We start from the raw sequence: 118,556 nt of genomic DNA on the forward strand, positions 1-118,556 counted from the left end.
CAATACACGTAGGCTTCTAAATGTTCTATATGCCAAACAAAATGCCAAAGACCACGCAATCCTGTCATTAGAAAAGCTTTTGACAGGATCGAATGGAGCTGTTTGATATCTCTAAAAGATTTGGTTTTGGGGAGAAATATCTTAAAAGGATCCAATTATTATACACTGACCCAGTAGCAGAAATTGCAACCACCAATCAAATTTCAAAGCCCTTCAATCTCAGTATATCTACACGCCAAGGTTGTCCGATGAGCCCTTTGTTATTATTGGCTGTTGAACCTTTAGCCATGGCGATCCACCAAACACCTGACATTACGGGCATAATTACCAGCAACACGGAACACCATTTGTCCCTTTTTCCTGATGATATTGTTTTGTTTTTACACAATTAAAAGATGAATTCAACCTACCCGGGAAACATCACTTTAAGTATCTTCAATTAAGAAGCTTTATATACTCACCAACTAAAACTACATCAGAACCATCATTATCTACTATTGAACAGCTCCTGGTAAATCATCTACAGGGCAGAGGTGAAATATCCATGCTTTATAGTGTACTGCTGGCAGGTTTTAAGGAAAACATTCTCTCTTTCATCTGTCAGCATGGGAGAATGATCTTCAGTCAAACATAAGTACAATGGAAGGCGTGTCTTCGGGCCAAAATGTATATATCTAATATAGATCTGTTTTACAAGTTCATTTATTTTTTTTGATCAAGGTCTTTTTATTTTGGTTTTATCATTTACAGTTCAACATGAATTCAGTGAAACAGAAATAGAAACAGAACAGTAAGTTTCTTCCATCCATCCCCCCCTGTCAGGCTGGGACTCAAGGCAGGACTCAGACGCAGAGGGTAGTGAGAGGCAAAGATATTTATTGAACCCAACACGCGATACACCTCTAAACCAAGTGATCAAAATAACCAGGCTGTGAAACTCCTAGAGTACCTAATCTATGAAACAAAAGGGCAAGATATAAGTTGCTCAAGGGATAAAGGGCTGAGGAAACACAAGGGATAAAGTAAAAATCACTCCAAAAGGAGGAAAACGGGGCAGGCTACATATAACTAAAGGATAAACCTAGACTAAAACAGATCGAAACCAAAAGCGCTCACTGGGAGGAACGCAAAAGGGCTCATAAAGTAGAAACAAAAACAATCACTCTCTAAGAGGGGCTAAATAACAGAATCTCAGAAACAATTGACTAAACTTTGACTAAGAACAAAAAATCACTCGTCTTCGAGGCTGAACCGACTTACTGTGAGTTTTTCTTGGGCTGTGGCGGGGAGCTAGACGTGACAACACAAGACACTCGAGACACAGACTATTTAAACACATGAGGTGATGAGGCACAGGTGGAGACAATGGCTAATTGGGTCAGACGCACAGGTGGCACATGAGGAGGGGGAAGTGATCTGAAACGAGAGGAAGGTTAGTAAAGGTGTCAAAATAAAACAGGAAATGACGAGACAACACCAAGACAAGACGCAACCTCACCGCAGTGTGACACCCCCACCCCAACCCTATACCAGACAGGATACATAAGTACAGAGCCAAATATGACAAATGAAAAATAAAAATGGTAAAGGGATAACAGCAGGTAACAGCTGACGATTACAATACCATGTTATCTGCCTCCATATCCTCAACAAATTGTAAAAAAGGCTGCCAGATATTATAACATTTTCTAGTAGATCCCCTGATTGTGTATCTGATCTTCTCCAATTTGATATGATACATGACTTCCCTAATCCAGTGACTGTGTGTTGGAGGTGTTGAGTCTTTCCATTTTAATAATATCAATCTCCTAGCTAATAGAGAACAGAAAGCCAGTACAGTATTTTCTTTTGATCCCAGTTTGGAGTCTGTTTTAGCTACACCAAAGAATGCAATCAATGGAGATGGCATTATTTCCTTTCCGAAAATCTTAGAAAAGGTACCGAAAATGGATTGCCAGAAGGTCCAAAGCTTTGGACACGTCCAAAACATATGTAAGAGAGTGGCTGGGTCTCTTCGGCATCGATCACAATTGGGATCTAAATCAGGTTTGATCTTGGCAAGTCTAACTTTAGACCAGTGCAGTCGGTGTACAATCTTAAACTGAATGACAGTATGTCGAAGACAAATGGAAGATGAAAAGATTCCCTGTATTATTTTCCCCCAAATACTGTCTGTGGTTGATTCATTTAAATCTGTCTGCCATTTATTCTTGAGCAGGTCCAAAGGCATCAAGTTATGAGAGTACAGCGTTTTGTATAGCAAGTTCATATTTTTGAGCCAATTTCATTTACTGCAGATCTTGTTGAGGTAGGGAGGGGGGTAAAAGGGTTGTTTGTTTTTTTTGTTGTTGTTGTTTTTCCTTGAGTGTATGAATGTGTGTTTATTAAAACAAAAAAAGTGAAATAAAACTGTTCTGCACACACGTTGATCCCACCGACTTTGTGTTTTCTCTGGACGAGTACCAACCACATGTTGTGGGGTTGGAACTGTGTGTGACTACGACACTTGGCGCTCTGTTGCTGACCTGATCACGAAGGACCCAGACATCTCTGAAATTCAGCAGTCACGTCTCATTCTTGACAGCTTTACTGCCTCCTGCTGCAGACATTGTTCTGACCTATCAGCATGTATGTACGTATATCAAGCGTCTGGACTCAGCGTACGGTACAGTGCAAGATGGGGAGGAGTTGTATGCAAAATTCATGGATACCTTTCAGGATGCAAGAGAAAAACCATCTACTTACCTGCAGCGGCTGCAGGTGGTGCTGACTCTTGCTGTGAGGAGGGGTGGAGTCCCTAAAAGTGAAATTAAAAAACATCTGCTGGATCAATTTTGTAGAGGTTGCTGGGATAATACCCTCATTCCCGTACTCCAGCTCAAACAGAAAAAATCCAGCCCACCATCATTTGCATCATTCGCTGGTCAGAACTGAAGAGGATCGAGAAGCTGCAAAGCTCCAGAGAATGAAGCAGCATCTTAGAACGACAAAATAAAAGGTCTCTTCCCAAGTTCAATTTGCACACAAGGAAGAGGAGAAGGGGATGTGTGCAGCACTTATTTATTTATTTATTTTTCCCCTTGTCCTGTCTGGCCATAATGACAGACAGAAGTGTCTCTGAATGTCTATGATGGCTGACAGATTTTATTCTCAGAGGTAGATCTTGAGAGTGTGAGCCACATAGGTCGTTTCAGGAGCTACCTCTTGAGTGGTTTTATTATTGTTTATTATTTTTGTGGCTAGGTGGCATTCTAGCCATTTGTTTTCTTGGCAATAGATAACCCTAACCCTAACCCTAACCCAGCATGTGAGATTCTGCCTTATCTGAGGTGATATACAGAGGTTCCCTAAGAAACAGAAAGAAGGGGTGGCCATGATGGTGTAACCAACCTGTGCTGAAAGATCATTGCATACCATGTGCCAGAATTTATTTACTGGTGGGCATTGCCATACGACGTGCAGGAAGCATTAGCTGTGCAGTGTGAGCAGGTCTGAGAGGCGGTCATGCCCATCTGAAACATCCGCTGTCCAGTGTAGTGGGTCCTGTGGAGTACTTTAAATTATATTAATTGTAGGTTAGGCTCTTTTATCATTAAAAAGTTGTTTAGGCAAATTTTCCTCCAGAAATTAGAGTGAGGCTGGAGAGACAGGTCTCTTTCCCCCTTATCGATCGGGATAGATGTAGTGCAATCTGTATTTGTAAGGATTTTATATATCTTGGAGAGTAGTTTAGGAAGTGAGAATTTAAGAACCGACTGTATAGCCGGAGAGACCTCCATGTGTGCTTGTTCAAGTTTAAGTTTGAATCTTCCCTTAATTATGGACTTAATTTGCATGTGTGACAGTGGCGGTCCTGTCACTATGCCTCCAATTGATCATGTGCCCTGGCTACTTGGCCAAGGGGTTATCACTTTGGCTGAATGGTTAAGCACGCATGGCTATTACCCGGGAGTCTGGGGTTCAAAGCCCGTCTGGGCCCTCTGTGCCTTGCCACACATGTATTCTAAGTAACTACTATTGATTCCAAACTGTGTCACAAGATCTTGAAATGGTCTAAAATTATTATTCTCTCTTATGTGCTTTAAGTGAGTTATACCTTTATCTGCCCAATGTGTGAAGTTTAGTACTTTTTTTTTTCTAGTATATCAGGATTGTTCCAGATGGGCATACGATCGCACAGGATAAGGGAAGAACCTGTGATTTTCAGGAATTCCATCCAAACTGTCAGAGAGTGACTTAAATTAACGTTTTTCATGCAACTGTGGTGCTTTGGTGTGCTGATAAATGGCAAGTCTAGTAACTGAATATCGACACAACAGCTTGTTCTATGACATGCCAAGATATATCATGTGGGCTAGGGTTGAACCACTTAAGAATATACTTTATTCTGTTGGCAATATAGTGATAAAGGTTTGGTAGTTCTAGTCCCCCAGCATCTTTTGCTTTATGAAGCGTCTTCAGACTGTTTCGGGATGGGTTGTTTTTCCATAGAAACATTGTGATGTTTGAATTTAGAGTTTTAAACCACTGAGCAGGGGGGGTTGATGTGGAGTCATCGAGAAAAGGTAGTTTAACTTAGGTAAAACCATCATTTTCACTGGTGCGACTTTTTCTAAAAGAGATATGGGTAGGTTTCTCCATCGAATTAGTTGTTTTCTATTTTCTTTAAGAGCGGGATGAAATTGAGTTGTGGTAAATCTGACTTGGGAGAGAAATTGATACCCAAATATCAAATGCTACCAGGGCCAGACTGGGACACTTTTTCAGGCCAGGAGTCAATCATTTAAAGGTCCCATATTATGCAAAATGCACTTTAGTGCGGTTTTCTATCAATAATATGCATCCCCAGCCTGTCTACGATCCCACCTGGCATGAAAAAAGTCCGTCCTCGACCGGCCTTAGGTTTTCCTTCTTTCGAAAATGTGTGCTTCAATCGGGCAGATTGAACTTCCGTGACTTAGTGACATCACCAAGACACGGAAGTGAACTCGACCCCGCCCCCTCAGGTTAGTGAAATTGTTCACTTCACTTAAACTTAAAGAATGGATCGGTCCGAACGGTTCATGACGTGACTTCAAACGTGGAAGATGGAGGTTTTTAACATTTTATTTTGATTTACTGTTTAGCCTTCCTTCCTTCCTATCCTTTCAATGTGTTTTTAGCATTGCAGCTAACGTAAGGCAACGTTACTGTTGTAAACTAACGCTACAACATAGTCTCTGTAGTAACGTTACGTTTAAACGCAAATGTAATGTAAACTAAACGGGGACGTTAGTAGAAAGCTGTGTGAAACGTGTTCTAAGAAATAACCTCCGTTTTCGGCCTGGTGATTACCAAACTCAATTGGATTTCAGTAACTTCGTGGTAGGTTAGCCGCAGCAGTTGAAGCTAACCTGAGAGGTGGGTGTGTCTGCAAAATCAAGGTGACAGCCTACTTTTAGACACCAAATGTTTTTTTTCATATGCAAGTAATGTGTATGTAACCTAATAATTGACCGGAGTCATTTCAGTATACACACTCAAACATTTATTGCCATTGAATTATTTACAGATAAGTTATAAATGTGATAATTGCAACACAGTATCCTTAGACCGTCACATCAACTGAGGAAACAACATACAAGAAAACTATTTACAACTACACATAAAAGAAAATCTATCTTGTCCAATGTCTTGTAGTACAGGTACCTTGCATATCGATCTTTCGTGAGCTGGTGTTGGGGCTTGCTGGGACGCAGAATCAGGGTCGTCATCCCAGCTTTTGTGGTCCTTCGAATCCGCACAGAGTATCCTGATACTGCAGGTCACTACGTGGGAAAATGACGGATCCACTCCCACCCACCAGATAAAGAAATACATTGTTTATGAGAGCAACCTCGTGGAGTTATTTGTTGGGTGTCCTGTTTGCACACGGGCATGTGATTTGAAGACCAGGAATGTGGGGACTTTCCTATCTGTTGAACAGCAGTGCCCACATTGCGAGTATCACAAACAGTGGAATAGCCAGCCTGTCATAGGAAGCACTCCAGCTGGGAACCTCCACCTATCTGCAGCTGTATATTTGAGTGGAGCCTCCTCCTTCAAAATTAAACGGGTAAATGATGAAAAGTTATTTTTTTTGTCTCTGTCTATATAGCTTTGACTACGATGTTACATATGATCCAGTAGCTGACAATGCTTTTTCTCAAACACTTTCCTCCCCAACATTAGGTCTTCAAATCAATGCACCTTCAACTCTTCCATTATGACACTTTTCGTCGGCATGCCAGATCCTTTATTGAGCCTGCAGTTATTCACCACTGGCAAACACAGCAGAATGAGTTACTGCACCAACTCAGCCAGAAGGAAAAAGTCAGTGGAGTTGGTGGAGACATGAGGGCTGACTCTCCAGGTTTTAATATTTCACTGAATAACAAAATTTTATGTAGGTGTTTGTTTTTGAGCGGCAGGAAAATGTAATTGAGAATAATAATATCAAGTTATTTAACTTTCCTTTTTTTAAGGACACTAAATCATTACACATTTTCTAAAAATAAATATTTTTGGGGTCTGCTTGCTGGGGTACAGAGCAATGAGGTTGGTGGTAGCTACCATATGGAAAAAGAGGGACTGAAGAGGAGTCTGGCATTGTTGGATGCACGTGGTGTGACTGTGGACTGTATAGTCACAGACTGACATCCACAAATTCAGAAGTTTCTCAGGGAGAACAATGTCACACACTACTACGATGTCTGGCACATCGCAAAAGGTATGTCTACTGGATTTCATTTTCATCCACATCCACAATTGTTGCACCTGGCTTATTTCATTACAACAAATGTGTTTCTCATGCATGTAGGAATTTCAAAGAAACTCGAGAAGATCAGTAAGATGAAAGATTGTGAGAAGCTGCAGAAGTGGATGAAAAGCATAAACCATCACATCTGCTGGACAGCAGCTACATCCACTACTGGGCCTGAGAGAGTGGCAAAGTGGACCTTGATCCTTAATCATGTACAGGACATTCATGTACAGGACATTCATGAACATGACGACCCGCTTTTTCCAGCTTGCCTGCACGAGTCACGCCAGACACGGGACAAAAAGAAATGGCTTTCAGCAGTTACTGTTAGGGCTATTATATGTATACAAAGACTACCTCACATTGTGAAACTTTTGGGAATTAAATGTAATTGTTGTCATTAAAAAATGTTACGTATAGAATTTTGAATTATGATTTTTATCCTTTGTAGAAACTCCGGCTTTCTGCAGACTTGAGAAGGTGATGGAAAACAAAAGGATTCTCAAGGATGTAGCTAAACTTAGCCCACAATACCAGACTTCATCTTTGATGACCAGGCCAGTGAAAAGTGCATGTTCAGCCTTTCCAAATAAGCCAAAAACTTTGCTCGAGGCTTGATCTTTTGCCAACCAACGAGTTTCACCTATTGGAGCAAGCCGTCTATTTCTCCTGTCTTCACTGACTTTCTCCCACAGGTGCATTCATTTGTATGACTCCCGAATGAAAACTGCTACATAGTTCAAAAATGAGAACAGTGATGCACTTTCCACAACGATTTCTGTAGTGTCTGTCAACAGAAGGTTAAGCACGTGTGCATAACACCATATGTGGACTTGCTTTTTTAATGTTCTTCAATTCTTTGGTGAACATGCTTCCAAGGCTGCATGCCGCCTTTCACAAAAGTGTTATCTGATGGCTTCGCAAACATAAGACACACTGAACAATACAATGAATGTGATGCCTCACAACAAGTTAGCCATTGTCTATTTGTCCCATCCTTAGTGTAAAACACTTTGGGAATGGCTTTTTTGGGGGGGGATTTAGTTGCGGGTGATACCGGAAAAATAAATCAAAATCTCCAGAGTGAGGGTGTGCAAAATAATCAAATGGTCTCTCTGAGCCTGAGTGTCTTACTGTCTCCTCAGTTGGCCTTTCCCTAGCACTGCTCCCTGGACATGCATCTGCTGGAACAGTAAGAACAACCAGCATCATCATTATATTATTGGCAATAACAAATTTCATCAATACCATTTCATAAAAGAATGATATTGTCAAATATATATTGTTGTTTTTTTCAAATGTTTCATAGTCATAGCCTATTTAATCCTAAACCACTGACACAGACTGTACTATGGTAGATGACTGTCTGTTCTTTACCTGTCAGTTGCGCTGAGGCTGAGCTAGAACTAGGCTGAACGCCTGAAGCACCAGAACTGGTAATATCTCCACCTTTGCATAGGAAACATAGAAATGTAAATTTCAATATTGACTTTTGCAATGGGGGCGACACGGTGGCGCAGTGGTTAGTGCTGCCGCCTCACAGCAAGAAGGTCGTGGGTTCGATTCCGGGGCCTGGACCTGGGACCTTTCTGTGTGGAGTTTGCATGTTCTCCCCGTGTCTGCGTGGGTTCTCTCCGGGTTCTCTGGCTTCCTCCCACACTCCAAAAACATGCATGTGAGGTCAATTGAACACTCTAAATTGTCCGTAGGTGTGCATGTGAGTGTGAATGGTTGTCTGTTTCTACGTGGCCCTGCGATGAACTGGCGACTTGTCCAGGGTGTCCCCTGCCTTCGCCCTATGACAGCTGGGATAGGCTCCAGCAGACCCCCGTGACCCTGACCTCGGGACTAAGCGGGTATGGAAAATGGATGGATGGACTTTTGCAATGGCCAGTCACGAAGTTTATTAATCCCAGTGGGAAAACTCAGTAAACCAGAACGTGCATGGAAGAAAGCATAAGAAATGACTCTTTAGCTAGCAAAGCCAACTAGAAACCAACCTAACAATGAATCTACAGAGGGACAGCCTTATTACACATGGCAGTGGCACATACTGTATGCACACTACATATGCAAACCTTAATTAGCTTGTGAGTTTTCGGCATTTGGCCGAATCATCCTCCAGTGTCTTTCTTTTTCTATCTCTTTCTCTCTTGGCGCCGCCTTTCCTCTTTTTTTTTAGCTGGTTGGGAGTGCATCATTACAGACAAAGCCTCGTCTGTCGTCTCCTCTCTTGGTCCGCTCGCTACACACACAGCGTAGCGGCAGGTACCAGACAAACCCCTCCCTCCCTCCTCCGTCTGTGTGGTTGATATGGACTGTTGTGTTAATCGAAACAAACCGATCGTCTTGCCCTTCTCGCCTGAGTGGCCTGAGTGGCCTCTGATTGGCCTGGCCTGCCTCTCGGTCTTAGAAAAAAGAAAAACGCCAGATAGCCACGACACCAGCGCACAGGCAGCCTGTCAAAAAAAAAAGAGAGAGAGAGAGAGAGCGCCACAGCCAGGCCAATCATAGAATGGCGCTTCGGGAAAATTCCCACTTCTCCCTATGGCCAGTCCGGGCCTGGATGTTACCAGCTTGCAGTGGTGCTCAAGAGGTTTGTTTAAATTTACAATTAAGCGGAAGAAGTGTGGATTTTGCCGAATTTACTGAATACTCTGAAATACAAGAGAAATTGTCAATAAGGGTGATAACTTCAGAAAGTGAGGATTGTGTATTTCAAAGAAATAATAATACGTCATCGGCATATAGGCTTATTTTATGGTCAGATGTTGAAATTTGGACTCCTTTGATGTTCTCATTTTGCCGAATTGCAGCTGCCAGAGGTTCAATGAAGATTGCAAATAGTGAAGGGGAGAGAGGGCAGCCCTGTCTGGTGCCTCGTTGCAGATTAAACCTTTGAGAGATCTGGCTATTAGTTCTAACTGAGGCGCACGGAGAGCTATATAGTGTTCGTATCCAGGATATAAACAAATTTCCGAAACCAAATTTTTGTAGCGTTGCGAATAAGAAACTCCAATTGACCCTGTCAAATGCTTTTTCTGCATCTAGCGAAACAATTGTTGTTTGTAGATTGTTGGCGTTAGTGTAATCTATCAGATTGATAACTCTACGTACATTGGAACTTGAGTCTCTACCTTTAATAAAACCTGTTTGGTCAGGATGGATTATATATGGAGGATTTTTTTCTAGTCGTCTAGCTATTGCTTTACAAATAATTTTAAGATCAGTATTGATTAACGATATTGATCGGTAGCTAGTCGGAAGCAACGGGTCTTTGTCAGGCTTGAGCACAAGGCTAAATCAGAATTCATGTTTAAAGAAAGAAGTCCAGTGTGTAGGATCTCTCTAGCCATTCTATAATAGGTAGGACCAATAGTTAGCCAAAGTGCCTTATAAAATTCTACTGGGAAGCCATCAGGTCCTGGGGCTTTATTTACTGGCATTTGTGCCAAGGCTTCTTCAAACTCTGCCTGAGTGAGATCTGCGTCCATTGTAGTAGCCTTTTCCTGATTCAATTTAGGTAGCACAATACTATTAAGAAAACTATCTATAGAGGCTTCTGAAGGGTTATTATCGGAGGAATATAATTGTTTGTAGAAATCTCTGAAGCATTGGTTAATTTCTTCTGGATCATGGGTTAGTTTGCCATCCAGGTTTTTGATGGAGGAGATTGTTGCTCTTTCTCTGTTTGACTTTAGTTGGTTCGCTAAAAATTTACTAGAGTTATTATTGCATTCAAAATTCTCTCGGCGTAATCTTTGCATTTGGAATTTGAGTAAGGTAATGTCAGCTTCAAGAAACTTGAAATGGTTAAGAATTTTATAATTTTTTTTATCCCTGGTGCCTTTGACAAACTTAAGTGAGGACATGTTTGCTGTATAAACCTAGAGTGGTGTGTATGTGTGTGTGTGTGCGTGCGGGCGTGTGTTGTGTGAGCGCGTACAACTGCATCTGTAAACAAACATAGCTGCGATCTGTCACGGTGAACATTGTTACCAGAGAGAAAAGAAGAGAGGAAAAGACATGAGTGCAGCTTGAGGGGAGGGATGTTAAGGGGGGAGAATCAGTTCGATGCAGTAAAGTCATAATTAAGATGAAATGGCACTTGCGTGTTTATGATTGACAGCTATATAGGCATAAGCTGCGTTAATACGATATTACCTGTTGTCTTGTAAGCCAGTGGAGAGGAGGGTTAGTACAACCACGGAGTTGACTCGTGATCATGATATAGCTGACCGTTGACAAACAGTTTGTCCACTGCAACAACCGCTCTAGAGCTTTCGTCAAGGAACCTTTTCCACATCGGAAAGAAGACTCTTCGTCAATCCAGAATCTCCTTTGGGAATTGATCGTTAACTCCAAAGTCGGTTCCGCGAAGTTCCCGGCCTCGGCTCTTTACCAGCACTTTTTGCTTGAAATTTTCGAATTTTACCACGATGGGTCTCAGCCGGCGGCTGTCAGGTTTCTTCCCTCCTGTTTACTTTAAATATTTATTGTCTTTAGAGAGTTGGCTCATTCCCTCAGTGAGAGATTTAACTGAGGTCCACTAATATGTCGATCGAAGAATTACCGGGCGGTGAATTTGCTCCAGGAGAGTCTTCGGGACAGCTTCGCTTGGAAGACGACATTGGCGTTGGTGTCTTACTCGTCTTCACCATAACTCTTCGATTAAAGGTGACGTCTAAATATTTTTCAAGATTGGCTAAGCTCTCCTCGGCCTCCAGGCTTCTTAGCAGGTATCGTTTTTTGTTTCTTTTAAATTTATGTAATTCAGAAAATAATAATCCAAAAAGTTTGATTTACTAATGACTGGGTGTCGCCATTTTGGATTGCGCCGACAAATCTCGCAGCATCACACGAGAGCGAGAGTGTCTCCTGACACCCACGAAGCGCACCACTTGTCAATATCACCACCTCACGTCACCTTGAGTTACTCTGCATGGTTTTCTTGAGCCTCGAGCCTTACACAAGTTGTACTAGAGACATTGTTGTTCTAACAGATAACTTTACCAAGTTTGCGGTGGCCCTTCCAACGCCGAACCAGAAGACAATGACTGTTGCAAAGTGTTTATGGGACAATTTTATTGTCTATTATGGCCTCCTCAAGCGTATCCACACCGATCAGGGAACAGATTACAAGTCCAAACTTATCAAGGAGCTGTGCGAAGTTGCAGGAATCCAGAAGAGTCTAACCACACCGTATCATCCCAGAGGCAACCCTGTGGAGCAATTTAACAGGACGCTTTTGAACATGCTTGGTACGTTTGAAGAAAAACAAAAATCACAATGGAAGGACTGTGTGAAACCACTTCATGCCTATAATTGTATCAAGAACGACGTCACTCAAGCGCTCCGTCTGCCCGTTGACCTGGCTTTTGGCCTACCACTGCAGGCAGAAAAGCATGAGAGTCATTCACAGTATGTTCAAAGGTTGAAATCACGCCTATAGGAAAGTTTCAAAGTAGCCTCAGAGAACACTCTCAAATCAGCCAAAACAAAACGTTTCGACCACAGAGTTACACTGGCAGCATTGGAAGTGGGTGATCGAGTGCTTGTGAGGAATGTGTGTCTCAGAGGAAAACGCAAACTGTCTTCTGTAGCGTGACCTGCGTACTGGCTACATCAAGTGGCAAGCTAAAACACTGGCTGGAGCGAGCCAAGCAATCCCAGTGTCCCAGTTAAAGTGCCTCTCCTGATTTGGTAGGAGACTCTGGCAGCCCTCTTTCCCTGCCCCTCACCTTCTGTTTTACACATACACACACTCGCACTCGCACATACACATGTTTCCAGCCAATGGTGAGTATTAACTTGGACATTTGAGCTCTATGGACTCTGTGCCTCTGTGTCACTAAATGTAGTGTTTGTGTGTGTGGGGGGTGGGGGGAAGCTATTGCCATATCAGCAAAGCTGGGACTGTGTTTTGTTTTGATTTCAAAGTATGTATGTTCATCGGAAATGTTGAGTGCACCTTACATCTGTTACATCTGCAGACTGTAAATATTGGGGTTTTCTTTTCACTGTGTGTATTGTGTTATTGGTGTATATTTATTGAACCATTCTACGAGCTGAACCTGTCTTCTGTAGCGTGACCTGCGCACTGGCTACAATGAGCAGAAAAACCTTTGTCTGTAAGATGCTCTGCATGCCCCCTGTTGGTCTGATGAACATCCTGTCAACTGGACCCACTGGGTGGAAACAGTCTGGATGCTAACTGGATTGCATAACATGCTGCTGCCAGTGAGAGAAGGAGGAAGAAGAGAAAGGAGGAGGAAAAAGAAGAAGAAGAGGAGGAAGAGGACGAACAAGAGAAAGAGGAGGAAGACAAGGAAGAAGAAGAGGTGGAGGAGGAAGAGCGGCTCATTAGCATGACGATTCGCTGCGTGCTGAGTGGCTGCTGGGATTAATCCGTAGGGAGCGAGCCAGAGATAAAGATGAGCAGGGAGAGAGAGAGAGAGAGGTAAAGACGGGAGAGCACTCCGGGTGCCGTATCTCACTCCCCCACACCAGGAGGGGGGGCTGCAGAGCAGAGCTTTGCTAGATAAGTGAGACAACTGACGGCGTCTGGATCCTCGAGGCTTCCAGTCCCTCACCGCCACCGCCGCTATCTGCAGGTGTGAGGACGTGCTCGCTGCTCCTCTCCACCAATCCTCTTAGGGCTGAGCTCCGCTCCCCCCACTCACACACCCCTCCTCATTTGCTGGTGCTCAGCAGAGACCTGGGCCTGGCTCCGCCCACCACGGGGACGCTACCATCATGAGGGAAACCAGTCACTTTGGGCCAAACAGGCCAAATGGCGGCCTGTTTGATTAATTGTTAAGACAAAGAGTGCACGATAAATATCAGGCCAATATCAGGAATTATGATGCCATACCAATAAATCGATAATTTTAAAAATAGCTCCGATATAAAAGCGCCAGTTAATATTGCATAGATTGCCAGTGCTGTGCTGTAGCTGGGTTAGGGTGAGCAAATCAAGCACTCCCTTTCTCCAGTGACGTCCTACCTGTGCCACAAACGGCCTGACATAAACCTCCCCTGCATGTGTGCAAATATGTCATCAATTGTATTGGACTCCTTTTCTGTGTCTGAAGAAGACATTTTGCATGCTATTTGCAATAAATGCTCGGCAAACGATTTCACAAGGCAGGAAAAAATGTCGGGTTTCAACACCACAAACCTTATTAGCGACCTCAAAAACCAGAATCGGCACGAAGATGTTTTAAAAGCCTACGAAGACTCTTGCACTGCTAATGAAGCTGTGGCAGCGTTTGATAAATGCAACAAGTTACAGCAACAACCAGACACGACCCTTGGGCTTAAACGATCTGTGATTTCATCATGGAAATGATGGCCTGGACAACCAGCCCTTTATCATCGCTGAGGAAGGACGCGATCGCCACACTCTTGCATACACTGATCGATGGAAATAACGACATAAACTTCACTACTGATTTGTGGACATGATGGTGTTGGTTACTGATGTTAGCCCTGTATGCTTGTTAACCCTTTAGGCGCCTTGGTCGCAAAAGTGCGACAAGCGTCATTGCTGAATTAAACAGGCCATAGCTGTAAATATGGTGCTGAAAGTAGTTACCACTTTACCCCAGGAGATGGCAGATATCTGTGGCTTCAATCTGAGCTGCATTTTTTGGGGTGTTTATATTGAGACTTTGGAGTATAAATAGAGAGAAAGCCCGTCTCAGTCGAGGAGACGAGGAAGTGGTTGTAGTAGGAGCAGAGAGAGAGAGAAAGACAGCGAATTTTACTGAGAATACAATGCAGAGAGGTTTGTCCTTTGATGAAGTACTTTTTCAAGTAATGTCTGACTCAGATTCCGAAGAGGAATATTCACCCTCTGACGATGATGTTCAGTTGTCCGCTGAGAGCAAGTCTGCCGGTGTGTCTTTACGCAGCGGCAGCGAGTCGATGCGCCACGACAGTCACCAAGCAGCGCATGCTTCGCCTCATCGTGGCCGGGGTGTAAAGGGAGTAATCGGCGAATGAGGATGAGGGGACGTGGTGGGGGAAGCAGAAGTGCTCAAAACACCGCTAATGGTGACGGAGGGCGCAGTGGGTTAGTGATCAACGTGGTAAAAGCTGTGGGAGGACACGCCCAGCCAGTGCTGGTGGAGGCAGCAGGGATGTTCGCGGTCACCCTGTAAATTACAGTGATGATGGCTGGGTCTATATGAGATATGTGGAAAATCATCAAAAGTGGATCAAACATTTTGATGAGCCTGTGGGGTATTGTGGAGACAGGGATCTGACATACAGACCCCTGACATCTGACATAATACAAACAAAAAAACAAAACAAAAAAAACATTTACTCCTTTCACAAAGTTTGGGTCACACTGAAGATTTTTCCTCAATTACAGTATGGCTGTATCTCTAACCAATTTCAAGTCACAGTCTTTTGAAATCTTGATATCAAAATTGAATATTTTCTTGAAAAAAGTTACTTGTTAGTAGGTATGTATACGGCGTGTACCAGTATTTTTTTGTACCGGCAACATGAGCACCACTGAGAATAGAAAGAAAGATGGCTGAATCAAAAACGGTGTGGATAAACGACAGAGTTGAACTTCTGCTTCGAGCTATTTTAGAACATAAAGCCCTAAAAGGTCCATGTTAAGGTAAACTGGGAGTAGTGCCAGTAAAAGTTTGCTAACTTTTTTGTCATTTAGGTTTCCTGCCTCAATATTCCAGTCCGCCAACCCAAAAGAAAATCGATAAAAAGTAAAACAGAAGGTTTGTAAATTGCTTATGTTGTGTTTATTTTCACTTGGCACACAATCCACGATTGATCCATGAGCACCATTTGTTATTGTTCACTACTGTTTGCAGTTTGTTGTGGTGGAGGTTTAATGAGAAGACTGCAGGCTGATCAGTAACAGGTCCGTTGCCCAACGCTGTTGTGAGTGGTCGACTGCACCTCACCGGAGTTCAGATTGCAAGGCAGGGGGTGGGGTTTAGAGCTGTGACGTCAGAGTTTCAAAAATTATTGGTTTCGGCGTTCAGATGAAGCCGGGCAAGGAGAGATCAAGATGTGTTTACTGTGGTGTAATGTTATTCTGACATGAGAAAGTTATTGTTTATGTCATGTTATGGGATGTCTGGGCATGAGACGAATAAGATGTGTGCCTGCAATATGCCCAGGAAGTTTATGCAAATGAGCCCGCTGTACAGGGTATCTCCTGCCATCATTATGGAGTAAAGGTTCTTTATTCAAGCTCAAGTAGACTGGCAAGCAACCTGAACTCTTCCTCGGAGGCGAATCAAGTTAATACACTTGTATATTGCATGAGGGACGAGGCTGACGACGTGCTACGAGGGCTGGATCTGACACCCGAGCAGTGGCAGCGGTACAACGCAGTCAAAAATGGATGTGACAGGTTTTTTTTATCCCAAAGAGAAACGTCATCTCTGAACTGGTCAAATTCAACAAGAGAGTACCGCAGCCTTCATAGTCAGTGGACATTTTCATCACAGCACTTTTTGCACTGGCAGAGAACTGTGAGTATGGCGAACTGCATGACGATCTCCTGAGAGACAGACTAGTAGTGGGGATTAGAGATGCATCTCTGTCAGAGAGAATGCAATTGGATAGCATAGCAAAGGCCATCACAGACAGACAGTCTGAGGAAATTAAGCGACAGCAGACTGATCTGAGAGATCTAAGTGCTAACAAAGCAGAGATGGATGCTATGCATTTTAAGAGGGGGAAGTAGAACAAATTCAAAAACAAAGATCAGACACAGGGACAGTACAAAAATTGGAAGCGCGATAAACCTGTGCTAAAGCAAATAAAGCATGTGGAAAATCACCATCTCACCCAGTGACACAGTGCCCAGCCAAGAGCGCAGAATGTGAAAAACTGTGGAAAACGTGGTCATTTTGGGAAAGTGTGCAGATCCAGGAAAACTGTAAATGAAGTTGCTGAGGATGTGGACGGTTCTTAGGTGTGTTGGCCTCTGGGGAGGACCCCTGGATGGCTGACATTGGCATAAGGGGCAGCACAGTGTCCTTTAAAATAGACACCGAGGCAGACGTCACAGCCATTTCTGAGCAAGTGTAAAAAAGAGTAATGCACAGAGAGGGGGAGCTAGAAAAAACTCTCAAACGACTTTAACGACCAGATGGTGCTAAATTAACTGTCCTGGGATCAGCCACAGAAGCACTCTCATACAAGGAGAGGGAAATTATAGAGAAGATCTTTGTTGTGAGAGGCCTACAGGTGGTGCTGTTAAGCAGGCCAGCCTCAGTGAGCCTCAAATTAGTGGCCAGAGTGGACACAATAAATCAAGAGTCAGTGAGGCAGACTTATCCTAAACTCTGTGATGGACTCGGGCTGGTTCAGAAGTCTTATACAATCAAACTTAAGCCTGACGCACAGCGATTCTCCCTTAAAGTGCCACACCGAGTTCCATTACTGCTCATGGACAAAGTAAAAAAAGAACTGGACAGGATGGAAAGCCTTGGGGTCATCAGCCGCATTGAAGAACCAACAGACTGGTTTTGAGGTATGGTGGTAGCCCAGAAAAAGAACAAGGAGGAAGTCCAAATGCCGTGAGAAATACATCCTGCCCTCTGTAGAGCAAAGGCTAGGCATGCTCGCAGGAGCACAATATTTCACCAAGCTGGATGTGAACATGGGATTCTGGCAGATTGCCCTGGCCAAAAAGTCGGCTCTCTACACCACTTTCATCATGCCATTCGGGCGTTACCACTTTTTTCGGTATCTCCTCGGCCCCAGAGTACTTTCAAAACGTGATGGTGACTGAAGTCACTGCTGGCCTCGAAGGTGTAGTATGTCACATGGATGATATTCTTGTCTGGGGGGCTACAAAGAAGCAGCACAATGCCAGGGCGCATGCTGTACTGGAGTGAGCTAGTGCTCAACTGCAGAGAATACATCAAAGAAAGGGTTAACCCAAGAGAACCTCTGCTCCCAACCAAACTTCCTGACGGACCGTGGCAACAGCTAGGAGCGGATCTGTTCACCTTAAAAGGACAACCCTATTTGCTGCTGGTGGATTATTTTTCCAGATACATGGAAATCGCACAGCTCAGCCCAACCAGATCTGCAGACATGATAGTCCACCTTAAATCGATGCTCTCGCGTCACGGAATTCCGTTCAATCTTTTTAGTGACAATGGGTGAGAGTTCGAGGGACACAAGATGAAACAGTTTGCAGCTGACTTTAGATTTGTGCACGTGACCAGCAGCCCTAAGTACCCACAGGCTAACAGCGAGGCGGAGTGTGCTGTCCAAACAGTTAAGAACTTGCTTAAAAAAGCCAAAGATCCCTACAACCCAATTGCTCATGGGGCGGTGTCTTCGCACCACCCTACCTATCTTTCCTGCGAGGTTACAGCCAGCTCTACCAGACCTGCAAGCCCTCCTGCGCAAGGAGAGGGAGAAAAGACTGATGGATGCTAAGTGTTTCGATGAGAGACACAGAGCTAGAGCTCTCGCAAAGCGGTCACCGGGTGATCAGGTTTGGATCACTGACGTAAAGGCACAAGGGACTGTGACTTCTGTCCACGACAGCCCACGGTCCTATCTGGTGAGTGGACCGAAAGGGACACTGAGGAGGAACCGTCAACATCTCGTGGCTATGCCTGATTCGCATGAGAACCAACCCGAGCAGGGGGAAATTCCACCATCTGCAAGCTCAGGGACTCTGTCTCCTCCAAAACCATCTCTGAGCACACTTAGTGTTGTGAGAACAAGATCAGGCAGAGAAGTAAAAAAGAAACAGACAGAGACGAGACCTGTGAGAAAGAGAAAAAAAAAGAAAAATGTGTGTTCAAGTGTATTGAAAGAAAAAAAAAGTCAATTGATTTGTTTTGTTATTGAAAGGAAAAGTCTGATTTATTTTGCAGTTTGAAAAAAAATGAGTAACCATGCTGGTGATTTTTGTTGTTTAAAGGTACACAGAAAAAAAAAGTATGCTGATGGTGATTTCTGTTTTTCTTTTTGGAAGAGGGGTAGATGTGTATTGTATTTCGGTTATGGACAGAAGAAATGTCATTTGGTAATGAAAAAAATGTTAATGTTTATTGTGAATCTTCAGGGTGTTAACAGATTTTCAGGAAACTCGAAAAGAGGTACAGCTAAAAGGTCTTTTTAGTTAAAGTAAGGAGGACATGGTGTAATGTTATCCCGACATGACACGGTTAATGTTTATGTCATGTTATGGGATATCTGGGCATGAGACGAATAAGATGTGTGCCCGCAAAATGCCCAGGAAGTTTATGCAAATGAGCCCTCCATGTCGAGACGCTGTACTGGGTTTCTCTTGCCATCATTATGGAGTAAAAAGTTCTTTATTCAAGCTCAAGTAGTCTTTTGTGCCTCACAAACAATAACGTAACATTTATGTCCCATGGAGAGCACAGCGCTGGCTGTCTTTTATCGGGATCACATAACGTGTTAGCGGTAGTTATCGAGACGATTTCACAGAAGTAATTGCAAAACACTTTTTTTTTTTTTTTAATTTTAAGGGCATTATTTTTTATTGGCCCCACTGGGCCAGTGGTTGGAGCGTTCTGGTGGCTGTGACGGTTCTTAAAGTACGTCCAGGCCACCGGGCTAGTATATTATCGACCCCAGGTTAACATTCTGGACAAACAATACCATTATTTTTTTTCTTTTTTGCAACTTTACCCTTGCATAACTAAGACACTGCCGCCGTCGACAGGTGACAACGCTGACGTAGCGCCTCTCGCTAACGAAAAAGTCGGCCGTCAGACCTAAGAACTCTGAGGTGTGGGGTCATGAAAATGAATAACTCTTCGGCTCAATGAAATATTTGTCGGACAATAGTTGCATCCAAGGGGGGAAACACCAGCAACCTAATGAAACACTTGCAGCGCAGTCATAGTTTGAAGGTAAGTGAGTGCGGAGTGTTTGACTGCCTCAGCGAAACAGCTAAAATAAATAGCAACGGCGACGCCAAGCCCATCTCAGTGCCCCCTCCTGGACCCGGCGTCGTTTCCGACCTTTTGTATGCTTCCACATTGTCAAGTCATGGTAAAAAATATGAATTTGTGAGTTTGTTGGTATTAACTTAAGAGGATACCGTATCCATTTTAGCGCTGATGCTAAAATGTTAACCAATACCAAGCAGTAGCCGCTGCCTCCTCCACCACAGTTCTGCCGATACAGAGCCCATTCACACTCCTCAAAAGACAAAAGGTGTCTGCACACAAAACTGCTGAATGTCACAGGGACATTACCACCTTTGTTGCAAAGGATCTATCCACCAAACCAATCTAAGTTAGGTCATTAGTAAGTAGTTTGTCCATATTTGATATCAGTGTGAGCAGCAGTGAGCACTGTTAGATGTCCTGTCAATGAGACATCTAATTTTGTATTTTTTCCCGTGATGATAGTTAGGGAGATGATCAGTGCCCTTAATCCAGGTTGCACCCCTCCTTCCAAAGAAGTGCTGTTAGGCACCCTCCTACCGGCTTGGTACAGAAGCGCCTTTACATTGACTGTTCTTTTTACATGTGGCTCTAAGTATATAGTGTATTGGGTTGTATAATGATGTTGCTGGTGCTCCCCCTTCAATTAAAGGACTTTTGAATCTTTTTCTTTGTAAATGCTAAATTAAATGTAGTAGTATCGATAAAAATACCGATAATCATCGGTACCAGTATCGGTATCAATAAAATCCTCACGATATACATGTACTTTTTGAATCCCTATGCAGAAGAGTTTGTGGACTCCTAGAGAGGCCTTTATTTTTGAATTTTATATCAGCCATGTGCGTCCAGTGCTCATTCTTATGCACACGCCATTTGATTAAAAGAAAAAAAGTGCATTTCTGGAAACAGAATTATTCGTGGTTTTTGTTTTGTTAATAGTAGTGATCTCTTGACATTTGGTTAAGACAAATCTACAGGTAAAATTTGTTAAATCCAGTTTTGTTTTGTTTTTACTTCCAGGCGTGCACAAACTGCAACTGAATTTAAATTTACATTTAAAAATTAATAAACAAATATTGTTGTATGGTTGTTCCTCCCAAACCAATGCAAGGCTCATTATGCTGGACTCTACTTCCTGATTGGATCAAAAGGGTGGAACCCCACCCCCACCTTCCTCTCCGGATATACCTGGACTCTGTCAGCAGAGAAAAATGCTTTCACACAGAGAAAGCAGAGACACGGACAGTAAACAGTGGCTGCCTCACAGCCCACTGCTAGAGAGCCAAAGCTGCATGTGGCGCCCCCTGTTGGCCAAAGCAGTTGGTGGAAGGAGCTGACAGACAGACAGACAGCAGAGGGTCTGTCTCTCTCCGGCTGGCTCCACCCCCTGAGGCCGTCTGCACTGCACTGGACCGACGGATGTTTTTCTTGGCTGGTTCCCAGAGTTTTCCAAATGTCTCGGGTTTCTGTGGTCCCGGTCCTCCACCCCTCTTCCCCCGAGCCCACCGCACCTTCCACTCTCCTCCCTCCCCCCAGGGTAATAGTTTCCTTCCTCCCGAGATGCTCACCTGAAGAAAAAAAGAGTGAAAACAGTCTTTCTATCCCAGGACCCAGCGAGGGAACCAGAGACGTCCGACGTTGGGGGTGGCAAAGTGGTTCCATGTGACGGGAGAAAGTGGAGTCTTGGGCTCCACCAGTCCACAAATTCCAAGAACAGGACATAAGAAAGGACATAAATAATCGAAATGAAGGCCCAATCACATTAAAAGTGCTTCATGTAAACACATGAATCGGAAGATTCTGATCCGATATGGTCCATTCTGAAAGAAATTTCATTCCGAAAAAGAGAGGTGGTTTATGCCAATCATTATTCCGAATGGCGCCCATGTACACATCCATTTGGATCCTGTCTTCCTGGTTGGGGTAAAATTATCTCCACTGCGCATGTGTGCAATGTCAGCATGACACGTTTCCGCCTTTTGCTGCAGCCGGTCATTTTTCGACAAGGAGAAAACATGGCAGGAGGGAAGCAAAACTGGTCTGTTCCTAACATGCATGTATACGGACGTCATGATCGGATCATTTTATTTAGTGTCCATGTAAGCAGTGGATTTGGAATTTATGATCAACCAAGGTTTTGATCAGATTGGAGAAATTTGTGCATGTAAACATAGCTTGTGTGTGTGTGTCTGTCTGTCTTCAGACACACCTGATACCTGGCGACAGGTGAGGCCGCCGGCCCAGCAACCTGTCTCACTCGCCGCTGCTGCCACATGTTCTGGTCGTCAAGGTGACGCTGATGGAGGCTGACCACTGCAGATCAAAGGTCACCAGCTGTTTGTTTTGGCAGCAGCAGCCGCTGTGTGTGTGTGTGTGTGTGTGTGTGTGTGTGTGTGTGTGTGTGGACCGACGCGTACACACACACACGCAGGCACACACACACACACACACATAAAAAAACACACAAATACAGACTGTCGGAGTCAGATATTTAACATCCTGCATCATAGCATATTGAGCTATTATATTTGTAACATTACATTTCTATGTTGGAATTATTATATTGAGTTGAATGTATAAATGTATTGAATGTTACTATATGTATTGCTTTGGTGTATATTTGCTGATAATGACCAGTGTCTTGGGTGTGTTGAAAACCTTGTGAGCAAAGACTGTGTAACTCATTAAGTCTCATAAACAGTGACCTGGGGTGACCAGAGAGTGGACAGCTGAAGGAAGTGCCTTTGCGACCCATCCAGTCACAGGGATGGGAACTTGTGACCTGAGGCTTGTCTTGCTGCGAATGGTTTCAACAGGTCACAGCGGAAGGAAGGATGGACCATTTGGACGACACTTGAGAAGACATTCAAATCGGAAATCAGATTGTTTGTCTTTGCATTTAAGGACTTTCTTGGGAGAAAGGAGTCAGTCCGACTCCGGCGACGGCCAGGACTCGACTCCAGAGATCTCTCCATCAGATCTCTGTAACAAATGCCTTGTTCTTCTTTTCACAAAAACTTCATAAGATTTTCCTTGTCTTCTTTTCTTCATTAAACAAAAATGCGGTTTGGTAGCAGGATATTACATAAAGGAACCAAACCAACAAGACACAAACGTACACACACACAGACTTCAGAATACTTTGTCATCGCTGGTTGGCTAATTGAAGACTGTGTGAGTGCGTGTGTGTGTGTGTGTGTGTGTGTGTGTGTGTGTGTGTGTGTGTGTGTCAGTCATTATTCTCAAGTACAGAACCTGTGAACGTCTTCCTGGTCTTTTGAAGTTTGAAGAATCAGCTGATTGGAAGCCTGAAGATCTCTGACCTCTATCCTCTGACTTCCTGTCTTTTTCTTTCCTGTCTATCTGGGCCGGACCCTGGCGTGACTACTTCCTGTCCGGGCCCACCCAAGCGGGGGTCCAGTGGCACTCTAGTTAACAGGCCAAGGTCTCTTCATGTTCTCCAGGAGGCCATAGTGGATCTTTCGAGGCGTGACAGGCGTGTTTGAGCGGCGGCAGCGGCAGCTAATCCCCCCTCCTCCTCCCCACACACAGCTAAAGATATTAGGGAATCAGCATAACGCAGTGTGGAAATGATGACTGGAGCAAAGCCGGCGCCGCTCGCAGGATTAGTAGAAGAAGAAGGAGAAGAGCTTCCATTCTCCATCCTGGAATAGGACGGGGGAGGAAGACAAGGAGGGGCAGAAGGAGGGGGAGGGGGGTCTTGACCGGGCTCCACCTCCTCTCCCCCAGGTCAGTGGGAGGGGCCTCAAAACTCACCTGTGGCTTCCTCCCATCGGCCAGACACAGTCCACAATGTTACGTGACCTCATCCAGCAGCTTGTCCCAATTGGTTCTCCTGGCCACTGTGTGCCGGGGCACCGCCTGTTGGCTGGATGGTGTAATGACGGCCCCCTTCCTCCTCCTCTTCATCCTCCTTCTCTTCATCCTCTTCCCCTTCATTCTCTTCTTTCTCCTCCTCCTCTTTCATCCTCCTACTTCTTTTTCTTCTCCTCCTCCTATTTCTCCTCCTCCTCCTTTTTCTTCTCCTCTTCCTCCTCCTCCTCCTACACCTGTCACAACTGTTATTTATGCCCCCCATTATAAATCTAAATATTGAAGTTTCACATAAAGTATCCAGTTTTTAACAAAGGATTTTACTTATTTGATCATCCAACGGCATCATTAGATGGCGAACCAATGGTTAGCTTGATACTATAAAAACGTCACTTCCGGGGTTGGCCAGCAGGAGGGAACGGCGGTGACGAAACGAGGAAATATGCCGAAGGCTAGACCGTCCCGAGTGGTTACCGGGGAGGCGGGGTTTGGTCCGTCCTTCTAGGCTGGGTCCTCGAAGAACGCTTCCTTCAGACGGAGGCCGAACTCTTTTGAGTGGCCCCTGCAACGTCTCTTCTTTTTTTGGGTCATCTTGCTGGTTTTCCCATTGAGAGCTCCATGTGCCACCATTGGTCACCGAGGCAAAATTAGTCGCCTGTGTGGTAATTTATAGTACATCATTTAGAATGACAATTAACACCTGCTTACACAAGCAATGAACTTGGGGAGTTTTGCCAACTTTGTCATAATGGCAGGTTGTCAACGCTGCAAGCAGCCAGGAAGCGGAAAGTTTGAAAGACCGCTTTTGGAAGTTTGGGTTACACATGTAAAAGACTATATATGTATCCTAAGAAATCTCGGGATATATATAATACAACTATAGCATCTTCCATCCCATGAAATGCAGCTCAAAGTGCTTTACAGAGTGTAACAGGAAAGAGTACAAATGACTGACAAAGAAGAAATGAAAAGTAAAAACATCAAACAATAAAAACATGTAAAACTTCACTCTCAGAACGAAACACTTTCAAGACAGTGTGGACATTAATAACAGCACTGAAATTTAAAAACAAGAGTGGAGAAATGGGTCTTGAGCTGTGCTTTATGTTGTCCACAGACACAACATATTGTTTTCATTAAACTGTTGCCTGAAGCGTGGATAGCACAGATAATCAATATGATTGTCCTTCAGCCACCAAAGGTGGCGCACTCGAAGTAGAAGTGAGAGACTTTGCAGTGACCAATCAAATGAGGGTTAGGGTTAGTTTGAGACGTACGGTTCCCTCCTTTTTCCCACCGAACGGGGAGTCAAGGAGAGCACACAATGGTTTAACTCAGCCGTTTTATTTGAAATTCCTTTTCTTTTGGTTCTCTTTTTTTTTCTTTTTAACAGTAGAAAACATGAGCTTCAATTTAACATATATTCAATTGCATTCAAAATAATTCTTAATAAAATTGTATAACTCATGTGCAACTCGAAAATCACGCACAATAAATGATCAATGAGACAAATTACAGCTCATTAAATTGTTGGATTATTATTATTATTATTATTATTATTATTATTATTATTATTATTATTATTATTATTATTATTATTATAGGAAGCGCCCGCGCGTTGTGCTGTCAGCGCGCGTCCCAGCTGGATACGGTGCAACACAGAGCGTCAAACAATAACAACAGCGCGGTAAAAGTGCATGAGCCTACTTCGGCTTTTAAGGCGACAAACACGAAACGTTTTGATCACAAATCAGGATATACTGACAAACAATTGAAAACGGACGCCTAGCACCTTGACCGATGGCGCGTTACTCTCCTGAGTACGGCGATGTGACAAACACCCGGCACCTGGTTCGCTTCCGCTTTTATTTACTGGCCATAGTGACCCAGGTGCCGCCTGATTGCCCACTTACCACACCCACATCTGACCCCGTGACTTTGCGGACGCAACAGGCGTGATTATCTCTATTTCCTCCAAGGGAAAAAAAATCTTGCTTCCCAGACCTCCAATCAGTTAGCGCAGAGGCATCAAACTCAAATACACAGTGGGGCTAAAAATGGCAAACGACCAAAATACCAGAAGACCATTCTGGGAGTTGTAGTTTAAGAGCTTCATGTGCTTTATAGTACCAACGGACTACCAGCTCTTTTAGTGATTTTGTATTGACCTTGTGGGCCAAATGTCATGACACTGCGGGCCAAATTTAGAGTTTCATACCTATGAGTTGGCGAGTGTTGGCCTCTGTTAGTGGCTGTCAGGAGGAAACCCTCTCAGCAAGGCCCTGCCCCCTCAGATCAAATCTGTCTGCCGCCAATTTAAACAACTCGCGCTGCAGATTTATTTTATTTTATTTTATTTTATTTTTATCCTCATCAGTGAAGTTTTTTCCAGAGCGGCTGGAAGGAAATTGTCACACTAATCCTTGACGCTGCTGGCCGGCGCTGAGCTCACACCAGACAACCTGCTTCCTGTGTTGCTGTGGCAACAGACACACTGATTGGCCAGATTCTACTTGTTGAAATTGGTGGAGGGTTGAAGTTGTATTTTTAATTATGAACCAATATATTTAAGCTACTATATATTTGTCTTTATGTGGTATATCCTGTTTATTTTCTACATATAAATAAATGGGAAAAAAAATAATGAGTTGTTGTTTCCGTGTTTCTACAATTTTGTAGAACTAACAAGTCGTGTTTCAACGTGTGTGAAGAAGTTGTTTTGTCTGTGAGACGCAATATGTATTTCTAACCCTTATTTCGTTACTCGATCGCTGACGTAAAACTCTACTTCCGGTCGCGTCACTTCCCATGTGGACCAACATGGCGGCGCACCGAAGTACGCGAGCCGTGGGCTTGTTGCTGGGAAGATGCGGCGGCCGCGGCCCTGTCCGGGTTGAGGTGAGCCGAAAGGTGAGTGGCAGGGGACTCGGTCCGGTCGGTGAGTGACTCTGAAGTCTGTACAAGTCACTGCGCCTGTGCAAACAGCCGCGTCCTTGAGCTAGCATCCACTTAGCGCCCAGCGCTCCTGCATTTGGCCGAACTGGCTTTGCAGATGTGTCAAAACTTAGAGGTTTGTCCCTTCGTGACGTCACGGCAGGACTATTCCACCTTGTGAACGCTGATCCGCAGAGTGGACACCCTCGGCTAGGGTTCGGCTACGTTGTGGTCGATCTGGAGGCCCGGACAGCTTACGGAACTGCGTTTCTACTCCGCAGGTCCTCACTCGGCAAATCTGCCAGACTTCTGGTCTTTGCCGTAAGAACCTGGCGGCCGCAGGGCCGGAAAAGTTCAGCCTGGAGTTTATCCAGAAGCAGGTGGAGGACTTCGACATCGGCAGGAGGCACCTGGCCAACATGATGGGAGAAGACCCGGAGACCTTCAGCCAGGAGGACATCGACGTAGGACACACACACACACACACACACACACACACACACACACACACACACACACACTGTCTCACACACTGAGCTGTCTGACAATGCGATTGAATACTCAATAAACATGACAGACGTTTTTCTAAAATAAACATTTGGTCACATTACCCTTCCAGGTCTTATGCCAGACGCTTGTATTAAAGTTGGTAAAATCTAAAGGCCAATCGCAGCACTTCCTGTGTTCCTTCAAGTTAAAAGCCCGGCCGTGTGTGTGTGCACGTGCGTGCGCATGTGTGTAACCAGTCGTGACCAGTTTAATCACATCACACACTCATCAGTGAGCCAGATGTGTTGCCCCCGTGGAAATGATGTGACATGGAGTAGCTGCAGACACACACACACTCAGCCCACCTAAAGCTGCTGCTTCTAGTTTCACACTGAACGTTCAGCCCATCTAGCTAGCTTGAACTTTATGTGATGATGATGTGATTAATATGGTTCTCAAGGGGGCGGACAGGTGTGTCCTTGTCTGTTCACACACACACACACACACACTTCCTGTCACCCTTCTGTTCCATCACACACACACAAACACACTCACTCTTGTGTTCCTTGTACCCTGTGGCTCATCTGTTGTTGTTGTTGTTGTTGTTTCTTCTTCTGTGGTGGACAGAGGAGCATCGCCTACCTGTTCCCCTCGGGCCTGTTTGAGAAGAGGGCCCGCCCCCACATGAAGGTGAGTGGCCAGGTTGTCTGAGGACTTTCACCTGGAAGGTTACAGGGTCACGCTGAAGCTGCAGTACAACTCACAACCAAAGTCACCAGGAAACTTCTGGCAGGGATTTGATCTCCAGTGCCTTCCTCTCAACCTGTGGTTTTATTGTGAAAGTCTCCCTGTTTCCTCCTCAGCACCCTGACCAGATCTTCCCCAGGCAGCGAGGTATGTCCCTTCCCCCAGCCCCTCACCACCCCTCTTGGCGCCGCCTTCTTTCACCTACCTTTCCTTCTTTCCTGCAGCCGTCCAATGGGGAGAAGATCGCCGGCCTTTCCACTTCCTGTTCTACACCGGAAAACAGTCCTACTACTCCCTCATGCACGTGAGTACCAGCAGGGGGCAGTGTGGACTAGACCACAGCCCCTCCTGCTGAGCTAAGTGTGTGTGTGTGTGTGTGTGTGTGTGTGTGTGTGTGTGTGTGTGTGTGTGTGTGTGTGTGTGTGTGTGTCCAGGAGACCTATGGGAAGCTGCTCAGCGTGGAGAAGCACCAGGACCGTATGAGGTCTAAGGGTCTGTTCAGCAACGAGGTGAAGAACATGTGAGTGTGAAATTATGCCACGTCCCTCCACTGTGATCATGTGACACAGACCAGCTGGGCCCTGTTTGCTGAGTGTGTGTGTGTGTGTGTGTGTGTGTGTGTGTGTGTGTGTGTGTGTGTGTGTGTGTGTGTGTGTGTGTGTGTGTGTGTGTGTGTGTGTGTGTGTGTGTGTGAAGGTCCCTGAGCAGCAGCAGGTGGCTGACCAAGGAGGAGCTTGAGGCTCTGCTGGTGGAGAACGTCTCGCTGCAGGACGTAAGCCTCAGTCTGTCCGTCAGATAAAACCCATGTCCACCCAGCAGCTCACTGCCTCTGCCCCTCTCCCCTCCCCTTCCCCGCAGTACGAGCACTTCCTACAGCTGATGGAGCGCCTGCTGGCAACGCCCTACAGCGCCATCCAGGAGGAGTTTGTGCTCCACTACCGCCGCCAGCTGGAGTCCCAGTCCAAGAAGCAGGCGGTGCCACCGCTGGAGCGGGACCAGGCTGGCGTGGCCTTCAGCACTGCCCAAGGTAGGACAGCCCAATACCACGACCAGCATCGCAGAGAATCATCACAGCAATGGCTAATCAGGTGTGTGACTGTCCAATCAGGACGCAGGAAGACGTCGCAGTCGTCGGTGGTCCTCCGGGATGGCGGCTCAGGACGGATTAGCGTCAACGGGCAGGACTACCTGGCCTACTTCCCCATCCTGCAGGACCGGTGAGTCAGGGAGGGAGGGAGTGACCACACTCACTCTCCCACACACACAACACAAACAAACACACACACTTTATCAGTCCCTCCAGAAAAACTTGATTATGCGATCGCGTAATTCAACGCATAATCAGTCAAAGTCCGCGTCATCATGCGGGGGTCGCATTTGTCCAAAGACGCCGCACTTTCGCCACATAAATCTCAGATTTCTGCGCAAAAATATGCGTAATTTTATAATCCCCCCCCATTTTTTGTTTACTTCACTCAAGCCATTTTCCTCCTGTTCCTTTGAGAACGTTATTAAAAAAGCGAAGGAGAAGACGAAGAAGAAAAACAACAACCAATCAAAACCTCAAAGCCTTGGTCTTCCTTTACCACTTTCGCAACCCGATCCGAGTACCTGCACGAAGTGAGTCGTGCATGCGCAGTAGATACGGAAGTGAAAAGCGCATGCACAGATTTATGAGACGGGTTCACGATGTGAGTCGTGCATGCGATTATGAACCAAGACTTTTCCGATATTTCCCGATTTATGACATTAGATTAAAGCTGACCTATTATACTAATTTTCGGGCTTTTGTATTTGATATCTGGCCCATCCAGAGCAGCAACGCACGATTTTCCGCGCTGAAAGCTTTTTAGATTTGCGTATCTCGCGGCTCGTTTCCTCGTATTTACTGCATCCCGCGAAAACGCTCTGTTTCACTTCACTCCACCCCAGCCTTGCCGGTGTACGCCCCCGCCCAGCCCACTCCGCTGTGATTGGTCACTCTCTTCATCGCTGCTGAGCCTCACTTCCTCAGTTTGCCGGTGCGGGAGTGAAGAGGAAACGCCAAACTTTACGAAACAGGCACAATTTAAACACTTACCGTTGTGAAGGCTTCACCCTTTAGCAGCTATTTACCTGCTAATCCAGCTTCATAGGGACCCAGCGCAGGCTGCGTTACGACCGCAAGGCGGACCGAAGGTCCCAGGACGTTTTTTTGTGCCTTCCGTAGCCCCGGAAATATATTTTACTTTGTGTACTGACCGTGTTTTTGTTTTGTATTTTTGCGAGACATTTTAATAGGGCTTAGAATGATTTGGTTTCAGACTGTTGACTTGTATCAAAACACTGTCCGAGCAGAGAAAATATGGACGCTGAAACGATCACTTCAGTCATAGAGTCGTTTATTATTAGACAAGAATATGTGCACAACTTAAGTCCACACCGAGCACAAAGCAGGAAGAGCTCTATACAACCCATGTTACCATGCTGGCAGCGTGAACATCGCTATAAGGAGTGAAACTTGCGAGTCAAAATCGCTGCCTCTTCAGTTTTGCTGCTAGCGAACACAACACACATAACAAGCAGAGCACGGAGTTAGCAGTGGTGGCTAACAGTTCATCAACATTGCGATTCAGCGGTTGTACGTTGCAAGTAGTCTTAAAACTAATGTTGCTTGAGGTCACAATACACTCACAGTCCTCATACATGTTTTCAAATATTGCCGTGGCGGACTATTCTCTCGTCGTCCACCAGGGGGCCGAGTCGAGCCCGTCTCACTCCCGTTGCTGACCAGACGAGAGGGGTCTGGCTCCAGACCGGTGTTCCATCGCATCCGCATTAGGCTGAACAAACCTCCAACATTTTCTCTGTTCGTTCCACTCTGACGGTTGTGGTCCTTGGTGCTTCGGAGTCGCTCGGTATTTTTTATTTTATATTTTTTAATTTCCCTGACACCGAAAAAACATTTTCTTGGAGCAGCGCATTGCGGAATCACTTCCGGGGCAGAGCGGGGGAGGGCGGAACCAGTCCGAGAGGGTGCCGGATCTTAGCCATGAAAGGAGCTCCGGCACACCGTGGCGTCACAAAATCTCCGTGAACAGAGCATTTAGAACCATGCCCAACAATTTGCAGGGCTCACGTCCAAACGCATGAACGTCATTATTTGACAATATCAAGATTGTTTGACGATAGGGTTCAACATTGTAACAGTGTTTAAAGCTCAGAAAAGTGGAAAAGCATCATAGGTCCCCTTTAATATGCGTCGTGCATGCACCATTTCAACTGGCGAACATTTAACATCCGTCACATATGGAATCTACTGCAATTTAAAGCATATTAGGTAGAGCTGGAATGTGCCGTCTCTCTGAAAATAATATAATATAATATAATATAATATGAATAAAAAATACAAACAACACTTCATCACTCTTTGATTGAAATGTCATCGTAATAACTTATGTTAATATTAACATATATATAAATATAAACAGTAGTTATTAATTAATAACTTAGACAGTTTGCGCACCCTCCTTCCCCGACACACAAACACACAGCAACTATGTTTTATAATGTGCGTCAACATTGTCCTTCAACAAGAAACTCCCCGCAGACCGCGCAATAAGACTTTACACTTTGTTCAGGTATGCACTTATTTCAGCAGAGGTTTGCTGTTTTGCTACCTCTTTGAAATACAAAGTACATTTTATTTTATTGTTTCAATTTATTGTTTGCCTCATTGTTTTGTAAGTATGAGACACCTCTAAGGTCTGAAATAAAAGATGAGAACTTGATTATTCTCAGCACTTTCTGTGATTTAGTATTCTTTATAATCATAGGAGGTCATTAGATATGACTCTTTACATTAAGGTAGTAGTAGCTAGTAAGAATGGTGTTGGAGAGACACTTTTTAAAATTGGTTTTCATCAAACCGCACTTCTTGAAGTTCCCCGCAATTTTTGCAAGTTCCCGCAATTTTGCAAATTTCCGCAATTTCATCGCATTAAATTGCAGAAATATCGCACATATTTTATTGCATTTTTTTTAGAAAACGTGCCACATCAGCAAGGATTTTTGCCCGCAACAATCACAAAAGATCCACGCATTTCTCTGGAAGGACTGCTTTATCACCACCATCATTACAATCATCTTCACAATCCTGTTTGTCTAAACTTGAATGATGTCGTTCAAAGTCAAAGTGAAGCTTCATAGCCTCCAGTCAGCAGCAGAGGTGGCCTGGCCCACACACACACACATTCACACTCACTCACACACTCAGTCTCTCACTCCTCTGTGTGGGGCGTCTACCCCCAACCAGGGAGCAGCTGATGTTCCCGCTGCAGTTCGGCGGTGTGCTGGGACGCTTCGACCTTCAGTGCAGCGTCAGCGGGGGCGGCCGCTCTGGCCAGGCGGGGGCGCTGAGACTTGCCATCGCCCGGGCGCTCCTCAGCTTCCTGTCCGAGGGCCAGATGGAGGCCATGAGACAAGGTGGGAGGAGTTGCTTGTTTCCAGTTTCAAATGTCTGAAGGAAGCGAAGGTTGAATAATAACAACAAAAAATAATAATAATAATAATACAGAAAAGTCTAGGATTAAAGTTTAGATTTAACTACAGTAAAATAAATCAACATGCGGTTGGTGTTTTCCTTTCCGTGCTTCCAGCTGGTCTGTTGACCACTGACCCCAGAGTGAGAGAGAGGAAAAAGCCTGGACAGGAGGGAGCGCGCAAGAAATTCACCTGGAAGAAGCGCTGATGAGGAAGAAAAGGAGGAGGAGGTGCTCTTCTTCTCCTGCTTCTCCATCCAAACTGAACTGGTGGAGTTATTTTTTCTGTGGTTGGAGCCTGAGTGAACTGCAGTGACCCTCGACAGCCAGCAGAGGGAGACAGCCGATAGGAATATATGTATTTATCAGGATGTTGATCAATAAATGTTTTTTTCACAGTCTTGAATTCAGACGGTCTTATTCTTCAGTTTACATGACCTGTGGGGTTTTTTTTTTGTTTTTTTTTTAGATTATTCAATAGTTCAATGTAACTCGCTCGTTGTCGCCTCTCGTCGTGTAATGAGCAATATCAGCCACAAGATGGAGCCAAAGGATCAAAGATGAGTTTGAGTGGATCTCTGCAGCGTCAGGACGATGATTCGGTTCAATTTAAAGTTTGAAACAAAGATGAAAAGTTTTTTCCCCCTAAAACTTTATTAGAACCTTAGATAATTTTACATTTTACAAAAAATAGAAATATCAAACATATAAATGAATGAACAGTGCTACATAAAATAACAATAATAGAAAGAATAACAATTCTCCAAAAATATTTAACTAGACTAAATTTGTAATTGTTGTTTCTTTTTAGAGTTTACAAAGTTTGAATATATATATATACATACATGTAAACTAGCTACATAATGTTTTAGAGTTCAACGGATTCAATAATTGTCTCTCGAATCACCGAAAGTGTGAAACTGTCCCATGGTGTCTTGCTCCCTCAGCCAGGGCTGACAGGTGTACCTGGTACAGCTGGTTCTGATTCGGGGGCGGAGTCAGGCCGCCCATTGGCTGAGATCCCAGACAGACGGATGAGTCCCGCCGCTGCTGCTGCAACAGATCATTGTGAGTCTTTCCGCCCGGAGCTCTACTGTAGCGCTCTGAACTTCAGGAACCGAACCCTTGGTGCCACCGTGTCCGGCCGGATGGAGGCTGTGGAGTCGCTGCTCCGACCCGCTCTGGCGGCCGAACTGGATCTGAACGCGAACCGGGTGGACGCCGAGCTGGAGGTGAAGAAGCTGCAGCAGCTGGTCCGGAAGCTGGAGTGGCAGAACGAGCAGCTGCGGAACCGCTCGGGAGGTTCCGGCGAAGCCGCCCCGAACCTGCCGGCCGCCGGACTGGGCTGGTGCCAGCCAACCAGTGCCCCCTCCCTGCTGGGCGAGTCGGCTCTGGGCTCGCTGGAGGTTCCGGAGGACCAACTGGACGGGCTGGACTACTTCCTGGCCCAGTGTGGAGGAGACGGAGCCGAACCGTCGGTCCTTGACAAGCTGGAGCTGCTGGACCTGAACTCTCTGTCTTGCTCGGACGAGTCGGATGAGACGTGGTGTGTGTGATCCGGAGCCGGTACCGGCCTGTTAGCGTTTGAAGCGGATGTTAGTGCGATGAGCTGTGGACAGCTGTGATTGGTTGGCTGTAATTAGCCGCTGATTAGTGCACACACAGCACAGCTCAGCTCAGCGTCTTGGTTTTCCTTCAACCCGCTGAAACAAACTCACTTTCCCGCCACTAATCAGTGAAGAAGTACAAAGAAAAGCTACTGACGGAGGTTTTATGATGTCATCTCTAATTATTCTCGATCGATTCTCGAGATTTCGCTCTTGATGACTTCACTCTCTCTCTCTCTCTCACACACACACACACACACACACACACACACACACACACACACACACGCTGTTCGTGAGCATCACTGTCCGACAGACCTGAGGCCTCCCGCGTAATGTTAGCGTGACGTCAGCATGACGTTAGCATATCTCTCCTGTGTTTGCAGGCTATACGTGTCGTCCAGGGGCCGACAGGCGGAGCAGCAGCTCAGCCCGTTGAAGTGGTGCCGCCTCGGCCTGGACGCTCCGGCCGCTCGGCGCTCGCTGTCCCAGCGGCTGGAACAAGGTACCTCAGCGACGCCTGGTGGTCACTACTGGAACCTGCTCCAACAAAAAACTCTTTACAGTTAACGCACGTTACCATGGTTACATGCCGTCGAAAAAAAAGGAAGTGATGTCACACCTACTGATGGGGTCGGTGCTAGTAGTCTTGCTAGGCTACACTTCCTGTTTAAGTCAGCCACCCAGAGTCCAAGATGGCGGCCCATTTATTTCAATGAAGTTGCTCACCCAGCGCATATGCCGAAAAAGTTTTTGAATTCTGCATTAATGGGCCCATAGAGCATGCACAGTAGTGTCACTTCCCATCATGCCTCTGTAACTCGCATGATCTGCTTGGCCTATCAGACACGAGCTGAGACACAGAGCTGAGACAGCACGTACATCGTTGTGATGTCCTGCTGGCAATAAACTCCTTTCTGGCCTTTATCATTTTTTTAAATTACTAAAAAACCATAACTCAAAACTTTACTATAGAAAGATTTGCTATCAATTGCGTTACGGGTCACAGTCGTCCTGTCAGCGGTTTTAAAGACATTTATTTTTGTATTGCGGATGCAGTACCCCGAGTGGCCACTGTGGAAAATTTGCATGCCATATTGTCAGTCCAGTATTTAGTTTTTTATAATGCATCCATGGTTTATGTCTGTTCAGTAGAAGAAGTGTCAGTCTGTTTCGACACCTGAGCATGGTGGATGTGTCCGCCAGTGTGTTGCATCATCGGAAGCTTCACTTCAGACAAAGACAGCACACACACACACACACACACACGGAGCCAGAGAACAGCCACACTGTTGTGTGTGTGTTTGTGTGTGTTGAATGCAGCCTTGTTGTGTAGTGCCTGGAGCTGCTGGGGTCACTGTTGATCAGCTGTTATTCTCTCATCCAGCCTCCATGTGGAGTAGTCCCCTGTCCCGCTCCTCCCCAGCCCCTAACACCAGTCCACTGGTGGGTGTGTCTCCCCCCGTCAAACCCTGCTCCACCCCCCAGTCAGACAGATACGGTAAAACACACACGCACACGCACACGCACACACACACAGACTTCCTGTAGGTCCAGGTGGACTTCCTGTTGAGTCCTGTCTCCTGCCTCGTCCCCAGCCCCGCCCCTCTCCTCTCCGCTCCACCCCCTCCTCCGCCGGACCCTCAGCCCTGTAGGGAGGGTGTCGGACCGCAGGCCCTCCTTCCTCCCCCTCCGCTGTGAGTCACACACACATACATAAAAACAGTGTGGAGAAGTGGGCATACCACACTGACCTCAGTGTGAAGATGTAGAGTACTAAAGCAACAGCAGCAGCAGCTCCTTCCCACCAGACCAGGTGGCGCTATGGTCAAACTGACGCTGCTATGTTCCAGGCCATGCCCTCCGGCGCTCCACCTTTAGCCCCACCTCCTCTGTGGACGGAGATGCAGGAGGTTCAGAGAAGGAAGAGGAAGAGTCCATCAGTCTGGGCTACAAGCTGCAGGATCTGACTGACGTCCAGGTGATCGCCCGGCTGCAGGAGGAGAGTAAGCGACCTGGTGCCCCACATCGCTAGCTAGCCATCTGGCCACCTGTCGAGCAAGGCTAGCCTGAGGGGCAGATCCTCAAAAAAGGGCGCGCAGCGCTAAAATGTGGCACATTTTGCAGTGGGATTGCGCCCGCAATTTGCGCCACAGATGCGGGTAACCACAAAGGTTTTTGCGCTAATGACATGCAGGCGCAAACACGCCCACAAATGCGGCACCTGAAACAGGTGCGAATGTTGCGGTCTGGCAACCTGAGAGCAGTTTGCACCAAAGGTTGTTGGTGAGTGCATGTGTTTGACAGTGAAACTCTGCTTGGATAAACGCTCCTGTGCTCCTGGCATTACGATGCCTCCTCCGTCTACCAAGACTGCTGCCATAATGAAAGAAAGTCAAGACGCAAGATGCGTTAGTCACCAACACCTGAGGACCATTTGTATTTTCCATAGCCTATCTAAAATACTGGCATATATACTGTAGTCTATGCCTATCTATATATAAGATTTGGGGAGCTATATATATATCTCAGGCTTTTCAGAGAGGAAAGTTTCACTCAGAAGCCAGAAACACTTTGACAGACAGAAGCTGCTCCTGGTTCTGGCTGGCGGTGTCTCCGTCTGTCAAACTGCGTGCGGACACGAGCGCAAACTCTTTCTGGATCTGCCGCTGTTTGAATGAGGCATATTTGCATAGAAGGGGGCGTGTCCTTTTGCACGTCATCGACTCATTTAAATACATTCAAATGAGTCTGGCGCAGCCCTGCCGCTACCTGCGCCTCGGTGCATTTTGCGCCGATTTTCACGTTTGCGTCCCCTCTGTGGATCGGAATCACCGTTTTTGGCGCTGTTTACACGGATTTTCTGCCGCAAAAGCCGCGCATTCACTTTGAGGATCTGACCCTCAGTGTTTTCATTGCTTGTGTTGTGGTTGTTGTGCCACAAATGGTTGTTGTGCCATTTGTGTTTTCTCACTGTTGTCTCTCTCATTTTCCTCTTTTATTAACATTACTTCGTTAATATTAATTTTAACTCATTAATATTCATTATTATTATTTGGTTCCAGACCTCAGAGCTCATCGCTACTTCAGCTTTATTAACCCCCGAAGGTGTGTGTGTGTGTGTGTGTGTGTGTGTGTGTGTGTGTGTGTGTGTGTGTGTGTGTGTGTGTGTGTGTGTGTGTGTGTGTGTGTGTGTGTGTGTGTGTGTGTGTGTGTGTGTGTCCTGCTTTTGCTCATGTGTGGTGCCCCACTCAGGTCTAAGGCAGGACTACGCCAACGTGTCATCATGGCTTCTGGAGAGCCGTTGCCGCCGCCGCAGTCACAGCTGCAGTCGCGACCAGGAGGAAAACCGAGACCCCGGCCCCTCCCCTGCCCCACCCTGCCTTGCCCACTCCCACACCTTCTCCAGCATCAGAGACTGGTCCAGAGGCTCCCTGGCCAGCCCTCCTTCTACCCCAGGACCAGGACTGGACCCAGGGCTGGGTCCAGGTCTGGGCAGCTTATCCTCGGCCAGCCCTCAGGTCTTTCCACCAGGATCAGGTGAGCAGCTCAGCGGGAGCTCCTGGTCCACACACACTTTGTTTAAGGAAGTGGTCAGGAAGTTAAGCCCCATGTCCCCCATGTTGGAGGCGTGGCCTTGGCCCCGTTTGCCCCCCCTGGCTGGAGGTGTGGCCCCGCCCAATGGCTGTATTAATAACAGGTGTAATCCTCTTAGTGGCCGCTGTTTCCGTCCTCACCTGGATTAGAGGGACACGTAGCAGTGATGTAACCTCCCGTGGGTGGGAGGGTGGGAGAGGGGGTGGTCATGTGATGTCCTCGCTCACAGGTGCGTCTTTTGGCAGATAAGCTGCGGAGGAGCCTGCCCTGCCTGCTGCCTGCTCCCAGCATACCTTGTGTCCCTGCCCCCTCCTGCTTCCTTCGCTGCAGCCTGAGCTTTGATTCGTCGGCCACAATGACCCACCTCCACACCTCCGGTGAGATGCTCACTTACTGTTTCTAACTTCCTGTTATCCTGTCCTCTTCCTCCTGACTGTCACTTCCTGTCTCCTAGCCCCGCCCCCGGGCCGGCTGCAGCGGCGCCTGGTTGCGCCCCCCAAGGCCACCGCCTACGTTAGTCCAATAATCACAGGCTCCGCCCCCTGCGCCCTGCAGGCCCTGACTGGCAGCAGCAGCATCTCGCTGCTTCGTTGGACTGCCGCTGCAGGGGGCAGGGCCACGTGTTGCTCCGCCCCCTGCACGCCAGTACGCAGCAGCCTTCCCCGCTCCGCTACAGCAAGCTCCGCCCCCCGCAGCAGAGCGGGCCAATGGAGACAGAGGTGAAGCCCACTCCTCCCCCCCGCAGCTGGTTGCTTGAATCAAGTTCAAGTCCAGCCGCAGAACCTGACCTCTGACCTCCCTCAAGTCTGCTGCCTACCTCCAGGTCGTGGCTCAGCTGGAGGGACGGCTGTTACTGACATCCTGCTGCCCCCGGGGGGGAATATAGTGGGGGAACTTCCTGGTGCGATTACCTGCTTCTAATGCTGCAGAGTGCTCCCTGTCTGCCGGACCCCCTCATTGATCCTGATCAGGTTCACTGCCATCGGTGCCGCTACATCTAATCGCTTTCACCGGGTTTATTTAAAGTATTTATTGGTGTGAAGTTTTGCAAATTATTTATTCATTTATTAATTCATATTAATGATGCAATATCCAGTTGTTGTTGTTTTCTTATATATGTGATTGTGACCAAAAGCAAAATGTGTGAATGTACTTAAAGAAATGTTTCCCCACTGGTGACACAGAATGTGGTGAATGATGACACTTCATGGGCTTTTAGTATATTGCTAGCTGTTAGCAGCACTTTTCACTGAGATTCTCCTTCAGTTCACTCTGCCACCTGTGTGCGTGCGTGTGCAGGTCTTTTTCCTCAGCTGTAGCATCACGTAGTACTTTGTAATTTTTTTTTTACTAACTATCACTGTCTCACTGTGTGAATGAGATTTTTAATAAAGTGTAAACTTGGTTTATAAAGAGGATATGTGTATGTGTGTTTGCTGCTATCTAGTGGTGGATTTAAGTTCTAGGCTGAAGATGATCAACACGGGGCAATGATTATCACCATGTCCTGAAGTTGATCTTGACAGATGCAGGCAGACACAATATTGGTTGAGTCGATTGAACCAACCGACTCACCACCTGGGTCAAGTGACTCTCCCACCTGAGCGCTGCCAGGCTGACCGCTCAGTGTGTCCAGACACTGCTAGAGGGTGCCTGTGGGACGGCTCAGCTGTAGACCCGGGGCAGTTAGTAATGCGATGCTGCCCCCTGCTGGAGCCCAGCGTCCCTCCAGTCAGTTGTGGAGTGTTAGACAGTTGATGCTTCTGTGAAACAAAGTTTCTTCGAAAGGTTTCCAGGAGGTTGAAGTTGTGGACGACAGCCAGGTGACGTCATCATCTCTTTGCCTGTCATTGGCCCAGGTGATTTGCTTTGCCCCCTCGGCTGATGATCAGTGCCCGTCAGTGTCTTGTTGGGAGGAGGGTCCCAGCAGGGGGCTTCCTGTGTCTGGTGCTGCCCCCTCTTCTGTGTCCAGCCGTGTGCCCCATCTCCTGGGAGCTGGAAGTGGGGCCTTCCTGTGGCCCCTGAGGCTGGACCCGCTGGGACCACCAGGGCCACTGGGACCTCCCGCCTGTTCTCCTGAGTGCAGGTATTGGGCAGCCGAGGGATGCCCTGCCACCAGCTCAGACTCCTGGATTGTGTTGAGCCTCCTCATGGGAACCAGTGAGTGGGAGGAGGAGCGGGGCGAGGAAGCATCCACCTCAACGCTGCCCCCACCTGGCAGGAGGAGACACTGCATCAGAGGAGACCTCCTGGTCTGGATGATGAAAAGGAATAAATCACGTGTCTCGAAATTTTACCATGACTTCGTCTTCTGAGGGTGAAGGCCGACTCCAGGTTGCCCCCTGGCTGCAGGGAGAAGTACTTCTGGGACCGGGGGATGTTTTTATTGTGCTGGGTGGAGAAGGAGAAGGAGGAGGAGGAGCCAAGTGAGACCTGTGATGAGCGACACGTCAGGAGAAGGTGGAGAAGGTTTCCCAACACCTACTGGCTCTCGGAAGCTTCCTCCTCGCAGGCTGCGTCTGACACTGGCGTGGCGGCGAATCAGGATCTCTCGGGCTCGGCTGTTGTCGGGCAAGTTGTATTTGCTGGTGTAGGCCATTGTCTGGGGAAGACGGTCAGAGGTCACACATGATGATCTTCACCAGCTGCTGCTGCTGCTGCCTCACCTTCAGCCTGATCTTGTACATGTTCTTGGTCAGGAGGTCATGCATCTTCCTCACGTCGGCCGCCTGGAACGTCTTCTTGGGCCGCGACGCCTCCCTCCTGTCATCACTGAAACCAGGACAGAGCATAGAGATGCAGCAGGTGAGATGGTTTGCAATTTCTGGGCTCAGTTTTCCTTCTAATGGTCCAACAGGTAAGGCACTATGTTCAGGCTGAGTTCCCTGACTTCCCGAATGTTCCCCAACAGACGTTAGTTGACACCGTTCTTTTATTGAACCCCAGTCTGTCAGGGTCAGTTTCTCGCATCTACAATGCCCTGGACTCCTCCACTTCACTCTTTCCCCAGCAAACGAGAGATCAATGGGAACGTGACCTGGGACCCATCAGAGATGATAAATGGGACAATATTTTGGATTTAGTCCATAATTCCTCCATTTGTGCCCGACATGGGCTGATACAATCCAAACTTCTACATAGGATATATTATACAAATCACAGACTGTCTAAATTTTATCCCAATATTACTGATGCTTGTCCTAGGTTCAGACAGTCCCCTGCAGACCATGTTCACATGTTCTGGTCATGTACAAAATTGGTTGATTTCTGGTCTAAAATATTCAATACTCTTGGTGCAGCCTATTGTCTTGACTTAGACCCACACCCTCTTTCTGCTCTTTTTGGTGTCCCCAGTCTGAAAACACCAACGCCTGAAGTGGGCCACTCTATGGCTTTTTGCACCCTGATTGCCAGACGTCTAATTCTGCTTTGCTGGAAACAGGCCTCTCCCCCTTCTTATGATAGGTGGATCAGGGAAGTCTGACAAAATTTAAAACTGGAGATGGCTGAGATTTACCCTTAAGGGCTCCCTCAGAAAATTGTGGGAAATTTGAAGGGGGAAAAAAAAAGGGAAGCACCGGATTGTATGTTGCACGTGTCTTTCATGTATGTAATTTTTTTTTCTGTTGCCGATGCTCAGTAAATATATTTGAAAATAAATAAATAAAAATCATCCTGTGGATAATCCAGAAAGTTTCAGAAGGGATCAATCACAGGAAAGAACTTGAGTGTGAACAGACAGCAGGGGGCGTGTCATACTTGAGAGAGACCACAGAGGGTGCCGCACTGACATCCCCCGTGGTGGTGTCCAGCAGCTCGATGGCATTCTGTAGCTCCAGCTTCTTGTAGAGGGACACAATGCTGGACTCAGCCCGGTTGTCCCGCAGCAGTATCCTACCCAGAACCCGGTCGTTGAACTTCTTGAACCTGGAAGAGAGACACAGGAGAGGTGAGGCGAGGAAGGGGTTGGAGCTCCAAGGACCTGGAGGACCTGCAGGACTTACTTGTCCTTCCAGTAGTAGTGGCTCCACTGGCCACACAGGTCCTCGATCCCACTCACCACGTGCTCCATCACCTGTAAGGAAGCACAGCGTGCACACCGTGAGGAACCCAGGGGCCGAGGCTAGTGGGCAGGGCTAGCAGCCGAGGCTCACCCTGGTGTGGACCTCCACGTTGATGGTGTTGAGGTCCTTGTTGGTCCTCCTGATGTTCATGTACTCAATGATGGGACGGATGCTGATGCCCTGACGAAAGCAGAACCAACGTTACAAGAGATCGCCTGCGAGTTCCCCCAAAGCGGCTGACGCGCCTGCGACTCCTCACCTGGATGAAGACGGTGAATATGATGATGGCAATGGAGGCGGTCACAAACAGGCTCTTCCTGTTGATGGTGTCGGGCAGCGTGAAGACCAGGGCGAAGCAGATGGCTCCTCGCAGGCCACCGTAGGCCAGACTGAACTGGTCCTTGAAGGAGAAGGTGATGGTCCTGAAGGGGTTGACGATCTGGGTCAACACCAGGATCCCTGCAGGAGGAGCAGAGGAGAGGTTGGTGGGTAGGGTTTGGCCAGGGGGTTTGGAGCCTCCTCAGAGTGGGGGGGTGGAAGGGACCCTCACCCAGGCCTCTCCAGACAAAGGCAAAGAGCAGTGTGAAGAGGATGTAGGCCCAGTTCCACTCATGCTCGGTGGTCACGGTGACTACGCCCAGGAAGAAGAAGATGAGGGTCTCCGAGATGGTGGCCAGCATCTTAACCACGTGGCGGATGGTGGTGCACGAGCGTTGGGACACGTTCTCCTCCACGTAGTACTTCATGGTGATGGCGCAGGTGATGATGCTGTCCAGAGCGGAGACATCAGGGTCACGTGACCCGTGTGTGTGTGTGCCAATAAATACACACACACGCACACACACGCATACATACATACATACATGCATACATACATACATACACACGCACTAAAATACTACGATGAGTGTCATTTCTGGTTGGCTGAGAGTGTGAGAAGAGTGCGTACGTGCGTGGAATGTGGGAGAGCCAGTTTGTGTGGGTGTCAGTGCTGAGGGCATTAGTCAAAATATTCTACTAATTGGTCCAATCCCACTGCACAGCAGAAACTCTGGAAATTTCAGGAGAAATCAACTCTTAAACAGTGAGTTGAATATCATCAGGCCGATGTTTGGATGAATTAGTAGTTCGAAGTTGTGAGCAGGTGTGATGATGCAGGTGATCAGGTCATCAGCTCCGGACAGGAAGTCAAATCATCATTTATCTCCTATTGGTCGTAAAAGCAGAGTGCTGCCAGACTTTGATTGGTCCTCACCCTCCCCCCTCCATCCCAACTCACGCCAGGACGCTGGAGATGGCAAAGAGCTCGGCCACCAGGTAGGCCAGGTAGCTGTACATGAAGACGAAGAGTGGCTCAATGGGCCGCACGCGGTGCGTGAAGCGTGTGGTGAAGGCCGCCACGAAGCCAAAGAGCAGGCCGAAGAGCACGCCCCCTGCTGCCACCACGAAGAAGCGTGCCACGCCCAGGAAGACGTCGACTGACTGCACTGCAGGCAAGTCGGCCAGGAAGGCAAACATGTTGTAGAGCACCTGGCGGTGGAGCATCAATGGGATTAGGGACACAGCAAACCAACCCACCAAAGTCTAACCAGACTGGTTTGGTTGGTTATCGAAGATCATTTTTAACTTTTTTTTTAAACTGTTGCAGTCTTTCAGGTGAAAATGAGCCGAGCTGTGATTTAAAGCCACCGGATGGTTTTTGTCTGCAGCTCAGAGAAACTGGACAAACTGGAAAACACAACACGCACGCAGTCTGGTTCTCACACACACTGAACCCTGACAACATTCCCAGATTCTCCTCCTCCTCTTCTTCTTCTCCCTCCTTATCCTACTCCTACTGGACTCACCACGGTGACGCCATCGTTGAACAGGCCCTCGCCGAAGATGACGATGTAGATCTGCTCGTTGACGCCGACGTCCTCGAATACGTTGAGCGCCGCCACGGGGTCGACAGCCGAGATGATGGATGCAAACAGCAGGTTCTCCTGCGAGGGGGGGAAACACCACGGTGAGACCCGTTGGCTGCGAGCTTCAGTGGAAAAACACTCATCAAGCATTTGGGATATAAAGACTAGCTTCCCCTGGTGGCCGGTTGCAGCGAGCCATCTAACTTAGAAACTACAGAAACGAGACTCTGAGTGACTGATTTCCCTTAAGTTCGTTTTTTTACAGCTGCTCTACACATCAGTTGAACCTCAGACATTCCAGGCACACCTTCTCCTGACCCACCTGCAAGTTGATGTCCTGCACCCCAAACACCTGGAACTGGCAGACGGCGAAGAGCGAGAGGCCGATGCCCACGCTGTTCCACAGCGTCCCCACCACAGCGAACCACAGCACCGTGCCCACGTTCTGGAAGAAAGGCCGCGTGGGCATGAAGTAGCCACTGTCCAGCACGATGGGCGGCAGCATGTAGAGGAAGAAGACGTTGGAACTGAGCACGGCGGGCGGCTCCTCCTTCACTGTGTGCATAACCCCGCCCACCACCAGCCCAATGGCAATGAGCAGGCACGACTCAGGGATCCAGATGGTGATCTTCTGGTAGATGTGGAAGCCTGGAGGAGGAGGAGGAGGAACCACCAGGAACCAGGGTGACTCAGAGCAAGCAGCGCTCAGAGGTGGGAAATAATGAATACTTTGCTATGGTATTTTGAGTACATGTTTCAGGTACTTCAGTATTTGTTTTTCTGATGACTTTTCAGTTTGACTCCCCACAATTGTTCACAAGTATCTGTACTTGCTGGTTACTTTTGTGTTTAAAAGATACAAATTCTGTTCAAAGTTATTAACTTATGTAGAAAACAACATTGGCTATTGTCATGTTAAGTTGTCATAATCCAATGGTGACTCACTGGTCACACCTGTTACTGAGCACAGTTTGGTTGTGCTGTTAAAATGTTTAATGTGTCCAGATGCTCATGCAAGACCTCCTGTCAGTTCTGTCCAGATTATTCTGTCAGAACTTTTTTATTTTTTGCTAAATTAATATTGTTTCATTAATGGCAAAAAAAACTAAAAGTATATTTTACTTTTTACTTGCTAAATACATTATCAGAACCTGTACTTTCTTACTTTTACTTGAGTAAAAGTACCCTTTTAAGTATCCACACTTTTATGTAAGTACAGAGAGTGGAATACTGGTGGCGGTGGAGTCAGACATACCAATCTTGGCGAAGGAGGCCAGAAGAACCCAGAGTGTGAATTCAAAGGGCACCTGGATGCGAGGGTAGTCCATGGTGAAGACGGGCAGGTTGGCCTCCTGCTGCTCTGGGAAGGCCTGAGGCCCATCCTGAGCTGGTCTGGCAGTGGAATCACCCGATGCAGTCTCTGCCTTCTCAGCTTCACACCTCCCTCCCGGCCAACAGAGTAGCAGCAGCAGAAACCCAGCCAGGTGCCTCCTGCCTGGCCCACACACCTGCAGCACACCTGTTCCCATCATCATCTCCTCTGCTGGCACCCTCAGGTGTCACCAGGCTGCAGGTGAGTGCCGACGATCTGGAACTCTTAAAACATTTTAACAACACTGACTCCTCCCTTGCTTTTGCCTCCACAAACAGGATCCCAGCCCAGGCGCGACTGTTGTTGCCGAACCTGCTTGTCACCTCTGGAAGGCACCGCCCACTGGGCGGGGCCAGCGGACACAACACCTGAGTTCGACTGGAAGGAAGGGAGCGACACTGGCCGAGACATGACTTGAAATCAGTGAGTTGAATCTCACCAAACAAACAGCAGCGAGTGAGAGCTGATGATGCAATGTCAGATGAGCACCACATGAGGGGGGCAGACTGTAAAAATTACATTTTAACCCTCCTGTTATGTTGCGGGTCAAATTGACCCGTAACGTATTTTTAACGTATAGTTAAAAATATTTTTTCAGGATGAAACTTCTTCTGCTTGCCTTAATTAGTGTAATCAACATATAATACGAAAAAATCTCACATATTTGCAACCACTCCCTGCATGTTTATATTACTTAGATACTGTTCGGGTGTAGGTAATGGAGGTAAAAGGGTGTCAGAAATGTACGGCTAGTTGTTCTTTCTTTTCAACTGTGAGACATATTTCACCTTAATCTCTCCCTCTTTCTCACACACACAGACACACAGACACAGACACACAGACACAGACACACACACACACACACACACACACACACACACACACACACGCACAGGTGCAGGTGTTATGGTTTTTGATGAGAACCATTTATGTTCTCGCGGGAAGACTCCACCCACCCACCCACCCACACATACACGCACAATAACGCGGACGCACAAACACGCACGCACGCACGCACGCACGCACGCACGCACGCACACACACACACTGGTCACGTGCAGGGCTGGATTAAGAATACAGAGGCCCGTGGGACAGACTCTTGGAGAGGCCCCCCCACACACGCGCATGCACACACACACACAGCTGATCTCAAGGAACTGAACTACAGAGCTGGCACCACACACAAACACACGTATGCATGCATGAACACATGAAATGGCTGATGGTGCACAAGTGTGGCCTTACATGTTGGAAACTTGTGTATGTCCGCAGGATTCACACTGACTGGCGACATCTTATTTTAATATTTTTAGATAAATTCATCACAAGACTCTCGGGACGTGATGGTGTTGTATCTGTGTATTATGTCAACATAACAACAAACAGTCTACACTCAAATGCAGTAAATGAACAACAACAGACTGGTGATCACCCTCAATCCACCTTATGCAATGACCTTTTTCCTGGCCATTCTCCAAGCAAACTCCTCCACAACATCATTGAAGTCCAGGTCTCTTGACAAGTTCACACTCTATTGCTCTGCCACCGTTTTAACTTTTTTCCCCATGTCTTTCCTTCCTTTAGATTAGCTAACCTTAACATTCAGAACTCACATTTCGCGCTTTTCACCTTTATACCGGTAGATACATGTGCGTTCATGCAGTGTGGAAATAATCGGAAAAACGACTTTCCGACTGGGTTATATTTGATGGCTGATCTGATCTGTTTCCTCTGCTATACCTGGTGTCTCACACCTGATTTATTTGTTTGGAAAGTTAAAGAAAATATTAGTATTCATGTTTTCCCACATTACAACTTTAGAGCACACAAACGCAACAAAGTTGGAAGAACAACTTTCCAAGAAGAACTCACCACATGAACGCAGCATACATGACAGAAAAGAAAGCTAACTGCCGGAGCCCGGAGGCCCCTGAGAGCTCAAGGCCCCCGGTTAATGATCCGGGCTTGGTCACGTGACCCTGGTGTCTCCGCTCTGGACAGCATCATCACCTGCGCCATCACCATGAAGTACTACGTGGAGGAGAACGTGTCCCAACGCTCGTGCACCACCATCCGCCACGTGGTTAAGATGCTGGCCACCATCTCGGAGACCCTCATCTTCTTCTTCCTGGGCGTAGTCACCGTGACCACCGAGCATGAGTGGAACTGGGCCTACATCCTCTTCACACTGCTCTTTGCCTTTGTCTGGAGAGGCCTGGGTGAGGGTCCCTTCCACCCCCCCACTCTGAGGAGGCTCCAAACCCCCTGGCCAAACCCTACCCAAATTGACCCGGGAACATTGCTGTTCCTGACAAACGAACATAACAGGAGGGTTAAAGGGGACCCATTATACAGATTTTCGGGCTTTTGTATTTGATATCTGGCCCCTACAGAGCAGCAACGCACGATTTTCTGCGCTGAAAGCTTTTTAGATTTGCGTATCTCGCGGCTCGTTTCCTCGTATTTACTGCATCCCGCGAAAACGCTCTGTTTCACTTCACTCCACCCCAGCCTTGCCGGTGTACGCCCCCGCCCAGCCCACTCCGCTGTGATTGGTCACACTCTTGGTCGCTGCTGAGCCTCACTTCCTCAGTTTGCCGGTGCGGGAGTGAAGAGGAAATGGCAAACTTTACGAAACAGGCACAATTTAAACACTTACCGTTGTGAAGGCTTCACCCTTTAGCAGCTGTTTACCTGCTAATCCAGCTTCATAGGGACCCAGCGCAGGCTGCGTTACGGCCGCAAGGCGGACCGAAGGTCCCTGGACATTTTTTTTTTTCACCTTCCGTGTCCCCGGAAATATATTTTACTTTGTGTACAGACCGTGTTTTTGTTTTGTATTTTTGCGAGACAATTTAATAGGGCTTAGAATGATTTGGTTCCATACTGTTGACTTGTATCAAAACACTGTCCGAGCAGAGAAAATATGGACGCTGAAACGATCACTTCAGTCATAGAGTCGTTTATTATTAGACATGAATATGTGCACAACTTAAGTCCATACCAAGCACAAAGCAGGAAGAGCTCTATACAACCCATGTTACCATGCTGGCAGCGTGAACATCGCTATAAGGAGTGAAACTTGCCAGTCAAAATCGCTGCCTCTTCAGTTTCGCTGCCAGCGAACACAACACACATAACAAGCAGAGCACCGAAAAAACATTTTCTTGGAGCAGCGCATTGCGGAATCACTTCCGGGGCAGAGCGGGGGAGGGCGGAACCAGTCCGAGAGTGTCTGAGCTTGGCCATGAAAGGAGCCCCGGAACGCAATTACGTCATTGCGTTCCCAGTGTTGATAAAATCTCCGTGAACAGAGCGTTTAGAACCATGCCCAACAATTTCCAGGGCTCACGTCCAAACGCATGAACGTCATTATTTGACGATTTTCGATCGTTTGACGATAGGGTTCAACATTGTAAGTTTTTAAAGCTCAGAAAAGTGGAAAAGCATCATAGGTGCCCTTTAAGGAGAGACCGTGTTAGCAGTACAAATTAATAAAGTACACAGAATGCCACTAATGTTGAAAAATTTCAGCCATAATACAGCGAAGGAAAGCTGTGACATGCTGAAAGTTTACTAAAACAGTAAATAAGTTTAGAATGAGAAAAGAGTTTCACTTTTGCTTTATTAAATCTTCCAAAAAATAAACACCAATCAGAGGAATGTACATTCACTTAAATTTATTATTATTTTTTTTATCGGTTGGACATTGAAATTACGTGTGTATATTAAAAGAGAAAATAAACAAAAACAAAAGTACGTTTGGGCAAAATATTTCACTCTGTCAAACTCGGTAGATCAGTGCAATGGGCTGCGTGATGACGCAAGAAACGGTGGGACGCTGGGGGGCGTGGCCAGCCGCCGTCTCCTGCCTCAGTCAGCCAATCGGAGAGGCACTCTTGGCCAATCGAGCCGCACACAGAGAGAGCGGGCCTTCGAGGAGGAGTGCAGCGGTCCGAGGGAGTCTCCTCGGCTGCTTCCTTCCCGACAGGAGGAAGTCCCAGCAGGCGGTGAGTTCCGTAAGTCTCCTCCTTCTTCAACTCTTAAGCTCTTTCAAATAGCGTGACGTCGCGCCTTCCATTGGCGGCTAGCGGCTGCCGCTAACTTTCCCGGTCAGTTAGCTCCGGTCTGTTTTAGCTTCTGAGAGTTTGGAAATTAATCACGAACGACGCTAACGTGACAGGGGCGGATGGCTTGATGACGTTACAGCCCGCCGCGACTCGATTGCAGGGGGCGTCGACAGTCGGTTCGGTCCGACTTCGGACGGCGTCAACCACCGCTTTTCACGCTAGTTGTGCCCGTTTCAAAGCGCTCTTTCGGGCTTTACTGAGCACGAGACTCCGCCGAGGCTGTGACGTAACGACTGCGGGGAAAGAGAGGGGGATGGGATGTAAAGTGTTCCTGCTGTATCATGACGTCATGAAGTGTTGGCGGATGACGCTTCAAGCCTCTGCTGCACACTGCGTGTGTGTGGATGTTGGCTTGCGCTTGCGCGTGCACGCGTGCTGAGTCAGTGTGCGCGCGCGCAGTCTGTGGAGTGTTGTGGTGGAGGAGTCAAGGTCAGCTGATGATGCACTGCTGTGCCAGGTGTGTGTGTGTGTGTGTGTGTGTGTGTGTGTGTGTGTGTGTGTGCGCGCGCGCGCGCGCGCGGGGATGTCGATTCCCTGCAGGAGGCTCAGGTCACTTGCAGCACTGCGCTGCTGTTGCAGTCAGGGTAGTGGTGTTGTTATTGCCGGAGTCCACTGGTGTATTGATGACAGTCTGAGACCCTCGTGATGTATTGACGACCCCCTCAGTCAACCAATAAGATGTGATTGATCCATCAGACACACATGACTCAGTAGGTTTACATGCAGAGCTTAATCAGACTAATCTTATAATTTGGTTTTCTCGTCTAATCGGTCTTCTCTCCTTGTCCCAGTTTACATGCAGCTGAGAAAATCAAATTATTGACGGGAACGCGGTCCTCCTCCACCACACCAGGGGGCGAAATGAGTGCGAGTTTAATTTATGGTTAAACTCGCACAATAACAACACAACTGGAGCGCGATACAAGACCGGTGTAATGTCCGTACTGGTCTTCAACTTAACGAGTTTCCTCACCGAACAGCTACAGATGTGCTGCGCCAGCGCCAGCGGATTGGTCAGAAATTCACAACGTACACAACATATTACTGGCGACTGTACTGTCGAAGCCCACATCTACCACAGCAAATATACTCTTGTAAGTGAGCGCTTTCTATCAGCTGTCTGCCTCTGTGAGCTAAGGAGACTCACAGCAAACATGGCTTTCTTCGAGTATTAGTAAATGAAGTGAGTGAGCATCCAGGTAACATTTTGATTTGGGCTGCCTGAGACAACTGGTTTCCCTCGGCTATCATGTTTTCTTTACTTCACTTCATCAAAATCACTAGCAACGTGTTGTGTATGTTTGTGATTTTTTTCCGATGATCCACTGACGGCGGCACAGCCGCCGTTCGGTAAGGAAACCAATGGTGAGACAACAGCAGACAACAACGCTTTGTGCTGTTGGAGGGCTACAACAAAAGCATGTGTTGGATTCTACACTTTGTGCCGTCCCTGTGTCGAGAGATCCGGACCCTTCGTTCTTGGTGCATACGGGTTCGGAAAACAGACGGTGGGAGAGGGTTTGGAATTGTAGTCTATGGAGCTTCAGTAAAGGCAACGTATCTACCGAGTTCTTTTAACGTGTTGAATAATTGAAGTAGAACTGTAATTAAAAAGTTTTGAACACATTTCTTAATAACGTGCAGATCATTTGAGAAACTTTGTGGACTTGTGAAGACGTTTAGAGCCTCCAGGAAGTAACTACGAGCACCAATTCCTCTATGTGAGAAGCCCCATCGTTCCGTATGAACTGGCGAATTGTACAGAGCACCGTGTCGTTGCAAACTTTTGTTGGAGAACACAATTGAACTAAAAAGGTTGTCCGATCATAGTCGGACTAAGGCAATAATTAGGTTTTTTCGGGTGTCATGTAAACGTACTGACTTTCTCGCTGTGTTTGGGAGTTTGTCCCAGAGCATCTCCTCCTCCTCCTCCTCTTCCTCCTCATCACCTTCTCTTCTTTCTCCTTCTCCTCCTCCTCTTCCTTACCCTCCTTCTCACCTTCTCCTTTTCCTCCTCCTCCTCACCTCTTTCTCTTATCTCCTTTTCCTCCTCTCATCCTCGCCTCCTCTACCTCCTCCTCATCATCTTCACTCTTGGTCAAAGTTCAAGCTGTGAGAGTAGGTGGACTCGTTGTGACTGACAGTTGAGTGGGTGTCGACTGTGGGTCACATCACTGAGGGTTGCACACAACCAGGAGCTTTGTTTGTGGATCACACACACACACACCCCTGTCCCGTGTGTGTGTGTTGTGTGTGTGTGTGTGTGTGTGTGTGTGTGTGTGTGTGTGTGTGTGTGTGTGTGTGTGTGTGTGTGTGTGTGTGTGTGTGTGTGCGTGTGTGTGTGTGCACTCCTTCCTGAATGAATGAGGGCCAGTTGAGACCTTCAGGAAGTTTCTCCAGTGTGTGTGAAGCCCTGACAGGAGGAGCAGCGTTTTGTTTCTATCTCTGCTGGCACGAGATGAGCAGGAAGTGCAGCATCATGTTCCGGGTGGGGGGGCTGAAGGTCAGACAGACGCTGCTGCTGCTGCTGCTGCTGTTGCTCCCCATCAGGCACTGCCCACCACCCTCCAATTCCTGCTGTGGCTCTGCCTACACAGCACCAGACTGCAGAGAAGGAGCTGCTGATTTGTGTGTGGACACACACACACACACACACACACCTTCTTTAAACACACTTCTTACCAGTGTGTCTTTTGTCTGTCTGTCTGGCTTCAGCTGCTTCGGCTCACTTCCTGCAAACGTTAGCATCACTTCCTGCAGTGCTAACACTAGCAGGAAGCAGTGAGTGTCAGCGGTTTACAGGCTGCTGGAGGAGCTGAAAGTGTTGAGTTGTCACAATGAGCCATGTGTGTGTGCGCGCGCGCGTGTGTGGTTTTGTTGTGCTTTTGTGCGTCCGTAGTGTTGCTGACCTCAGCAGCCTGCGGCGCAGCAACAAGATGCACAAGGCATCGCAACACATCTGAACAACCCTGAACAACATGTAAACAAGTGAGCGATGTGTCCGAGAGAACTCGTCCCTCTCATAGCGCCACCTGCTGTTCTAGTGGGCATTTTTCTTTTTCTTTCAGGCGATTAATGATTTTGTTTGTTTCAGGTTTAATTTTATTTATGATGAAATATTCTGGTGTTGGAAACTGTTGATGTGATGAGAGTGCTACACTCTGGAGGAGAGAGAGAATGTGTGTGTATATGTGTAGAGGAGGCTTAATTTTCATGTGAATATGGCGTCAGCTGCTCTGTGCCTCCAAAAAAATTATTCATGCTTTTTTTAAATGACAGAACCACATGGCACGTGCGCTCACAGACACACAGACACACAGACACACACACACACTAGGGCTGCAAATCTTTGAATGTCTCATGATTCGATTCAAAATCGATTCTTGGGGTCATGATTCAATTATAAATTGATTTTTTTGATTCAACTCGATTCTCGATTGGAAATACATTTTTATTTTAATTGAAAAACATTTTTTTTTCCTATTCAAAACGATTCTCTATTCATTCAATCCATAGGATTTCAGCAGGATCTACCCAAGTGTGCTGACATGAAAGCAGAGTGGTAGATTTTGGTAAAAAAAAAAAAAAAAAAAAGCTTTTACAATTGTAAAGGACAGTGTTATACTTTGTTGTTGATTGTAATAATGTAAACACACACATGTAAATCCAAGTATATGTTGTATGATTTATTCATGCTTGCACAAATTTTAAATAGACCAAAACATTTTAACATCTGACTGAATCTGACACTCGGTTACTTCTCACTCAGTAACCAGAACAATAAATAACAGTAAGCAAACTTCTGTGACTGTAACATCAATAGAATGCAATTTGTAGGCTTTGGCTTGCTGCCAGCTAGGGATGGGAAGATTAACCGATACGTATCGATACACGGACAGGCGCGGGCACGATGCGAGTGCATCGGTAGAGCAGCCGTGAATCGATGCAATTTTGGGATTAAATCGAGATACATCGGTTTTTACGTCTGTCACAGACCGATACAGCGCTGCACAGCGCAGTGCTGGAACTTACAACACAGCGCAGTTAAAAAACAAAACAAAAAAAACGCAGAAATGATCGCTGCGCGAGCCGGACACAGAGGTGCATGCCGCTTCAAGTCTGGCGTGAACGACACCATCGTTCGGCGGCTATTCATGGAACGATTCTACAGCCAAAAGTGTCCAACAACAAAGAACACTGGTCACCGCCGGACTCCTGAATTCTGCCGCAGCGGAAGGAGTGCTGTGCTGGAAGTTATTGCACAGCGCAGTGCACAGCGCAGTTTGCTTCACCCCGATCATGTGGATCAAACTGATATTCCTAAAGAAAAACCTTAGAGTGGAACATGTCGGTTGAATAATACAGTCTGGACTGAAAGTCACACACCAATGAGTAGTTGCATTGCGTACTAATTTTGATTGAGTTCAAGGAACCATGACATTATTTATTATTATTTTTTTTTTTAGTATTTGAATCTTTTTCTGTCTTCCATTTCTCATCACAGCCAAGCTATTTCACTGTCGTGACTGTTTTATTATGACAGTTAGGCTGGTGTCTGTTTACAGCAACACCAATAAGAGTTTACATTTATTCCATTTGTAAGCAATAAGGAAAGGTTTATTTATTTTTCATTGCACTTGCCTTGTTATTGTTAATTGTGAACCAGTTGTTCACAAAATACCTTTAAATTTAAATTGAAAAATACAGAATGTTTGTATTTTGGTGGATAAATAATCAAACTCATTGAATTGCATAGCATCATTCCTTTGCATCGGAGTCTCAAATCAAATCACATTGTGTTGGATCAAACTGTGCTGAATCGCACTGCATCGTATTGGGGGAATCGTATCCTATCGTAAATATATGAATCGTATCGTATCGGAAATATAATATACAAATCGTATCGTATCTTTAATGTATCGAATCGTTGGTAGTGTATCGAGATACGTATCGTATCGGCCACAGACCAGAGATGCACAACCCTACTGCCAGCCTATGCCAGAACTTGCCACTTCTCAAACATTGCATGACTCGTGTCAACTTCCAGCCCTTTCTTGCCCGGGCCGGGTTGGCGGTAAAATTCAAAGTGTCTCCTAACGTATATGCTCTCAAAGTCCTTGAAGGGGGTTGCATTTCTTTAGGCTGCTGTCCTGTTGGCGACTTGGTTTCTTTTTCTTCCCCCTCGATATTAACGGAAACACAACAACACACTGCTCATTGCGCAATAAGTACGGCAGCCCAGAAGGCACATACACATTGGCGGGAGCTGGGTGAAGAAAATCGATTTTTTTGAAAATGAGAATCGATACTGAATCAAACATGATTTTTAGTTTGAATACATTTTTTTCCATACCCCTAACACACACACACACACACACATACACACATACACACATACACTCTCCCTCCCTCTCCATGTTTGGTCAGCCTTTCCCTTCGTGTGTGAGCATCTCTGAGCAGCTGTGATGTGTGAAGCTGCCTGGAGGATGCATTGGGAAGATGTTGGTCTCCTGTTTGGACGAGGACCTCCACTGGAAAGATCTGGCAACACCGAGGAGAAGATGAAGGTGAAGGAGATGTTGGTTCTCAAAGTGAGCTGAAGGCTGTCCACACAGAGCAGCAGGAATGTGAACTTCCTTATAAGGTGTGTGGAGCTTCTGTGGTCAGAGGTCAGATGCATGGTCCATCATCCTGCCTGCTGCAGGCTGCTGAGATGTCGTGAAGATGGATGAGCAGCTCCACTCTGCTGCTTCCTGGCTGCACCAGTGGAAAAAATGATGCTGTTGGCCCAGAGCATGGAAACTTCCATCTCGGTGTGTGTGTGTGTGTGTGTGTGTGTGTGTGTGTGTGTGTGTGTGTGTGTGTGTGTGTGTGTGTGTGTGTGTGTGTGTGTGTGTGTGTGTGTGTGTGTGTGTGTGTGTGCACGCGCACTGCAGGTGTCATGGTCTGCGTCATGTGACACCCTGCAGCTGCTCTCTCAGTTTCATCATCAAGTATTGGATCCTCTTTTTCTCCTTCTTCAGAGCCTTTACAAAACATCAGAGTTGAGTCTGAAGTAACAAGATGGAAGTCTGCAGATTGCGCCCCCTGGTGGAGAGCTGCTGCTGCTGCTGCTGCTGCTAGGTCCAGGTCAGTCCACAGAGCGTGGAAGAGAAGTGGGCCACACCAGCAGGAAGTAGGCCATCACTACTAGCCAGAACCAGCGCTAAACTGGATCATCACAGCGGGGCCCAAGAGAGTGAAGGAGTGGAGGAGCCCATCGTCCTTCTGAAACTCCTCCCACCTCCCTGTGATCTGGAACCTGTCCCTTGAGTCGGCTGCAAACAGGCTAATTGGTCATTAGCAAAGTGGAGCAGAGGTAAGGAGGAGGAAGAGAAGAATGAAGTAAGGGAGAAGAAGAAGAATGAAGTAAGGGAGAAGAAGAAGAAGAATGAAGGGGGAGGAGATCATGATGGTGATAAGGACAAGAGGAAAGGAGGAGGAAGAAGAGTGAATGAGGAAGAGGAGGAGGGGGTTCTCGCAGCAGCAGCCAACTCCGACCTGTGTGACTCAATACTGCCCCCGATGTCCAACATGACTGTGTTTATTTATAGTGGAGGAAACGCGTGTCTGCATCTCACTGTCCTCTGAGGCTGCAGACACATGGCTCTGAACACGTGGAGCTGTTTCTGCTGCTGATGTCACACTGCAGTGTCTCTCAGCTGACTGAACTTGACTTTGTGTCTTCTTCTTCTTCTTCATGTGCCTCAGCAGCAACCAATGGCGGGGCTCCGGGAGCGCTCCAGCGCCCGCCTCCAGCGGCCGTGGTCAGTTTACCGGGCCAGCACCCTGGAGCTGTCCACTGAGATGATGGGCCTGGCACTGGCTGGTGAGGAGGGTTTTTCTCTCTCTCACACACACACACACACACACCTGCCATGTCACATGACCTCACTGCCTTTGTGCGGCTTTTCATTGCACTCATGTTGCCTCCTGGTGGTCTGAAAGAGTCATTGCACAAGTCCCAACTCATTCTAGGAGTGATTGACGTTGACTGATTATCAGCACGTGTTGAATTCAAGGCCACCTGGCCCGCGGGCCAGATTCGGCCTGCGAGTTAATAATCTTTGTCCCGCATGATGATATTTGATAATTAGTATCACAGTTGGCCCGCCGGTATATTGAAACCGATACCGCATATTGGATAAGACGCCGCCTTGCCCAGCTTCGTGTAAACGCCAAAACCTTTTGGAGACACCAATGTCCCAGCTCCAAACCCCTCCCCCGCTCTGCAACCTCCGTGGCAGCGAGGTGCGGACGACCACTCTTGTTTCTGCTACTCATGATCAGCCTGCAGTCTTCCCATTAACCTCCACTACAACAAACTGCAAACAATAGTGAACAATAACACACGGTGCTTGTGGATCGTGTGCAAAGTGAAAATAATGAAAGCCATTTGCAAACCTTCCATTTGACTTTTTTATTGATTTTCTTGTGGATCGGCAGACTGGTTTATTGAGGCAGGACACCTAAATGACAAAAATGTTAGCAAACTTTTACTGGCAACCTTAACACGGACCATTGAAGGCTTTGTGTTCCAGAGTAACTGGAAGTAGAAGTTCAACTCTGTCGTTTATCCACACCGTCTTTTCACCAGCGATAGTTCTTTCTGTTCTCAGTGGTGCTAATGTTGTTAGTGAGCTGCTACTTCTAAACCTGGCGTGCTTCAGGTGTTCTTCTTCTTCTTCTTCCACATTCAGGGAGTAAACTTGCGGTGCAACACCGGGCCTGGCATTGGTACTGCATCGTTTTCAGTCGTTTCCAGCGTCTCTAAAATCTTTGAAGACGGCTTCGTGTAAACGCGTTTTTTTCAAGGGCGTTTTCAAAAATTGTCAGTTTCCAAAAATGCCGTCTCTGTGTAAACGGCCCTTATGTTTGGTAGCATACAGGTGTATGAACCACTGTTCACTTTATAAAAAGAAACAAAACATCACACAGAACTGGTTTTTACTGATGAAGCCCAATCAATCCTGAGGATTTCCTGAGCTCAGAGCCTGAGCACAAACATTGATGAACTTGTACACAAGATGAGACGGAAGTATCTGGCTCAGACAAGTGAGCATCATACAGCAGCAGACTGACCCATTTTCACTTTTTAATTTAGTTTTCTTTTTGAATTTCTTGCTACTGCAGACCATTTGATTTTTCTTTGAAGGAAATTGTTGTTTGGTTGTTGTTTGCCTGTGCGTATTTCTCAGTTGAATGGCCACTGGAAAGGTTGCAGCGATAGAGCCATAAGAGATGCATGCAACTGATTTTATGATTTGCACAATTATTAGGCAAGTTGTATTTTTGAGGATTAATTTTGCTATTGTACATCTAGAGTGCTTTTGTTCAATACAAAATGTGAACAAACCATCAAACCTGAACATTTAAGTAGTAAAAGCAACTAAATGAAAAACAAAGATTTTCGCTTCTCACTTGTTTATTTTTACCTGTTAAAGTGAGAATAATAAAAACAACCTCAAAATGAACAAATAAACATTTCAGAAATAATAAAAAAAAAAAAAAATAATAATAATAATGAGAGCAGGCCTTCGCTGAGGCTCAGTCCCAAATAATAATAAAAAAAACAAAACCCAGTCATCAGTATAGCCACCCTTCTTTTCAATAACATTCACAAGCCTTCCATTCGCGGAGTTAGTCAGTTTCTTGATCTGGTCAGAATCAACTTTTTGTGCAGCTGCCGAAACACTGTTCAGAGAGGTGTACTGTTCACCTTTACTGTAGATTTCCTGCTTAAGAACGGCCCAAAAGTTCTCAATAGGTGAAAAGGGGGGCCATGTCATTAGTTTTTCATCTTTAAGGCCTTTACTGGCCAGCCACACAGTGGAATACTTGTCTTGCATAAAATCAAAGTCCTCTTGAAAGATGCAGACATTTTCCTGTACCACTGCTTGAACAAAGTGTCTTCTAAAAATTGGCAGTAGGTCAGAGTTGATTTTTTAGTCCATTTTCAACCCAAAAAGGTCCAACTCGCTCATCTTTAACGATACCTGCCCATACCAGTACCCCCCCCGCCCACCCCACCTTGGCCTCTGAGTCGAAGTGGAGCTCTGTATCCATTACTGATCCAACCACAGGCCCATCCATCTGGTCCATCAAGAGTCACTCTCATCTCATCAGTCCACTGAACCTTTGAAGAATCTGTCTTCAGATATTTCTTGGCCCATTCTTGACGTTTCAGCTTGTGTGTCTTGTTCAGAGGTGGTCGGGTTTCAGCCTTTCTGACCTTGGCCATGTCTCTGAGAACTAAATACCTTGTACTTCTTGACACTCAAGGTAGGTTGCAGTTGTCAAATATTGCAGAACTGGAGGATAATGGGTTCCTGGTGGCTTCAAGTTTGTTTCTTCTCAATTTTTTGCGGTTAATTTGCATCTTTTCTTCTTGACACGTTTCTTGCAACCTTGTTTACTATTTGCTACAAAACGTTTGATGGTTCTGTGATCACGCCCCAATATCTTCGATATCTCAAGTGTGCTGCATCCCTCTGAAAGACTTTTTTACAATTTTTGACTTTTCAGAGTCAGTCAAATCTCTTTTTTGGCCCATTTTTCCTGAGGAAAAGAATCTGCCTAATAATTATGCACACCTTGATATAGGGCGTTGATCTCCTTAGGCCACACCCTCCCTCGTTACACAAATACACATCATCTAATATGCATTATATCCTCTTAGCATTCAAGTTTATACTGCTTGGAGTTGGAAATTAAGGATAAAATGATGATATAGTCAAAATAGTCACTTGCCTAATAATTGTGCACGCAGTGTATGTGCAACAATTTCAATAAACCAATCCGGGCCTCCACTTGTAAAAAAAAATGTTTAAATTTGGCCCGCTGTTTATTTGAGTTTGACACCTCTGGATTACAGTGTCAGTGTAGTCAGAGTGCTGAAGAGCAGCAGCAGCTTCACTCTAACCTCCGTCTTTCTTCTCTTTGCTTTCCAGGAAATAGTCAGGACCCCGACGAGCCGGTGCTGGAGTTCAGTCTGGGTGAGTGTCACAGCAGCTGCGCTGTTGGTCACATGACCTGGAGCTGAGTGTGTTTGTGTGTGCGTACGTTTGCGTCTCTCTCAGCCTGCAGCGACCTGCTGCCTCCATCTCTGGACCGGAAGCCCAGCAGCTTCGTGGCTGTGAGCTGCACTACACCGCCACAGGCCTTCTGGACCAAGCACGGCCAGACCGAGGTCATCGAGGTGAGCGCGGCTCCGCCCACAGCCCCTCCTCTCCTCTCCCGGTCCGTGACGGTGGCTCCGCTCTGCTCTGCTCTCCTCCCAGGGCTCCAGCTGCCCTGTCTTCCTCAGCAGCGTGGCATTCTTCCAGGACTCCAACATCAGCCAGCAGACGCAGCTCCGCCTGGCCGTTTACGACGTCAAGGACCGCTCCCAGGGCACGGTGCGCCTCCGCCTCCTGCTCCTCGCTGCCGCCACTGTCGCAGGGGGGGCCATCAGAGGGAGACTCGAGTGCTCACACGCTCCCTCTGTCTGTTGCAGATGTACATGCTGGGTTCGGCCCTTTTCCCCGTCAAGGAACTCCTGCAGGAGAAGAGCCACCGACTGCAGCTGGAGCTCAGGTGGTACCCACACACAAACACACGTACACACACCCACACGCATATGCACACGCACACGGCAGTGAAGTGACAAGGCTGTGATGCTGGTGGACCACCAGGTCTGCAGAGAACCAGCGGGTGGGAACCATCATGGTCTCGGCCTGGCGGATGGAGGAGAGGGCAGAGCAGAGGATGTCCGTCAGCCGTCTGCCTGACAGCTTCAACGGGAGGGTGAGAGAGGGGGCGGGGTGTGTGTGTGTGTGTGTGTGTGTGTGTGTGTGTGTGTGTGTGTGTGTGTGTGTGTGTGTGTGTGTGTGTGTGTGTGTGTGTGTGTGTGTGTGTGTGTGTGTGAGAGAGAGAGAGGTCTGACTCAGACTCTGTGTGTGTGTCCTCCAGACAATGCTCCCTGTGGACGAGAGCCTCGCTGAGTCCATGACGGTCCGCATCAAGTACGCCTCGCTGTGTAGGGACACGCTGCTGCGTTCAGGTACGCCTCGCTGTGTAGGGACACGCTGCTGCGTTCAGGTACGCCTCGCTGTGTAGGGATACGCTGCTGCGTTCAGGGCTGCGCTCAGAGCCTCAAGTGGTGCTTTCAGGGACTGCATGAACGTAGTGTGCTTGGCAGTCAGACAAGCGCACTACGCACTACGCTACTTTGCTCAGATATAAAATGTAAGTTGAAAACAAGGAGAGCAGTGGTGCAGCTAAAAGATTAAGAGACAGAGCAAAAAAAAATTCATTTAGTCCTGAGTTATGTTTTGTGTGTGATGTGACACCTGCAGTGCACGTGCAGTCTGACGTGTGTGTGTGTGTGTGTGTGTGTGTGTGTGTGTGTGTGTGCACGTGCACCACAGTGTTTGGAGGCACCATGTCCAGGACGTATTGCCTCCCCACCACTGGGGGGAGTCAGCTGCGGGTGCTGGAGCAGATGGCAGAGAGCGTGCTGTCCCTCAATGTCCCCCGACAGTTTGTCAAGCTGCTGCTGGAGGAGGACACCTCCAGGTAAACACACAGACACAGACTCGCACACGCACACGCACACGCACACGCACACGCACACACACGCACACACACACACACACACACCCATGGCCAGGTGGTGTGGGCTTGACACCTGCTGCTGCTCCTCTAGGGTGTGCGAGCTGCAGGAGCTGGGCGAGCTGTCGCCCTGCTGGGAGAACCTGCGGCGCCAGATCGTCTCTCAGTACCAGAACGTCCTGCTGACCTATCAGGACACGCTGGCCCACCTCAACCACTACAGAGGTCAGTGGCCCGCCCTCACCCCGACCAGCCTCTGACCTCTGACCTCTGACAGAGTCCCCTTCTCCTCCTCCTCAGGCCCCTCTTTCAAGGCCAGCAGTCTGAAGGCCGACAGGAAGCTGGAGTTCGTCTCCACCAACCTGCACGTCCAGAGGATGAGGGTGCAGGACGAGCTGGGCTTCGGTGAGACTCCTGGCTGTTGCCATTGACTCCTCGCTCCTCCTACTGACCCCTCCCACTGACTCCAGTCTCTGCCCTCTCCTAGAACACACCTATGACGTGGTGACGGTGGGGGCTCCAGCGGCCCACTGCCAGGGCTTCAAGAGCGGCGGCCTGAGGAAACTCCTACACAAGTTCCAGGAGGCCAAGAAGCAGTGAGTTGAAAGCCTCCAGCAGGGGGTGAATCTCGGCTGGATCACACACACACACACACACACACACACACACACACACACACACACACACACACACACACACACACACACAGAGGAAATCACTTTGATTTGGCTGCTTTTTAAAGCTTTGTGTCTTTATTTCTGCTGAGTTTGATGCTTTTCTTCATTTCCTGTTTCTTACTTTGGATCAGCGGTGGTGAGGAGGGATGGTGAGTCTCTCTCTCTCTCTCTCTCTCTCTTGCTCTCTCTCTCTCTCTTTCTCTCTCACTGCTGTGACATGTTTGCTTTCCCTCTGCTCTGTTTTAATGTCATTTATTTATGAATTAATCCTTTGTACTTGAACCTAATTGTGCAAAGTCTGCCACTTGCTAGTCATCTCATGAACTCAGATGAATTATGTTTTTTGGAGTAATTTCATTATTATTATGTTATTTGTTTTTTCTAAAAATCTTGAGCTTATGAAGCGAACACAGTGGGTTTTATTTTGTTTGTCTTTTGGGTGTTTTTCTCCTGAAAGATCTTCACTTCCTTTACTTCCTTTTCAACCTGGGCCATTAGAGTAAAGGCAGCAATCTTCCTCTTATTATTATTATTAGTAGTAGTAGTGGTGGTAGTGGTATTATTACTACTATTGTGACCAGGTCAGTATTGTAATTGACCTGTTAGTCAGGTGACACATGTAAACAAGAGTGATGCGTCACCGCCGTTTCCTACTGCTGGCCAACCCCGGAAGTGACGTTTTTATAGCATCAAGCTAACCATTGGTTCGCCATCCAACCATTGCGTTGAATTTTCAAATGATTAAAAACCCTACATTAAAAACTCAATAGTTTATGTGAAATTTGAATACTTAAATGTATACGTCGTGTCTTTGCCAGTACATGCCGCTAATTTCAGCTGACTTCCTAGGATGCTTTGCAGCAGCACGCAAAGCATCCTGGAATACATAAGGACACGAAGGATAGTAGCAGTGTATCCTTCGAATCGGCTAAGAGTAGGGCGCATTTGGAGCGTCCTTCGGGTTTTCGGGAATTGGGACAGGCCTTCGCACAGTGCTATGACGCAGCTGGTCTTGAAATGCATGCTTCAAACGATGCAGACCCTGAATTGAGACACAGCCTGTGTATGCAGGAAGATCAGCGCAAGTGCAGGAAATGGCCTCATCGCAGTGTGTAAAAAAAATAGCAGGGCTGCCGTGTGGCAGAGGAGAGGTACTGAACCTTGAACCCTGTTGCTTTGTGGTGGTGCAGCAGCGCTCTCTCCAGCTCCCAGTCCATTGTGTACGTGGCCGAGGATGTGGTGAGGGCCAAGGAGATCATCGGCCACATCACCACGCTGAGGACGCAGGTGGGCTACTATGCCGAGCGGCTGTCCCGGGCCGCCAGGGAGCACTCGGCCGGCGGCCTGCAGAGGACGCTGGCTGTCCTGGCCGACAAGGTGACCCTGCCGTCTCATCTGGCCCCGTTTCTGCTTTCTTCTTTTTTACATATGTGTGTGTGTGTGTGTGTGTCGGGCATGTGGGGGCTTGAGGGGTCATTGCCACAACACTAGAACCAGTGAGTAAGCTAGTCCTTTTTGTTTAGGCTCAAGCCCATCTAAGCAGAGTGGAGCGGTGAGTGACTCAGTTTTGGTCACATTCTGTCATCTATCCGTCATTTACACGAGGCCCCGCAGCTGAAGCAATGATGTCATTTGCAACCCTTGCCCTTAAAGTTAAAAAAATCAATGTTTATATGTAGGGATGTCCCGATCACATTTTTTTTACAATTTGAGGAACACAGTGTGCATACTATATAAAACATATAAATGAAATGAAATAATAGTGTCGTAGAGTATGAGTACTTTTGCATTTCACGACTCACCGATACCAAGTACTCAATAAGGCCATTACACATCATAGAATTACTTAAATTTTTTTTTAATTTTTCACAAATGTTGTGTTTGTACAATATTCCTCAGCAGGTTTCACTGCAGTACAAACACACATTTAACACAATACTGTCGTACACATAGATATACAAGTGGTATTGGTGTTGTGGTATCGGCACGTATTTTCCAAGTAGAGTAATCAACCCCGGTTTTGGTACCGATACCCGAGACTGGTATTGGTTCTATCCTGTTTTGCTCTGGACAGGACTGACGGTAAAGCTAATTGCCCTCCGGGACTAATAAAGTAAGGCCTGCTGGTCCTCATGTACCTCTGACTTCTGACCCCTGACCTCCACAGACCCGCCAACTGGTAACGGTGTGCGACTGCAAGCTGCTGGCCTCAGCTGTGCAAGCGCTAGGCGCTGCCCGACCCGACTACGTGGCCTCCAAGGCGTCGCCCTCGGCCGACTCGGAGCAGGTGGTCCTCCGCAACGACCAGGACACCCTGCTGGCCACGTGGAGCGGACGCTGCAGCCGCAGCTCACTGCAGCATGACTGGCACGAGGAGGAGTGGGTGGGTCAGCGCCGACTCACCGGCTCTCCTGCTCAGCAGCTCACCACTGACCCCTGCTGTCCCTCCAGGAGAAGGTGTGGCTGAACGTGGACAAGTCCCTGGAGTGCATCATCCAGAGGGTGGACCAGCTGCTGCAGAGAGAGAGGAGAGGCAGCTACAGCAGCCAGGACAGTGCCCACACCGACCTGCAGGGCGGCGCTGCTGCCAAGAAAGGTAGCCGCCACTACACTGGAAATGATTTATGCACAGAAACGCGCATGTATGAAGCCTTAGTTTCGATAGGAAGAAGAATCTAGTGCAGGGGCGTCCAAACTACGGAATAGAGTATGGCCCGCACTTCAACTTTTGCCTGAGTGTATTGCACTTCTTAGTGCAACAGCACCAGGGGGAGCTGCTCCTACTGAGTGCAATGCCGTTCCCACTTGAAGTGAGTAAAAAATATATTCCACAGTACCCGTGTGTTAATAAGCATGCATGTGCAGGTACACACGCGACAAATATCAATAATGCGCATCAATTCTGTCACTACCCTGCTTTTGCGCACCACTTTCTTATATGCGTTTTTCTTGTTAGCACACAGAGTGCACACCGCTGTGCACAGCGTACACACTGCACACGCAAAGTCAGCTGACCTCATCTGATGCAGATTTGCTCCTTGATCAAGTGACATTTGTCCGGATTTTTGACACGAGTGGCGTCGGATCAGCACCGCAGCTGGATGGCCCGGTTTACACACCCAGCGCAGCTGATACTCAGCAGAACAATTTACTAAAATTATATGCACTCCTGTTATTAAGTCCAGTTCAGTCTGTTAATGTTGACAACCGTTTCAAACGAACGTTAATAGATGTGTTGCTAACCCTAATAACTTAAACAACAAGCTTGAAATTTACCCGGCCCATTTTCCCCTTTATTGTTTTTTCTCTGGACTGTAAATCTTCTGTCTAAGAAGAAATCTGAGGCTGCGGTTCTGAGAATGAGCTACCAAAGCCTTTTTTCTGAATAAATCAATAAAGATCCATTTATGGAAAGCTGTGATGGAGGCAGTTTTGTCTTTAATTATATTCAACAATATAACATATTTGATCACTTTTAATTGATTTTTCTAACTTTGATACACTAAAGTTATGGCTATATACCTAATTTCTAGTAAGTGGCTCAGCCGCTCTTATATTTCTATGTATGTGGCCCTCAGTGAAAAAAGTTTGGACACCCCTGATCTAGTGCATTAATAATAAGCATTAAATATGGAGAAATGGAGTTAATAAGCAACCCCACGTGATATTTTGCTACTTTTATTTCGTTGGGACGGTCTTGTGCTCCCAATTGTTATTTTTGTTGTTGTTGTTTTTTTTTTGTTTTTTTTTCTCCTGTTATTATCATTTTGTATCATTGCATGTAGTTTTAATTCCAGCAACGTTACTTTGAACACATTTAAACCTACTTGGGCTCATTAAAGGGAAGACTCGAGCCTTCTGGATCAACCCAGGCAGTGCAGAGCAGGATCCTCCTCCATCATCATCATCATCATCATCATTCTCATCATCTCCTCCTCCACCCTCCTCCCCTTCTCCGCCCGCCCCCTCCTCTGCTCCTCCTCCCTGCCATGAGCAGGAATCTCGTAGGTTTTTATTTCATTATTTTATTTTATTTTCTGTTCCTCTCTGTTCTGTTTTCTCTTCACTCATTCATGGGCCATGGACCCCTTTTTTTCTTCAGACCTGCTGGTTAACTTGTCCATGTGCCAGTAACCATGGCTGTGTCTCAATTCAGGGTCTGCAGCCTTCGAAGCCTGCATTTGAAGGCCAGTCACGTCATAACACTGCACAAAAAGGCCTGAATTTAATGCAATTAAAATTCGAAGGATGCTCCAAATCCGCCCTTTAAATGCGTCCTCCTTTTAGCCGACACGGAGGATGCACCGCTGCTATCCGTCGCGGCCTCCCGTATCCCATGAGGCTTTGCGTGCTGCTGCAAAGCATCCTGGGATCCTGGGAAGTCAGCTCTAATGGCGACATCAACTGGCAAAGACATGACATATAAATTAAAATTTCACATAAAATATTACGTTTTTACCGTAGGGTTTTTACTGAAATGAACATCCAACGGCATATTTTGAATTAATTGTTAGTGTGATGCTATAAAAACTCACTTCTGGGGTTGGCCATCAATAGGGCATGGCGGAGGCTGCAGGTGTGTGTGTGTGTGTGTGTGTGTGTGTGTGTGTGTGTGTGTGTGTGTGTGTGTGTGTGTGTGTGTGTGTGTGTGTGTGACCGTGACCTTTGACCCTGCTGTGTTCTACCTGTGGTGTCTCTGCTGCCTCCGGCTGTTAATCATGCATGTTGCACCTTCATACCTCCAGATGGAAGCTGTGCTGCTGCTGAGGAGGCCTATCCAGGTGAGAGCTGCCGCTGCTGCTGCTGCTGCTGCTGCTCCTGCTGCTGCTGCTGCTGCTTCATCTCACCTGCTGCACCACTCGGCTAGCAGGCTAACACCAGGCTAATACCTGGCTAACACCAGGCTAGAACCAAGCTAACACCAGGCTAATACCTGGCTAACACCAGGCTAACAGCTTCACACAGATCACACACTGATCTCAGCCTGCAGCTGACTGACCCTCCAGGCCCGCCCACCGTCCTCTTCACCTGTGTGTGTGTGTGTGTGTGTGTGTGTGTGTGTGTGTGTGTGTGTGTGTGTGTGTGTGTGTGTGTGTGTGTGTGTGTGTGTGTGTGTTCACCCTTCCAGGTGAGTGGAGCGAGGCGCTCTACCCGCTCCTCACCACGCTGACGGACTGCGTGGCCGTGATGAGCAACACGGCCAAGCGCTCTATGGTCTTCCTGCTCATGCAGGACAGCGCCCCCACCATCGCCATGGAGCTGTCGTTGCAGTACCGCCGCGACGTCGTCTTCTGCCAGACGGTGCGCACCGCATGCATGCACGCATTTCACACACGCCTGCTTGCAGAAATGAGACGAGAGAAAATCAGCTTTCAGTCAAACTATAAGTACATGGAGTGCTGCTGGGTGTGCGATACAAAAAGTGTACCCCTGGTGATCTTCGGCCTGGGGATCAAAAAATGAGTGTGTTGGAAGGTCTACATGGCCAAATCTAACCCCAATTCACACCAGAAGCGTCAGCACAGCGCACGCGGCGACGCAGTAAAACGCGGCCACTAAAGTCAATGAGCAGGCTCACACCAGGCGCAGAGTGGCCGCGTTTCAGAAACAGTAAAACACGACACGCCTTTTATTTTTTGACGCTTGACGTGTCACTACTGCTTCAATCGCAGCAGGTAGGATCGTTCAGACAGGAAGTCGATGATGTAAAAACACGGAGGATCCGGTTGATTTTCATCATAATACACAATGTGCTGGATTTTGTATTTATATGTGCTGTACTTTACTGTGAAACATCAACGTGACGCATCGGCTTCAACACTGTTCAGGTTGGCCGTCAAACAAAAACAGATTTCACTTTGAATCTCAAACTATGATGAACAAAAAAATGCATCTATACTTTAAATACCTGCATTTTTTATGATGCCAGCAGTTCCGTTTATTATTATTTTCCTTTTTTACACACATCGATACTTCGAGACACTGTTGGGACGGACAAAAGAGTTTTGTTTCATTGTTGTTTTCTTTAAATACATGCGGAACTACCTGGGTTGTTGCGTGATCTTGCAATCCTCGTGTGAACCAGTCGAGCCGCTCTGCTCGTAAAGCAAACCTGTGTGAGAGCGAAGCAGAGCGTCTACGCGTTCGCTCTGCTTATGCTTCTGGTGTGAATTAGGGGTAATAAAAGCTTTTGAAGAAGTTTGTGTGTGTGTGTGTGTGTGTGTGTGTGTGTGTGTGTGTGTGTGTGTGTGTGTGTGTGTGTGTGTGTGTGTGTGGTGTGTGGTGTGTGTGTGTGTGCGTTGCAGCTGACGGCTCTGATATGCAGCTTCATCATCAAGCTGAGAAACTGCCTGCGGGACAGCGGCTTCCTGCGGCAGCTCTACACCATTGGTCTGCTGGCCCAGTTCGAGTCGCTGCTCAGCACCTACGGTACACACGCGCACAGACACACACACACACACACTCCTGCTGTGTTCACAGTGTGACTGGATGACACAAAAGATATCTCAGCATGATGATTTCATGCATCCCATGGACCAATTAACATTTTATTTACTAGTGTGTGCGTGTGCGTGTGTGTCTCCGTCCCTCTGTGACGCTGTGTTTCCTGGTCTTGCCAGGAGAGGAGCTGTCCATGCTGGAGGACATGAGTGTGGGCATCACGGACCTCCGGAATGTCACTTTCAAGGTCAGTGGAATTGTGGTTGGTTCCCGGAGGTCCTCGGAGGTTCGCTGAGATTCTCAGTCGGTTACTGTCCCTCTTCTTCTGCGGCTCCTCTTGTCTGACGTTGGGTTGTGAAATTGATTCCAACTCTTGAGGAAGTGAACGCTTCCCAGAAAGTCTCTTTGGATTCTTTGTCCTCCGTCATTAGGGCAGATGTTCTGCTGCCATCCAGACATCCGTCGACCACACAGCTGCACTTTTACTACTGAAGGATGTTGGAACTGACTGTTCTCATTCTGTCAGCTGTTATCAATCTCAACTCTAACTTGAATTCCTCCAGTTATTTCCCATTGACTACGTTTACATGCAGGGCTTAATCGAGCTATGCTCAAAATTAGTTTTTCTTGTCTGACCAGACTTCTCTTCTTGTCCCAGTATGCATGCAGCGAGAAAATCAAATTATTGATGGGAACGTGTCTCCTCCCCAACACTATGAGCATTATGAGTCTTTTCAGCGTGCTAATTTCCAGTTGACCTCTTTCATCGCCCAAAAACAAAACACCTGGAGCGCGATACAACGCCGGTGTTGTGACTGTACTGGTCTTCAGTTTCACGGGTTTCCTCACCAAACGACTGCAGATGTGCTGCCCCATCTTCAGCGGATTCGTTACAAATTCACAAACATGCACAACATATTACTAGCAATTTTACTGTCCCAGCCCACATCTGTCACAGTGAATATACTCTTGTAAGTGAGCGCTACATACTAGTGACATTTAAAAAGGAGGAAATATGATATACTGTGCCCAGCTTGTCGTTGTTGTTGGTGCCTCCAGGAAACCTCAACCTCTCTACTTCCTCTTCTCCTTCTCCTTCTCCTCCCCCGGCAGGTGACCCAGGCGGCCGGTAGCTCCGCCCCCGACCTGCTGCCCATCATCACGGGCACCCGGGATGGCTTCAACGTGCGCGTTCCGCTGCCGGGCGCCATGTTCGAGGCGCTGCCGCGGGAGATCCAGAGTGGGATGCTGCTGCGGGTGCAGCCGGTGCACTTCAACGTGGGCATCAACGAGCAGCAGACGCTGGCCGAGAAGTGAGCCACAGTGTGTGTGTGTGTGTGTGTGTGTGTGTGTGTGTGTGTGTGTGTGTGTGTGTGTGTGTGTGTGTGTGTGTGTGTGTGTGTGTGTGTGTGTGTGTGTGTGTGTGTGAGAGAGAGCCACTGACTGTGTGTGTGTGTGTCAGGTTCGGAGACACGTCGCTGCAGGAGCTCATCAACCTGGAGAGTCTGTCCAGGCTCAGCTCCTACTACCAGCAGTTCCAGGAGGTTCTGCCAGAGGACTGTGAGTGCTCGCTGTCCTCCCACACCTCTTGCCTGTAGGGGGAGCTGTTAGCTGTAGTTCGAAAGGGCCTTTTTCATAGGAGTTATTCCATGGATGTAGTATGAAATAACAACTGGACATCAGACTGATAATATTGCCGTGCAGCCACTTAAGGTACTGCACTCAATAATAATAATAATAATAATAATAATAATAATAATAATAATAATAGTAATAACAATAGTGGCTTGAATTTATATAGCGTTTTTCAAGATACCTAAAGCGCTTTACAATTAAACCCATTATTCATTCACACCACAGTCAGATGGTGGTGAGCTACATGTGCAGCCACAGCTGCCCTGGGGCAGACTGACGGAAGCGTGGCAGCCAATCTGCGCCAAACGGCCCCTCCGACCACCCAACTTCCACTCACATTCGTACGAGGCAATGTGGGTTAAGTGTCTTGCCCAAAGACACAAGGACAGACTGGGATGGAGTGGGATTTGAACCGCCAACCTTTCGGTCATTGAACAACCTGGTCTACCTCCAAAGTCGCCCCAAAAACGCCAAAAGGCCCTAAAAGGCAAAAGTAAAGGCCTGTAAATGGCAAACAGGATGGCCTTTGACCTGAAACGCAGTTGACAATATCTATATTTGTAAGTCCTGGACTTTCATAATCTTTCAAAAAGATTATAAAGCTCAGAAATATGTAATCTTTATATTCCCAGCGTGTCTCGTTCTGACTGGCTGATGCGTCCTGCTGCATCATGTGTGTCACAGAGGCATAATGGGAAGTGACACTACTGCTACATGCTCTGTAGGTGGAGGAGAGTTGGGGAGGGGGTTAAATAATGCAGAAGTCACCCATCGTTCGGGATTGGCTGCCTGCCGGTCGGGTGACCAGCCGCTCCAGTGCATTGTCACATTGTCTTCAGCTTGCTGGCTCCCCTGCTGGTCACTGTTTGCCTTGCAGACGCCCCATGATGCCGAATGTTTGAATTTAGTGCCACTGAGCCAGTGTCCCCTGACCTGTGACCTCCTGACCCCCTGATCCTGTGACCCCAGGCCTCCCCAGGTCCCGCTCCCAGACGTGCTTACCGGAGCTGCTGAGGTTCCTGGGCCAGAACGTCCAGGCCCGCAAGAACAAGAACGTAGACGTGCTGTGGCAGGCGGCTGAGGTGAGGCGCCCACTGCCCCTCCCTTTCCCTCTAACCCCCCTGCATTTGCTACTTTCTGACACCGTGTGCGCCCCCACCCCCGCAGGTGTGCCGGCGGCTGAATGGCGTCCGCTTCACCAGCTGCAAGAGCGCCAAGGACCGCACAGCCATGTCGGTGACCCTGGAACAGTGCCTCATCCTGCAGCACGAGCACGGTATGGCACCGCAGGTCTTCACCCAGGCCCTGGACTGCATGCGCAGGTAGGGAGGAGCTCAGCGATTTTTGGTTGCAGCTGAGTGATTATGTCATTATGTCATTGGCTCTGCCCCTATGAGTTCCCCCTCTCCCCTCCTTGTGACCTGGGCTCCTGATGCTGTCATTGATTGGTTGACAGGTGTTGTTGGGCGGAGTCCCCCCTCACCCACCATTAGTGTGTTTTCTTCTTCCTCTTCCTTCTTTCTTCTTCTTCTCCTTCTTCTTCTCTGAAAGCAATCTGTTAATTTTTTCTCTTTATTCCTTCCTTCCTTCCTTCCTCTCTTTCCTTACCACCTCCTCTTGTTTTTCCGCCTTTTGTCTTCTTCTTCTCCTTCTTTTGTTGGCTACCGTCATTGCCGCCACGTTTTCTCGCTGTGTGTTTTCCTTTCCTTCATGCGTCTGGCCCCTCCCTCCTTCCTCCACCACCCACCCACCCACCCACCTCCCCGTCCCTCCCCCCAGCGCTGGGACGAGGGAGGGGCTGCTCCAGAAGAACCTGAGCGGTGTGCTGCCGGTGCGGGACCTCCGGCTGGAGCCCAGCCTGCTGTACTCGCTGCCCCTGCTGGCCCTCAGCCCCAACCTGCTGCTGCTGTGGCTCCTGCTCAGCCTGGCCTGCCTGCTGACCCGGCTCCGCTGCGGCTGAGCCCCCCAGGCTGGAGGCCCTGGAGCCCCTCAAGCCTGGAGCCCTGGAGCCCCCCAGGCTGGTGCCCCTGGAGGACGTCTAACCTACTGGGCGGACTGGTCCGACTTGGCTGACCCTCCAGTAAAGATGGCCGCCATGCCCAGTGCACCAGTTACCACCAATCATCACTGACTGACACCCGCCCACATGTAACCAGGAAACTCTTCTACTAGCAGGAGGCTGCAAACAGAGGGCTAAGGGCCTTTTAATCTTTTTAATTCGGCCAGCCCAACTTGAAGAAATGGTATTAATAGTCAGTAAGTCATAAAATAGCTGCATTTCATCCATGTTTTCAGTGTTTTAAGAGTCATTTCAACAAAGAACTAAACACTGTGGGGCTTAAAAGACACTGATTTTGTTGGAACTTTGCTTTGGTTAATTTGCAATTGACATTAAAGCACACGTTTCCTACATATCCCATGATAGATTTTTTTCCTCCTATAAGGTGGGTCACCAAAACCTTCCATACCCTTCCCACCCACACTGTGGGCTAGTTTGGCTCCACCCACCATTTCTGGTAAAACGATAGAGGCATGGCGGCCATCTTTGTGAGGGCTGATGGGGGGAAAAAAATTAGCCAGAGTCTTGTTTCCATCATGAGGAGCAAAGTCCACACAGGAAGTGACTCCACACAGGAAGTGGCGGCTGCTTTAATCTTCTTCTTTTTCTTCTTTTTCTTCTTCTTCTTCCTCTTTTGCTTCCTCTTCATCTTCTTCTTCTGCTCCTCCTTCCTCCTTCCTTCTTCCTTCCTTCTTTCACTTCTGCACTTTATAACCTGCTGTGCTGCTTTGTTTTATTTTTCCTCTTTGGTGCCAAATGCAGTACGCTAGCTTTGATTGGCTAATGTTCAGGTGAAACTGATCTGCAGTTATGACTGGCTTCTACTGGGATTAGCATTAACTTTAGAGCACTCTAATTGGTGGATGTAGTCATCCAGGTTTTTAAACGCCGTCTTATTAAAGGGGGAAAAATGTCATTTTTCATCTTCAGCAGACAATTTATTAATTCCAGCCTTGAAGAGAAGTGAATTTTCCACTCTGATCAACATTCAGCCACACTGTCCTTCCAGTTGACGGTTGCCACCTGGTGGCAGGGAGAGTTTCGCCCGGTTCACACTGGACGCAGAGACAGCTTCCATTCGGCACCCATGTTAACCCATCTAGAGATTCACACCAGACGCGAAGCAGCGCACGCCTCCTCTCTTGCGAGCCACGAGCAATCGGCTTCTGTTGGACAGGAAGTTGCTCAAAAAAAAGAGAAAATTTGGTTGTTTTTCAAAATAAAGACATTTGAAAAATAAAATACAGCGAAAGACAAATTTGATCATATTTGTGTATGCTCTATTTGTCAGTATGTTGTGCGAGAGAGATGAAATGCGCACGCGCACACATACACGCGCAAAAGTGAAGCGTCTGTCGACCGTCGCAGAGCCGTGCGCATCTGGTGTGAACCAGAGGGCTGCGGCTCGCGCGCGGTTTTCGTAGGCGTGACGCTTCGCGGCGCTTCCGCATCCAGTGTGAACCCAGCCTTACGGTGGCATCTGAAGAGCATAAATACTGATCATGATTAGGTCTATGTGTCGCTTCACGTCTCCGGTTTATTTATTTGTTTATTTTTTTGCAGCTGGATGTTTCTGGAATCTTTACATTTTATCTTTTCTCCAAAGAAATATGCTTCATTAAATTTGACCTTTTTTCTGAAGTGTCATGAAGTCATTCTGAGACGGAATCAATTTTATTTCCACCTTCCTCTGGTCCCTGAAGGCCTGGTGATTGTCTCCGCTCTGACAGCTGATTGGACCATGAGGCGTTTTTTTTTGTTTTTTTTGCTGTGTGAATTAGTGAATCTCTGCTATTGCCCTCTACTGGCAGCTGCAGTGAGCTGCAGCCGTGGTCTGACTGCGCCCCCCTTGTCTCCCCAGCGAGGGCTGCCGCAGGGAGAACACTGTGAAGAATGTGGGCAGCAGGAAGTATGCCTTCAACTCGCTGCAGCTCAAGGCCTTCCCCCGGCACTACCGGCCGCCCGACGGCACCTTCGGCAAGGTGGAAACCTGACGGACCCCCGGCAAGGGGAGGATTGGTGGGGGGCAGGAGACCAATAAACTGCCTCCACACGCGACCTCACACACCTGCAGCTGTGGAGGAGAGACTCAGGTCTGTACTGGATCCTGGAGGGAAACACGACAGTTCATCAGTGTCTCCAGTAAGATCCAGAAACGTGATGTTGGTTTCTCTCCAGCGAAGAAGCAGCTTCACTATGTCACGTCTGCAGCTTCCTTTGACTTTCTATGCAAATTGTTTATCAATGCGGCTTCAGCGCAGAATTCAGCCTGTAGGAGGCAGCAGAGCGAGAGGAGGGGTGGGGCTTGTAGTAAATTAACTCTTATTATGTTCTCGTTAAATAGATTCTATGAATAAAACCCCAGGAAGAGTATGTTTGTGCGCGCGCATATGTGTCCGTATCTTCTGCTTCCTTCTCCTTTATAGAACATGTTGATTTTAAAATCAGTGTACATATACGTGTATATATATATGATAATTCTGTCATTCAGCTCTGAAATAAAACTTTTCTTCCTCCTGATGGTTGTCAGTCGTTAAGTTTTCTCTTGGTGATGAATAAATGGATCATCCAACTTATTTTGTTTGTCTGAGATGACTGTGCTGCAGTGACTCCTCGGTGCCACGGGAGGGCGTCGCTGCAGTGTCACCGGTGGGTCCTGCTCGTGCTCAGGGGTCAGTAGCTCCGATTGAATGATGGTTTTTCCCCTGAATTGGTTCCTGGCTTCCAGGAGTTTTAAACCGATTCCAGGTTTTCTCCCTCGCACCACCAGGGGGCTCAGTCACATAAAGTTGATTTATGGTTTTCTTCTGAATAATTTCCAGGAGCTGTTTAAAGTTTCAGTTCCTGGGTTTCTCCCTCGGACCACCAGAGGCCTCAGTTACATAAAGTTGTTTTTCTGATTTTCTCCTCATCAATTTCCAGGAGTTGTTTTAATCCATTTTCATGGTTTCTCCCTCTGACCACCAGGGGGCATGTTTACATAAAATTGTTGATATCATTGTGTGCTTTCTGTGAAATTCTCTTCCACTGATAAAACACCAGGACAGACTTCTTCTTCTTCGCCTCCTTCTTCTTCTTCTTCTTCCATACACATGTGGGGCGGAACCAATGGCCTCAATGAGTCTTTACACGCAGCACAGAACCCTCTGGTGCTCCCTGCCAGCCTATATATAGTAGGTGGTGTGCCATGGCCAGCTGGCAGACAGTCAGTCCTGCACTCCTCCAGACCCCCAGTCTTCCAGAACTCCAGACCTGCAGTCCTCAAGACATCCAGTCTTCCAGACCTCCTTCCTGTCCTCTGGTCCTCCAGATCTCCACCATGAGCAGCGCCCTCCTGGTGGGCCAGGCCGTGGGCTGCCTCTCTGTCTCTGTGCTGCTGCTGTGGCTTTTTGTCAAGGCGGTGTGGCACCGCGGAGAGCACCCCCCGCAGGACGGCCATGGCCACGGCGTGCTGATCACAGGGTGTGATAGTGGCTTCGGCTTTGAGCTGGCCCACCGCCTGGACCAGCAGGGCTTCACTGTGTTTGCAGGCTGTCTGCGTGCCGAGGGCCCCGGGGCCCGTGGCCTGGCCCAACTCTGCTCCTCTAGCCTACAGCTGCTGCAGTTGGATGTCACTCAGGACCAGGACGTGGCCCAGTCCCTCAGGATGGTGCAGGAGCAGCTGCCCCACAAGGGTGAGAGCAGGGGGGAATAGAACAGAGGACAGTAGAATGGCATAGAATAGTGCAGAATAGAGTAGAATCCGTTCACTAATCCCACATCGGGTACATTTTCATAATGACAACAATATTATAGTGGAAAAAAAGGAAAATTGTATGAATTAAAAAAAACTGAACTGAAACTTTTCTTCAATTTTTACCAGTCATTTGAAAAAAAATATTATTCATTAAGCACTAAAGAACAAACAAACAATCACATCCAAAGTTGCTTGGAAGCTCGTCGCACAATCGCAGCCTCAGTCGGGGCTGTGAACGGAGATAGATGTGTATTTATTTCGAGAGGCCGCTAAAGTTGTGTTTTTACAGTAGTAGTAGTCTTTTTATTTGTCCTCGTGGGGAAATTGGATTGCAGCAGATCACACAACACAAAGCATTTCACAAAGATATAAATAAAGACGCTCAAAATATTTCATTCCAAGCGAAATCAAGGCTACACAACGAAAGTCACTAAGCTGGCTAGGGTTGGTAGACTTTGGCACAAGAGCAATAACCAGACTTTTCCATACAGTGGGAACAGTTTTTGGACAATAGAAGATTTAAAAATCGTATTGAACATTGGGGCTAATTGTTCTGTACAATTTTTAAAAAAAAAACATTTCCACAAATATTGTCTGGCCCAGGGCTTTTCCGCACATTGCAGCCTCTAAAGAGCAGAAGGACTTGAGATTCCTTAATTTCCATGTTTGGAGGAGGGGAGAAGGAAAAGGGTGACACAGACGAAGCCTCAACAGAGTTACTTTCAAAACGATAGATCAGGGGTGCTCACACTTTTTCAACATGCAAGCTACTTTTAAAATGACCAAGTCAAAAAGATCTACCTACTTTAAAATAGGAAAACATATTAATTCAGAAATATATTTGTAGTCCAGTGATAAAGAAAGAAAGAAAGAAAGAAGGAAAGAAAGAGGATTAAATGGGTCAGCATGTTCCCATGTGCATGTATGCTTATCATTGCACAGAAAACTCATGGTTTAAAATTGTTAAGGTTATATATGCCTATGTTTTATTTTATCAGTAAAAGTGCGTTTACGTTAAGATGTTTTGCTGTATATTTTTGTTAGGGATAATTGGTGTGTGTGCGTGCGCGCGCGCGTGTGTGTGTGTGTGTAACGCAAACGTTTGCTAGCAGCATCTCCCAGGATCCCCGGCGCGCCTGCGGTGCGTGCGCAGTTTGAAGCGCATTGTCCGAGCGACGCGTCTCGCGTGGCGTCTCGATCAGTTTACGCGAGGATTGCAAGCTCACGCGACAACCCCGGTATATTCACGTGTATTTAAAGAAAACAACAGCGAAACTCTTTTTCCTGTCCCTGTCTGGTCTCATACAAAATGCTGGTATCTAAAGTATACATTGATTTTGTTCATTATAGTTTCAGGTTTAAAATGAAATCTGCTTTATGTCTACTTTATTAGATCTGAACAGTGCCGAAGCCGATACGTCACATTTACCTTTCACTGTAAAACACAGCACATATAAAAAGAAAAACATGCACATCATACATTATGACCAAAATCAACCGAATCCACCGTGTTTTCTAATCATTGGGTTCGTGCCTGACGACGCTGAAGTTGGCACCACATTCGCCGCGGTGTTTACCGCTAGAGGGCTGTGCTTATCCCAACACTTTTCAACATATACAATTCAGTGAATCATTATGTCTATAGCGTATCTATATAATAATTGGATACTCAAACTTTCTTGTAGCATGTGCGTATTCTTTATTTACCGTCTCACTCTCTACCTCCGTGTTTCTTATTGCTTTCGGTTTTAGTGCTTATCAAAATAACGCTTCATGCTTAAAACAGTAATGCTGGTGTCCTTCACAATAAAGGTTTAAACAGTATCCTGTACAAAACATTACATCTCCCTTTAACAAAAAAAAAAAAACAAGCTGTGCCTATGGAGATAATCAAATGACATGCACAAGAACCGAGGTTCTTGAATAACATTTCTGTTCCAGTAAAGTCGGACTGTAAATTCTCAGCAGTGCAATTAACTTCAGAACATAATGTAACAGCAGTATACTCAAAAGTGCTACAGTATTTAAATGTGCTACTTCAAGAAAAACACAACAGTAGAAAACAATTACACTCAGTAGATCAACAAGTTCTGAGATACTCCTGTGAACTTTGGAATAACCTTGTGAGGGAATAACTCTGACAATATTCAGGTTTTGAACATCTCACAGATTTGAATGCATATGAACGCAATGCAATGTCACAATTGTTACAATGTATTTTTTTTTAAATATATATTTATATATATATATATATGTATATATATATATATATATATATATATATGTATATATATATATATATATATATATATATATATACATATATGGTCTGGATGTGGTAGCTCCGCGGTGTCTCAGCTGGTCGAATGATTGTCGCTGGTTTCCAGGTGCCATCTTCCTGCTGGAAGTGGATGGGTGCTCCGGTGTGCAGCGTTGACATCGGTCTGGTAGATCTGTCGTAATGTTGTTTCTGGTGCTGCTGGAAGTCTTCCCTCCTTGCATGGACAGTAGCCTCGGGAGCGACTTGAGGTCGGAGTTGCTGAGTTGTCATAGGCAGGATGGAACGTAGTCTGCGGCTCATCAGGATCTGGGCTGGTGATTTGAGTCCGTCGACAGGTGTGTTTCTGTACTCCAGAAGGCAGAGGTATGGGTCTTTCTTGTCCTCTTTGGCCTTGGTGAGGATTCGCTTTGCAGTTTGGACGTTTTTTTCTGCTAACCCGTTGCTCTGTGGGTAGTGTGGGCTCGAAGTGATGTGCTGGAAGCCCCACGACTTTGCAAACTGCTTGAATTCTTGGGAGTTGTAACATGGCCCATTATCGCTGACAACCCGACGGGCGATTCCATGCCTCGAAAACACTGCTTTTATCTTGCGAATGATAGCGGCTGTGGTGATATTGTGCAGGCGCTCTATTTTGAAGTACCTGCTAAGGTAGTCACAGATGATGATGTAGTTCTCAGAGTTCCATGTGAATAGATCTGTTGCTACAGTCTCCCATGGGGTCTCTGGGATGTCATGTGAGAGCATGGGTTCTTTAGTATTGGAACTGCGGTGTGTTTGACATATGTCCCACTCTTTCACTATTTCTTCGATCTGTTGACCCATGCCTGGCCAAAACGTCACGTCTCTTGCTCTGTGTTTGCTTTTCTCGACTCCAAAATGTCCTGTGTGAATGCATTTGAGCATATGTGGTCTGAGCTTGTGTGGAATGATTATTTTCTCACCCTTTAGCAGAATTCAGAATTCCATCAGCCTCTGTGATCTCATCACGGTGGCTCCAGTACTCGCTGATGAGTGGGTGACATTGCTTTCTTGTCTCCGGCCAGCCTGACCGGATGACTTGCTTCAGAGTGTAGAGCTGCTCATCCTGAGCTGTCTGCGTCTTGATGTCTTCTAGCCTATCAGCACTCACTGGAGCTGTGCTAATGACAGTATGGACTTGTGTCTCCATAGCCTCAGATAGAGACTCGTCCTCTTCATCCAGGGATTTTCTCGACAATGTGTCGGTTACCGGGATCTCTTTGCCTGGTCTGTGGATGAGAGTTATGCAGTATTTTTGCATTGCAAGCAGCATGCGCATAAGCGCGGTGGAGCAAGAGCTAGGGGTTTGCGGAAAATAGTCTCTAGCGGTTTGTGGTCGGATTCCACAGTTATCTTCCGTCCATAAAGGTACTCGTGGAACCTCTTACACCCGTACAGGACTGCATATAGTTCTTTCTCGATCTGGGCGTAGTTTTGTTCTGTGCTGTTGAGTAGCTTGGATGCGTACGCTACTGGCCTGCCTTCCTGCATGATGGTTGCACCCAGGCCGTGTTTTGACGCATCCACTTGTAGTGTTACTTCTTTTTCGGGATCAAAATAGGCTAACACTGGTCCCGGCTCCGCTGTGATGATTTCTTTCATTTTCTGAAATGCATCTTCATGTGTGGTGTCCCATTTGAACTCTGTTTTCTGCCTAAGCAGTTGTCTGAGTGGTGCACACACGTCGGCTAGATTGGGTGCAAATCTCGCCAGGTAGTTCACCATGCCAAGCAGAGTTTCGAGCTCTGCCTCACTAGTTGGCGGTGGCATGTCTGTTATGGCTTTCACCTTAAGCGGGTCTGGTTTCAAACCGTCGCCTGTGAGCAGGGACACAAATGCGGCACTTATCTGGATTCAAGCGTATCCCTCTCTCTCTGGTGCGGTTGAGCATGGCTCGGAGGTTGGTGTCGAGCTCCTGCTTTGTTCTGCCGAACACAACGATGTCGTCCACGATGCCGGCTACTCCTCTCAGGCCTTCGTAGGTTTCATCCACCCTCCTCTGAAATTCATCCTGGGCGGACACGATGCCAAAGGGCAGCCTGAGGAAACGATACCTTCCAAATGCGGTATTAAACGTTGTGAGCATCGAGGACTCCTCACTTAGCTTGATGGCCCAATACCCAGATCTGGCATCCAAGGTGCTGAAATATTTTGCCCCAGCTAGCTTGGAGGTCACATCCTCCAATGTGGGTAGGGGATAATGTGGCCTCATTATCGCTTTGTTTAGGGTCTTGGATCTAGACACACCCTGAGTTTGTGTGTTTTTGGCTTCTCACACACTACCAGGGCATTAACCCACTCAGTAGGCTCTGTCACCTTGCATATTATTTTGTCCTTTTCCATGTTGTCCAACTCGGTTTTTAGACGATCTTTAAGGGCAAATGGTACCCTCCGTGGTGAGCAAACAACTGGCGCTACACTGGGGTCTATTCTAAAACTGCACTCACCTGGGAATGTGCCGATGCCTTTGAAAACATCTGCATACTCATCGAGGATGTGGTCTGATTGGGTGCTGCTCTCTTTGTCACTGTTGACTGCGTACACCACTTTGATGAGTCCCAGGGCTTTGCAGGCTTTGAAGCCTAGGATTGGTGGGCCTTTGCAGTTCACTACATAGAACCTTTCGGTGGTTGACTTGGCTTTATATTGGCTTCTTATCTTGCAGTAGCCGTTCACTTCTAGCGTATGCCCGCCACAACCTGTCAACTTGCGGTCAGCTGTCATCAATTGTACGTTAGGCATGAGTGCATTAAAATCTTTTGCTGGTATGATGCTTGCTTGTGCCCCAGTGTCCAACTTAAAAGTTAGTTTTCTGTCTTGTGATCCCAACCCAACGTCTGCATATGCGCTTTCCTCATCTTCTTTTTCTGTAGTAGTGTGTAGACAGTGTCCACAAATAGCTCCGATCCATCATCATCATCATCATCTTTTTTAACTGTGTGGATTTCTCTGTGCACTGTCCTACCTGGAATGTGAGACTTGGTTTTGCATACTTTTGCATAGTGGTTGAATTTTCGACATTTCAGGCATTGTCTGCCTTTTGTTGTTCGCCATAATCTTCAGCTGCGCTTTTGATAGCTCGTGGGAGCGGGCAATGTCGATTGCTTTTTCGAGCGTGAGCTCCGGTCCTTGGCTGAGTAACCTTTCGCGTACTCTAGATGAGTTGGTAGCGAAAACTATGCGGTCCCTCACCATCTCATCGCTGTTTGCGTAGTTACAATCTTTAACTAACAGCTTGAGTTCTGTCACAAAGTGCTCGAATGACTCACTGTTTTCTTGCGTCTTCTCATGAAATGTGTATCTTGCAAATATGGGGTTTGCTTTTGGAGTGAGGTACTCTGAGAATTTGTCGTAGTAGGTTTTAAGCAACTTAACATCTTCCGTCAGTGTCCACGTGTTGCTGACGTCCCGCCCTTTATCGCCGATCCACAGCAGAAGGAAACTGCATTTTTCCTCTTCGGTTCTGTTTTTAAGGGGTCCTGTGAACATGAGCTCAGCGTGTTGCTTGAATCTCCGCCACGCATCTGGTAAATTGGATGAATCCCAATCCATTTTCGGGGTAGGTACGCCGAATGCCTCCATCTTCGACTTTTCTTTGTCGTCTTCTTTTCTTCCTTTCTTTCTTTCTTTTTTTTCTTCGCTTGAGTCCATAGTCATACGACTATCACTCTGACACCATGTTGTGATATGGCTATATACGAGAAGTATTATAGCGTATCTATATAATAATTGGACACTCAAAATTTCTTGTAGCATGTGCGTACTTCTTTATTCACCGTCTCACTCTCTACCTCCGTGTTTCTTATTGCTTCCGGTTTTAGTGCTTATCAAAATAATGCTTCATACTTAAAACAGTAATGCTGGTGACCTTCACAATAAAGGTTTAAACGGTATCCAGTACAAAACATTACAATCATTTTTGGCCTTTTGGGGGGACTCCAAAGTTGACAACTTTACCATTGACATTATGATATTTTTCATTGTTTCAGGTGGATTATTTCCAAAATTCTACAGTAGAAATGGACATGTGAGGTATCATTGTAAATTTCATTGGGAAACATATCAATGTCCCCTTTCTGAAGTGAATCCGTTAATTATAAATATCATTGTCTTATTTTAATCCTAAAATCACAAGATTTTGTTTGGATGATGCAGTTTTTTTATGATAAAGAGATTTTGCACATGCAGCTCAGGCAATATTTCTACGAGCACCCTCAAAACAAGCCCAAAATACTCAAAGGCTGAAATCACCTCATTATGTCTTAACCCACACTTGTCTTGGCCATGGCAAAGTCAATAAAGTCAAGTAAATGCTTTATTTTGATTGAAAGCTTGTTGTGTTGTTAACATGTTCTGAACAAATCACTCACTTTATCAATTAATTACACTATCTGGTTGGCCTTTGTGGCATGTTGGTTTATCCAAGAAGGAGTTGTACAAAAATCCTAAGTTCTAGAAGGTTTAATAGTGAAAAAACAAGCAATCATGTACATGGATTCCCCGTTGTTTGGCCAGAGGAGCAGTCCCAGTTGAACCACGAAGGAAAGTCTCCAGGTGACCTCCCAAGGTAGAACCAAGATCCTGGCACCAGACAGAGTTTATATGGGATGAACTCCTGAGTGATTGGCTCTGGTTTGTTTGCAGGGAGAGGTCGTGGACCCTCCTTATGATTTTGGTCCAATACACGCAGTTGACGTCCTGAGAGTGTGATAGATAAAGAGAAAGAAGGAGGGAATGCCACCTGAACAGGAAAAGGTCAAAGTCCCCTTCCTACCAGTATGTTTTGGAGGAAGGCAGTGGCCTTTAGTTGACTGACCACACACTCAGCATTTAGAGAACAGTGCTCTGTTTGAATGACCACTCAACTCAGTACTCTAAGAACAGTGCTGTCTGTTTGAGTGACCACTGTCTCTGCCTTATCTTTATTGCCCACTACCTGGAATTATGGACATTTGCCTGTGTTGCCTGCAGACACCCTGTTATTAATCTGTTTCGGATGCTGTGCTGCAGGACTTAATATTACATTAAGGTGTTTGATTAATGCATTTCTTTTATTAAAGGATTTTTCACCCTAACACCTTGCAGTTGGAAGAGATGGAGGAGGAGGAAGACTAGGAAGAGAAAGATGAGGAGCAAGGGGAGGGAGGTACTGGTGAAAGTAGGAGAGGAACGGTCACTGGTGTGTCCCTGACACCCAGTAGGGGTGGGGTTCCAAACTTACAGTACTATACACTATGACTATACAGTACACATGTCCATTGAAATAATCCACCTGAAAAATGAAAACTATCATAATGTCATATCATAATGTGATTATAAAAGTAGAGCTCCCGGGCTTTACAATGATACCTCACATGTCCATTTCTACTGTAGAATTTTGGAAATAATCCACCTGAAAAATGAAAACTATCATAATGTCAATGGCAAAGTTGTCAACTTTGGAGCCCCTCCAAAAGGCCAAAAATGATACCTCACATGTCCATTTCTACTGTATGATTTTGTGGGAAAAAATTCACCTCAACATCGACATAATGATTCGCTGAATTTTATATGTTGCAAAGTGTTGGGATAAACACAGCCATCTCGCGGTCAAATTGCAGATTTTTTTTAAAAGGTGGAATCGAAACCTAAGAAGCACCACGGCGAATGTGGTGCCAACTTCAGCGTCGTGATCAGACGTAACGGGCACCCCTGCAATAGAGAAGGAATTTAGCTTATTTGTCTCGGTTCCCACACTGCCATTAAAGGTGGTTGGGAGTTTACCCCTGCCTGGTCATCTTTTTAACTCCCTGGCCAGGCTTCTCTGGAATTTCTGGAAATTTGGAAAGCCTCTAACTTAAGTTTATATTTGTGTTTATCCAGCACCAGCTGTCTTTTGATTTGTCTTTGTAGCTACTTATCGCACGTAACTGACAGTGATGCGACTTCTTTCTCATTATTCATCCCCGCAGCGTCACCGTGCTTAAAGCTGACCTATTATACAGATTTTCGGGCTTTTGTATTTGATGTCTGGCCCCTACAGAGCAGCTACAGACGATTTTCCGCGCTGAAAGCTTTTTAGATTTGCGTATCTCGCGGCTCGTTTCCTCGTATTTACTGCATCCCGCGAAAACGCTCTGTTGCACTTCACTCCACCCCCAGCCTTGCCGGTGTACGCCCCCGCCCGGCCCACTCCGCTGTGATTGGTCACACTCTTCATCGCTGCTGAGCCTCACTTCCTCAGTTTGCCGGTGCGGGAGTGAAGAGGAAACGCCAAACTTTACGAAACAGGCACAATTTAAACACTTACTGTTGTGAAGGCTTCACCCTTTAGCAGCTGTTTACCTGCTAATCCAGCTTCGTACGGACCCAGCGCGGGCTGAGTTACGGCCGCAAGGCGGACCGAAGGTCCCTGGACGTTTTTTTTGCCTTCCGTATCTTCCGTATCCCCGGAAATATGCATTATCATGCAGGCCTCGGCTTCTGCATGATAATTGGATGATCTGTTTGAGGCTGAATCCTTTTTGATTGACAGTGAAATGAGCGAATCAGCGATCTTGAAGTATAACCATCCGCCAAAGCAGTTTTCAAGTTTTAAACTTCACTGATCCTCTTCGTGTCTTTGTCTTTGTTAAACCCGTCTAGCAACAATTCTGGCATCTATTTCTGGTGTTTCTGTAGACTGCAGCTGCTTGTGTTTGGAGACTGACTTCTGACATAGCGGGAGCGGCTGAGCCTCTCCCCCGTCCTCGCGCAGTAGCTCCAGCTAGCGAGCTAGCTGCCAGCAAGTGAGCTAGCTGCCAGCAAGCTTCACATAATGGCAGCTAATATGAGTGTCCTAAAAAGTTATGGCTTTGATTCAGTGAGACTGAGGTCTGAACTTCAAGTCCTGTATTCAAACCAGGACTTGCAGGGCAACAGAGGAAAGCTGTGTTATTTCTTGCTGTTTCTGAAAGACATGGAGTTCGACAGTGCAATACCTCAGCTGTACAAACGTGTCATTAGTGGCAACAATTTGAGCTACATCTACAGTTGTAGAGAGGAGCTTCTCCAGTTTAAAGCAACTCAAGTCTTGAACCCGCAATACAATGGGCCAAGGCAGTTTAAGCAGCCTAGCTCTGCTGGCCATTGAGAAGACACTGGTCAAGTCCCTGGAAAAGACGGCTAGTTGGTACAACAGAGTCATAGATCATTTTCTTGAAAGGAATTGAAGGTAGAATTTACGTATAAATAAGTAAACAAATGCATTTTATGATGTAGGACGAAAATGAGCTTCCCCTCCATGAAAGACCAGCTGCCGCCACTGCTGGACAAGGGTCTGGACTATATAATCACTATATAATCCCTGGCCGAGTCATACCAAAGACTGTAAAAATGGTACCCATTGCCTCCCTGCTTGGCACTCAGTATTCTGGGTTGGAATTGGGGGGTTAGATCACCCAATGATTCCCGGGGCGGCACTGCTGCTGCCCACCGCTCCCTCAGGGGTTTGATTGGTCAAATTGCCGAGGACAAATTTCTTATCCTTCGGGATGTGACAATCACTGGGACTTTAACTTTAATTTCTATAAAACATATTAAAAATTTCAATTATTTATTTCCCCAATAGTTAAAATCTAATTTGTATTTTTAAAATTAGTGATATGGGCATTATAATATAGACTTTTCACCAGCCAACATGTTTTATTGACATTATTGACGGGTGAAACTGGACCCCCTCCTTCAGATATTTGCCCTGCTCCTCCTCTTCCTCCTCCTCCTCCTCCTCCTCCCTGACCCTCAGGTCTGTGGGCTGTGGTCAACAACGCCGGGATTTCTGACTGGGCCGAGATCGAGTGGAGCTCCGTCCAGGACTTCCAGCACATGCTGGACATAAACCTGTTTGGTGCCATCAGGACCTCCATCGCCTTCCTGCCGTTGGTCCGGGCCAGCAGAGGTCAGCAGCAGCGCTCAACTCTTCTTCTTCTTCTCTGTAAAGAGTGTCAGTTGTCTAGGTCATCTTTATGTAGAAGGGTGAAGTTGCCTTAACTTCACCCTTCTCTTTCCACTCCTTCTCTCCTTCTTCTTCTTCTCCTCCTCTCACCCTCTACTATGTGCTACAGGCCGGATGCTCTTCACCTCCAGCATCTTCTCTTTCTTTACCTGCCTCAACATGGCCTCCTACAGCGTCTCCAAGCGAGGTCTGGAGGCTTTTGCTGACTGCCTGAGGGTGGAGATGGCCAGCTTTGGAGTCAAGGTACCTCCTCACCCCCACAGCACCTCTCCTTTTTATTCTACACCCGCTGAATGTGACCTTCCTCCCTCAACCACTGCCCCCTTGCAGGTGAGCATCATCCAGCCGGGGAACTTCGGCCGGGCCACCAACATCATACCGGCCAAGACGGCCTCCGACATCTGGGACAAGCTGGACGAGGAGAAGAAGAAGGTCTTCAACCAGCGCTATATACGGCTGGCCCACGACTACTTTAACTCCACCTGCCGCTCAGGCTTCCAGAGCGTTGAGCCGGTGGTGGAGGCCATGCTGCATGCTGTGGTGTCGCCGAGGCCGCGGTGCCGCTACCTGCTGGCCTCGCCGGCCGAGCGGTTCTTCTTCAGCCTGCTGCCGCTGCTGCCCACCAGCCTCGTCGACTCCATCTTTACCCTTAGTCCTATGTACGCCTGCAGGAGGGAGCTGCTCTACAACACATAATGACCCTCCTCCTCTTCTTCTTCTTTGACGCCATTTTTTTCTTGTTTTTTTTTAACAGTTGTGTTGTTATTGTTGTTGTTGCTTCATCGCTGTGGAAAAATGATAAACAACACGTGAATACAATCAAACGCCGTTGTCTGCCCATGTTTCATCATCCGTCGACAAAGCGCGGAGAGGGAGGGAAGGAAAGAAGTAGTACCCTTGTCCACCACTAGAGGCCCTTGCAGCTTCAGAGTCGAGCAGAGACAGTTGAGAGTCTCCCACCTGCTGCTGAAAAATCACTAGTCTAAACATCACATGGAAATAAAATTCGAGGAAGCAGAAACAATAAGACAACATGAAAAGTAGATCCAACGACTTAAAATCCATTTTTTTTAAAATTGTTTTTTCTCTTCATCAGACTAGGGTTTTTTTCCCCACTGAAACACGTCAAAAGTAGCAACCAACTGAAGTCTGACTGGAAGAAAGATATAAATCCAACATTAAAAGTTATTAAATTACATATTTGAAAAGGAGTTGAAAAGAAGCGTGCAATGCCTTCTATTAAGGCGTTTACTTCGGATGCCAAGGTGGTTTCAATATGTCCATTTGTAAAAGGTACAAAAATTTAAGAGTCAAGATGTTGAGAGAACAAAAGGTCTTATTCCAAAAAAGGCACAAAATGGTAAAAATAATACAACAGACGATAGAATAATTTAAAGCGATTCATAAAAGGACTCAAAAAACATTGACAACCATTTGTCGGCTGACGTCTCCAATTTCACTGCTTCAACAAAATCCAACCTGCCTTTGTCTGCCATCAAGTTTGCACAGGTGGGTTAGATCCTTTTATGTGATACTAAAAACTGCCAGCAGTCATCATGAACGTGATTACTTGACTTAAAGGGAAATTAATAAAATTAATATAAAATAAATACAAAAGGGCTCCTACAAATTGTATCTCATGACACGACTACTGCTGCTACTACTGATAATAATAATGATTATTGAGAGGAAGTCTCAGGTATGTGAGGCCTGCTGGGATCCTTTCTGCACGTCCAGAGTCTCATCTTGGTGACTTAGTGACTCACTCTTGAAAAAGTTCTGTTGCTAGAACAAATAACTTTCTATTCCCACCTGCAGGGCTTTCATGAAAAAAACAACAACAAATTTCCCAGTTTGATCCAGACAGAAGCAGCAGATGTTAAATAACAAATGGCACGCCAGTTTAATTCTGTTCAAGGAGCTTCTTCTTCTTCTTCTTCTTCTTCAGAGGTCATGGCATGTTAAATTGTGGAGCTTGTGGTCAGTCACGCTGAGATGTTTTTTGATGGAGCGGTGTGCTGCTTCCTGGAAACCAGTGTGACTGGCGCTAAATACCAGCTCTGCTCTTCTGGTTTACCTGTGGTCAGCAGGTGGCAGCAGACTGGCTCCTGCCACTCCTTACCACAACCAGGACCTGCTGACCTCCTCAGCACAATCACCATCTCATCAGCAGAATCTCCTGCTGCTTCTCCAGGACCTCCAGACCTTCATTGCTGCTCTTTCTGTCTGCCTGCTGGAGGCCTCACTGTAAGTGACCTCGCCACTTCCTGACACTAAATCCATACAGGCCTGATGGATCCTGAGGGGGTGGATATCAACCACTTGTTGGTCCCAAATAAAAGGGAAACTTGAGATGTGACCTCAGTGAGCTCCAGTGGCTCCTCAGCCAGAGGTCGTTGGACCTGCAGCTGAAACTGCTGGATTCAATGTTCTTCAGTAGGACACACAGACCATGTTCAGACTTCCAGCAGCTCCTCTCTGAGAGCAGCTCAGGGTCAGTCATCTCGCCTTCCACTGTGTCTTTTGTCGTCTTGATGTGTCTTCTATTGTGTTTTATACCAGATGTATTGTGTCGTTGCTCCTGTCTCTACAGAGACTGCTGAATAAAATGTATTATTGTCATACTCTGAAACTGACACTTTCTAAGAGAGTTCGTTCTGAAACATTATTGACACTCTTAATTTACACAAAGTTCCGATTTGATTTGTGTTGTTTTTTTTCTCTTCTGTCAGGGCTCAACAGCGTTCAGCTGCTCAACTATAGTGTAACACTGCTCGGGACAGTTTTTTTAGTTGCCAAATATGGGACAATCGCGTATTTTACGGGAGGGTTGGGTACTCTTGACCCTATCTAGACCTCAGACGGAAATCAAATGAGGTTTAGTCATTTTCCCTAAAAAAACGGGACAAATTCTGTCCCGGGAGAGATTTTATTTTTCCCGGGACAGGCGGTGAAAAAAGAGAGCAATTCTAGAAAGAAACGGGACGGGTGGCAACCCTACTTTCTACACAGTTATGCCATAAAGTGCGACTATTTCCGCTGACGTCATCGCGCCGCGCCACAGCGCACGCACGGAGGCAGATATGTTGTTGTTGTCCTGAGCGGGTCCTGAGTTTGGCAAAACAAAACATGTCGGTGTTTCACGACGAGGTGGAGATCGAGGACTTTGAGTATGACGAGGACGAGGAGCTCTATTACTTCCCCTGTCCCTGCGGCGACAAGTTCGCCATCAGCAGGGTGAGCAGCGGAGTTAGCCGTTAGCTGCTAGCCAGGGAAGTTTCCACTTTTCAGGGGTGACACTCATCTTGTGTGTGTGTGTGTGTGTGTGTGTGTGTGTGTGTGTGTGTGTGCGTGTGTGTGTGTGCGTGTGTGTGCGTGCGTGCGTGTGTGTGCGTGTGTGTGTGTGTGTGTGTGTGTGCGCGCGCGCGCCTAGGAGGACCTGGAGAACGGGGAGGAGGTGGCCACGTGCCCCAGCTGCTCGCTCATCATCCGGGTCATCTACGACAAGGTGAAACCCCTCTCATCCCAATTTACACAAAAGCTGTGTCTGAATTTAGGGTCTGCATCCTGCGCGAAGGCTTGTCCCAATTCACTAAAATTTGAAGGACGCTCCAAATGCGCCCTACTTTTAGCCGTTTAAAAGGATGCACCGCTACTATATCCTATATACTATACTACTGTATATCCTTCTGTATCCCAGGATGCTTTGCGTGCTGCTGCTAAACATCCTGGGATCCTGGGAAGTAAGCTGAACTGGCGGAATCTAACGGCAAAGACACGACGTATAAATTTAAGTATTCAAATTTCACCTAAAATATTGAGTTTTTATCGAGGGGTTTTTACTTATTTGAACATCCAACGCCATGGTTGGATGGCGAACAAATGGTTAGCTTGATGCTATAAAAACGTCACTTCCGGGGTTGGCCAGCAGTAGGAAACGGCGCTGGCGCAACCAGGAAATACGCTGAAGGCTAGACCGTCCCATGTGGTTACCGGGGAGGCGGGGTTTGGGTTCGTCCTTCTCGGCCGGGTCCTTCGGAGGACCCGCCTTCCAACGGAGGACGCTTCCTTTGAAGGATGCAGACCTTGAATTTAGACACAGACCGGATGTGTCTGCAAATGCGTCAATGCGTGCGCGTAACCACGTGGAAACTGCTCCGTACGTGAGGATTGCAAAATCGCGGGACAACCCAGGTAGTTTTGCGTATAAAGGAAACAACAGTATCCTAACCCCAAAAAACTAATTTGGGGGTTAGTCATAGGTGTCAAACTCAGGCCTGCGGACCTAATTTGGCCTCGCAGTGTCATTGTATTTGGCCCGCTGCTTTTATACAGCACATTCAGTATACCGCTAAAGGCCCCAATGCAGTGAACGCGTTTTTGTCAAAGTACGGCCCCCGGGCCACATCTGGCCCGCTGCATGTTCCTGTCTGGCCCGCATGAGACCAGTCATAAAAAACGCGATCTACCGGTCAATCGTGAAGGTAGTTTGTGGCATGTGGCCCCTTGCAAAAAATAATTGCCCACCCCTGATTAAGAACATGAAGGCTATTAAAAATATTTATGCCATGCATACAAGACAACTGTGTTGCTTTTATTTTGAAAACCGTTTCGTTCGTACTACTTGTGAGCAATGAGGTGAGCAGCGACAAGTGATGCCAGCTCGGTTCCATTCGAGGCTCACGCCAAGAAAAGAAAAGTTGATAACGAGTGCCATGTTTTCAACAAGACACAGACTGCCAAGAACCTCTTTACAGAATACTGAAGGTAAAGCTGTGTGCTTAATTTGTGGTACACAAGTTGCTGCGTTCAATGATTGCAATTTGACTCGCCACGACATGAGCAAACATGAGGATGAATACAGAAGTCTGTCTGATGAAGCGCACATGCAAGAGTCTGATGCGTTGCTAACAAAACTGCAACTTGCTCACAAAATGGCCCAACACTGAGATGGAGATGGAGGGTTTATCAAGTAGGGCTTGTTGGACTCTGTTGCACTGATATGCCCAGAGAAAAGGGAGCATTTGCGACTGTGCCGCGCTCGGGACGTACTGTAACGAGGCGGGTCGAGGACATCGCTGGAAACTCTGGCTTTGGATGAGAGCTGCCATGTTCGTGACAAAGCCCAACAACACATCTTGTTGCGTGGTATAACTGCAGACTTTCACATCACGAAGGAGTTGGCAGCCATGGCATCAATGAAAGGGAGGGTACCAGTAGGAGTGACTTGTTGACACAGGTAAATGCATGTTTGGACAAGTTAGCACTGAAATGGGACAAGCTGGCAAGTTGTCTAAATCTGATTGGGGAGAACGCTGCTCCACAATTGTTTTTTTGCGTGCAGTGTGTTGGGCCCTTCATACTGCAAATCCCAGAATGCTCTGCTGGTATTTCGGCTGCGTCAATCGGGACAGGACGTTGATTGGAGGATATTACTGTCAGTTCTTCATTGGTTTATTTTAGTTATTGTATGTTTACTTGTATTATTAGACGTGGAAAAAGGTTCCTGTTGAATTTTAAATTGGAACGCTGCAAGTAAAAAAAAGATCCTACTTTATTTTCATGAGTTAGTTTTTTTAATTTTAAATTGAATTTTGCTTATGTGAAAAATAAAGTTATTGATTGTACAGTATTAAGCTTTGCTTGTTCCATATTCAGGTTGAAGCAAAACTTCAGAAGGTTCACTGTTCTACCTGGAGGAAGATTTTTCTAATGGCCCCAGCATCGTGGAGCCGTGGGTGTCTGGTGTGAACCAGAGGGCTGCTAGCGCACTATTGTCGTAGGCGCGCCTCTTTGCGGTGCTTCCGCGTCCAATGTGATGCCGGCCTGTGATCTGAGTTTTAGAACTCTGATTGGAATCGGAGAACTCCAATTGAGAACCCAGATAATGCGATTGGAATTTGAATTTCTCCGCCATGTATGAGCCTTAGCTGGAGTATAACTGGACAATGCCTGTGCACATGCACCACAGCCCTGTGGTAGCGCCTGCCCCTGGAACAAAAGCATTCAGGACACCATCTCCTTCCACGTGGTGCTCCTACAAGTTTGTGCATAGCTGAGGACACAATCGAGAACCTTTTTAGTTAATTTGTGTTCTCCAAAAAAAAGTTTGCAACGACACGGTGCTCTGTACAACTCGCCACTTCATACAGAAAAATGGCGCTTCTCACCTGGAGCGGGATTGGCGTCAGTAACTTCCTGGAGCCTCTGAACGTCGTCACAAGTCCACAAAGTCTCTCAAATGATCTGCGAATGATTCAGAAATGTGTTCAAAACATTACCGTTGTGTTTCTACCTCTATATATCAACACAATAAAAGGCGTCGTAGATACGTTTCATTGCCCTCACTGAAGCTCCATAGACTACAATTCCAAACCCTCTCCCACCGTCTGTTTTCCGAACCCGTATGCACCAAGAACGAAGGGTCCGGATCTCTCGACACGGGGACGGCACAAAGTGTAGAATCCAACACATGCTTTTGTTGTCTGCTGTTGTCTCACACACACACACACACACACACACACACACACACACACACACACACACACACACACACACACACACACACACACACACACACACACACAACATGTTGCTCGCCATTTCAACCAAAGTAAAGAAAACACGACGGCCGAGGGAAAGCAGTCGTCTCAGGCTATCAGCTAGCGCTCACTACACCAGTATATCCACTGTGGTAGATGTGGGCTTCGCCAGTAATATGTTGTGTATGTTTGTGAACTGACCAATCTGCTTATGGTGGCGCAGCACATCTGCAGCTGTTAGGTGAGGAAACTGGTTAAATTGAAGACCAGTGCGGACATTACACCGCGCTGAAAAGACTCATTCCGCCCCCTAGTGTGGGAGAGGTGGACGCCCCTGTCAGTAGTTCGATTTTCTCAGCTGCAAGTATACGGTGTATATATGTACACGTATACAGGGAGAGAAGTCCGATTCGTCAAGAAAACCGAACTATGACCTCAGTCCGATGGAGCTCTGCTTGTAGACTCAGTAACTGCTCCTTGCTGGAACGGGAAGTGATGAAACCTTCACATCAGTTGTTGTTGTTGTGTTGTTTGTTTGTTTTTTCACCGAGGTGTTTGTGTTGCAGGAGGCCTTCCTGTGTGGAGAAATCATTGAAGCGCCACCTGTTGACAACAAGCTGGAGGTCGTCCAATCGTGAAGACGTCCCTGAAGAACTGATCCGATTGATTTAAATGCTGTTGTTTAATATTTAAGCAGCCCCAGACTTTATATCTCACCCACTTTACCAAACAAAAAAAGAACCACATTATTTTATTGCACCATCCTTTCCTTTCGCATGCCTTTTTATTTCCTCCATCTTTTTTTTCACCAGCTGTGAAACTGAAATGGACTTTTGTAAATATTTTTATATTCAAAACTACAATTTACTGTTACTACCTGTAGCCACAAGGGAGCGCCGTGAGAGGGTTGCTAGGCGTATCTCTGTTTTGGGGTCTGACACAGCTCACAGCACATTGTCACAGTTGAGTTAGCAACAGCTGGTGTCGCTGTGCTGCGCTACGAGAACTTGCCCAAATATGCCGACACTCGAAACATGTAAGGACTTCCGCCGTCTCTGCTCCCACTTCCTGTGGCTACGCACAGAGGACAAGCGTGCATGGGTCTGTGACAGTTGTGGGGACAGCTGGGCCATCGCACTCTTTGCCCTCTGGGGGTCAGAGGTCAGATGGAAGTTGCTCAAGGTCCTTGTGCCCCCCCTGTTGGCAGGGAGGTGGTGGTACCAGCCACTTCAATACTTATTTATTGGGTGGTAAGAAATATAATTAATCACCTCTGACCTTAATTTGGTGATGTTGAACCCGTGGGTTTGATCTCCGGTCTTCCCAGAAGGGATGCATCGACTAATTGATGCAGCTTGCTAGCTGCAGTCACCTGTTAGCTAGGTCTTCTGCCCATTCCCAACCCCCTCCTCTGCGCCGCTACAGACTGTTGGAACCAGAAAGACTTCAGTGGTGGTTGGTATTTATTTGATCATTATTTTTAACTGCAGTATTTCAACGAACCACGTCACGTTTTTTTTGTTATTATTATTATTTTTTCCTCTTATGACGAAAAAGTAAACTACCACCTTTCGTTGTCTTCCAGCTGATTGTGTTCTCTAAATGCATCATTCGGTTAATAAAACACTTTCTTCCATCAATGAAAGAAATGATTTTGTGGGTGATGGATGTAAACAAAGATGTCTTAGAACTTCAGCTCACAGTTTTTAACGCTGGCTTGCAGTTAGCCATTCTTAACTATCTTCCTACTTTTTCCATTTTCCCTGAATTATAAACCTGAAAGTGAATATTTACGTTTTGTGTCTTCCAACTCAGTTTCTCATGATCACAATTATTTTTTTTAGCTGTAATATTTCAACGAAACACGTAACATGAAACTTACGTGAACGTAAAATGTGTTATTAGGTGAATCGAACGTGAGAATTGCGATTTGACTTCAAATGATGTGATTGCAAGTCAGTGGAGATGTTCCCTTTACTTCATCACATCCATTCTTAACTCTTTATCAAGCCCTTGATGAGCTTCGGCTGGTTGAGAACGATGACAAATAATTATAATGGGGTGTGTTAGATTGGAGAGAAGTCTAAAACATGCAGGACAGTAGATCTCCAGAAGCAGGGTTACATTGGCTTTTATTACACACACGTCATCAATTAGCTAAGACTGTGTCTCCCTCACCCAGCTGCACACTCTCTGGTTATAGGCATCCAAACATTTATAACATTGAAGGTCTTCAGCTGTATGGGCTTGGAGAAAAGACCAGATAGTTCACTCTATCTGAATATGATATTGAAAATAGAACTGCCGCCGGGTGATCTTTCATGAGGGGTCTAGTTAGTATGGATCTTCACCTCCTATTAACCACAATAATTCATTCTATCACTGTTCTCCCGCTGACCAAGTCCTTCTCTCTATATTTTTGCAGTTTCCACACGTTCCTCTTGGCTTTCCTGTAGTTTTGACATTTAAATTCCACCCAAAATGTACATTCAACGTGCTGTTCGTCTTATTGTTTTTATCTGAGGATCGCCAATATGGCCGCACAGCCGGGTAACTGGCAAAAATGTGACGTCGGTGAAAACACTCTATTCCTAATCAAATTTTTTTTTTCTTTTTTCCCATGTCTGCCGCGTCTCTATGTACACAGCAAATGACTGTCGTTGCTGCGCTAGCTTACTGTGGTCAAGCCAAGCAACAGTTTGACAAAAGCGGTCGAGCCAGCAAACCATCACTGTTTTGCCTGCTCTGTGTAAACCAGGTATCACGGTAATCAGTTCACACAATAAGGAAATAGAATGGATTCTTTCTGTATTTGGCTTCAGATGAATATTTTTTTGAAAATTCGTTGTTGTCAGTCCATTATTCCATGTCTGGCTGGTAGTACGCCACCCCAGGATGCCCCCCGCTCAATATCAGAAATTTCTGATATAGCTTTTCAAAAATAAAGCTCCTCCAAAAATGTGACTTTTGGACAGCGTCTTACATGATTTCAGATCAAAATTTTGTAATAATTCCTGTCAGTCTATCGTTATATTTCAGGCTGCTAGTTCCCCCATCAGCACCCCAGAAAGCCCCTCACTGAAGTTCAGAAAATGTTGTGGTAGCATTTCAGAATAAAGCTCCTCTCAAAAATGTCACTTGTTGGTTATGCTGTACACAATTCCAGATCCAAATTATGCAAAAATAAAAATAAATAAATAAATAAAAATCAATCAATCAATAGATAAAATAAAAATCTGCATTTTCAGTTTATAATTTTTAATTCAATTTTAGGCTGGTAGTGCTAGCTTGCAGGTAGCAACACTTAACCATCTTCCGACTTTTTCATTTTTGTCTTGATTATCAACCCGGAACTCTTACGTTTATAGATTACATACCACCGTCTGTTGTCATTCTTGCTGAATGTATTCTCTAAATGCGTTATTCGGTTAAAATACTTTTCAATAAAATAAAAAACATATTTTGTGGGTGATGGATGTAGTTGTCGAGATGTCCACGAGAGGGAACCAAAGGATCACCTACACAAAGCTAAACGCAGAAAGAATTACATATTGGCTCGACTTCCTCTTGTTGAAAAGAAAATATGTAGATTGATTTTCAAACATTTCTTGGTATGACAGCCTTTTTGGAATGATTTTGATCTTGTCAAATTTGTCGAAAATGTCTTTCCTGAACGGTGCCGTGTGTTGTGTAGTGTTGTGTAGTGTTGTGTTGTGTTCATGTCTGTGGCCAATGTCCACCAGTGCCACTGGTGGAAACAAGAGCTAAAGCTTCCTGTTACAGTGAATCTTCAAAAAGGCCGCAGGTGAGGCCAGAAGTCGTCATGGCAACAGCAATACAACCAGAGGATGTTGTTGCTTTGTGAGGACAGCAGGCACCAAGTGTCCAAGTACAGGTCAAAGGTCAGCCATGCAGCAGAGTTACACTCAGACCCTCTCAGGTTGGCGGGAGTTGCTGGAGTTTCTCTTCTTCAACGTTCCACCTCCTCCTTCACTGAGTCTCCTCTCTCCTCCCCCTTCACCTCATTCTCCTGCTTCTCCTCTTCTCTCCTCCTCCCTTTCCTCCTGTTCATCCTCCACTGAGTCTCCTGCTGCTGCTCCTCCTCCTCCTCTTCTTCAACATTCCACCTCCTCCTTCTCCACTGAGTCTCCTCTCTCCTCCTCCTCCTCTTCTTCAACGTTCCACCTCCTCCTTCACTGAGTCTCCTCTCTCCTCCCCCTTCACCTCATTCTCCTGCTTCTCCTCCTCTCTCCTCCTCCCTTTCCTCCTGTTCATCAACCACTGAGTCTCCTGCTGCTGCTCCTCCTCCTCCTCTTCTTCAACATTCCACCTCCTCCTTCTCCACTGAGTCTCCTCTCTCCTCCTCCACCTCCTCCACCTCCTCCTCCTGCTCCTCTTCCTCCTCTCACCTGCTCCTCCTCCCTTTTCCTCCTCCTCCTCCACTGAGTCTCATCCTCCCTCCTCCTTCTCCCGCTCCTCTTCCTCCTCCCCCGGTTCCTCCAAATCCTTCTCCTCCACTGTGTCTCCTTCCTCCTCCTCATCCTCCTCTCTCTCTCCTCCTCCTCCTCTTTTTTTCCCTCTTCTTTCTCTTGCTCCTCTTCCTCCCCCTTCTCCCTCTTCAGCTTCTCCTCCTCCAGGTCCCCGCTACGACACAGCGACGTTACAGACAGTAGGAGAAAAAAAGACGAGGAGCTCCATCATCTCCGCCCATTGTGTCGCAGTCCCAGTAGCTGCCAGAGGGGGCGGATCTGCTGCAGTGACTGTCCATGGTGCTGATGCTGAAAGACGTCTGACAGACTTCCTGCAGCATCAGTGGAGTAGCAGCAGCAACAGCAGCAGTAGTAGCAGCAGCAGCGCCTCCATCAGGAAGCTGCAGGCATTGGGCGGACTGACCAGCTGACACGTAGAATTACCCAGAATGCATTTGTTTGCCGCTCACTGGCTTACCAGGCTGACTACAGTCCCGCACACACACACACACACACACACCAGTAGCATTCCACACAGCGCCCTTCATCTGACTTCATCTCACTTTTTTCAAAAACTTCACTAAAAGTTGACGATGAAAAGACTCAAAATTACCATTTTCCATCTTTCAGCAACAGGATGCTTTTATTTTGAAGAGTTCATAGGAAGCAGAAGATAAAATTACAGTATGTTATGTATTATGTTTACACACACGTATGTATTACACACACACACACATATACACATATATATATATATATATATATATATGTATACATATATATATATATATATATATACATATAAATGTATATATATAAAATGCTATATATATATATATATATATATATATATATATATATATATATATATATATATATATATATATATATATATAAAATGCTGAAATTATTGACTTTTGTTTTTTTAATTGTGTTGCAGTGGAATCAGATTATACACACCTCACTCACTCTGAGTGGGTGTGTGTGTGGTGTGTGTCAGGCTGGTGGGCGGGGCCTGTGGTGGCAGAAGGCTCATTGTCTGTCTGTCTGAGGGAGGAGAGGGAGGAGAGGGAAGGAGGAAAGGGAGGGAGGAAGGGAGGGAGGGTCGAGAGACCAAGACAAAGACTTCAGCTGTGAAGGAGAGAGAGAGAGAGAGAGAGAGAGAGACAAAGCAGAGGAGGGAGGCCAAGCAATTCTGCTTTTTTCTTTCTTCACCGACCGTGGGGGGAGGGAGAGAGGGAGGATTAACGAGATCATCTGCAGCAACACACACACACACACACGCACACACCCGACGTCGCAGCATCAGCAGCAGCAGCAGTGACGACGGCAGCTAGGGCGAGAGACAAAGAGAGAGGGAGAGAGAGAAACAGGGGAGGAGGAGGGGCGATCGGAGGGACGGATGGACAGACGACTGACCAGTGCGTGATGGCCGACCACATGTTCCAGTGTGTGTGTGTGCGGCTGTAGGGTGTGTGTGTGTGTGTCGGTTGCCCGGTGTGCATGCTAGAGAGAGAGCGATGGGGAACGCGGAGAGCATGGAGAGCCAGCTGGCCGTCATCCGATCCAGAGCTGCACCCGTCCGCCTGCCGCTGCCTGACCCGGCCGAGCTGGAGGAGAGGTTCTCCATCGCCCTGGTGAGCACACACACACACATACACATGCACACACTCTCACACACATACACACCACAGAGACGCAAACACACACTCTAGAATACTAGCATGTGTGTTATTTCTGGTAGACTGTCGTGTGTGTGTGTGTGTGTGTGTGCGTGTGTGCGTGTGTGCGTGCGTGCGTGCGCGTACCTCTTGGTCCACACACACACACACACACACACTCTAGAATACTAATAACACACATGTTATTTCCAGTTGACTGTAAAGTGTGTGTGTGTGCGTGCGCATGTATGTGTGTGTGTGTCTGTGTGGACAAGCACAGACACACACACACTCACGCACATTGACTTTCTCCTCCTCGTCAAACAGACGGACATCACTTCAAAGGGCTAGCTGAATATTAGCATGCGAGCATGTTAGCCTGTTAGCGTGTCGCTGCTGCTGAGTTTGGTTTTCACCAGTGATTCTCAGAAGAAGAAGAAGAAGCACGTCGAGTGATGGAGGACTGCAGACCTGCTGGCAGCGTCTCTGGACCTTCTGAAACTCCTCATGAAGCTTCTCCTGCTGACTCTCCTCCTCTAAGAGCTCCGACTCAAGCTCTTCTTGAAACTACCATTGTTGAAGCTCCGCTTGCTGAAGCTCCTGCTGAAGCCCCTCATGAAACCCCTCTTGAACTCTTGAAGCTCCTGCTGCTGTAGCTCCTGCTGCAGCTTCTGTTGAAGCTTCTCCTGACGCTTCTTCAGAAACTCCTCGTGCTGAAGCTCCTCTTGAAGCTCCTCCTGCTGAAGCTCCTTGAGAAGTTATTCATTTAAACTCCTCTTGAAGCTCCTCCTGCTGAACCTCGATTATGTCGAGAGATTTTGTCCCTCAGTGGCCTGTTTCCAGGCAACCAGAAGGTGTTGAAGCTTCACCTCAAAATGCTAACATGCTAACCTGCTAACTTGGCAACAATCTGAACAAACAACACACATACACACACACACACACTGCAGGACTGTGAACTTCGACCTTTTTCTCTCAGAACTCCATGAACCTGCCTCCCGACAAGGTGCGCCTACTGCGCTCCTACGACAACGAGAAGAAGTGGGAGCTGATCTGTGACCAGGTGAGCCACAACTAAGCAACCTGTGCAGGAACCACCAAAACCGTTGTCTTTTACTTTGTCTGTGTGTAAATGTGTTGTGTTGTGTTGTGCTGTGCAGGAGCGCTTCCAGGTGAAAAACCCTCCGCACACCTACATCCAGAAGCTGAGAGGCTTCCTTGACCCGGCCGTCACCCGCAAGGTGTGCTGGAAAACGTAGTAGCCCCAGAGAGTTCGAACAGCCACTGACTTTTAACCTCTGACCTTTGACCTCTTTTTCTTTCTCTGCAGAAGTTCAGACGACGAGTTCAGGAGTCGACTCAGATGCTGCGAGAGCTGGAGATCTCACTTCGCACCAACCACATCGGGTAGCGATCATCTACAGGATCCTGGTCCTAGTCCTAACCCTGGTCCTGGTTGGTCCTGGTCCTGGTTGGCTCTGGTTGGCCCTGGCACAGGTCCTGTTCCAGGTTCTACTCCTGGTCCTGGTTGGCGCTGGTTCGCCTTTGCCCAGGTCCAGGTCCTGGTTGGCCCACAACCTGGTCCTGGACCTAGTCCTGGCCCTGATTGGTCCTGGTCCTGGACCTGGCCCAGGGCCTGGTCCTGGTCCTAGTCCTGGCTCTGGTTGACCTTGGTTGGTCCGATCCTGGTCCTGGTTAGCCCTGGTACAGGTCCCGTTCCTTGTTCTGATCCTGGTTGGCCCTGGTCCAGGTCCTGGCCCTGGTTGGCCCTGGACCTGGTTGGTCGTGGTCTTGGTTGGCCCTGGTTGGCCCTGGTTGGCCCTGGTCTAGGTTCTGGTCCTGGTCCTGGTTGGCCCTGGTCAGCTGTGGTCCATGTCCAGGTCTTGGTTGGCCCTGGGCCTGGTCCTGGTCCTAGTCCTGGCCCTGGTTGACCCTGGTTGGTTCAGGTCCAGGTCCTGGCCCTGGTTGGCCCTGGAACTGGTTTGTCCTGGTCCTGGCTGGCTCTGGTTGGCCATGGTACAGGTCCTATTCCAGGTTCTAGTCTTCGTCCGAGTCCTGGTCGTGGTCCAGGTCCTGATTAGCCCAAGTTTTGGCCCTGGCCCTGGTCCACTCTCAGACTGCTCACTGTTCTCCTGCTGCAGGTGGGTCAGAGAGTTCCTGAACGAGGAGAACCGAGGTCTAGATGTCCTGGTGGAGTACTTGTCCTTCGCCCAGTATGCTGTCACGTGAGTTAACAGCCCAGGCCAATGATCAGAACACCGCCGGTCTGGACCGGCTTTTCTGACAGTTTTCCGCTGTGTCTCCTGGTGCAGGTTTGACGGCGAGCAGCCAGAGGGCACCGGTGAGTCCTCGTCCCTGGACTCCCCCTGGAGTCGCTCCATCGAGGATCTGCATGGTGACTGCAGCCTTCCCTCGCCCTCCTCCTCTGCCCCCAGGGCCGCCAGGCACTCCATCAGGTAGGGGGTCACCTGGTATAGCCAGGTGCAGCCAGGTGCGGTCACGTGACCGGCTTCCTTTCCTCTGATTGGTGGTTGGTCCCGCAGCTCTGCCCTGGTAACTCGCTCCAACACACTGCCCAGTCGGCGGACACTCAAGAACTCCAGACTTGTCTGCAAGAAGGACGACGTCCACGTCTGTGTCATGTGCCTGCGAGCTGTCATGAACTACCAGGTGAGACTCACTGGCTCATCGACTCACTGACTCAGGGACTCTTTTCAAACATGCCACAGTGAAAGAAAACTGAGTTAATCTGAGTTAAGTATTAAAACTGAAGCACCGCTGGGTCACATGATGAATCACGTGATGAATCACATGCTGAGTCACATGATGAGTCACATTATCACCATGATCACTCACATGATGATCAAGACCTTCGCTGGAGTTGTTCCACCAGCAGCCCTGTCAGGAACCAGGAGAACAAACAGCCACCACAATGTCTCATGAAGAAACTAGAACATCTTCTTCTACGTTATCATCATCATCATAATCATCATCATCATCATCATCTGGTTCTCCTCCTCTTCCTCAGTATGGGTTCAACATGGTGATGTCACACCCTCATGCCGTCAACGAGATTGCCCTCAGCCTCAACAACAGGAACCCACGGTAGGTTGCAGAGCAGAAGGTACTGTCCTGAGGAGGTCCCCTTGGAGAAGCTCAACTTCTCTTCTTCCTCCTCTTCTTCTTCTTCTTCTTCTTCTTCTTCTTCTTCTTCTTCTTCTTCTTCTCCTTCTTCTTCTTCTTCTTCCTATAGGACGAAGGCTCTGGTGCTGGAGCTGTTGGCGGCCGTGTGTCTGGTCCGAGGAGGACATGAGATCATCTTGTCTGCCTTCGACAACTTCAAAACAGTAAACATCTCACAACATGTTTGGAGGAAAACTGATGGACATCGTTCAGCTGTCTGAATGATTGATTGATTGATTGATTGGTTGTTTGACTGATGGACTGACTGACTGACTTGTCTTCGCTAGGTCTGCACAGAGTCGATGCGCTTTGAGAAGCTGATGGAACATTTTAAGAATGAAGACGACAACATTGACTTTTTGGTGAGTTTTACAGATGATTCTGACATGATGAGTGAGTGATTCAGTTTAGCTCAGGGTGACACTGACTATGTGTGTGTGTGTGTGTGTGTGTGTGTGTGTGTGTGTGTGTGTGTGTGTGTGTGTGTGCGTGTGTGCGTGTGTGTGTGTGGTCAGGTGGCCTGCATGCAGTTCATCAACATTGTGGTCCACTCTGTGGAGGACATGAACTTCAGAGTCCACCTGCAGTATGACTTCACCAAACTCAACCTGGATGAACATCTGGAGGTCGGTGGTTACGTGACTTCCTGTCCACTGGTGTCTACTAGGATCTGTTCAGCCAATCAGAGGCGGGCTAAACTCTGGTAGACTCTTTTAGCATCTGGCTAAAGCCCTACAGTCCCGTAGTGTCTGGTAGTAGTGGAATTGATTCTGGTTCTACTGAATCTGTTGGAACCTTCAAGAAGGTGGATAGAACCCAATGACTTCTAGAACCTGTTTGTCTGTCGGTCTGTCTGACCTTAGAGGCTGAAGCACACGGAGAGTGACAGGCTCCAGGTTCAGATCCAGGCCTACCTGGACAACGTCTTCGACGTGGGGACGCTGCTGGAGGACGCAGAGACCAAGACAGCTGCCTTGGAACGGGTGGAGGAGATGGAGGAGAGCCTGTCGACGGTGAGGGGGGTGAAGCCAAGGAGACCTCCTGCAGGGAGGGGAACATGAACAAGGCGGAGCCACGATGGCGGCTAATGATGACGAGCGTCTGTCTCCGTCCACAGATGACTGAGCGTGTGCTGGACGTGGAGAACGAAGCCATGCTAAAGATCGTGGAGCTGGAGAAGCAGCTGATGCAAACCAACAAGGAGCTGGATCACATTCGGGTGAGAGTCAGTGGGTCAGTGAGTGGGTCAGTGAGTCAGTCAGTATGTCAGTGAGTCAGTCAGTATGTCAGTGAGTTGGTTAGTGGGTCATTTAGTCGGTCAGTAATTTGTCAGTGGGTCAGTGAGGCTGTCAGTAAGTCAGTTAGTGAGCCGATGAGTCGGTCAGTGATTGAGTCAATCAGTCAGTGGGTCACTGAGTCAGTGAGTAAGTTAATGAGCCAATAAGTAAGTCAGTCAAGGGTTAGTGAGTCAGTCAGCGAGTCAGTTAATTAGTTGGTCAGTGAGTCAGTCAGGGGTCAGTGAGTCAGTGAGTCAGTGAGTCAATGTGCTGCTGTTTCTACCTGCTACCTGTGCAGGACGTGTACACCAGCGCCAACTCCCAGGTCCACACCTTGAGGAGGATGGTCCGGGAGAAGGACCAGACCATCCGGCGGCAGAGTCGCCTGGAGCGCCAGGCCCAGGAGGCCCAGCAGGCCGGAGGTCCAGGAGCTCCGCAGCCTCAGAGAGGGGAGGGGGACGGGGGCGTGGCAGACTCCGCCTCTCCATCGCCTCCACCCTGTGCTAACCTGTCCCCCAGGTGAGTCATAGCAGACAATGGAAAGAAATGGTCTAGGTCAAAATTTGAATTGAACTGAAACAGCAGTTGGTCCAGGAAGCCTCAGCAGAATTTAAAGTTAGACAATCCCAGTGATTGTCACATCTCGAAAGATGCAAAATTTGTCCTCAGTAGAACCTCAGTAGAACCTCAGTAAAACCTCAGCAGAACCTCACAAGATCCACAGCAGAACCTCAGTAGAACCTCAGCAGAACCTCAGCAGAACCTCAGAACCAACGCTGAACCTCAGTAGATCCTCAGCAGAACCAGCTTGTGGTTCTGAGCTGCAGACTCAACTCGTCCTAGACTCACTCATCTCTTCTGCCTTGTGATTGGTTGCCGCACAGCCCGGAGACAGTGAGCTACCACAGCATGGCAGCTGGGGGTAGCGGTGCTCCAGGGATTCCTGCACCTCCTCCTCCACCTCCTCCTCCTCCACCCATGCTGGAATGCAGTGAGTCGCAGCGCTACCTTCAGGTCACAGGCTGACTGACGTTGACTCAGGCACTCTCAGTCTTCATCTGCTCCTTCTCTGTCTCTAGTGGTTAACAGCTCCTACGCGGCCGCTCCTCCTCCGTCTCCTGCTCCTCCTCCCCCGCCTCCTCCCCCTCCACCCCCCTGTCGGACCAGCGAGCTGTCGTCGTCGCTGCCCATGCCCCCCCCTCCTCCTCCCGTGGCCCCGCCCCTCCCGGGGTCAGGGGGGTCACCCACAGTCATCTTCAATTCGGGACTCGCAGGTGAGTGTCGCACGTGTCCCCCAGGAGGGGGCGCTGTTCGTCTCGTCCAATCAGCAGCAAGGAGTCTTAACAGCTGACCAATCATGTTGTTGATGTGTCTCCCCTGCTGACAGAGGGTCCCCTCAAGCTCTTCTGTAAGATCCCCCACACACACACACACACTCACACACTCACTCATATACACACACACCAACACTCACACACACACTTGCACACACACACACCCACACAAACACTCACAAACACGCACTCGCTCGCACACACCCAGACACACCCACACACACAAACACACAAACACTCACTTAGACACTGCAGTACATCAGAGTTTCCTCTCAGCAATGTCCAATCTGTCTGCCTGCTCACCTGCTGCTGGCTCCTCCCCCTGGCCCTGCCCCCTGAAGCTGTCAAGATCAAGAAGCCCATCCAGACCAAGTTTCGGTTGCCGGTGCTGAACTGGGTGGCGCTGAAGCCCAGCCAGATCAATGGCACCGTCTTCAACGACGTGGACGACGAGGCCATCCTACAGGTGGGTGCAGGCTAAGAGCGCGACCAGCAGGGGGCAGACGTACCGACCACCGGGTGTCTGAGAGTGCCTGGTGTCTCCTGCAGGATCTGGATGTGGAGGGCTTCGAGGAGCTGTTCAAGACCAAGGCCCAGGGTCCGGCCGTGGACCTGACCCTCGCCCGGCAGAAGCACCCTCAGAAGGCGGTGTCCAAGGTGTCTCTGCTGGAGGCCAACCGTGCAAAGAACCTGGCCATCACTCTGAGGAAGGCCGGCCAGGGGTCAGAGGTCATCTGCCGTGCCATTCACATGTAAGTTCACCTCTGTGGGCCTAGCTGGGGCAGCAGCAGCAAACTGACTCAGACCATGTTGTTGTCCCGATACACAACATCACAACCTTCACACAGCATCACACAATATTACAACCATCATAACCATAACCTAGCCCTATCTGACTAGTGCAGGCATTGGCAGACTACGGCCCGGGGGCCATATGCGGCCCATTAAAGCTTTTTAATTCGGCCTGCCAAACTTTCCATCAGTCAACCAACCAATCAATCAATCAAGAAATTATATTAATAGTAAGTCATGAAATAGCTGCATTTCATCAATGTTTTCAGTGTTTTAAGAGTCATTTCAGTAAAGAGCTAAATACCAAGAGCCTTCAAAGACACTGATTTTGTTGGGACTTTACTTTGGTTAATTTTCAATTGACATTAAAGCACATGTTTTCTACACATCCCATAATAGATTTTTTTCCACCTATGAGGTGGGTCACCAAAACATTCTATCCATCTGCTCCTGCTCCGTCCCGTGTCACATTCGTCCCATTCCTTGTCGTGAACGGTGGTGGTTCTCCTCAGGTTCGACCTGCGGACACTGCGTGTGGACTTTGTGGAGTGCCTGATGCGCTTCCTGCCCACCGAGGCAGAGATGAAGATGCTGCGGCAGTACGAGCGCGACAGGAAGCCACTGGAGAAGCTGAGCGACGAGGACCGATTCATGATGCAGTTCAGCCGCATCGAGCGCCTCAACCAGCGCATGAACATCATGACCTTCATGGGCAACTTCAGCGACAACGTCCAGATGTTGACCCCGGTGAGGCGGTGGTGGTGGTGGTCATAGGGCAGTGATCCTCACTATTTTTTTCACAGGAGCCACATTGGCAGAGCAAAGTTAAAGGGAGAGCCACTTTCATGACTATATACCGAGTCACCCACACAGATGAGCATTTCCACATATACATTGGTGACCCCAAAAAAAGAGAAACAACACAACCAATACATTTTCAATTAAGACCATATTTATTAGACCAATTTAGACTATATTCATATTAATATTTATTCCTATAAGAATTGCGTCCTTGTTGTCAAAGTCTGTGAACAATACTCCAAAAAGCAGTCTAACCAATTCTGAGTCTGAGGATGTTTTTTTTTTTTGCCCATGCCAAAATCCCCGCAATCTAAAAAGAAGACTCTGTCAAATGCTCTGTAGTATAGGTTGTCCTGTGAATAAGATTTTGCTGCTCACAAAGTGAAGCAGTAAGCTATGCCTTTTTCTTTCTCAGTTCGCTGCCAGGCGGAAAACCTTAATTGACTTTTGGATGCACCATTTTGAAGTGGTGCTCCATGTTGCTACGTTTGAAACAGGCGTGGGTTTTGCCATGAAGAACAAATAAGAGTTCGCCTGTCCATTTCTCTTGAAATTTCCTGTGCTCATCTTGTATGCCTCATTCTTAATAACATCGGTTTGCCTGCTTGTTCCCTGTCTAGTGTCTTCATGTTGATTTTCATTTCCTTCAGCCTCTTTATCTTCATTATTCATTATGTCTGGTTGTTGTCTTTTCTAATTAGAAATCAAACAGTTTTGCATGTCACGCTGTCCACCCTAGCTATCACGACCTGCAAACGCGCACTGCGGTCAAGTGAGCCGGAGTTGCAAACAATGCCGTAAACATGCTGCATTGCCAGGTTCGACAGACATAAATTGAGGTGAAAGGAGGAATACAATGTGGATGTTTGTGTTTTTGTCATGTAGTATTCATTGAATGTTTATGTAGCACATTTTTAAAACGTATTGGCTGTGTTATATTTTGTCATTAAGTACCATGCGAGCCACCGATTAAAGCTTGACGAGCCGCGCAATGTGTAACCGTGTCATGGGTTAAGGGCCGTTCTTCAACGCTGTCTTGTTTCCTCCAGCAACTGCATGCCATGATCGCCGCCTCGGTTTCCATCAAGTCGTCGCAGAAGCTCAAGAAGATCCTTGAGGTCAGTGTGGTCTTCTTTCACTGGTTCAGGACCAGCTGGTCAAGGATCACCTGGTCCTCAGCTGGTCCAAGGTCAGCTGGTTCAGGATCAGCAGGACGAGGGTCAGCTGGTCCAGTCACTGAGGACCCCCTGCCTGCAGGAGGACCAGGTGGTTGGTCTAAGATGTTCACGCTACTCCATCACAAAGTTTCACCTGCTGCTGTTGTGGTTCTAGATCATCTTGGCTCTGGGGAACTACATGAACAGCAGCAAGAGGGGGGCAGTGTATGGCTTCAAGCTGCAGAGCCTGGACTTGGTGACACACACACGCACACACACACACACACACACACACACACAATCAATGACCATTAACATATCTAAATTGTCTCCCGACTTCTGGAGTGATGAGGAGGAGGTGTGACACTAGTGTGCGTGTGTGTGTGTGCAGCTGCTGGACACCAAGTCAACAGACAGGAGCCAGACGTTGCTCCACTACATTGCCAATGTGGTGAGAGAAAAGTATCCGGCTGCGTCTCCCTTCTACAATGAGCTGCACTACGTGGACAAGGCGGCTGCAGGTGAGGAGTCCACCAACCAGAGGGCAGCCAGCCAACCTCCTAACCCTGACCAGCCCCTTCTCCTGCTCCTCCTCCTCATCCATCCTACTCCTCTTCCTCCTCCTCCATCCTGCTCCTCCTCCTTCTCCTTTACCTCCTCCATCCTGCTCTTGGTCCTCTTCCTCCTTCTCCTTTTCTTACTCTTTCTCTTCCTCCCTATTCCTCTCCTCCAAATCCTCCTCCCCTACCTTCCCTTCTGCTCCTCCTCTTCATTCCTCCTTCTGCTCCTAAACCCTCCTCTTCTTCCACCTCTACTACCTCCTCCCCCTTCCTTCTCCTCCTCTTACTCCTTACCCTCCTGCCCTCCCGCTCCTCACCCTTCCTGCCTCCCCCTCTTCTCTGCCCCCCCAGTGAGCCTGGAGAACGTGCTGAGTGATGTTAAGGAGATCCAGAGGGGTATGGAGCTGACGTGGAGGGAGTTCAGTGTGCAGCACAACGCTACGCTGAAGGACTTCATCAGCAGGAACGAATCTCGGCTGGGCAAGCTGCAGGAGGACGCCCGCATCGCCCAGGTGCCCCTGAACGCCTCGTCGCCTCCTCCGGTGGTGCACAGGTGAGTGGCGGTGGGCACTGGGATTTTGACAGTGGTCTTTTAACTCACCCACAGGATGCTTTCGAGGACGTGGTCAAGTTCTTTGGCGAGAGTTCCAAGACCATGCCGCCCTCCGTGTTCTTCCCAATTTTCGTCCGCTTCATCAAGGCCTTCAGGGTGGGTATGACTCCGCTCCCTGCCGGGAGCCAGGGAACCCGGATTGACCTCTGTGTGCACGTGTGCGTATGCATGTGCGTGTGTGTGTGGACTTCCCCCTCCTCCTCCTCCTCTCCCTTCTCCTCCTCTTGCAACTCCTCCACATATTCCTCCACCTCCTTCTCCTTCTCTTCACCTTCCCACTCCTATGTGTGTGTGTGTGTGTGTGTGCGCGCGTGTGCATGCGTGCGTGTGTGTGAGCAGCTGGCTGAGGAGGAGAATGAGCAGAGGCGGCGGCAGGAGCAGATGTTGCTGGAGAAACTGGAGCAGCAGGAGCAGCAGGAGGAGGAGGAGGAGACCAAGGTGAGTGCGTGACCTCTGACCTTTCCCTCCCTGTCCAAATCTAGCCACTGACCCCCCCTCTTCCTCCTCCTCTTGCTCCTCCTTCTACTCCTCCCTGTCCCCTTCCTCCTCCTTCCCCTTCCCTCCTCTATCCCTCCTCCAACCACCTCCCTTCTCCTTATCTTCCCCATATCCTCTCCCTCCTTCTCCTCTTACTCCCTTTCCCCAGTCCCCCTCACACCGGGGGAGGCGCCAGCAGCAAGAGCTGATCACGGAGCTGCGGCGGCGGCAGGGGAAGGACAGCCGCCACGTGTACGAGGGCAAGGACGGTGCCATCGAGGACATCATCACAGGTGACTGGGGGTGGGGAGGGTGGGGGAGTCATGTGACCACATCCACGCAGGTGTCATGTGACCACATCCACAACCTGACCTGACCTCCTCCTGTGCCCCTCCGACAGCCCTGAAGACCGTCCCCTTCACGGCCCGCTCAGCCAAACGCAGCTCCCGCTTCTTCTGTGACCCCACCCACCCCGATGAGCACTATTGAGGCCCCGCCCACCCCGAGAAGCACTACTGAGGCCACGCCAACCGCTGAGACCACACTCACTTCAAATCACTGGGACCAATTAGCACTTTGAACTGTTATGAGCCGTCGTGCGTCAACGGGGAGGGTCTTGACTTAACCTTTTACCCTTGACCTTCTCTTGCTTGTGTTTTTTCCCGATGTTTGATGTCCCCCGCCCTGAGCTGAGCTACATGCTAATGCGGGATCGAAGCTAACGGCTGAAGGCGAACAATCTCATGAGGCACAATCAATCCTTTCACACCAAAAACTGAAAACGGAAAAAAAAAAATCCTGCTCTTTTGTTTTGAGTGTGTGAAAGCCCTCTCCCCCCAAAAAAATACTTAAAAATGAACTTCCAGCAACAAAGAAAGAAGCAGCAGAATGAGGTTGTGAGAGTGTCACAGGCAGCAGCGGCTCCCCTTGCCGGACACCTCAGCCTCTCAACACGGAACATCTTCATCCTCCAGTCACTCTAGGGTTGTGTCTCAATTCAGGATTTGCTTTAAAAGCCTGCATTCGAATGCCAGTTACATCATAACACTGCGCAAAGGCCTGTCCCAATTCACTAAAATTTGAAGGATGCTTCAAATCCGCTCTTCAAATGTGTCCTCCTTTTAGCCGATTCGGAGGATGCACCGCTACTATCCTCCGCGGCCTCCTGTATACCCGGATGCTTTGCGTGCTGCTGCAAAGCACCGTGGGATCCTGGGAAGTCAGCTGAAACAGCGGCATCTACTGGCAAAGACATGATATAAATTTAAGTATTAAATGTAGGGTTTTTACTTATTTGACCATCGAACGCCATATATTAGACCAAAACCTGAAAATTCAGTTAAAATATGTCACTGTTAATGCTGAGTAATAGTTAGCTTGATGCAAAACAAACATCACTTCCGGGGTTGCCCAGCTGTAGGGAATGGCAGTGACGCAACCAGGAAATATGCTGAAGGCTAGACCGTCCCATGTGGTTACCGGGGAGGTAGGTTTGGTTTTGTCCTTCTCGGCCGGGTCCTTTGGAGGACCTGCCTTCCGACGGAGGACGCTTCCTTCGAAGGATGCAGACCCTGAATTTAGACACATCCACAACCTAGAAGGAACCTCCTTCCCAAAAGACACTTCCTGTTGGCACCTCTCACCTTCCTGCCTTCATGTAGCTGCCTGCGCACACCCAGATGCTGCTGCTCCTGTTGCTGTCACGTTCTGCTGCTTGCTTCCACACTTGATGTTCACAGGGTCCAAAAGCTCTCACCGCCACTACATTCCCTGAAGGCCTCCGCTCCACCTTCAGCATCCAACCACACACCTTTGCTCACTCTGACTCTGGATCAACTCCGCCTCTTGGGCTGGAGTTAGCCTGCTGGCCAACGCTAACACACGCACACACACACACATACACACACACACACGCACTCTTACCTTCTCCAGTACCAGGGCTGTGTCTCAATTCAGGGTCTGCAGCCTTCGAAGCACGTATTTGAAGGCCAGTTGCGTCATAGCACTGCGCGAAGGCTTTTCCCAATTCCCTAAAATTCGAGGGACGCTCCAAATGGACCCTTGAAATGCGCCCTACTTTTAGCTGATTCGAAGGACGCACCGTTACTATCCTTCGCATCCTTCTGTATCCCATGATGCTTTGCGTGCTGCTGCTAAGCATCCTGGGAAGTCAGCTGAAATGGCAGCATCTACTGGCAAAGACACAACGTATAAATTTAGTATTCAAATTTCACATAAAATATTACGTTTTTACCGTGGAGTTTTTACTTATTTGAAAATTCAACGCCATGGTTGGATGGCAAACCAATGGTTTGCTGGCCAACGGGGTTGGCCAGTGATAGGGAACGGTGTTGACGCAACCAGGAAATATGTCGAAGGCAGACCGTCCCATGTAGTTACCGGGGAGGCGAGTTTGGGTTCGTCTTTCTTGGCCAGGTCCTTCGGAGGAGCCGCCTTCCAACGGAGGACGCTTCCTTCGAAGGATGTAAACCCTGAATTGAGACAGAGCCCAGGACACTTGCCCCTCCTCTTGTTCCTCTCCAAGTGCAGCAACAGTTGAGTTGATGGATATAACCTTAAGGTGGCGCTGTAGCAGTGAACAACACTTTACAGCACTGGACCAGTGTTCAGTTTGGTGGTACCTCCACCGAGGACCAGGTCTAGGACCTGGACCAAGACGAGCACCAGGACCAGGACAAGGACCTGAACCTGGACCAGGACCAGCTCCTGGACAAGCGTTCAGTCAGGTGGTACCTCCACAAAGGACCTGAACCAAGACCAGGACCAGGACCAGGACCAGCTCCTGGACCAGTGTTCAGTTTGGTGGTACCTCCACAGGGGACCAGGACTGGACCTGAACGAGTACCAGGACTAGCACCTCGACCAGCGTTCAGTCTGGTGGTACCTCCACAGAGGCCCTGGACCTCTATAAAGATCTGGATGAGCACTAGGACCAGGTCCCGAACCTGGACGAGGATCTGCACCAGCTCCTTGACCAGCGTTCAGTCAGTTGGTACTTCCACAGAGGGTTCAGGAACTGGATTAGGACTTGAACATGGACCAGGACCAGCTCCTGGACCAGTGTTCAGTCTGGTGGTACCTCCACAGAGGCCCTGGACCTGGAACAAGACATGGAACAGGACCTGGACCTGGATCAGGACCAGGATTAGGACCAGGACCGTGACCAGCCTGTGAAAAGTGTCTGTACACTTGAGGAGATGCAGAAGATGTGCGTGTAGCCTCCAGAGCTGGACTGAGCCCAAACACCAGAGAGAAACAGCACAATGTTTTCTACTGTACATACATGTTTTTCTAGCGCGCTGTGTAGCTGCCTGACTCTGTGACGTGATTGGTTGTTTTTCTTGTTCTTGTTCTTGTTGGTGGTGGTGGTGATTCTGCACTCATGTAAATAAAACTTCCTGTTTAACATCACCAAGGTGCTGCATCATGGTTGTTGAAGGTCAGCCTGAGGTCAGGACTTCTGCAGACAAATACCTCCAACTTTCTCACAATATCAAAGAAAACTATTTTTTTTCAGAAAATCTTATTTCAATCATCTCTGCTGAGTCATGACAAACACTGGCTGGGTCACAGCAGCTGGATTACCCACAATCTTCTGCTCAGACAATTTCTTCTTTTGACTGTCATTCAGAGATTGAGTCCTTTTAGTGTTTCAAACTACAGCTGAACAATCTGACAGTTCGGACAATTTGCATGACATTGTGACAAAAAGCAGAAAATGAACATCAAAGGAAGAATAAATTCATGTTAGAATTCAAACCACTCATTTGGTTTGAGTGGAAATGATATCTCCACTCAAACTAAACAAAATGATATCTCATGTCCAACACAACAAGAAAATCCGCAGGACACGATATAACCATATAGTGAACAGGCACAAACAACAACAACAAACACTCACAACAACAAACACGGTTTGAAAAGCGGATGGAGGAAGCAAAACTTAGATATTTCTAACCCCAGACAGCACAAATACATCAATAAAACCAAAACACAAAGTTGCTCTCTAAAACCCCTCTTCCCCACAATCATCTCATCAGTTTACATCACGTTCCTCCTCCTTCCACTTATATATTTCATACAACACTCCTTTTCTAAACTTCGATTTAAATTGATTAACATTTTTACAAAGTTTAACCTCCACATACAAACTATTCCACCGGGGACTGCCAATTCTGTGGACACGGGTGGTGCCTTCTGCCCCGCTGTCGCCCTCCATCCCCCTGGCCGTCGCTGCTGTGGGGGCCCTCTGGTGGCGGTGGTGGGCCCCCTCTGCCTGTGGGGGGAAGGACACCCTGATTGGGAGTCCCTATTGGACACATAATAAGCCTTAATAATTTTAAGGGTTAGTGTCTTCGGTTGTCGCCAGCCGGCCTTCTGACCACGTGAAATGGGGTTTTTAGCCGGTCAGCTGCTGGTTAGTTTTGTCGCCGAGGCCACCACACCGCACCACGCCAGGCAACAGCCCGGGGGGGGAACCCGAGCACGGCACCCCCCCCTGCAAAGCCAGTCGGGAAGACGTCCAGAGTAGTAACCTCCCTGGCCAGAGGGCACCCGCCCCACGAAGAGCCAGTGCAAGACGGCAGAGAGGTATATTTTGTTTTTGTTCAGAAACAAAATATTGGCAGAAAAATACAAGAAATGGCTTTTCAAAATTACAGGCAGTAATATAAAAGCAAAATATAAATAAAATATAAAATGGATGAGGGCCTCTATCGGCCTGCTACGCCGTTCCATCTGAGACCCTCTCCAATTTTAATCACACTATAGACATGTAGGGCCTGGGAGGGAGTGCTTGCCTCAGGACCTTGCTAGCCCCTAATTTGAATTGCATCTTAGTCAAATACACACGCAAGCGCACATACACACACACACACAGCTGCCCCATGGCGGTGAGGGGTACCCAGGGGGCGGGGGCTTCCGGCGGAGGTGTGGGGGCTGATGGGGGGTGGTTGATGCGCCATACTGAGCCCGTGGCAGGGGAGCTTCTGGAAGCCCGGGCCTGCCTCGGGTACTGGTCCTCCCGGTGGGTGAATGGGCTGGGCTCTGGGCCTGGGCATGGTTCTACTACTCACTTGCCCTTGGGGTCGCCATCCGGGCGCCGAGTTCTGCTGCCTGTCTGCCCTGGGTGGTGTTTCTCTTTCCTGGGGTGTCTGCCTCCGTGCCGTCTTGCCCTGGCTCTTCCCGGGACGGGTGCCCTCTGGCCGGGGGGCCTGCTGCTCTGGGCCTCTTCCCGACCGGCTTTGCGGAGGATGCACTGTGCTCGGGGTCCCCCCCGGCCCTTTGCCTGGCGTGAAGCGGCCTCGGCAGCTGCACTAACCAGCAGCTTACTTTCAGTGGCGCACTTATACACACACACACATTCAGGTACACAGACCCGCACACCCACACATCTCCACAACCACACACACACACAAATTAATTATTTTAATATGGGCGAGAGAGAGAGAGAGAGAGAGAGAGAGAGTAAATAAAGAAAACCTAAACTTAAGCTAAAAGTAATAAAATAAAAGAAGGAATATAAAAAGAGTTTTGTTTGTCTACTAGACTTTTTGTGGCTAAGTCTAGCAAAAATAATTTGCCAGTTATTGGTTACACTGATGCGACAACCAGACTCTTGATAGTGAGCAAGTGATGAGGGCTTACGTTAGATGAGCTTCTTCCAAGGTGGTCCTGGGAGTTTGTACTGTACCGTTCGGGTCCAGTGCCGCGCAGGAAGCTTGGATTAGCAACACCGACCGTTGAGGTTGAATTTCCTGTTCTGCTCTGTCCTGCAGGTGGCTTCACTGGCGTTTTGTCATCAGAGTAGAGTCTTTCTTCGTAACCAGTTGTAATGTTGGTGATCAAACGAATTACACGGTTACGAGGACGGAAAAACTGCTTGGCTGGTCCAAAAAGAAAAATCACAAAAATCACGATCTCGGGGCTGAGGATGAAAAATAATGGTCACTGGACGAGGCTGAGTTGTTTCTGCTTCTGTCTTAAATTGGCCTTTTGCCAGAAATTAGGAAAAATTAAGTTGACAAAAAAATAGAATAAAGAAAAATGACGAAGACAAAAACAGTAGACAAGACGACACTAAGAAAGACGAGACAACACTCAGGAAAACTAAAACTCCAACTCTGAGACAAAGGAACTGAATTCGCTGGTATAACTTGGAGAAGAGGGTGGTCTTTTGAACTCCAAAGAACCAATGAAAAGGCTGTTCCAACACTAAAACTGATGGGTCGTCTTACGCTATAGGCATCTGATGAATATGTATGTGGTGTCGGGTTCATTGCTGATAAAGAAATGAAACAGAAGAACAACATGGAGAAATAAAATTAGTGTGATCCTTCGTATGGTGGATACCTTACAACAGTTCAGGAAGACATGGCGTTCAAAGCACATTAAAACTTCAACATATATTTTATATCTAAATACCTATCAACCTATCTAAGCATGCATACAAGAGCAGGAGTACGTTTATTTATATTTAAAAGACAACTGAAAGAATTAATAGATTTAGCGTTCAGGCACTTCTATGGACACGTATACAAATATTTATATATATTCATTCATCCATCTTCTATACCCGTTGTTGTCAATATTTAAAAGGTGTATGCATGGATTGAGGTAACAGTCGCCAGAGTGTAAAACGTGGAAAATTGGTGATGGTAATGATAGGGATTATGGCAAAGCGTGTAACATTGATATGAGGAAAACCGACATGCAAAGTTTATTCAACTTTTAATCGATCACTTAGAAATCACTTTCGTACCCCCCCTTAGTGGACACTCTTGCTCCATCCGAAGCTTCAAAGCCTCCAGGCTTCCTTTAGGAGGAAATCCTAAATCCGTTAATTTTGAGGTTAGAAGAGTGACTCAAAGTCCATTAGTGCTTTATTTTTTATGGTGGTCACAGAAATGTGACTTCCAGATGTCTCTGTAAAAGGGAAAATAGAGCTTTTAACACTGTCTGATATTGAGATGTTCAGGAACATCTGTGTTGAGGATGGCCCTTGGAATGTTCTGCAGAGAAATAACCGTTGTAAACCTGGCGCTGGCCGCCAGTGGTACCAGTCCCTGCCTGGAACCAGGTCGTCTGAGAAAGCTTCGGAGTGGACTCCCAACTGTGATTTGTGGGTGAAAGTGTTCTTCCTAGAGCGGGTGTTTTACGGCTTTAAGATTTTAAATAGGAGATGGTCACAGAGAGAGAAGCATCACAGCCAATCAGGAACCACCTTTAGTTCCTCCAAACGTGGTTCACGGAAGGCCGTGCTGCAATAAATTCCAATTGTCCTGGTAAAAAACATTAGGTCCAGATGTGGCACTACACCAACACACAGGCCAATCATAAATTATGCGATCTACCGGTCGACTGCGTAAGTAGTTTTGAGAGTCACAAAGATACTTAGCGGGATTCCCCCAACCCGACCCAACGATACTTTCCCAGGACTTTAGTGCCAGCAACCCCGCCCTCAAATAAACTTTCCTGGGACCTTAAACGCGATGTCCCCCGGTAGACAAAACTTCCGTGGCCCTCCGACACGATTCAGATTTGTCATGTGGCCCCTTGCAAAAAACGAATTGCCCACCCCTGTCATAGACCCTCCATCTCCACGCTGAGAAGAATTCCTCAGTGGGGTTGACGAAGGGGGAGTAAAGGGAAAGAACCAGACACACCCTCCTGACTTCACATAGTTGACTAATTTGCATAACTTCAATCAGCTGCTTTTCAATGGCAATTAGAAAAAACAAGAGGTAATTTATTTGAATCTATAAAGTGAACAGCTGCTCACTTCAACTTTAGCCTATTGATTCAATTTAGAACATGAGGTTATCTGTTCTGACATACTGTGTGAAAGCATTTGTGAATTTGTGAGTTAAAGTAAATTGTTTTGGCCTTGGTAGAGCTTGTTGTATAAGAAGTTAAAACATTTTGTAAATGTGTCCACTGCATGCAGTTTGTGTCAAACAAAAAAGAATTGTTTTAATTGTATAAGTCACACAAGCTGATGTTGTGCAAACTGTGTGAAGATTTTTAATGGAATTTGTTTTGGGACGATTGTAAAAATCGTGCCATTTGTTCTCTCTTCCCACTCTCTGCCCCTCTTGCCCCTCACTTACATCCCCTTTCTACTCTCTTTATTATTATCATTATTATTATTATTATTATTATTATTATTATTATTATTATTAATAATAATAATAATAATAATAATAATAATAATAATAATAATAATAATAATGATAATAAAATCTGTCAACATCATAAAGACATATGTATATGTATATATATATATACATATACATATAAATAATTAAAATAAGTTTGGTCAATACAAAACTTTCATTGATTCATTCATGCACTTTTTAGTCATCAAGGAGCCAACCATCGCGCACCATGACAGCTTGAGACCAGCTTAACTTAATTGTGCACTGAAGCAGCCTTTGCAGCAATATTACAGTAATAGCTACTAATGCTAATGCACTAATGCGTACACCACAGATAATCTACAATGATGGAATGTAATACTTACGGTTGACGTGTTTTTATTCATCGTGTGATGGCGCCTTTATTGCAATATTTGTGCAGTCGATAGCTCTGATTACATTTGGAAATCAGCCTCTTGCTGCAAATTGTGCTTTAATGTCGTCCTGATCAACTGCCGGGAATTTGATCTACCTGGTTGACACATGGATGATTCCGAAACAAACAGCTGGCATGGTTGGACTGAGGGCCAACTTGCACCAATCAGTCTGCTAGCTCTCTTTGGAAGGTCCCTGTTGCAGGAACCCTAGCATGGTCAGCAGCTGATGGCACCGCAGCTCCTTGTCGCACAGTGCTCTGAAGGGCTGCGGCTCGCAGCACAGTTCTAAAAGAACCGCCCTTCAGAATGTGACATGGCTCAGGAAGTCCGGATGGTCTCTAATAATTCTTTGGTGGCAAACTGCTTTATTCACCACGTCCTCCAATAATGCGCATATATGATCTAGTACTGATCGATATAAATGAATGTGTTGTTCGTCAAAACCGCTTCAGTAATTGTTTCCCAACATAACCAGTGAGTTTAGCCAACGGACCAACTAGTGCAGAAATGTACACACGCCTGTTTGAGACTTGACATGAAGCACACGGTCAAGTCACTTTTTCTACATCCGAACATGAACATCGAAACGGGCTGGGTTTTTGTGTGTACGTACCTTTTGTACATGAGACCCTGTAGGGAAGCAGCGCTGTAGGGAAGATCTATGCAGCTGCTCTGTCCCTGTCTCTCTCAACATTTGTGACCCCCATGAACCTGAGTGCAAGAAGAAGCGGGTATTGAAAATGGAAGGATGGAGAATATAATATAATATAATATAATATAATATAATTAATGCTTGGCATCGATTAATTTTTTTAATCGCGATGAATCGCCCTCCAATCCGGGAGTTAATCGCGATTAATCGCGATTAAAATGGCTCATTTGAAGTCTGACGAAATATTGTGTGCAACATAAATAATGACCAGAAGTAAGTCCTTGAGGATGGGTTTCTGTTTATTATTCAAGTAAACATGCTTAGTAGGCAAGTTGGCAGGGGCGACATGTAACCATCAGCCAATTTGACACACCGGTCTGTCTTATGTGGACAAAGTTCTTTCATGAACTACTTGGAATGACCAACAGAGGGTGCAACAAAATCCATGCAACGGCATCCATGTCAGCTGGCGTTTGATGTACACGTGTTCCGATCAGCGCATTGTTTACGCCCCCCCAGCATAATTCGGCGCTAAAATATTAATTGCTTGCTCACTATTGTGGCGGCCGTGGGGAGCTGGATGCTCCCCTCGAGCCGCAAAGGATTATGGGGGAATTATTTTGGGGAGTTCTGTTAATTGCTGTTGGTGAACTGCAAGTGTGTGAGTGTCTTTGAGTTTGTTAGTGCGTGTTTAATGTTCCTTTGGTGTTGCACATCATGTTTTGTTTGTGTCGGTCCGAACCGTGAGTCAATGTGGACTCTGTTTGAGTTAGCGGCTACCGCCATGTTGGGCTGTGTTGGGCTGTGTTGGGCAAGTTCAAGCAACAAAATAAAAGGTAACGCTAATGCGCAACAAGTGGTTCCTCCGTCGAATCACCGCACCATGTAGACCCAGCTCCCAGACCCAACTTTGCGAATAGATAAACGGCGATAATTTTTTTTATCGCGCAATAACAGTAAGCCGAGCGTTAACGGCCCAGCATTAAATATAATATAATATAATATCATATAATATAATATAATATAATATAATATAATATAATATGATATAATATAATATAATATAATATAA

At 47.2% G+C, this 118,556-nt stretch overlaps 7 protein-coding genes and 1 long non-coding RNA gene across 23 annotated transcripts; 6 read left to right on the forward strand and 2 right to left on the reverse strand.

Annotated features, from left to right (window-relative positions):
- Positions 1 to 26,332: 26,332 nt before the first annotated feature.
- Positions 26,333 to 32,646, forward strand: mrps9 (mitochondrial ribosomal protein S9). Of its 2 annotated transcripts, none has more exons than XM_076041611.1 (11): positions 26,333 to 26,454; positions 26,772 to 26,954; positions 27,607 to 27,669; positions 27,843 to 27,873; positions 27,951 to 28,030; positions 28,161 to 28,246; positions 28,423 to 28,498; positions 28,585 to 28,753; positions 28,835 to 28,943; positions 32,021 to 32,190; positions 32,364 to 32,646. In XM_076041611.1, the coding sequence occupies exons 1-11, from the start codon at positions 26,365 to 26,367 to the stop codon at positions 32,453 to 32,455; spliced, it is 1,149 nt and encodes a 382-aa protein (XP_075897726.1). In that variant the 5' UTR covers positions 26,333 to 26,364; the 3' UTR covers positions 32,456 to 32,646. The 2 variants fall into 2 exon arrangements, with proteins under 2 accessions (XP_075897726.1, XP_075897717.1); XM_076041602.1 differs by having other exon boundaries at positions 26,339 to 26,466.
- Positions 32,647 to 33,188: 542 nt separating this feature from the next.
- Positions 33,189 to 38,866, forward strand: LOC142898725 (SLAIN motif-containing protein 1-like). 2 transcript variants are annotated; one of them, XM_076041886.1, is made up of 9 exons: positions 33,189 to 33,792; positions 34,240 to 34,358; positions 35,241 to 35,354; positions 35,452 to 35,550; positions 35,707 to 35,859; positions 37,109 to 37,393; positions 37,696 to 37,827; positions 37,905 to 38,169; positions 38,256 to 38,866. In XM_076041886.1, the coding sequence occupies exons 1-9, from the start codon at positions 33,281 to 33,283 to the stop codon at positions 38,305 to 38,307; spliced, it is 1,731 nt and encodes a 576-aa protein (XP_075898001.1). In that variant the 5' UTR covers positions 33,189 to 33,280; the 3' UTR covers positions 38,308 to 38,866. The 2 variants fall into 2 exon arrangements, with proteins under 2 accessions (XP_075898001.1, XP_075898010.1); XM_076041895.1 differs by having other exon boundaries at positions 33,190 to 33,792; positions 38,274 to 38,866.
- Positions 38,507 to 45,061, reverse strand: LOC142898687 (sodium/hydrogen exchanger 2-like). 2 transcript variants are annotated; one of them, XM_076041773.1, is made up of 13 exons: positions 44,677 to 45,061; positions 43,744 to 44,069; positions 43,362 to 43,499; positions 42,794 to 43,044; positions 42,065 to 42,282; positions 41,774 to 41,973; positions 41,605 to 41,694; positions 41,455 to 41,525; positions 41,210 to 41,377; positions 40,117 to 40,222; positions 39,936 to 40,052; positions 39,748 to 39,841; positions 38,507 to 39,664 (listed from the first exon to the last, which is right to left on the reverse strand). In XM_076041773.1, the coding sequence occupies exons 1-13, from the start codon at positions 44,954 to 44,956 to the stop codon at positions 39,339 to 39,341; spliced, it is 2,385 nt and encodes a 794-aa protein (XP_075897888.1). In that variant the 5' UTR covers positions 44,957 to 45,061; the 3' UTR covers positions 38,507 to 39,338. The 2 variants fall into 2 exon arrangements, with proteins under 2 accessions (XP_075897888.1, XP_075897898.1); XM_076041783.1 differs by having other exon boundaries at positions 44,729 to 45,060.
- A 3,634-nt stretch (positions 45,062 to 48,695) lies between these two features.
- On the forward strand, positions 48,696 to 73,886 carry inpp4ab (inositol polyphosphate-4-phosphatase type I Ab). 13 transcript variants are annotated; one of them, XM_076041711.1, is made up of 26 exons: positions 48,696 to 48,803; positions 55,677 to 55,791; positions 58,913 to 58,957; positions 59,042 to 59,160; positions 59,243 to 59,359; positions 59,458 to 59,537; positions 59,636 to 59,747; positions 59,913 to 60,003; positions 60,371 to 60,518; positions 60,649 to 60,779; positions 60,855 to 60,959; positions 61,042 to 61,150; positions 61,363 to 61,380; positions 62,422 to 62,608; positions 63,399 to 63,614; positions 63,683 to 63,827; positions 65,074 to 65,235; positions 65,977 to 66,012; positions 66,360 to 66,532; positions 67,537 to 67,660; positions 67,852 to 67,919; positions 68,786 to 68,985; positions 69,135 to 69,232; positions 70,277 to 70,389; positions 70,475 to 70,629; positions 73,228 to 73,886. In XM_076041711.1, exons 2-26 carry the CDS (start codon positions 55,683 to 55,685, stop codon positions 73,358 to 73,360), a joined length of 2,994 nt encoding a protein of 997 aa, XP_075897826.1. In that variant the 5' UTR covers positions 48,696 to 48,803; positions 55,677 to 55,682; the 3' UTR covers positions 73,361 to 73,886. The 13 variants fall into 13 exon arrangements, with proteins under 13 accessions (XP_075897826.1, XP_075897773.1, XP_075897791.1 ...); XM_076041658.1 differs by lacking the exon at positions 73,228 to 73,886 and adding an exon at positions 71,087 to 71,669; XM_076041676.1 differs by lacking the exon at positions 73,228 to 73,886 and adding an exon at positions 71,087 to 71,669 and having other exon boundaries at positions 62,425 to 62,608.
- Positions 73,887 to 74,674: 788 nt separating this feature from the next.
- Positions 74,675 to 86,197, forward strand: LOC142898603 (D-beta-hydroxybutyrate dehydrogenase, mitochondrial). The gene is made up of 4 exons (XM_076041624.1): positions 74,675 to 75,040; positions 85,164 to 85,316; positions 85,483 to 85,616; positions 85,704 to 86,197. Exons 1-4 carry the CDS (start codon positions 74,686 to 74,688, stop codon positions 86,067 to 86,069), a joined length of 1,008 nt encoding a protein of 335 aa, XP_075897739.1. The 5' UTR covers positions 74,675 to 74,685; the 3' UTR covers positions 86,070 to 86,197.
- Positions 86,198 to 88,391: 2,194 nt separating this feature from the next.
- dph3 (diphthamide biosynthesis 3) lies at positions 88,392 to 94,879 on the forward strand. Its single transcript, XM_076042036.1, has 3 exons — positions 88,392 to 88,610; positions 88,807 to 88,881; positions 92,482 to 94,879. The coding sequence occupies exons 1-3, from the start codon at positions 88,503 to 88,505 to the stop codon at positions 92,551 to 92,553; spliced, it is 255 nt and encodes an 84-aa protein (XP_075898151.1). The 5' UTR covers positions 88,392 to 88,502; the 3' UTR covers positions 92,554 to 94,879.
- A 2,667-nt stretch (positions 94,880 to 97,546) lies between these two features.
- On the forward strand, positions 97,547 to 108,784 carry fmnl2b (formin-like 2b). Its single transcript, XM_076041635.1, has 28 exons — positions 97,547 to 98,021; positions 99,025 to 99,108; positions 99,206 to 99,286; positions 99,376 to 99,452; positions 100,187 to 100,270; positions 100,358 to 100,501; positions 100,589 to 100,715; positions 101,074 to 101,150; positions 101,299 to 101,392; positions 101,516 to 101,590; positions 101,744 to 101,854; positions 102,092 to 102,241; positions 102,346 to 102,447; positions 102,804 to 103,024; positions 103,390 to 103,496; positions 103,585 to 103,779; positions 103,893 to 103,913; positions 104,181 to 104,305; positions 104,389 to 104,591; positions 105,144 to 105,378; positions 106,482 to 106,550; positions 106,765 to 106,845; positions 106,981 to 107,110; positions 107,501 to 107,661; positions 107,757 to 107,858; positions 108,102 to 108,200; positions 108,409 to 108,532; positions 108,640 to 108,784. The coding sequence occupies exons 1-28, from the start codon at positions 97,905 to 97,907 to the stop codon at positions 108,726 to 108,728; spliced, it is 3,285 nt and encodes a 1,094-aa protein (XP_075897750.1). The 5' UTR covers positions 97,547 to 97,904; the 3' UTR covers positions 108,729 to 108,784.
- A 2,001-nt stretch (positions 108,785 to 110,785) lies between these two features.
- LOC142898823 (uncharacterized) lies at positions 110,786 to 111,696 on the reverse strand. The gene is made up of 3 exons (XR_012928649.1): positions 111,145 to 111,696; positions 111,025 to 111,069; positions 110,786 to 110,906 (listed from the first exon to the last, which is right to left on the reverse strand). It is a non-coding gene; the product is annotated as an uncharacterized LOC142898823 (long non-coding RNA).
- Between the last annotated feature and the right edge of the window lie 6,860 nt (positions 111,697 to 118,556).

Source organism: Nelusetta ayraudi, unplaced genomic scaffold, assembly GCF_046127955.1.
Source record: "Nelusetta ayraudi isolate G7.1 ecotype Tasmania unplaced genomic scaffold, CSIRO-AGI_Nayr_v1 ptg000004l, whole genome shotgun sequence".
Classification (NCBI taxonomy): Eukaryota; Metazoa; Chordata; class Actinopteri; order Tetraodontiformes; family Monacanthidae; genus Nelusetta; species Nelusetta ayraudi.

Bases quoted from the DNA above. Each gene is read 5' to 3' on its own strand.
- mrps9 (XM_076041602.1), top strand. From the start codon at position 26,365: ATGTGGACCAACATGGCGGCGCACCGAAGTACGCGAGCCGTGGGCTTG. The intron at 26,955-27,606 runs GTAGGACACACA...TGTGGTGGACAG, and splicing joins TCAGCCAGGAGGACATCGAC to AGGAGCATCGCCTACCTGTT. The intron at 32,191-32,363 runs GTGGGAGGAGTT...CCGTGCTTCCAG, and splicing joins GATGGAGGCCATGAGACAAG to CTGGTCTGTTGACCACTGAC.
- LOC142898725 (XM_076041886.1), top strand. From the start codon at position 33,281: ATGAGTCCCGCCGCTGCTGCTGCAACAGATCATTGTGAGTCTTTCCGC. The intron at 33,793-34,239 runs GTGTGTGTGATC...CTGTGTTTGCAG, and splicing joins GACGAGTCGGATGAGACGTG to GCTATACGTGTCGTCCAGGG. The intron at 35,860-37,108 runs GTAAGCGACCTG...TGCCCCACTCAG, and splicing joins CGCCCGGCTGCAGGAGGAGA to GTCTAAGGCAGGACTACGCC.
- LOC142898687 (XM_076041773.1), bottom strand. From the start codon at position 44,956: ATGATGATGGGAACAGGTGTGCTGCAGGTGTGTGGGCCAGGCAGGAGG. The intron at 44,070-44,676 runs GTATGTCTGACT...CTCCTCCTCCAG, and splicing joins GGCCTCCTTCGCCAAGATTG to GCTTCCACATCTACCAGAAG. The intron at 43,045-43,361 runs GTGAGTCCAGTA...CTCCACCGCCAG, and splicing joins TCAACGATGGCGTCACCGTG to GTGCTCTACAACATGTTTGC.
- inpp4ab (XM_076041658.1), top strand. From the start codon at position 55,683: ATGGCGGGGCTCCGGGAGCGCTCCAGCGCCCGCCTCCAGCGGCCGTGG. The intron at 59,360-59,457 runs GTGCGCCTCCGC...TGTCTGTTGCAG, and splicing joins AGGACCGCTCCCAGGGCACG to ATGTACATGCTGGGTTCGGC. The intron at 66,013-66,359 runs GTGAGAGCTGCC...TCACCCTTCCAG, and splicing joins TGCTGAGGAGGCCTATCCAG to GTGAGTGGAGCGAGGCGCTC.
- LOC142898603 (XM_076041624.1), top strand. From the start codon at position 74,686: ATGAGCAGCGCCCTCCTGGTGGGCCAGGCCGTGGGCTGCCTCTCTGTC. The intron at 75,041-85,163 runs GTGAGAGCAGGG...CCTGACCCTCAG, and splicing joins GGAGCAGCTGCCCCACAAGG to GTCTGTGGGCTGTGGTCAAC. The intron at 85,317-85,482 runs GTCAGCAGCAGC...TATGTGCTACAG, and splicing joins GTTGGTCCGGGCCAGCAGAG to GCCGGATGCTCTTCACCTCC.
- dph3 (XM_076042036.1), top strand. From the start codon at position 88,503: ATGTCGGTGTTTCACGACGAGGTGGAGATCGAGGACTTTGAGTATGAC. The intron at 88,611-88,806 runs GTGAGCAGCGGA...GCGCGCGCCTAG, and splicing joins ACAAGTTCGCCATCAGCAGG to GAGGACCTGGAGAACGGGGA. The intron at 88,882-92,481 runs GTGAAACCCCTC...TTTGTGTTGCAG, and splicing joins TCCGGGTCATCTACGACAAG to GAGGCCTTCCTGTGTGGAGA.
- fmnl2b (XM_076041635.1), top strand. From the start codon at position 97,905: ATGGGGAACGCGGAGAGCATGGAGAGCCAGCTGGCCGTCATCCGATCC. The intron at 99,109-99,205 runs GTGAGCCACAAC...TGTGCTGTGCAG, and splicing joins GGGAGCTGATCTGTGACCAG to GAGCGCTTCCAGGTGAAAAA. The intron at 102,448-102,803 runs GTGAGAGTCAGT...CTACCTGTGCAG, and splicing joins AGGAGCTGGATCACATTCGG to GACGTGTACACCAGCGCCAA.